Source organism: Lynx canadensis, chromosome D4, assembly GCF_007474595.2.
Source record: "Lynx canadensis isolate LIC74 chromosome D4, mLynCan4.pri.v2, whole genome shotgun sequence".
Classification (NCBI taxonomy): Eukaryota; Metazoa; Chordata; class Mammalia; order Carnivora; family Felidae; genus Lynx; species Lynx canadensis.
In genome coordinates, this window is record NC_044315.2 from 15,597,149 (window position 1) to 15,741,327 (window position 144,179).

Consider the following 144,179-nt stretch of genomic DNA (forward strand, 5'->3'; position numbering starts at 1 on the left):
AGAGAAGAAATGCTATTTTAGTTAGCACTTAGGGAAGGAAGGTTTTTGTGATAGGTAATGTTTCAGTAGTCGCCATGGTAAATAGAGCATCACCATCACAACAAGCAGATGATTAGATAAGAGACCTCTAGGCCAAAGGAATAGCAAAGGCGAAGGTGTTGGTTAGGAGTTTGAAAAAAAAAAAAAAAACAAGAAAGAAATTAGTGAGGAAAACTACCACAAGATGATGTTGAAGAGACAGCCAGGAACAAGATGATAAGGACATTTAAGGACGTGGTAACAACTTTGGATTTTATCTAAGTGAAATGGGAAAACAGTCTGAATGCTCTGTCAGTCATGATAAGAAATATACCTTTGGGGCACCTGGGTGGCTCAATCGGTTAAGCCTCCAACTCTTGATTTTGGCTTAGGTCATGATCTCATGGTTTGTAAGTTCAAGTCCCGCATCGGGCTCTATGCTGACAGTGTGGAGCCTGCTTGGGATACTCTCTCTCCTCCTCTCTTTCTCTGTCCCTTACCCACTTGTGCTCCTTCTCTCTCTCAAAATAAGTAAACTTAACAAACAAACAAACAAACAAACAAGAGAAATACACCTTAAAAGGATCATTCTAGCCACTGGGTGGTGAACACATTTTTAATATGCATCAGATTATGTAAGGCATATAGAACACGATAAGGCATTTGAAATTAACATAAATGTGATTGGAAGCCACTGGAGTCATATAAACAAGGTATGAAATAATCTACTTTATGATTTAAAATGATCATTTCACTGCTATATGGATAATAATTTTTAGTAAAATCTGTAAGTCCAACTAGGGGACCATAAGGTGGCCAGAATAAGAGAAAACAGTGGTTTGGAAGAGGGTATAGTGAAAAGCGGCTGGTTTTGGATACTGTGAAGGTTGAGATACAGGACTTTGATGGAAGATTGACTTTGTGATTTATTAGTAAAAGGAGAGTTGAAAACAATTTCAAGAGACTGTTTTAATAAGAGACTGAATTAATACGTAAATGATGGCAAATGATTTGCTAAGATAGGGCAGCTTGGGGTAGGAGTGCTTGTAGGCATGAGGAATCAATCATTCTTTGGACATGTTAAATTTGAGATGCTCTCAAGCTTTCAAATTAGAATGTGAGTTTACCAGTTGGATATATGACTGTGGCACTTAGTAACGGGTTTCCTCTAAAGAATGAAATTACGGAGGCATCCGGAAGAAGCAGGTTATGCAGTATCAGATATTTCCAATTCTCTGCGTTCCAGGCATATGGTAAAACTGCATTTCTTAGTTCCCTTATGGCTGGTTGGGGTTTTGAAAATAACTTTGAGAAGGAGCTCTTCTAGGCTAAGCCACTTAACTTCAGTATGAGGGCCTTAAGAATTCTTATTTTTCTGCCATTGTCTACTGATAGTTCTCCAGAGGGTGGTTGCTACATGAGAATATCATGTAGCATAACTTTGACCTGACTCATAATGCCATAGCATGAATGAGAAATCAACCTGGCGATTTTAGTCTCTTGAAATATGCGAGGTATTTGTTATTGTAGCATAGCCTAGCTCATCCTGAATACTACAGAAATAATTAGTTCTGTAGGACTCAATGAGATCACATAAAGAATAAGTATAAAGGAAGACAGAATAGGTCCAAGGATTGAGCCATGGGGCACTCCAACATTTACTAATTGTAAAGAGAAAGAGGAACCATCTTTGAATTACTTATTTTTTAAAAATACCATTTTTACTATTATTGTTGCTTAAAAATGGACAGAAATTTAATAAAAGTATTTCCCCCTTGGGCTGGGTGGCAGAGGGAAGGCAGGGGAATACATCTTTAGGTACCAATTATAACCAGTCATAGCATACTTCTGGAGTCTGAAACAATTTGGACTATCGTTTCTGGCACAGTCACATGATAATCCACTGCTCATAGTCTGAGCTTAACTTTATTATTTCTTCAGCATGTTTAAGGCTGTGGTAAAACTTTATAGCATATTTTAGTGTGTGGATAGTCTAGTATATCATACTTCAGTAAAATTTAATAGCAGTGTTAAATTTATTAAACAAGTAGGTCATTAGGCTGAGGCGGCCCTAATGCTGTGGCAGCCTATGTAACCATATCAAAATCTAAGCCTGTAAATGCCTCAAGGTCATTTACAAATCAAAACACTAAAGACAACTAATCAGAGAGCCTCAACTAGGGTTTAACCTATAGCCAATCAAATAATAACCTTTCTTCTCTTTCTAAATTTATGTAAGTCCTTCCCCTAACTCCTGTCAGGGGAGTGATCCTAAGACATTTCAGTCTGGCACTTATTCCAAAAATATTGCTCAGATAAACTTTTAAAAATTTTAATATGCCTCAGTTTATGTTGTAACAGCACATACCAAGGTTTTGACTGCATTTCCTCTTTTGTTAATTGCATAGTTAGTTTGTTTTCCTTAGATGAATTATATCTTCCTAAACCAGTTTTACATGAATATTGGATCATTTTGATCCATCTGGTCCCTGAATGATAGCCTTTAGGAAAACATGAGGTAAAGCACACACACTCACACACATACACAACCTTTGAATTCTATAATTTACACTGAGCAATGTGTAAACTTAGCTGTCCTCATTTTATTGCTGGATACTCGATTGGCAAAAATGTTGGTTTCATGTATCTTGGTAACAAAGTAAAACAAAGCTGCACCTGTAGCCATGTTCTCTTCTTAGGATCAAAAAGCTTTACAGCAAATGTGAACGTGACCTGTTTTCATCAGTGTTAGGTATTAACTTCATTTATAAATGTGTATTTTGAAACTCTATTCTACTGCTCTTCATCCATACAGAAAGTTCATTTCAATGCTGTCATAATTTAATACATTTGGAGGCAATTTAATCTATACCTATGAATCCAAATTCCTGTTAAAAATTAACTACTGTGATAATATTAATGGAAACACTACTGAGGTGATCACTGGATGAACAGGTACATTTTTAACACGGCTAAGCACACGCAGACAGGTGCTGACAGCTGCCGTAAGGTAGATGCTTTCTTTTGACATTGATTTTGAAGTTTTTATTTATTTATTTTGAGGGAGAGAGAGAGAGAGAGAAAGAGAATCCCAAGCAGGATCTGCACTGCAGCACAGAGCCCGATACGGGGCTCGATCCCAAATACTGTGAGATCATGACCTGAGCCAAAATCAAGAGCTGGACACTTAACTGACTGAGCCGCCCAGGTGCCCCTGGTGGCACTGATTTTAAAACAGGCCACAATTTTAGAAATATTGACAAGTTTTGAAAGGATATAAATGTTTATTATTTAAATATCTCCCAATCATTTCTCTCCTCTCATTGCTAAAAAGGATTTTGGTTTCCTTTATCCTGGTCCCACCCATATAGGCAGCCCTACCACTGCCAGATTGATTTGGGTTTTGGGTAGTGCTAAGTCTCAGAAAGGGAGGGGTAGAAAAGCAAAGAGAAAGGATGGAAGGACAAGGAGTACACAGACTAGGGATGAGAATTTTGTGACTGGAAGGAACTTGTAACAAAAAGATTAGGCAGCAGGTGTGAGTGAGAATTAGAAGTTAGGGGAAAGTGATGAAGTGTTGTCAAATGGCGTAAATGGAATCTCCTTTATAGGCTTCTAGAGAGTCAATTTCTGACAGTGAAAAGTGGAGTTCATTTTGAACTCCACCTATCTGAACCCTGCTCCTTTAAAGACAAATCCTAGGTTGAAACATGTAGTTCATTCATTCACTTGACAATTATTTGCAGAGTTCCTACTAAATGCCATACATTTTTCTAGGCTCAGGGAATACAGTAGTGAAATAAGTGACCCCAAATCCTGTTCTTCAAGGAGCTTATGTACAGAGAACCATTAATTAAACAAATAAAACAGATTAAAAATGACTAAGGAGACTGAATCAGTAATCAAAAACCTCTCAACAAAGAAAAGCCCAAAATCACATGGTTTCACTGGTGAATTCTGTTGAACACTAAAAAAAATAATGATAACATCAATCATTCTCAAACTCTTCCAAAACTTTAAGAGAAGGAAGCACTTCCAAACTTATTTTATGAAGCCAGCATTACCCTGGTATCAAAGGACACTATACAAAAACTATACACACAAAATAAACACAAAATTCCTGATAAAAATAAAGACAAAATTTCTTTCTTTTTTAAAAAGTTTATTTATTTATTTTGAGACAGAGAGAGAGCAGAGGAGGGATACAAAAAGATGGAGAGAGAGAATCACAAGTAGACTCTGCACTGTCAATGTGGAGCCCAATGCAGGGCTTGAACTTGTGAGCCAAGAGATTATGACCTGAGCTGAAATCAGAGTCAGATATTTAACCAACTGAATCACCCAGGTACCCCTAAAACACAAAATTTTTTAACAAAATATTGACAAACTGAATTTAGAAGCACATTAAAAGGAACCTTCCACCATGATCAAGTAGAATATTAATCCTGTGATGCAAAAATGGTTCAATATCATAAATCAAAAAAAATGTGATATATCACATTAATGAATTAAAGATAAAAATCATGATTATCTCGGGGCGCCTGGGTGGCTCAGTCGGTTAAGCGTCCGACTTCGGCTCAGGTCACGATCTCACGGTCCGTGAGTTCGAGCCCCGCGTCGGGCTCTGGGCTGATGGCTCAGAGCCTGGAGCCTGTTTCCGATTCTGTGTCTCCCTCTCTCTCTGCCCCTCCCCCATTCATGCTCTGTCTCTGTCTCAAAAATAAATAAAAAAAAAAAAAAACGTTAAAAAAAAAATCATGATTATCTCAAATGGTGCAGAAAACATCTGACAAAATTCAACATCCTTTCATGATAAAAAACTCAACAAACTGGGCACAGAAGAAATGCACATCAACATAATAATATCTATATATGACAAGTCATATATGATAAATGGTATTGTCAACAATGAAAGATTGAGAGCTTTCCTGCTAAAATCAGAAATATCAAGAGGGTGCCTACTCTCACCACTATTATTTAACATAGTATTAGAATGCTTAGCTAAAGCAATTAGGCAAGAAAAATAAATAAAAAGGCATTCAAATTGGAAAAGAAGACGTAAACTTACTCTGCAGATGATATAATCACATTCATATGTGATTATCTTTTACCACACACACACACATATATATATATCTCAACCCTAAAGACTCCACCAAAAACTGTTACAACTAATAAAACAAAATCAGTAAAGTTACAGGATACAAAACCAACACAAAAAGCCAGTTTGTTTCTATACATTAATCCAATAAACTGGATTATCTGAAAAATAAATAAAGAAAACAGTCCTATTTATAATAGCATAAAAAGGGGCACCTGGGTGGCTCAGTCAGTTGAGTGTCCGACTTCTGCTCAGGTCATGATCTTGTAGTCTGTGAGTTCGAGCCCTGTGTTGGGCTCTGTGCTGACAGCTCAGAGCCTGGAGCCTGTTTCAGATTCTGTGTCTCCTTCTCTCTCTGACCCTCCCCCATTCATGCTCTGTCTCTCTCTGTCTCAAAAATAAATAAACTTAAAAAAAAAATTATAATAGCATAAAAAATAAAAATAAAAACTTGGGAAAAACTTTAACCAGTGATGTAAAAGATCTGTGCACTGAAAAATATTACGATATTGATGATAGACATTGAAAAGATGCAAATAAATAGAAAGATATTCCATGCTCATGGATTGGAAGAACTACTATTGATAAAATCCCCATAAAACCCAGAACCATCTGTAGATTCAATGCAATCCCTATAATGAAAATCTAATGGTATTTTTCACAGAAGTAGAAAACAACTTAAAATTTATATAGAACCACAAAAGACTCAGAACACCGAAAGCTATTTAAATAAAGAAGCAAAGGGGGAAAATGGGTGATGGGCACTGAGGAGGGCACTTGTTGGGATGAGCACTGGGTATTGTATGTAAGCAATGAATCATTAGAATCTACTCCTGAAGCCAAGAGCACACTGTATACACTGTATGTTAGCTAACTTGACAATAAATTATATTAAATAAATAAATAAATAAATAAATACATATTCAAAGAGGTACATGAACCCCAATGTTTATGGCAACATTATCAACAATAGCCAAGTTATGGAAAGAGCCCAAATGTCCACTTATGAGTAGATAAGAAAGACTGGTATATATATATATATATATATATATATATATATATATATATACACAATGGAATATTACTCAGCCATCAAAAAAGAATGAAATTTGCCATTTTCAACAACATGGATGGAGCTAGAGTGTATCATGCTAAGTGAAGTAAGTCAGTCAGAAAAAGACAAATATCATACAATTTCACTCATATGTGGAATTTAAGAAATAAAACAGATGAACACATGGGAATGGTAGGGAAGAGGGAGGGAAACAAACCATAAGAGACTCTTAATGATAGTGAACAAACTGAGGATTTATGGAGAGAGGTAGGTTGGGGATGGGCCAGATGGTTGATGGGCATTAAGGAGGGAACTTGCTGTGATGGGCACTAGGTGTTGTATGTAAGTGATGAATCACTGAATTCTACCCCTGAAACCACTACTGCACTGTATGTTAGCTAACTAGAATTTATATAAAAATTTAAGAAGGAAAAAAAGGAAGCAAAATTCTGGAGGCACCACACTTTCTGATTTCAAATTATATTACAAAGGTATAGTATCAAAACAATATGGTATTGACATTAAAACAGAAACACAGACAATGTATTCAGTGGAACAAAATCAAGAGCCCAGAAATAAACCCATCTGTATATAGTCGACTAATATTCAACAAAGGAGCTGAGAATACTCAATGGGGAAAGGATAGTCTCTTCAATAAATGGTGCTGGAAAAACTGGATAATCACATGCAAAAGAATGAAATTGGACATCATTCTTAAACCAGTTGCAAAAAAATTAACTCTAAATGTATTAAAGACTTAAATGTAAGACCTAAAACCATAAAAATCCTGCAAGAAAACTTAAAGAAAGAAGCTCCTTGACATTGGTCTTGGCAATGATTTTTTGGATATGATACTAAAAGCACAAGCAACAAAAGTAAAATGTATAAGTGGGGCCATATCAAACTAAAAAAGCTTCTATATAACAAAAGAAACAATCAGCAAAATAAAAGGACAGCCTACAGAATAGGAGAAAGTATTTTCAAATCAGATATCTGATAAGAAGTTAATTTCCAAAATATAAAAGGAACTTACAAAAATCAATAGCACAAAAACCCACTCAAACAAACAAAAATACAATCCAACTAAAAAACAGACATTTTCCAAAGAAGGCATCCAAATGGCCAAAAGGTGTATGAAAAGGTGCTCAACTAATCATCAGGGAAATGCAAGTAAAAACACCCATGACATATCACTCCACACCTGTTAGAGCAATCATAATAATAAAAAATACACAAAAGCCAAACAAAAACTAACCAACAAACTCACAAGAGATAACAAGGGTTGACAGGGACACAGAGGAAAGGGAATCCTTGTGCACTGGTGGTAGGAATTTAAATTGATAAAGCCACTATGGAAACCAGTATGGAGGTTCCTCAAAAACTTTAAGGGAACCACCATATGATCCAGAAATCCCAATTCTGGGTATATATTCAAAGGAAATGAAATAATTAAAGAGATATCTGCATTCCATGTTCAGTGCAGCATTATTCACATTAGTCAAAACATGGAAACAACTTAAGTTCCCACTGATGTATGAACAGATAAAGAAAAAAAACACATACAAAATATATATTACACTCAGCCATAAGCAAGAAGAAAATCCTACCATCTTTGTCAACGTGGATGAACCCTGAGGATATGATGCTCAGTGAAATTTATCAGACAAAGACAAATACTGTATGCTCTCACTTTCATGTGGAATTTTAAAAAGCCAAACTCACTGAAACAAAGAGTAGATTGGCGGTTGCCAGGGGCTGCAGGGTGAAGAGATGAGAGGATGTTGGTCAAAGAGTACAGACTTCCAGTTAGAATAGAAAGAAATTCTGGGGATATGAGATAATGTACAGCATGGGGACTATAGTTAACCATACTGTGTTGTGTACGTGCAAGTTTCTAGGTGAGTAGATTTTAAATGCTCTCGCTGCAAAAAGGAAAACAAAAAGACAGAAAAGGAAAAAAAATGTATTAATTAACCTTATTATGATAATCATTTCACAATACATATATATATCAAATCATCACACTATAAATGTTAAACTTACACAATGCTATGTCAATTACATCTCAATAAAGCTGGGAAAAATTAAACTAGTAAAGTATATGGCAGGGAATAATAAATTAGCTAAAAAGAAAGATAAATCAATAAAGATAGAAAGTGTGGGATTGGGGCAGTCTAAACTGGAATATCAAAAAAAAAAAAGAAAAAGAAAAAAAAAAGAAAAGAAAAGAAAAGAAAAGAAAAGAAAAGAAAAGAAAAAAAAGCCTCACTGAGAAGGTGACCCATCTGCAAGTCCTGACATTGAAGGAGAGATCCAGAAAGATATCAGGGAGAGGAATCATCCAGAAAGAGGGCAGAATGAGGGCAAAGGCACTGAGTTAGTGGAATCACTGCCTGTTCCAGGATAACAGAAGCCTGTGTGGCTGGGGTTGAGGCTGGAGGTAGATAGAAGAGACCTGAGAGGCAACAGGAACAGGTCTTGTACCTTGTCTGGCGTTATTTTAAGGACTAACTTTTACTCAAAATGAGATAATCTTTTGGAAAATGTTGAAGTTTCCATGTAAAAGAATCAAAGAGATATTGCTTTATTTATATCAAAGTATACCGTGCATCGTTGTTTCAATTTCAGGCATAAATTAAAATTGGGTGGATAAAGCCATTTACATTAAAAATTCAGTTATGAGATTGATTGTTTTTGTGAAATTATCTTTGGGAACTGTAAAGTTCTAATTAAACATTGGTTAAGTAAAAATAAATATGTAAAACACTTTGCAAAGAGCTTCATTCCTAGGAAGCTTAAAATAAAGAGAGCTATAATTATTGCTATCATCAGAGTTTCTTCCTCTTGGTGTGAGAGCCATCCTGTGGTACTAAGATATCAATTACACAGACATAAAATAAGGTGAACAATGTTTTATGGGATGACAATTTTCTTTATGAAACATTTTTCTTGGTAAGTTTTGGGGAAGTGTTTGTAATGTCATAATATCTTCTACCACAGACTGTTGTCTTTCAGCTGATATAAAAGTATGTTGAAAGGCAACGCAAGATTTAAATGATATCTACTAAGAAAAGTGTCTGGGACAAAATGAGGCAGGATTTATCTACCATTAAGCTAGTACCTGTGGTGAGAGATGAAAGACTGGACTCTAAATTCAGTGTTAGATGTGTATAGAGGTAACTTACAAAAGCAAAGGACAGGGGAATGTTCTAAGAAGCCATGAACGCAATTCACGAGAAATTTTTGTTTGTTTGGTTTTTGTTTGAAACTTCTATATTCAGACCTGCTCTCTCCCAGCCCCCACAGGGTGAGGCAGCAAACAGAAATTTAATCTGGGGGACTGGGCCAAAGTGCCAGGGTGAAAAATGGCTGCAGATAATGGGGATTAAATGAGAAGGCCACTGAATAATGTTCTCTGGAGGCCAGTAGGTCTAGTCAGGACAAGGCACTGGATATTAGGCAGAAGTATTTTATACAGCTTACATTCTCTGCCAATTTGTATAGTTCCCAAATACAATTTGTATAGTTGCTTAGTGGGCATTTCAAGGCTGATATGAAGAGGATATCTAACCACATCCCAACATTCTTCAATCTTCTAGAAGCCTAGGCCAGAGTCGAAGAAAGTTGTTGCAAAGCAGACTGCCTATAACACAGCTGTGCATTACTGGATCCATTGGCTCTTGGAAGACTGTTCTACATATGGTAGAAAGATGCTGAGCCCATGGTTTCAAAATATCTAGGATTGAATCCTAATGTGGTCACTTAGAAGTCTTGCCTTGAGCCACCTCTCTACCTGTTCTACTCTATCAGTTAAAGAGAGTAACATTTAGGGGCACCTGGGTGGCTCAGTCGGTTGAGCATCCAACTTCGGCTCAGGTCATGATCTCACAGTTCGTGGGTTCGAGCCCCGCGTCAGGCTCTGTGCTGACAGCTCAGAGCCTGGAGCCTGCTTCGGATTCTGTGTCTCCTTCGCTCTCTGCCCCTCCCCCGCTCACGCTTTGTCTCACTCTATTTCTCAAAAAATAAATAAATATAAAATTTTTTTTAATTAAAAAAAGAATAACATTTAATAGGATTAAATAAGGTGTAGTGTGTGATACAGAGCAGATATGGAATGAAGTATAAATATTAATATTAGTTTTAGTGAGTTGGCATCAATGAAAATTGGATACTCAGGCTGTCTTAATGGTTACAATTACCATCGTACCATATTCAAATAATTGAATCATTGTATTATGGTCAAAAACAAATAAATCTATCAATTTCCCTTTCCCCACACCATAAAATGAACACAATAAAAGTCCCTTTTAAGTAATAATTCATTTTGGTGACCATCCTTCTTTTCACTAATTCTCTTTACCTTTGGGGAAAAGTAAAAGAAAGAAAATATAAAGTACACTTATGAAAGTCGTTGCATTCCTTAACTCTAACTTTTACATCCCTCCTCTTAAAATGATCATTTCTAAGTATAGAAATATAATATAGAAATATATTATATGTATACATATATAGTATATATATTAAATATAGAAATACATATCAAAAAGAGAGTCCATTTAAGTCTCTCTCTCTCTTTCTCTTTCCTTCCCCTCTCTCTCTCTCTCTCTCTCTCTCTCTCTCTCTCTCTCTCTCTCTCCCTCTCAGCATACAAGGTCATTAATTGCTATTGGGACCTTCATAAACCCTAGTCTGCCGATGGGGTGAGAACTCTATTGTTAAATGTATTATGGCAGGACTGTCTTTGGAGATTGCCTACTTGATTGCTTTGTAAAGGCCCAATGGCACACAGCAATTAAAATCCATAGACCTCTATAACCCTTCTGATGTTTTATGGGCCTTTTTGTGTCCTTCGGTAGAGTTTACCATTTGTGTATTTCCCACTGGGTCTCTCTTTCAAAACTCTAAGTGGGATTTTTTTTTAATCCACTGTGATAAAGCTAGTTATACATCATGTGAAAGGTTAATGAATATTTTCAAAAGGAGCATATGTTTTAAGTCAGAGGGTGAAAGTTATAGTAAAAAATGGTTCTATAAAAACGAACAGTGTTTTCCCAATCTCATCAGAGTTAATTTGCATAAACCTCACCAATACCTGTAATTCCTAAAGTAAAGCAGAGTTTGTAAGATTGAGCTGACCTCAAAAATGAAGGAAGTGACTTGAGTTTACATGAAAAGCCCACTTTTAAACTACTACACAGAAACAGGACTGTTCAATTGTCAGGTTTGTATCACATACAGAAACAGATACATCTATTTATTTTCTATTTCACTGGAAAGTTTCCCCTGAACAGAAGGCTTTGCAAACAAAGATTCCTAGCTCCTGTCCAGATGTGGGAAATTTGATGTTGTAATAACTGGGGAGAAGCCAGAGAGGAGACCACCAGAGTGGTATTAAGGAAGACAGCACAGTTGAGTACGAGCTCTGGTTCTGAAAAGGGTCACAGCACCAGGTATCTCTGGACTTTCAGCTCTGCCATCAGAAGCACTTAGGACTCTAAAAACAAAATCATTAGGCATTTCATAATGCTTCTGGTCATTTGGAATAACTGCTTTCTTTCTCTATATCATTTCTTTTCCTTTCCCCCTATTTTCTCACTCTTCTTTCCTTCTCTGTGTGTCCACTCTCTCATACTCAAAGGGCACTTAGAAATCTTCATGGGAGAAGTGATTTGAACATTTTAAGAGCAAATTGGGCAGCGTCTGGAGCTCTGTAAAGGAAAAGTAGTATTGAACTTGGAACGTGAACGCTGAGCTTCAGATTGTACTCTGCGCGAGGCTCACATATCCTGCAACTTGACAAACTGTTGTATTAGGTGGAAATGGTAGATCTGAGAAGGGGACAAGTCCCTTCTTAAAAGTTTTCTAAATCATCCTTCTGAAAAACATTTTGTGTATTGTAGCTGGGGGAAAAGTGATTATTCTATCATGTGTAGGTGGTGTGGGAGGAAAGGAAGATGAACGTAATGGTGATGCATTATTATTTAATGGAGAGAGGGCTAGTTCTTAATCCCCATTACCAGATGGTCACAGATCAACAGGAATAATTCAGTAGCTCTTCGTCTAGCTCCATGGGGTTCTTATCTGCTTATGAACACACATTGCAATATGCTTTTTAAATATTATGGTTTTTAAATTTCTAAACATTATTGCTTTTAAAATTATTACGCTGGGGCGCCTGGGTGGCCCACTCAGTTAAGCGTCCAAATCTTGGTTTCAGCTCAGGTCATGATCTTGCAGGTTGTGAGTTCAAGCCTTGCCACATTGGGCTCCACGCTCATAGTGTGGAGCCTGCCTGGGATTCTCTCTCCCTCTCTCTCTCTCTCTCTCTCTCTCTCAGTCTCTCTTTCACTCTCTCTCTCTCTTTCTCTCCCTGTCATGTGCACTCTTTCAAAATAAATAAAATAAAATAAAATAAAATAAAATAAAATAAAATAAAATAATTATGCCAAGTGTCAACTCTTGAAACTGTAAATAAACAGTTCAGTCTAGTTAACAATGCTTTCTAGAGCTATATTGTCTAAAATATTGTGTGTGCTCTCCATGCATCTAGACCACCTGTCATGCTTGTTTAAAAGATAGATTCTTAGGCTACTCACTTGAATTGAGATATTTGTGAATAGTCACTGAAGGCAAATCTCCTCACAAGGTCCTTAAGCACATGAAAATGTGAAAAACCTTGTTTTAGAGTTTAAATTCCACCTTTCTTTTATTCAAGTAGGAGTTAGTCCTGAAAATAAATGCACATTCCAGGCACTATGTAGGTGTTTTACAGTCACTCATTTAATCTTTTCAATATTGCAGAGTAAGTCCTATTACCTCTAATTTATTGATAACCCTTGGTATTCTTCATTTATTCATCAAAAAATTTTCTTTTAAGTACACAATGCCTTCTAGGTACTGGGAAAAATGATGAATTAGACGGTACCTATTCCTGAGCAGCTTTTAGTTTACAATGATCTGAAAAAAAGTGGAGCAATTACATTTTCTAATCTCTTTGCCATTTCAAATGACCCCAAATCTGCAAATAATTAAATGAATTAGCACTCTACATATGTAACATTATTTATATATTAACATTATATAATACACACACACACACACACACACACACACACACACACACACACATGAATGCATACATTTTCTCCTTGAAAACTCTATGGTAAGAAAATGGTCTTTTTAGTGATCTTTCTGTATTAATGGTCTCTGAACATAATGTGAATTTATGACCTTTATAATAAATATGTGAATAAAATTGTTATTATATCTTTGCATATTAGAATTTTAACCAAGAAAGCACAGGGACTTTCTAGAAGACTATGTGATGAGATTATATTATTCTGGAAAGAGAGGACTATAGTGGCATTTTGAGTGGGTTCAAATTATGACTGTAATATCTAATAATTTTGTGACTTAGGTAAACATTGTAACTTATCAGGTTAAGTTAAACAATCTTCTTATTTTAGACATTTGACAAGTTAGTGAATATTTCTGAGCCTCAGTTTCCTTGAATGTAAAGTGGGTAAAATACTATTGTCTATGAAGAGTAGTTTTAAAAATGAAAAAAAGTTACATATGCAAAGTATGTTGTTCAAAATAGAGAGTTAATGCAGTTTAGTTCAGTTAAACTCTCTAAGTTAAGCTAGTTATTATAGTGCTAGTCTTAGAGTACTTTTCCCTACTGGAGACTACCAATGCATTTGTGACTATCCATTGATTTTCTGCAGTGGGGAGACAATTGATTCTATATTACTGTAGCATCTTTACTGATGGTGTACCTACAAATTCACCCTTGTTAAATTGCACTTGATAAATAGACAGCTATAATATAATTATCATTATAGAAAGACAAGGCAAATATAACTATTTTGGATTAGGCTGCTTTTATACTCTACCTCAGTGGTTAAAAAATGAGTGAAGTAAGGATGGCAAATCTGTGATATTTACACTGCCAATCCGTCTTTCCCATCTCACTCTTACATCGCTAATAAATCACTGCATTCATATGATGAGTCTGACCTCAAAATACTCATCAACACAGGCAGCCATTACCAATAAATCAGAATTGATAACCTAATTGAAATGACAGTTTTTTTTCAGCTCAATTAGTAATGCAGAGTTGATCAGCATTTACCATGATCTAAATCCACAACAGATTACTTTTTAAATCAGAAAATAACTTGTTCACTTACATTTAAGTATTTTTCCACAGGGTATGAAATAGTTACATTTGTTTTCCCAGGCAAACCTTCCCAAATCTCAGGTCTCAGGGAAATCAAATGCCTAATCAGATTCTATTTTATAAGTTTGGACATGGAGCAAAGATAATCAAACAGTTTTGAAGTATTTGTCTAAGGTATATCCCGAAATTCTCCAAGTTTGAGTATTTTTCCTCCTTCAAGAGATAATTATATTTAAAGACACAAATCAATTTTTCCTTTATGTGTGCTAAGTTAAGACTACATTAGGCTCTAGTTACTTCTCAAAATTTAATTAAATCATGCCTCCTCTGTTTACATCTGCCATGCCATTCACAGGCATCATTTTGCCAGTGTTTTTTAAACCTATACCTTCCAAATTTGTGGATATTCTTACTATATAAATACCAATTTGAATGTTTTCAAAAATAGATACAGAAACATTCATTTAATAAATACACAAAAAACATATTATGAATGGATCATTTCTGGAAATCTGAGTATAGATTTGTTTAGTTTTGATCCTGAAGGTGGTCCTTCCCAGACTTAATGTGTTTTTTTTCCTTTTCCCTAGATTGCAGAATCCACTTCAGTGTGGAATATGTTGTCCACTGCCCACTATTCACATTCAAAATAAAATATTTTATGTAGGGTCCAGATATTATTTTAAGTGACTTATATCTCACTATATAAATCATTTCATCATGCCCTATACAGACTGTGCTAAAAATAGAAAAAGTAGGGAAAACTACCATGTTTGTTTTATGAAGCTACTATATCATCAATACCAAAACTAGATAAGAACAATACAATGAGATAAAACTTATAAGCCAAATGATTAACATCTAAATAAAAGCATCCTCCTCCAGTAATGCAGACAAAACACATCATAATAAATGCAATAATTGCAACAAGCATATCAAATTAGAAAGTTTATCTTGGGCACCTCAGTGGCTCAGTTGGTTAAGCATCTGACTCTTGGTTTTGGCTCAGGTTGTGATCTTGTGGTTTCCAGAGTTCAAGTTCTGTGTGGGGCTCTGTGCTGGCAGCACAAAGCCTGCTTGGAATTCTCTCTCTCCCTCTCTCTCTGTCCCTTCCCCACTTGCACACTCTCTCTCAAAATAAATAAATAAACTTAAAACAAAAGTATCTGTTAATTTCAGTGCAGGTCATGATCTCACGGTTCATGGGACTGAGCACCACATCAGGCTCTGTGCTGACAGTGTGGAATCTTCTTCAGATTCTCTCTCTCTACCCATCTCCTGCTTGTGCACATGCTCTCTCTCTCTCAAAATTAAAAAACAAACGCTTATCTCAAGAATATGATGATATTTTAGTATAAGTACACCGATTAATATTCTTTACCCAAATAACAAATTAGATGGAACAAATAGAAACTTAGAACATGTAGGAAAAAGACAGAATTCAACAACCATCGATACCTTTAAAAAGTAACTTTTAGTAAAGATAGGAGGGAAGTACGTCGTAGAAGTGATAGGTATGTCTTACAAGTAAAAGATATGTTCTATTAAAAAAATACAGAAAATGTTAATTGTGAGGCTTTAGATATATCCTCACTGACATTGTTAAAATACAAGGTGCTCTGCTGTTACCTAACTACTGGAGGTCCTACTCAATTCAATAATACTAGAAAAGAAAAGAAAAGAAAAGAAAAGAAAAGAAAAGAAAAGAAAAGGAAAGTCATAAGATGGGAAAAGACCAGAGAGGCTGGTTATTATTTACAGAGGAGAACATTGTACATACATAGACAAAGAAGAGAGTTCAGCAAGTTTTCTGGGCACACACATGCATGAATACACACACACACACACTGTCTGTCTGTATCTGCACATATGTATACATATTTATGTATTTATACATATATATACACACATTTCTTATTTCTCATAAATCCTTACAAAATATAATTAAGTAAAATGTCTTACTCAAAATAGCAACAGTATGTAAAAGTTATATAAGATTATATCTACAAAAGATGTACAAGAAATATAATGAACAAAAAATATAAAACTTTACTGAGGAGCATTAAAAAAAGCAATACATGAAGAGATGCACTATGTTCATGAATAGGATTTATGGTATTTATGGTATTACAGTATTACTATATAAATGTAGTAGTTTTATTCCAATCTATATATCCAATTTAATTTCAATGAACATATCAAGGAATTCTTCATGAATCTTTACAAACTTCCTATATGATTTAACTCTTCATAGCAGAAAACAATAATGATGGGGCGCCTGGGTGGCGCAGTCGGTTAAGCGTCCGACTTCAGCCAGGTCACGATCTCGCGGTCTGTGAGTTCGAGCCCCGCGTCAGGCTCTGGGCTGATGGCTCGGAGCCTGGAGCCTGTTTCCGATTCTGTGTCTCCCTCTCTCTCTGCCCCTCCCCCGTTCATGCTCTGTTTCTCTCTGTCCCAAAAATAAATAACAAACGTTGAAAAAAAAAATTAAAAAAAAAAAAAAAAAGAAAACAATAATGAAAAGCAAATAGTAAATAAAATAGCCATGAAAATTTCAAAGACTAAGTTAAGAAGATTTTTAAAAATAATATAAAGTCTGTTTAAAAGCACATTTTTTTTCTTTTTTTTTTTTTAATTTTTTTTTCAACGTTTATTTATTTTTGGGACAGAGAGAGACAGAGCGTGAACGGGAGGGGCAGAGAGAGAGGGAGACACAGAATCGGAAACAGGCTCCAGGCTCTGAGCCATCAGCCCAGAGCCTGACGCGGGGCTCGAACTCACGGACCGCGAGATTGTGACCTGGCTGAAGTCGGACGCTTAACCGACTGCGCCACCCAGGCGCCCCAGCACATTTTTTTTCTACATCAGGTTACATAAATAAAATCTATATGGACTAAATCATAAATGTAAAGAGCAAAACTTTATAATTCTTAGAAGAAAAAATTGTTTATAGTATAGAAAATTGTAAATGGTTAATTTCAAAACTAATGTTGAATGAAACAAAAATTCATGGAATTATAAATACAATATCACATCATTTATGTAAAACATTTAAAACATCGGAAACAGTACTACACATTGAATATATATATGTAAATTAAAAAATGAATTGTGATAACAGACTTCACTATGGGATATGAAGAACAGAGGTTAAAGGGACTAGGCGGTTCAAAAAGACTTCAGCTATATTTGTAATATTTCATTTCTTTATGATATTATTTGAAACAAATATAAGCATTTGTTAATGCTTAGTGCTTGGTATATGGGAGATGCTATATACTTTCTGTACATTTCTGAATATCCATTGTCAAGATGCTGGTCACTGAACTACATTTTGAGTAGCAAGGCCCTAGCTGACTTTCTGTTTAAACAAATGATAGCTGCATCAATTTGCAACAAATCCTGCTAATGTCTTTACAGGGAAAATGAGCAGAGTAAAAGATTAGTAATTTATCCCAGATGCCTATTATGAGGTATTTGGTAATTTAATGTAATCCTTAATGAAAATGAAATAAGATACTTGGTTTTGCTAAATAGCCTGAATGGAGGGGGTTGAAGAAATTGTATCAATATTGAAGCAAGGAATCTTACTCTTGAAATACAAAATCACCAGTCAAGAAATCAATATCTATATCTATTTATCTATCTATATTCACTTGAATCACTTCTTTCCATTTTATTCAGAATGTTATATTCTCATTTGCCAAGAATTCATTGTGATCTAGATGTATCTACAGGAGTTAGTTACAAAAGTTGACAAAACAGGATTTAGTAAATAGGGTGCTATAACATTTAACTAAAGTGAGACAGACTTATTTTGATTTGTTTTTTTCATCAACATTTTACTTCCTGTTTTTAGAAGAAAACTTAAAAAAAAACACCTTATTCTAAGTGGATTAAAATAATTATTTGACATCAAATGACTTACAAAACAGCAGTTAATCATTTAAGTCTCAATGACCACAGACGTGAAATAAATATAAAAAAATGAGATATGATCTCCCAAATTAAAAGTCTGAAACAAACACATTTTTAAATTATACTGTACTTTAAAAAATAAAATTGGATACTGCATCAACCTACAGAAAATATAAACAGAATAAAGTATAACAGTGAAAAACAAGTAGGACTTTTTCTCATGGGCAAAACTAATTCCACTGACCACACGCGATTTGGAGAGCATTGAACCACAGAAACAAAGAGGTCTATCTGAACAGGGGAGTAAAGTCCATGCATAAATCCGATGGGGGTACATGTGTCTCCTTCCAAAAAGAAAAGGCCCTTTGGGGTCAGACGGTCTGACAACATACCATGAGAAGGGAGGTAGATTCAGACAGAAATGAATAAGCGAGAAAATGTAAGTAGAAGTCAGCTGCATGTTTTTTTGTTTTTTTGTTTTTTGTTTTTGGTCATTGTTGCTGTTTACTTGCTCATGCTAAAAAAACTAGAAGAAAAAAGTGACTCGGATTTTAGTTTTGATATTACTAACACACAGCTCTGTGAACTTCTTTATGACACTTCTCCGGGTCTCAGTTTACGCAGGTCTAAGAAAGGAGTAGTAAGCCAGGAATTTCTCATGTGCCACCTAACTCTAGATTTGATTTTTCTGAGATTGTAAGATTATGGAATTCATTGCTACCACCTGATAACAGCGTAAGTAGAAGCAACTTGCACAAGTTTAGGCTTAATATTACACACCTGATTACTAATTTTTGGTACAATCTCTCTCAATTCCAAACTACAAAAAAAACCAACTTATAAACAACAAAACTAAACAAGAAAAAAAGGAAATAGCTTATTTTACTACTGGATGTTTTCGCCACATGTCATTCAGTCAACTTACTGCAAAAATCTGGGAAGCACGACTGCTGTGAGCTTAAGAGCTTGAATAGACAAACATTTACTAATCTAAAAGAAATTAGGTATACTCTACTACTGCTCTCATCTGACATGTAAAATATTATATATATATATATACACACACACACACACACACACACACACATTCACCACATAAATAATGCATACAATAGAATACTGAAGAGTCACTATAATTCAAGGTCAAACTTACAACTTGGGGAAATACATTTAATATATTTTTTTAATTTTTTTAAAGTTTATTTATTTTTGAGAGAGAGCACAAATGGGGGAGAAGCAGAGAGAGAGGGAGACACAGAATCCAAAGTAGGCTCCAAGCTCTGGGCTGTCCGCAAAGAGCCCAAAACGGGGCTCAAACCCACAAACCATGAGATCATGACCTGAGCCCAAGTCAGATGCTTAACCAACGGAGCCACCCAGGCATCCCGGGAAATGCATTTAATATAGTAAGAGGACAAATGAGATTGTAAAACCATACGATTTCATATGAATTAAAATGTTTAAAAGGCTATACAATATTGTATCAGGAAGCAGCTCTCTTTGAGACAACAGATAATTTCTATTTTGTCTTTTATAATTTTCTGAAATTTTCAACTATTCTATAATAAACATGCTCTAGTTTAAGTAATGTATTGCTGCTATCATTCACAAACTACAACAGACATTAATCTTTTTTATGGAATTATTTTGTTTTAATTTTCAGAAATATTGCTTATCGTTTTCCTCATCATCCTTCCCATCAGCAATTTCCTTTCTACATTGATTCATAGATTATAAATCTCACAAAACTAGGTAGAGAGTTGATTGGAAATTACACCCTGGACTATACAGTCCCTACCATAAAATCCTGTAACTGGTATAAAAGCAAGAAGAAATAAAAGTACTAATGTAGGTTTAGGGTTAGAAATACACAGATAGCTGTGATTTTCCATGTAATCTATCAGCTGAGAATGCCAATGAAATATGTAAGTATAGATGCCAACATATAACCCATGGATGGATAAATATATCCTGTATGCTTGACTATGATTTGACCAAATGCATCTGATTACGATTTAAGAAGGTATACAAACAACAGACAGGTATACAGTGAATAAGGCCAAGATTGATCCATATATGAAAACTTTCATCCTTTAAGAATTATTATATAGATTTGGTTTTTTAAAAAGTAAGAGAAGGCCACCTGGGTGGCTCAGTCAGTTCAGCCTCCAACTTCAGCTCAGGTCGTGATCTCATGGTTCAGGAGTCCAAACCCCACATCGGGCTCTGTGCTGACAGCTCAGAGCCTGGAGCCTGCTTCAGATTCTGTGTCTACCTCTCTCTCTGCCCCTTCTCTACTCACCCTCTGTCTCTCTTTTTCTCAAAAATAAATAAACCTTAAGCAAAATTTTTTTAAAAGTAAGAGAGAGCCATAATTCTGAATGCTTACCTCTTGTACTGGTTTTCTATTACTTGCATTACAAATTACTACGAACTTAGTGGCTTAAAACAAAACACACGCACAGTTATTTTACAGTTCTGTAGGTCAAAAGTACAGTACAAGTTTCAATGGGTTAAAATCAAGGTATCTGCAGGGCTGTATTTCTTTCTGGAGACTCTGGGGAAGGATTGATTTCCTTTCCTTTGCCAACATCTGGAGGTTGCCCACAATCCTTGGTCTGTGGTCAGCCACTTCCTCCATCTTCAAAACCAGCAAACTCAAATCGCATACTGACCCTTCTCCTATCATCACATCTCTCTCTCTCTGTCTTTCACCACAGCTGGACTACCCAGGATAAGATTCCCATCTTAAGATCCTAACTAATCATATCTACACAGCCCCTTTTGCTGTAGTATAACAATGTTAGTATAATAATGACCTTTGGAAGGTCATTGTTCTGCCAATCACAGCTCTGAAAAAAATGTTATAGGCAACAACAACAAAAAACACATTTGAGCAAATGCAAATAACTGACAGTAAGGCAAAATGGATGTGGAGAAATGAAACATGAAGATTATTAAATGCAGAGGAAAATGGTAAGAAGAGGAAAACAATGATCAAGTGACAACTCATTGAAGAGAACAAAACTATGCCTAAAATTTATAGGTATATATATGAGTTAGAAAGACAGAAGAGAGAATGAATAAGTGAAATGAAATATTAATAGAATATGTGTAGAAAAAGTGAATTAGCTGAATAGTATTATTAAATATGTGCCATGAGAGGATTCACATTTTTCCAGATGAAATTATGGAAGAGAGACCCACACAATAGACATATTGTATGTATATATGTATGTATGTATGTAGTTTTAATTTTTTTTGTTTGAGAAAGAAAGAGAGAGAGAGAGAGAGAGAGAGAGAGAGAGAGAGAGAGATAAAGAGAGATTCCCCGACACAGGGCTTGACCCATGATCCTGGAATCATAACCTGATCTGGGATCAAGAGTCAGATGCTCAACTGACTGAGCTATCCAAGACCCCAACATATTTTAGACAGATTTATTAAATTCAGAAAATTCAAAAACATATTGCAGGCATTCAGGTAGAAAAAGTGTGAATTACCAAAATATAATAGTTTTATTCTTTCTAGATTTCTCCTTCATGATGCTAAACGCTTAAAACAGTATGTCACAAACATTTTTTCAACTATGGCTCCTGACCAAAACAAAACAAAACATGTCAGTCCCTGTTTTAAAGCTATTTGGAAATAAAAATTAAATACATATTCTGATTAAATGTAAATCAAAGCACATCTCTGGTACTTCTCAAAAGGCAGAGTAGTTAACCCACTGTACTAGATGTTATATGGAAAAGCAATTCAGAAAAGAGGAAATACAATTAGTCACTCAACACAGGAAAAAGTGTATAACTGCTCTCTCTATCTCTAATAATCAAATAAATAAGAAGATGTTAAAATCATATAATGAAAGTCGCCCCTGATATATTGCAATGATATGTTCTTTCCATTAATTACAATATGAGATGCTAAAAATTGCAGTTATACAAGCTCTAGATGTTATGATTTAGCATAATCTTTTAGTAAATAAATTTTGTATTACGTATAAAAAAGTCTTAAGGGTTCATATCCTTTGAATCAGTAGATTATTTCTAGGAATCTGTCCTAAGAAAATAGAAAAGCCCACACACGGTATACATAAACATTCATCAGGTCATTTGTTATCACAAATAAGAAACTCTAAATATCTAAGAATATGGGTGTGCTTAGTTATGTTATAATACAATAGGATTAATAAGTAATAAGTCATTAAAAACAACAAAATCCATAATCTAATAGTGGGAAAAAGTGATTATTTATAGTGTAATAGTAATTAAATATATAAACATTAAAAAATGATCTTACTGGGGCGCCTCGGTGGCTCTCTCGGTTAAGTGTCTGACTTTGCCTCAGGTAATGATCTCACAGTTCATGAGTTCAAGCCCTGCATCAGGCTGTGTGCTGACAGTTTGGAGCCTGGAGCCTACTTCAGATTCTGTGACTCCCTCTCTCTCTCTGTTCCTCCCCCACTTGCACTCTGTCTCTGTCTCTCTCAAAAATAAATACAAACGTTAAAAAAGGTCTTAAAAAGTGATCTTATCTATTAACATTGATTCTATCCTGATTGTGAGGATACAACTATTTTTCTTTACTTTTAATTATTTTTCTATTTTCCATATTTTTAAATCAATACATAAATTTAGTTAAAAGGAAAGAATAATCCCAGAATAGAAAATAAATCCTATGGAAGAAAAATATCTACAAGACAATACAGTGGAGATTGTGAAGTTTTGAAAAGAAAAGTGCTATATGGCCAAGAGAATTTTAAAATTAAAATATTGTAATTCATGTGAGAAAGGAATTATGGGCATTCTGAAATTTTAAAAAAGAAATCAGAAAACCTATCATCTTTGTATTTTCTTGGAAAAGTTACTTAAAGAGATACATCTTCTGACCAAGTAAAATGTATACTATAATTAATAATTCTGTGAAAACTTGTTTAAAAGTGATTGATGGGAAAAACTGAACACTCTCAAATACAGAGTTGAGTCCAAGTAATTATCATTAGTGTAGTTATAGATTTTAACACAAATCTCAAAAATATTTAACAAAGCCACATTCATTTAAAACTAATAACATAAAGAGGTTCTTGTACAAGATGGCAGTTTAGGAGCCTCCTGAACTCCTCCATGGACAGACTGAATCTATGGCTATAAATGGGGCTATTCCCTCTGAAAGAAATCCAGAAACTAGCTGACTGTTACAGTTTGCATGAATGAGAAAATACCTATATAATCCATATTGAAACAAGGCTCAGTGCAGAGGGAGCAGACAGAAACATGCCAATTTTGCTTTGAAAGAGGCCTATTTGCACACTTTAGAAGCTGGTGATAGATGATCAGGCTTCTAATTTAGCATACGTGTAGGGGCTGACTGTGGGGTCCTCCCCATAGACTGGAGCAGCCAGGGGACACATCTCTGCTTTATTACTGAAGCCTGTTCAAAGTCACCACCATCTCCCTAGAATGAGCCTAGACCTATGTCTGGTGCCCTAGGTTTGCATCTGTGACACAATAGATGGTCCCCTGGATCACCTGACTCTGACAGCCATGAATCACACAGGACTATAGCAAACAAAGAAGCAGTTATTAATAGGGGGCAGAAACATAACCTCATGGCTATATACCTGGGTCCAGCACAGAGGAAGAAGACAAAAAAGCCCATCTCCCAGTGTATCCTTGGAAAGACTAACTATATGCATTTCCAGCTGCTGCTTGAGGACCTGGATTCTAATTAGCCTGTATCTAAGTGCTGATTGTAATCTTCTCCCACTTTGGGACACTGGCAGATCTTGGCAAAAGCTCACCTGCTGAGAGCTACTAAGAACAAAGAAGGCAACTTGGACGATAACAAAGATTTGAAAAGTAACAAAGAGCTTGAGTCAGGCTGATGGATAAAGATAATCTCCTACAGAAGAATACTCCATCAAGACTGGGAGAAATGGTTGTTTTATCTAACACACAGAAATCTACGCAGAGAGTCAAACAAGATGAAGAAACAGAGGAATATGTTCCGAATGAAAGAACCCAATAAAACCCTACACATTTTCTTATGAAAATTAAGATAAGTCATTCTCATGATAAAAATTCAAAATAACAGTCACAAAGATGTTCACCAAGGTCAGAAGAAAAATGAACACATAAATTGAGAATTTCTACAAAGAATATATAAGAAAGCACCAAGCAGAAATCATAGACCTGAATAATACAATAAAGGGACTGAAAACAAGTAATAGAGGGTTTCAGTAGCTGACAGGGTGAAATGGAAAAAGGATTAGTGGTTCTCCAGATAGGATGGTAGGATTCATCCAATCAGAAGAGCAGAAAGAAAAAAAAATTAAAAAGAATTAAGATAGCTTAAGGAAAGTACAGGCAGCATCCAACAGGCCAATATACACATAGAAGTACCAAAAGGAGAAGCAACAGAGAAAGGGGGAGAAAGTACATTCTTTCTTTCTTTTTTTTAATGTTTATTTTGTACAGAAAGAGGAAGAGTAAAAATGTAAAACTTTAGTATATGTTCAAAGTTCAGTTGTTTTAGGCTTAAAATAGACTGTTCTAAAGATGGAAGTCTCATGGTAACCACATACCAAAAACCTTATAATAGGCACAGAAAAGATAAAAAGTAGGAATCTAAGCATAGCACCTCAGAAAATCCTCAAATCACAAAGAAAGAGACAAAGAGAAGAAAGAAACAAAGGAATAACAAAATAGCCAGAAAACAATGAAAAAATGGCAATATTAAGAATTACTTTATTAATTATTAATTAATTATTAATATATTTATTAAAATAATTATATTATTATATATTGTATATAATATAATATAATTATATAATATATAATATATAAATATAAAATATATTTATATTATATAATAAATATATAAAAATATTATATAAATATAAAAATATAGTACAACACAATTAATAATTAATATAATTATTAATTATTAAAAATTAATAAATACTTTATTAATTAATAATTGCTTTATTAATTACTTCTATTAATAATTACTTTAAATGTAAATGGACTAAATTCTCCAATCAAAGGACATAAAGTGGGTGAATGCATTAAAAACAAATAAACAAAACAAAACAAAACAAAAAACAAGACCCAACTATACATGGCCTATAAGAGACTCACATCAGCTTTAAGGACAGATACACTCTTAAGATGTTGATGAAACAAAACAAAACAAAACAAAACTGAATAAATGCAAAATAAAGAAAAAGATGTTTCACACTTATGGATTGGAAGAGTCAGTACTGTTAAAAGGTTAATAAATCCTATTTTTTACAGAAATAGGAAAAACCACAACAATAACAAAAACAAGCCTAAAGTTTGTATTGAACTGAAAAACACAGGCATCACTCCCTGATTTCAAACCATATTAAAAACTGGCAATCAACAGTATGGCACTGACATAATAATAGACACACAGATCAGTGGAACAGAATAGAGAGCCTAGAAATAAATCACATATATATGGTCAATTAGTTTATGACAAAGAAGCTAATAATTTACAGTGCAGAAAGAACAGTCTCTTCAATAAATGGTGCTGAGAAAAATGGTACTGGATAACCACTGAAAAAGAATGGAGCAGGATGCCTTTCTTATACCACTATCAAAAATCAACTCAAGATGGATTAAAGACTTGAATTTAAGACCTGAAACTGCAAAACTCCTAGAAGAAACTCCTAGAAGATAACCACTGAAAAAGAATGGAGCAGGATGCCTTTCTTATACCACTATCAAAAATCAACTCAAGATGGATTAAAGACTTGAATTTAAGACCTGAAACTGCAAAACTCCTAGAAGAAAATACAGGGGGTAAGTTCCCCGGCATCAGTCTTGGCACCGATTTTTTAGATTTAACGCCAAAAGCAAAGGCAACAAAAGCAAAAATAAACGAGTCTGTGCAACAAAGGAAACCAGCAACAAAATGAAAACAACCTACATAATGGGAGAAAATATTTGCAGATTGTATATCTGATAAGAGGTATATACCCAAAACATATAAAGAAGTCCTATAACTCACCAGGAAAACAACAATGCCATTTGATTAAAAAATGGGCAGAAAACTGATTGGACATTCTCTTTTCTAAGGAAGACATCCATATGAACGCTAAAAAAAAAAAAAAAAAAAAAAAAAAAAAGGCCTTGGTGGCTCAGTCAGTTAAGCATCTGACTTCAGCTCAGGTTATGATCTCATGGCTTGTGAGTTCGAGCCCCACATCAAGCTCTGTGCTGACAGCTTGGAACTTGAAGCCTGCTTCGGATTCTGTGTCTCCCTCTCTCTCTCTGATCCTCCCCTGATCACACTCCGTCTCTCTCTCAAAAGTAAATTAACATAAAAAAAAGACATCCATATGGCCAACAGGCACATGAAATGGTGCTCAATATCACTAACCATCAGAGAAGTGCAAATCAAAACCATAAGGAGATACCTCACACCTGTCAGAAGGATTATCATCAACAAAGGAAGAGAAAACAAGTATCGATGAAAATGTGGAGAAAAAGGAATGCTTGTGCAGTCCTGGTGGTACTGTAAGTTGTTATATTCGTTACGAAAACTAGTAGGGAGTTTCCCCAAAAAATTAAAAGTAGAATTAGCATATGATCCAGCAATCCCACTTCTTAGTATATATTCAAATAAAGCAAAAACAAGATATGGAACAGATTTATTCCTACTCATATTCTTTGAAGCATAATTCACAATAGCCAAGACATGAAACATGGAAGGTATGGAAACAACCTAAATGCCGATCAACAGATGAATGAATAAAGAAGCAGTAGTATAAATTCAATGGAATACTATTCAGCCTTAAAAAAATAATGCAATCTTGCTCTTTGTGACAACATGGATGAAACTAAGGGTATTATGCTAAGTGAAATAAGTTCAGACCATCAAATACTGTATGATTTCACTTATACTGTATACAGTGGAATCTAAAAACAAAACAAATAAATAAACAAAACTGATCCTACAGATACAGAAAATACAATGGTAGTTGCCATAAGGGATGGGAATTGAGAGTAGGCAAATGGGTAAAGGAGGTCAAGAAGTACAGAACTCCGGTAATAAAATAAGTAAGTCATGAGGATGTAATGCACAACTATGTGGACCATAGTCAATAATACTGCAGTGCACATTTGAAAGCTACTAAGAAAGTAAATCTTTAAAGTTATCACCCCAAGAAAAAAATGTAAATTTTTATGGTGATGGATGGTAATTAGACTTATTGTGGTAATTATTTTACAGTGTATGCAAATATTGAATAAATATATTGCATACTTAAAACTAATGTTATATGTCAATGATACTTCAATTTAAATTTTTTTTTTTAACATTTATTTATTTTTGGGACAGAGAGAGACAGAGCATGAACGGGGAGGGGCAGAGAGAGAGGAAGACACAGAATCGGAAGCAGGCTCCAGGCTCTGAGCCATCAGCTCAGAGCCTGACGCGGGGCTCTAACTCACAGACCGCGAGATTGTGACCTGAGCTGAAGTCGGACGCTTAACCGACTGAGCCACCCAGGCGCCCCAATGATACTTCAATTTAAAAGAAAATAAGATAAAATGAGATAAATAAAATAAAATAAATAAAATAAAATGAATAAAGCTAGAGCTATGCCAGTGTAGAATTAATTATAAATCTTTTTTTTTTCAGATGACCTATTTTGAAAGATCAGCAGACTACGGCCAGCCATCAAATCTATACTACTGCTTTTTTTCTTCACCCTTCTGTTTGTTTGTTTGTTTTTGAATTTTATGGGCCTTCTAATACTACAACCATCTCTATCTTTTTTTTTCTTCCATCTATTTTGGGGAAAGTTTCTTTGGTATACAGCCATACTTATTTGTGTCATGTCTCTGGCTTCAGAGTGGTGTAACTGCAATAGAGACTGGCCTTTGAAGTCTAGAAGAGTGACACTCTTGTCTTTTACAGGAAAAGTTTGCTGATATCTGATATATACAATAAAGTTCAACCCACTGTAATAAGTTTAATATTTGTAGATTTTATTTCAATTTATTCTGTTTTATGTCACGTATGTTCTTAAGGTGATTTAAATTTGGAGTATTGTTTATTGAACTCTTCCTCCCATTTTTATTTTCCTCTCTTACTTCATTTGCACCCCCTTTCTTTTCATCCTCCATTTTTCTTTGATTCTCTCTACACTTATGTATATAACTCTGTTTTAAGAGTACAACATGAAATGAGATTTTTTGGCAAAGGAAGATTTTAATCATTTGGCAAAGCCATGTTATCAGCATATGGTTCTGGTAACTTCAAAGAGGCCATGGGCCAGCATGAGTGGTTATGAACAGGATGGAGCCAGAAAAAGCTACTTTTAAGTTTCCTTAACTCTTCCATCTCTTCATGTTATGTGGTACACTGTTAAGAAGCTGGGTAATAATTATGACTATAGAAATTCAATAGAAAGTATGTTTATTTTGTTTATCACCAGGTTTTATTTCTATGTACTCTTCCACATTTGAAGAATATTGGGATAAAAGACAGTTTTCATCTTCATTTGCTCAGGTCTTGGAACAGGTACATTTTTATATTATACAAAGATGACCAATGTGTAGGCTCCTATTTTCTATGTCTGAATGCCATACTCCCACTTGTTAATGTGTTGTATATTGAACAAATTATACAGCTTCCTAGGCCTTAGTTTTCTCACATGCAAAAAAGGTTTTCTGTGAGAAGTAAAAGATAAAATATATAAACTAAACATACGGCACCATAAAAATGCTTAGAACAGAGCTGGCACATATAAAACACTTAGCGCTTCTCAACTATTTTTAACTAAGCAAACAAAGCCACTACCTTTACTGAATCTTTCTTATGTAGAATGATATCAAGACTTGTTAGGGATCTACCCAGCAATAAACCTCCCATCCTTTTAGACAATAATAAAGTATTATACCCTACATTTACAAATTTGATGATGTAATTCAGAACCCATTTCAAAGTTTCAGATATTCCTAGTGTTCTAAATTTGAGAAATGTCTCAGACTCAGATCCATCATTGTTCCTGTCTCAGACAATGGAACCATTCTCAATGTAGATCTAACTGCTGATTGCATATCTTCTATTAAAAAAATCTTTGTAGAGACAGCATTTCATAGAGAAGCTTGAAAATTGCTTGAACTGGTAGAAATTTCAGAAGAAATAAGTGATTCAAAGGAATGTAATGCTGAGTGTGTCCTGTGGTCAGGTAACGGAGATAAAAGGATTTCCTTTGACCCTATGACAATGGTTATTGATTATCTTGTGATGAAAATGAACAACTGTAATTCCTAGATGCTTTAAATAAATGCTTTCATGTCTCTTTGGCTTTTACAGGTGTGTATGTGTGTGTGTGCACGTGTGCCAATTTTAAAAATCCAATAAAACCAGAGAAATTAGTATCCTCTGATTTTTTCATGTTTTATTATGAATGGATCATGAATAATCTTATAAACTTATTCAACAGTTACTCTCTCTATGCTGCTTCATGCCTGTGGGATTACGTGACAATGTCCAATTGTTCTGAAAATAGACTGAATATTCTTCAATGTGTACAACTCATCCTCAAATCCTCTAGTTTAAAAAACCCTCTATCTTGGCTTAATAGGAGGATACTGATGCTGGAACAGAGTGAATGTACATCTGAGAGGAATCCTTGTTTTGAAGTCAGGGTTTCCAACCAGATGATATGGCAGATGATACTTCAGGTGCTTTGATGAAATATTTCTGGAAATCAATAAACCTTGAGTTTCTCATCCTTACTTTTTTCCTATGGACAAAATGATATCTATAATTAGCAAGAAAAAAAAAGTGGTAGCATTTCCTATACCTCAAAAATAAGAGACCTCAGACACATAACCCTGCAGTTTCCAAACAGTCTTTCAATTTACGTGGCTGACGATGAGGTACATAGCTGTAGGTTAAGGAATGAGGGAATTAGGTGTGTATGTTATCATTCATCAGTAAACGGGCACATTACTGTTCATTCAAGCTCTCATTCAATATAAATGCATTAAAAATCCTTTATGTATATACATAGGTATTAATGTAAGTGTATACATATATGGTTGTGCACACACACACACACACAAACATACGCATACATAGCAAAAAGACGCTCAGTGCTGAAGTTGTCTTACAGGACCATCAATTACATTGTATTTGATAGAGCTTTGTAAAATTGCAGCCCTGGGCCAGAAGCTTTACACACATTGCTAAATCCAACCGATATGGTATCAATCCTCAGTAATGCATGTTATCGAAGGTTAGGAAACAACAAATAAGGAGATAAACATAAAACTTCTATGTATGATATACTTTGAAGATGATAATACGAGAATTATAGAATTAGTAAGCTTTATTAAGGCAGTGGGGCCTGAAATTTCAGACGGAGTCAATCAAATGAAGAGCCTAGAGACCGAGCATTAAAGGCAGAAGGAAAAACATGTTTTCAGAGAACACTGGAGCAGGAAAGAATTTAAAAACATTGAAATTATCAAAGGCCAGCACAGCTAGAGAAGAAAATCAGGCCTCCCCCAAACGCCTCAAACTGGGATTGGTAATGTGCTACTTGCTGGATCATACAGGTCTTTGGGAGGTATATTTAAGAGTTTGGATTTTATTCTTAATGCAATGTGGAACCACTGCCAGCTCTTAAGTACAAGAGTGGGAGCTTAAATAATTGACTCTGGATATTATGTAATGAAAGCCTGAATCAGGGTGAGCACAGAGTAAAAGTGGGAATAACAGGTGAGCAACTATGGAATCAATCCAGGTGAGGGATGACAGTGGTTTTACTGTGATAATGGCAATGGAAATAAAAATGAGCATATTCAGTGGCATTTGAGAACCGAAAACATATCAGGAATTTGGAATGAATTAGGCTGTGATAAATAATTGTTTGACATAATAAAGAACAGCTATGTCTCCACAAAAATATATTGCATAAAAAGAAATGAATTATGAGTCAGATGAAAAATAAATTTTGTTAAGAGCTAAAGAAACCACATTTTATTCAAGGGTCTAAAACAGAGTTGTCTAGCCTGGGATCATAATGGGGATAAGAGTAGTAATATCATTATATTTAATATTTCAGAAGTATTTCAGAACTCATGTAATTTCTTTGAGGAGGCAATTTCAAATATCTGTTTATGAGTGGATGCTTAGGGCTTGAAATGGAGAGACTTGTTTAGCTTTTGATAATGGAATTTATTTATTGTGTATGTGTGATTTATTATAAAAAGAAAAATGAATTGCCTTTTAAGATAATATTATAATATTTAGTGTGTGTGTGTGCATGTGTAGGCATATAAATGGATTAGTAAAGTAATGAATCCTTAGCGCTAAAAATAATATATATATTATATATGTAATATATATATATATATAAAGGAATTAAGAATAAAATTAAAATATTTTGTTTGTCAACTGACTAGCTATATGTCCCTGAGAATTTTTTTTTAATTTTTAAAAAGTGTTTTATTTATTTTTGAGACAGAGAGACAGAGTGTGAGCAGGGTAGGGGCAGAGAGAGAGGGAGACACAGAATCCAAAGCAGGCTCCAGGCTCTGAGCTGAGCCCGATGTGGGGCTCAAACTCACAATCTGTGAGATCATGACCTGAGCCGAAGTCGGATGCTCAACCGACGGAGCCACCCAGGTGCCCCTCCCTAAGAATGTTACTTAGACATTTGGCCTGCCATTCTTTCTCCTCTAAAAGGAGTGAAATAATATTCAGAGCAATAATGTGGAAAAAAGTACAGTACCGATATACGCAGCAAATGAATTTAAGTGAAATAAGTCACGCCTGAAAACTCCATCGTATAATTCCGTTTACATGACATTTTACAAATCAAAACTATAGGTCTAGAAAACAGATGAGTGGTCGCCAGGGCCTCCAGTTGGGGAATGATTGACTACAAAGGAGTATGAGGATATGGGGTAATTGTAGGGTGTATGCAGAGGTGGTTGTGGTAGAACAGTGTTATATTTACATGGTGGCAACTAAACAGCTCTCTGTATTTGTCAGTACTCATGGAATTGTACATAAAATGGGTACTTGACCGCATATGGTTTATACCTCAAAAAACAAAGTGGACACTAATATTACACTGTACGTTAACTAACTGGAATTTAAAATAAAAAACCTTCCGAGCAAACGAGGAAAAGAAGGGAACATCCATATCACAATAACAGATATCTAAGAAAATACTATATTTGTTTTTCGGGTATGGAGTTTGGTGAGCTCTTTATAGATTTTAGATACTAGCCCTTTGTCCGATATGTCATTTGCAAATATCTTTTCCCATTCCGTTGGTTGCCTTTTCGTTTTGTTGGTTGTTTCCTTTGCTGTGCAGAAGCTTTTTATCTTCATAAGGTCCCAGTAATTCACTTTTGCTTTTAATTCCCTTGCCTTTGGGGATGTGTTGAGTAAGAGATTGCTACGGCTGAGGTCAGAGAGGTCTTTTCCTGCTTTCTCCTCTAAGGTTCTGATGGTTTCCTGTCTCACATTTAGGTCCTTTATCCATTTTGAGTTTATTTTTGTAAATGGTGTGAGAAAGTGGTCTAGTTTCAACCTTCTGCATGTTGCTGTCCAGTTCTCCCAGCACCATTTGTTAAAGAGGCTGTCTTTTTTCCATTGGATGTTCTTTCCTGCTTTGTCAAAGATGAGTTGGCCATACGTTTGTGGGTCTAGTTCTGGGGTTTCTATTCTATTCCATTGGTCTGTGTGTCTGTTTTTGTGCCAATACCATGCTGTCTTGATGATGACAGCTTTGTAGTAGAGGCTAAAGTCTGGGATTGTGATGCCTCCTGCTTTGGTCTTCTTCTTCAAAATTCCTTTGGCTATTCGGGGCCTTTTGTGGTTCCATATGAATTTTAGGATTGCTTGTTCTAATTTCGAGAAGAATGCTGGTGCAATTTTGATTGGGATTGCATTGAATGTGTAGATAGCTTTGGGTAGTATTGATATTTTGACAATATTTATTTTTCCAATCCATGAGCAGGGAATGTCTTTCCATTTCTTTAAATCTTCTTCAATTACCTTCATAAGCTTTCTATAGTTTTCAGCATACAGATCCTTTACATCTTTGGTTAGATTTATTCCTAGGTATTTTATGCTTCTTGGTGCAATTGTGAATGGGATCAGTTTCTTTATTTGTCTTTCTGTTGCTTCATTGTTAGTGTATAAGAATGCAACTGATTTCTGTACATTGATTTTGTATCCTGCAACTTTGCTGAATTCATGTATCAGTTCTAGCAGACTTTTGGTGGAGTCTATCGGATTTTCCATGTATAATATCATGTCATCTGCAAAAAGCGAAAGCTTGACTTCATCTTTGCCAATTTTGATGCCTTTGATTTCCTTTTGTTGTCTGATTGCTGATGCTAGAACTTCCAGCACTATGTTAAACAACAGCGGTGAGAGTGGGCATCCCTGTCGTGTTCCTGATCTCAGGGAAAAAGCTCTCAGTTTTTCCCCGTTGAGGATGATGTTAGCTGTGGGCTTTTCATAAATGGCTTTTATGATCTTTAAGTATGTTCCTTCTATCCCGACTTTCTCAAGGGTTTTTATTAAGAAAGGGTGCTGGATTTTGTCAAAGGCCTTTTCTGCATCGATTGACAGGATCATATGGTTCTTCTCTTTTTTTTTGTTAATGTGATGTATCACGTTGATTGATTTGCGAATGTTGAACCAGCCCTGCATCCCAGGAATGAATCCCACTTGATCATGGTGAATAATTCTTTTTATATGCTGTTGAATTCGATTTGCTAGTATCTTACTGAGAATTTTGGCATCCATATTCATCAGGGATATTGGCCTGTAGTTCTCTTTTTTTACTGGGTCTCTGTCTGGTTTAGGAATCAAAGTAATACTGGCTTCATAGAATGAGTCTGGAAGTTTTCCTTCCCTTTCTATTTCTTGGAATAGCTTGAGAAGGATAGGTATTATCTCTGCTTTAAACGTCTGGTAGAACTCCCCTGGGAAGCCATCTGGTCCTGGACTCTTATTTGTTGGGAGATTTTTGATAACCGATTCAATTTCTTCGCTGGTTATGGGTCTGTTCAAGCTTTCTATTTCCTCCTGATTGAGTTTTGGAAGAGTGTGGGTGTTCAGGAATGTGTCCATTTCTTCCAGGTTGTCCAATTTGTTGGCATATAATTTTTCATAGTATTCCCTGATAATTGTTTGTATCTCTGAGGGATTGGTTGTAATAATTCCATTTTCATTCATGATTTTATCTATTTGGGTCATCTCCCTTTTCTTTTTGAGAAGCCTGGCTAGAGGTTTGTCAATTTTGTTTATTTTTTCAAAAAATAACCCAGTGAAGAAATGGGCAGAAAACATGAATAGACACTTCTCTAAAGAAGACATCCAGATGGCCAACAGGCACATGAAAAGATGTTCAGCGTCGCTCCTTATCAGGGAAATACAAATCAAAACCACACTCAGATATCACCTCACGCCAGTCAGAGTGGCCAAAATGAACAAATCAGGAGACTATAGATGCTGGAGAGGATGTGGAGAAACGGGAACCCTCTTGCACTGTTGGTGGGAATGCAAATTGGTGCAGCCGCTCTGGAAAGCAGTGTGGAGGTTCCTCAGAAAATTAAAAATAGACCTACCCTATGACCCAGCAATAGCACTGCTAGGAATTTATCCAAGGGATACAGGAGTACTGATGCATAGGGGCACTTGTACCCCAATGTTCATAGCAGCACTCTCAACAATAGCCAAATTATGGAAAGAGCCTAAATGTCCATCAACTGATGAATGGATAAAGAAATTGTGGTATATATACACAATGGAATACTATGTGGCAATGAGAAAAAATGAAATATGGCCTTTTGTAGCAACGTGGATGGAACTGGAGAGTGTAATGCTAAGTGAAATAAGCCATACAGAGAAAGACAGATACCATATGGTTTCACTCTTATGTGGATCCTGAGAAACTTAACAGGAACCCATGGGGGAGGGGAAGGAAAAAAAAAAAAAAGAGGTTAGAGTGGGAGAGAGCCAAAGCATAAGAGACTGTTAAAAACTGAGAACAAACTGAGGGTTGATGGGGGGTGGGAGGGAGGGGAGGGTGGGTGATGGGTATTGAGGAGGGCACCTTTTGGGATGAGCACTGGGTGTTGTATGGAAACCAATTTGTCAATAAATTTCATATATATATAAAAAAAATTAAAAAAAAAAGAAAATATTATAGCTACCCTCATTCTGAACATGAAAAACTTAATACTTTCTACCTAAAGTTTAGGAAAATCGTAAAGATGTCTGCTCTCACTACTTCTATTAAACATTGTTCTGTAGATCCTGTTAAGTACTATAAGTCAAGGAAGAAAAATGTTTTACAGATTGGAAAGGAATGTGTAAACTGTATTATCTGCAGACAGCATGATTGTGTAGGTAGAAAACCCAAAAGACTGTACCAAAGACCTATTAGAACTAATCACTGAATTTAACAATCTTCCAGAATACAAAGTCTTTATACAAAATCAAATGCATTTCATATAAGCAATAAACACTTCCCAAAGACATTCAAAAAAACTACAGTATTTATAATAGAATAAAATAAAATACTGAGGAATAAATGTGACAGAAGTTTTCCAAGATCTATATGCTTAAAAAAAAAAAAACAAACTGTTACACAGGGAAACTAAAGAGGACCTAAGTAAATAAATTTGGAATCTGACCAAGGTCACAGTTTTGAAGACTTGATATTTTTAAGATGACAATCCTACACAAATTGATTTATATATTCAGTGCAATCTCAAGCAAAATCTTTTATTTTTTTAATTATTTTATTTATTTATTTATTTATTTATTTATTTATTTATTTATTGAGAGAACTCCGCAGAGGGAGAGGAAGAGAGAATCTTAAGCAGCCAAACGTGGGGCCTCAATCTCAGGACCGTGAGATCATGACCCGAACTGGAATTAAAAGTCAGTTGCTCAACTAGCTGAGCCACTAAGATGTCCCAACAATCAAAATCTTAACAGACATTTTTGACAAAACTTACAAGTCAATCTTAAAATTTACATGGAAAGGCAAGGGATATAGGAGAGCAGAACTAAGTTTGCAGAAAAAACAAGGCTTGAGGATTTAAAATATCTGATCCCAAGACTTAGTACAAAGATAAAAGTTATTACCATGAGTATTGGTGTGAGGAAGGGCATATTAATCAATGTAACAGAACAGACAGTCCGGGTAGACAGACATTACATGGCCAATTTCTTTTTTCAGCACAGTTGCTAAGGTTATTCAATAAAGAATAGTTAGGGCTTTCCTCAAATGGTGCTAGAACAACTGATAATAGGTGTGGGGGAAAAATGAATCTTGACCTTTATCTCACAGATACAGAAATTAAGTCAAAATGGATCGAAGACCTGAATGTTAGAGCTAAAATTATTAGACTTACAGAAAGGACCCAGAAGAAATCTTGGTGATACTGAATTAAGTAAAATATTTTATGTAAACATGATGCAGTAAAGGAAACTAAAAAAGAAAAAGCTGGATAAATTTAAAAAAATATATAAACTTATGCTTTGCAAAAGATGTAATTAATAAAAGGGAAGTCGTAAGGATGAAGATTTTTGTAAACATGTCTAACAGGATTTGTATTCAGAATACACAAAGAACGCTTGCAACTCAATAACAAGAAAAAAAATAGTCAAATTATTTGAACAGATACTTCAAAACTCAGATATAAGAACAGCCAACAAGCACATGGAAAGATCCTTGACATCATACTCATCAGAGAAACACAAATTAAAATTGCAGAGTCACCACTATATACCCAATGGAAGAGCTAAACTTAAAAGACTAACAATACTAAGTATGGATGAGGAGGTGGGGAGATTAGAACTCTCACACATTGCTGATAAAAATGCAATATAGTAGAGCCATTTTGGAAAAGAGTATGTATGACACTAGCCTGTAAACTTAAACATACATTGGGGTGCTTTGGTGGATCAGTTGGTTAAGTGTTGTACTCTTGGTTTTGGCTCAGGTTGTAATCTCACAGTTTGTGAGTTCAAGTTCCACATCAGGCTCTGCAGTGATAGCACGGAGCCCACCAGGGATTCTCTCCCTCTCCCTATCTCTCCTCCCCTCCCCTGCTCATGCTCTCTCTTTCTCTCTTTCACCTCTCTCTCTCTCTCAAAACGAATACAAAAGCTCTTTAAAAAATTAAACATACATTTACTTTATTACCCAACAATTCCACTTTTAGGTATCGATCCGAGAAAAATGAAAAAAAAAATAAGTTCATAAAAAGATGTGCTGTGTAGGTGAATGTCCATAGCAAAAAAAAAAATTATTTATTTTTTAATGTTTTATTTATTTTTGAGAGCAAGAGAGACAGAGCACGAGCAGGGGAGGGGCAGAGACAGAGGGAGACCCAGAATCCGAAACAAGATCCAGGCTCTGAGTGCAGAGCCCGATATGGGGCTCAAACTCACAGACTGAGAGATCATGACTTGAGCTGAAGTTGGACGCTTAACCGACTGAGCCACCCAGGCGCCCCAACAAAATTTATGATAATAATAATAAAGAATAACAACAACAACACTTAAAAAAACTGTAAGTCACCCACATGTCCAACTTAAAAAAAAATCTCTAATGTAGCAAAGAAATAAATTGACAAGGAACTTCAAGATATTTTTTGAGAAAATTATATGGATAGTGGCATATAAAGACCTAAGTATTTTGTGAAAAGAATACTTTACTTCATATAAAGATAGATTAACAATCATATTTTTAATACTTTTTTTTTAATTTTTTTTCAAAGTTTTTTATTTATTTTTGGGACAGAGAGAGACAGAGCATGAACGGGGGAGGGGCAGAGAGAGAGGGAGACACAGAATCGGAAACAGGCTCCAGGCTCTGAGCCATCAGCCCAGAGCCCGACGCGGGGCTCGAACCCACGGACCGTGAGATCGTGACCTGGCTGAAGTCGGACGCCCAACCGACTGCGCCACCCAGGTGCCCCTAACAATCATATTTTTTAAAGTATCACTGGTACAAGTTCAGACCAAAATATTAGTCAAGTACAATAGGGAGTGTCCTAAGAATGGCAGATTTTATCTCTCTAATGCAGGATGTAAGACCAGGAGCTCTTGAAGGTCATGGTTGTATGAAAGAATAATAAGCATATCTATCCCAGCTATTACAGTCCACTTGTTTCTGACTTCAAAAAATCTTCTAATGATCTTGAGTTAGTTGTGTGATGTAATGAAAATAAATTTGAGTAAGGTATTAACTCCTTAAACATATGTAAGATAAGAAGCCAAACATGAAAAACAAAAAAATGTAGACTCTGTGCCAAGGTATGCATGATGCGTTGTAATTTAATTTTATTCAAGCATGTGTTTGGAGATGACTAATGATCAAGGCATAGTTTTAGTCCAATATATTTGGGGAAAGGAAACATCCACACATACTTTATTTGTTATCATATATGTGTGATATATGTTTAAAAGCTTAAACTTTGTAAAATACAGATTATTATTATTATATATTTTTCAAACTTTTTAATGTTTATTTACATTCGAGAGAGAGAGAAAGTGTGTGTGAGTGGTGCAGTGGCAGACAGAGAGGGAGACACAGAATCCAAAGCAGGTTCCAGGCTCTGAGCTGCCAGCACAGAACCCGATGTGGGGCTCGAACCCACAAACTGTGAGATCATGACCTGAGCTGAAGTCTGATGCTTAACCGACTGAGCCACCCAGGCACCCCTATTTTTATTATTTTTTAATGTTCATTTATTTTTGAGAAAGAGAGCACAAGTGGGGAAGGAGAAGAGAGAGAGGGAGACACAGAATCTGAAGCAAATCCTGGCCCTCAGTTGTCAGCACAGAGCCCAAGGCGGGGCTCAAACCCACAAACCACGAGATCATGACCTGAGCCTAAGTAGGACGCTTAACCGACTGAGCCACCCAGGCACCCATAAAATACAGATTTTTAAAGGGAAAAAAACCCTCATATTCCACAGTAATTTCTAATAATTAGATTGTCTGAGCCCTGAGATAAATAGGTAAGTAACTCTTAGTGATACATAATTATCCTGAACAGTATGGAATTTCTTAGGTGCTATAATTAATGTACCATAGTAGAAAACAATTTTGAGTTGTGTTTATTTATTTGAAAGTCTCAACCATGCATTCCTTGGGAAAGCACTACAAGATTCGATGGGTAAACTAGGAGAATTTCTAAAAGAACCTGAAGATCTGTTCTGTCTTTGCCACACAATCGTCTCTAAGTACCCCTGTAAAGGAAGATCCACTTGAGTGGCAGAAAGGTGAAATCTCTGCCAAATAAACGAGTCATTCGTAATGTTTTTGAGGAATAACAACAGCCACTTCTTGGCAAAGAGACACTTTAGAATGAAAGGGAGATGGAAAACACTCCTAATGCTACTGATGGAAGCAGAAGATTACTAACCCTGATGAGAAGCTAACTGAATTTTCATTGTCTTGTGGGACAATATTCCTCTTGCAGATGGTGTTTTAGAGGCAGAAGGGTAAATTCATACCTGGGATATCACACATTAAATGAATAATTTAATGTGACCTGAATCTTTGGGTTTTTTGCTATAAATAGAACTCCATTACAGAACATTTTTTTTTCAGGTGTCTCCTATTTATTCTTACATAATTATCACTGACTCCCATCACTGAGTATTTCATGGGGCTTAAATAAAAACTGCTCATTAATGTGGCATGCCTTTTAAAGAAATAAAAAAATATTATTGATAAATAATCTCTCAAGGTTGTCTCAGATGCTAATAATTATATATTGATTTTTAAAATATTTATTCATTTACAGAATAATTTTTGTGCTATTTTTCCTTTAAGTGAATATAGATGAGTTTATCAAAATTAAGAAGTCAGTAGGGTCCTTGGCCTGTGGAGAAAGGAATAATACTAAGAAAGGTATGTGGAGAAAAGTCATTTAAGGAAAAAAAAACAAACAACTTTAAAATGTCAATTGTGCTAAGCCCAGTGGGGTAGTTACAAATATATATATCTTAGTTTCCAGAGAAATGGAGCCCATAGAAGATATATACATATAATAAAGATGCGTATGTGTGTGTATATATATATGTATGTATTACATATTATCTACATCTAAATCTAATTATCTATCTAAAGAGTGGGAGGAGAGAAAGAGGGAGAGAGATGGAGAGGGAGATAGAGGTAGAAATAAGGGAAAGATGGAGGGAAGGAAGGAGGGAGATAGGGGGAAGGAGAAGGACAGAGATTGATTGATTTACTATAAGGCATCAGCTCACACAATTATTGATGCTAAAATGTCCAAAGATCTACAGCTCCCAAGCTGGAGACACAGAGGAGGTGCTGTGGTAGAGGTTTAGTGCTAGTCTAGAGGCTGAGAGCCAGGAGAGCTGATAGTGAGACTTTAATTCTTAGTAAATCTGATGACAGAAGACCAATATTCGAGCTCAAAGACAGTCATGCAGACAGAAGTAACTCTTTTTTAATAAGATTCTTACTCCATTCAGGCTTTCAGTTGATTGGGTGAGGCCCACTCACACCGGGGAAGACAGTCTGCTTGACTCAGTCCACAAATTAAAAGGTTAATCTCATCCAGAAACACCCTAGAATAACACACAGAATAACGTTTAACCAACCACTCTGGTTTGGCACTGGGCACTCTGTGGCCCAGTCAAGTTGACACATAAAATTAACCATCACGTGTTTCAGAGCGGAACTGTAAGTGTTCTGAGTCAAGTGACAAGGGTTCTTCTATCAGAAATACAGAAGAAATCTTATAAACATAGTTTAATATTCTCATTTTACCAATTAACAAGCTGAGAGTATGACTGACTTTCCTAAAATGACAAAAGACTAGCGAAAGGCCAAAATACAGAATTTCTTAAACTAAGTCTATAAACTAAGTTAATTTATGAACACTAACATCTTCTAGAATTCACACTAAATACAACCATGATAACATTTCTAGCCTTTTAAATTCAGTTTATTTCACATAATCTTTTGAGATTAATGCATGTTGTAAGCTGTACCAATAGTCCATTCCTTTTACGAAGTAGTATTCCTTTTTATAGGTATACCACAATGTGTTTACCCACTTGACAGGTGATGAGCATTTGGGTAGCCAGGTACATGTTTTTATATGAATAGATATTCTCATTCCTTCTTGGTAAATATCTCCAAGTTGGTTTGCTGGGATATTTCTCTTGATGGTAATACATGAATACCTCATAATTTATTAGAAACACATGAACATTTTCCTGGTTAACTGGGAAATGGAAGCTAATAAAGGCACAATAGTATGGATGAAATTGGCCAGATGCAGACTTAACCAACTGAAAGTTATCTGATAAAGAAAGAGCAGAGGACATTGGAAAAGTCAATCTAAGATAATACTCTTATTTAATTCTGAGAGAATTTTACCTTTTTTTGAGGGGGGGGGAGAGAGAGAAAAAAGAAAGAGAAAGAGAGAGAGAGAGAGAGAGAGAGAGAGAGAGAGAGAGAGAGAGAGAGAGAGAGAATCTTAAGCAGGCTCCAAGCTTAGCACGGAGCCCAACACAGGGCTTGATCCCATGACCCTGGGATCACGACCTGAGTTGAAATCAAGAGTCAGATGCTGAACTGACTGAGCCACCCAGGCATCTCAAATTTTACACTTTTTGAAACTCGACTTCCTAAACAATAAGGTGAATAAAAAGATAATACCCACTTTGTATGCCTATTCTGAAGATCAATGAATTTAATGTAAGAAAGAATTTTTTAAAAATGTAAATATAAATACAGTTTATAAATATGATGCTAATAAAATCATATTGTTTCCTTCATCTCTATCAAGATATACAGGTCAATTTAGTCTTGAAGAATTGCAATTTAATGTAATTACTCATATAAAAATTCTATCCTAGTGTGTTATTTAATTCATTCAAGAAGTATTTACTTAGTACATATTGTGTGTCAAGAATTGGAGACGAGCATTAAATAAAACAGATTAAAACCCCTGGTCCATCAGAGGTTTCAGCAATTTAATGCACAAGCTAAAAAAAAAAGCAAATTACTATGCCGGAATATAATAAACACTATTGAGAAGAGATAAGCAGAGAGTGATAATTTGGAAAATCAGGTAGGGGTAATGAATTAGGACTTTTTCCCCTGATAGATTATGGCCCACTCAGGTCAGAAAATGCCTTTATGAATGTGATAACGACTGGAAATTATTGAGGATACGAATTATATGAGCAGCTGGAGCCAGATCTGTTTAGACAGAGGGATAGACAGGACTAGAATGTGTCTGGCAAGGAAAAGTAAGAGAGCAGGAGAGAAAGCAAGAGAGAGAATAGTTATAAATGAGGTGAGAGATATAAAGGAGATATAAAGGAAAGAGATATAAAGGAGAGAGTCATGACCTTATAGGTCTTTTAAGCCACTATAATGAGGGTTTTCACGTTTACCTTGAATTATACAGAAAGCCATGGAGTGTTTTGAGCAGAGGACTGACTTATTTTTTCTTGTGTATCATTTTCCTACTGCCCCAAACTTAGTAACTTAAAAATAACACAAATTGATTTTCTTATAGTTCTGGAGGTCAGAATCTGAAATGATCCTGCTAAAATCAAGGTTAAAATCAAGGTGATGGAGGGGCTGCATTCATTCCTTCTGGAGGCAAAAGGGAGAATCTATGAACCTGCCTTCTCAAGCTTCTACAGGCTGCCTGCATTCCTATGCTCATGGCCCCTTCCTTCATTTTCAAAGCCAGCATGGTAGCATCTTCAAATCTTTCAGATGTTATTGCTTCCTTCTTATAAGGACCCTTTTGATTACTACACTCAGCCCAACCAGATACTCAAGGAAAACCTCCCCATTTCAAGGTCCTTAATTTAATCACATCTACAAAGTCCCTTCAGTTGTATAAGTTAATACATTTATAGATCCTGGGAAATAGGATGTGGACACATTCTGGAGGCAATTATTCTGCCCACCACATTCTGTCAAGATGTAATGGTGCTTTTGATGCTACTAAAGAGCAGTAGGGGAATTGAACATAGAATAGAAAAAAGTGGTAATATTTATCCAACATTTAAAAAAATTTATTTATTGTTTAATTTACACCAAAGTTAGTTAGCATATAGTGCAACAATGATTTCAGGTATAGATTCCTTAATGCTCCATACCCATTTAGACCACCCGCCCACAACCCCTCCAGCAACCCTCTGTTTGTTCTCTAGATTTAAGAGTCTTTTAAGTTTGCCCCCCTCCCTGTTTTTATATTATTTTTGCTTCTCTTCCCTTATGTTTATCTGTTTTGTATCTTAAATTCCTCATATGAGTGAGGTCATATGATTTTTGTTTGACTAATTGCGCTTAGCATAATACCCTCTAGTTCCATCCATGTAGTTGCAAATGGCAAGATTTCATTCTTTTTGATTGCCAAGTAATACTCCATTGTATATGTATACCACATCTTCTTTATCCATTCATCCACTGATGGGCATTTGGGCTCTTTCCATACGTTGGCTGTGGTTGATAGCGCTGCTATAAACATGGGGGTGCATGTGCCCTTTTGAAACAGCATCCCTGTATCTCTTGCATAAATACCTAGCAGTGCAATTGCTGGGTCCTAGGGTAGTTCTATTTTTACTTTTTTGAGGAACCTCCATACCGTTTTCCAGAGTGGCTGCACCAGTTTGCATTTCCACCAGCAGTGCAAAAGAGATCCTCTTTCTCTGCATCCTTGCCAACATCCGTTGTTGCCTGAGATGTTAATGTTAGCCATTCTGACAGATGTGAGGTGGTATCTCCTTGTGGTTTTGACTTGTATTTCCCTGGTGATGAGTGATGTTGAACATTTTTTCATGTGTCAGTTGGCCATCTGGATGTCTTCTTTGGAGAAGTGTCTATTCATGTCTTTTGCCCATTTCTTCACTGGATTGTTTTCTGGGTGTTGAGTTTGATAAGTTCTTTACAGATTTTGGATACTAACATCTGACATGTCATTTGCAAATATCTTCTCCCATTCCATTGGTTGCCTTTTAGTTTTGCTGATTGTTTCCTTCGCTGTACAGAAGCTTTTTATTTTGATAGGGTCCCAGTAGTTCACTTTGCTTTTGTTTCTCTTACAAAACAAAATACATCTGGAGACGTGTTAAGTAAGAAGTTGCTGTGGCCAAGGTCAGAGAGGTGTTTGCCTGCTTTCTCCTCTAGGATTTAGATGTCTTCCTGTCTTAAATTTAGTTCTTTCATCCATTTTAAATTTACTTTTGTGTATGGTGTAACAAAGTGGTACAGTTTCATTTTTCTGCATGTTGCTATTCAGTTTTCAGCACCATTTGCTGAAGAGACTGTCTTTATTCCACTGAATATTCTTTCCTGCTTCATCAAAGATTAGTTGGCCATACGTTTGTGGGTTCTCTATTCTGTTCCATTGATCTGAGTGTCTGTTTTTGTGCCAGTATCATAGTGTCTTGATGATTACAGCATTGTAATACAGCTTGAAGTCTGGGATTGTGATGCCTCCTGCTTTGGTTTTCTTTTTCAAGATTGCTTTGGCTATACGGGGTCTTTTCTGGTTCCATACAAATTTTAAGATTGCTTGTTCTAGCTCTGTGAAGAAAGCTGGTGTTATTTTGATAGGAATTAAATTGAATATGTAGATTGCTTTGGGTAGTATTGACATTTTAAAATGTTTGTTCTTCCAATCCAGGAGCATGGAATATTTTTCCATTTTTTAGTGTGTCTTCTTTAATTTCTTTCATAAGGTTTCTATGGTTTTTAATGTATACATTTTTCACCTCTTTGGTTAGGTTTATTCCTAGGTGTTTCATGGTTTTTGGTGCAATTGTAAATGAGATCAATTCCTTGATTTCTCTTTTGTTGCTTCGTTATTGGTGTATAAGAATGCAACCGATTTCTGTGCATTGATTTTATATCTTGGGACGTTGCTGAATTCCTGCATCAATTCTAGCAGTTTTTTGGTGGAATCTTTTGGGTTTTCCATTTAGAGTATCATGTCATCTGCGAAGAGTGAAAGTTTGACTTCCCCCTGGCCTATCCGGATGTCTTTTATTCCTTTGTGTTGTCTGATTGCTGAGGCTAAGACTTCCAATACTATGTTGAGTAACAGTGGTGAGAGTGGACATCCCTGTTGTGCTCCTGACCTCAGGAAGAAAGCTCTTCAGTTTTTCCCTGTTGAGGATGATACTGGCAGTGGGTCTTTCATATATGGCTTTTATGATCTTGAGGTACGATCCTTCTGTCCCCACATTCTTGAGGGTTCAAGAAAGGATGCTGTATTTTGTCAGATGCTTTCTCTACATCTATTGAAAGGATCATGTGATCCTTGTCCTTTCTTTCACTGATGCAATGTATCACATCGATTGTTTTTCAGATATTGAACCAGCCCTGCATTCCAGGTGTAAATCCCACTTGGCTGTGGGGAATAATTCTTTTAATGTACTGTTGGATCTGGTTGGTTAGTATCTTGTTGATGATTTTTGTACGCATGTTCATCAGTACAACATTTTAATATTATTCCGGAAAAAAGGTGTTCTGGATCTGGACACGATATATTCATATTTGTGTTATAAGAATCCTTTCGATGCAGAGGATGAAGAGAAATAATGTATCTAGACGCTCCGGCTTAATGGAATTAGCATTTTAAAAAGTCCAACCTCTAAATGATCTATTTTGGTGTTAACCGGGATGCCTTCTGATCCATGTATTGATCTTACATGTCATTCTATTCAAAAGATGTAAGTGCCCACTGCAATTAACTGATGTTAAGGATCCTGCTATTTTCCCATCATTTTAAGTAATTTAGACATTCTTATATTTAAATCTGTCCCTTTTGAGTTTGGTTACTTGATTCTAGCTTCTAGAATTTAAATTCTATTTTGGAAACCAAAGAAATAAAACCAGCTTGGAGAGCTATAAACTGAGAACCAAATCCTGGGCCATGGTGACCCAGTGGATTTAGGGATAAACTGTAAGATACCACCAGGGAGCAAAAAAAAAATGTGGTCTCCAAATATCTACTATTTCTCAGTTTTAGTGTCTCTTATTTAATACAAAACACAGCAACAATAATAGTATTTACTATTATTAAATATTAAGTGTGTGAGCACTTAAGTGCCACCACAGTATTAAATGTTGTTCATATATTATCTTTCATTGCAATCTTTTAATATAAGAACTCATAATAGGGGACACCCGGGGGGCTCAGTCAGTTAAGCGTCCAACTTTGGCTCAGGTCATGATCTCATGGTTTGTGAGTTCGAGCCCTGCACTGGACTCTGTGCTGATAGCTCAGAGCCTGGAGCCTGCTTCAAATTCTGTGTCTCCCTCTCTCTCTGCCCCTCCCCCACTCATGCTCTGTCTCTCCTTCAAAAATAAACATTAAAATTTTTTTAGGGGCGCCTGGGTGGCTTGGTCGGTTAAGCGTCGGACTTCGGCTCAGGTCATGATCTCACGGTCCGTGAGTTCGAGCCCCGCGTCGGGCTCTGTGCTGACAGCTCAGAGCCTGGAGCCTGTTTCAGATTCTGTGTCTCCCTCTCTCTCTGACCCTCCCCTGTTCATGCTCTGTCTCTCTCTGTCTCAAAAATAAATAAACGTTAAAAAAAAAAAATTTTAAAAATAAAAAAAAATTTTTTTTTAATTAAAAAAAAGCACTCATAACAGCCTCATTTTACACATGAAAACCTCAGTCTAAAAAAACCTTACCAAGTTTACAAAGCTTAATGTCAAATGTATTAAAATGTTAGAAAACTAAATCAGGCCCTTGGGAAAAAAAGAAGACATTTTCATATATGGAAATACCCAGCACACCAAAATATTGTCATGTTTTAATATCACATTTTAGATAATATAAATATAACTTACATAATTCCATTATGACTACAGTTGCTATTTAGAGATACACGTCCATATCAGTATATAATTAAACTTGAATATCAAAATATATAAGTATAATAACCAAATTAATGATAAATACTTACATTTGAGACTAAATGAAAAGTCTTCCAAATTTGTTTTATATTGAAACCAACTGAATTTAAGTTAAAATTAATTTTATTTTCCATCTATCCTCAAATTAAAGGAAGAAAATATTTGGCAGCTATATTCTTATTTTCTTTCAACGCTTAAAGAAAAAAAAAACCCAGTGTGTCTTTTTTGTTATTACTACTGAAAAAACATGTTCCATGTTGATATACTAATGGTGGTCATTCATAATACATTTGTAAAACTAATTACAGGGAAAGAATTTGTACTGACTTGATTTCTGTAAAAATGAAGGTCTCACTTTCTTCTTGTCTTCCTTTCGGTAATTACTAGTTAAGAGAATGAGTTTCTTACATTTGATACCAGTTGGTGGGGGGGCTATATTAGCTCTTTTCAACATCTTAATTGCTTAGAGCCATTTTTTTTCACAATACACAATGCATTCATTGATTAAAGAAAACAAAAAGGCGGACCATAATATCATTCTGGAAGCAGTAACATTGAAATTAAGGTAGCAAGGTATTTTCTGGCATTTCAGGCACACAAACGTGATAAGGAAAGTGAGGCAAACTTCCCTTTGCTGTAGGGGATGAAGTTCATGGAAACATAGCACTAGAGGATTTAGCTGGTTATACCCTGAAAATACACCAAACATTCGTCAGCCCGAGGGAAAATGCTAATTCCCCACGGCACATTCTTATCCGTAGTGATTTCGCTTGTGACCTTGCATATTCTAGGCACAGTTATGAGAAACTGGCAAACTCTGTTATATGGTGTGTTTTCCAGTCTACCATGACTCATGAACCATATTTCCTACTGTCTGCTTTTGGACCATGTTTCAGGTTGTGCAAATAATATGTACCTCATCAAAAGTTAAAGAAAAGCAGCATTACATGCAATGGCAGCATTGTAGAACATTGACCTTTTCACATTCATCATGTGCCTCCGATGCCTCTCTAATGGATATCTTGACATTTTCATTTGAAACGATTGTTGTGTTCTCTGACATTTTTGGCTCTGTCATCGAAATCATAGGGGCTAGCAGCAATTGTTTGCAATTACCTGGCATACAAATCATTTGCAGGTGGAAGAAGCATAACAAATATTTTTAACACAAAATGTTCCAGGATATCTCAGAAAACCCAGATTTTACATTTGTCTTTGTAAACGATCCAATGGTTTACCTGATATGATAAGCTTGCAACTATAAATGTTGAAAATATGCATAGCATACCACATATTCTCTAGTCTTAAATATTTCTTCAAATAAAGATTGAGTTGAATGCTCATCTTCCCAAAATTTTGTGACAATGTAAAAAAAAATTTTTTTTAACGTTTATTCATTTTTGAGAGACAGAGAGAGAGACAGAGTGCAAGTGGGGGAGAGGCAGAGAGAGGGAGACACAGAATCCGAAGCAGGCTCCAGGCTCCGAGCTGGCAGCACAGAGCCGGACACGGGACTCGAACTCACAAACCGCGAGATCATGACCTGAGCTAAGTCGGCCGCTCAACCGACTGAGCCACCCAGGCGCCCTTGTGACAATGTTTTTAAAGTTAATTTATTTCTACTTTTATTTTAAGTTTATTTATTCATTTGAGAGAGACGGACACAGCCTGAACAGCAGATGGGAAGAGAGAGAGGGAGAGAGAAAATCCCAAGCAGGCTCCATGCTGCCAACACAGAGCCCAATGAGGGTCTCAAACTCATGAACCGTGAGACCATGACCCAAGCCAAAACCAAGAGTCGGACGCTCAACCAACTAAAGCCACCCGGGTGCCCCTATTTATACATTTTATTGAGTTTTAATATTACATGAATAATGCAAACATGAACTTTAATTTAATTAATGAATAATAATACATGTATATATTTGTTTATAGTTACTTTTTTATCTAAGATTTGAGACTGTTACCAAAATAGATTAAAAAGTAAGAGAACACATAATGAGAAAATTGGAATTAAAAGTATGGGAGAAAATAAATAAAAGTAAAGGCAAGACTATCACATGGGAAGGCAAATTACATGACAATATATATTTAATAAAGGTGAACTCCAAATTTGATTCTGAGGTTCATGGAGAGCAAAGCAGAAAGGGAAAGTTATAAGATTCAAAGCAGAAGAGCAATGTCTTTGATATTACTTCCTCCCCCCCCCCCCATAACACATATTTTGCATGGTGAGGGCAGATGCATGGTATCATGGTGTTTAGAATTAAACCCAGGCTTTAGAACAACCTAGCTACTTAACCAATGAAGAATTCATTGATTTCTCTGTAAAGTGGGAGAAAGCAGCATGATTTTACCAGGCTGTTAGGAGAAAAACTGAGTTAAGTTTAGTTAAATACTTAACTCAGTGACTGGCACATTGTTAGCTAACAAATAGGAACTTTAGCAACTCCAACATCCTCTGGGGTAGGTAATAAGAATACCAATGTGTAATTGCATAAAATTATATTTTATGACCTTCAGGTTAATGGGGTCCACAAGTATTCTGGTTTAATGTAAGGGAGTAATTTAGAACACCTAAAACTCTTTCTAGAGCATAATCTACAGAACACTGGTATCTTAAGATGGTTCATACATACTGGTTTGTGAAACTCAGCCCCTTACATTTTTTTTTTTTTTAGGCTGCAGAATGCACATTAGCATATGTGGGGCTCTCAAATACCTTTCTTTGAGCAACCTATCTGTGTGTAATGCAACATTATATTAGCTTTATAATTTGTTTCATTGTTGAACCCTTCTTATTTGTTTTCATTAGAAAAACTATGTCTTAGTAGATAAAGTTATTAGAGTTCAGTTGTATACAATTTAGGAAACAGTGCTCTAGATTATGCTCTATGCATGGGTATGTCCTAAGCAATCCTCCATGATGCTATTCCTTACAGTTCCATTTTGGAGAAGAATTCAATGGCAAATGTTTCAAGGTCATAGTTTGTCCAACAAATCCACGGTGCAGATAGTTTGTGTTGCTGACTAAGATCCTAAGCAAGGTATTTGGTTGCTGGCCAGTAATGGGCTTTAATAAAGTACTTCCTGAAGAAATGGTCATCATGGTCCCAAAATTTATATGGGTCAAAAAAGGGACAAATTAGTTGGGCCAACATCTTAAGATGTCACTTCAACATGATCATACAACTGATGCTTCATAGAAACCAGCAAATGAATTTTAGAGTAGAATGTTTCCAAACCAATTATCTACTAGCCATATACCACATATTCAAATATTCAAATGAATTAGCTCTCATTTGTTACTAATTAGGAAACAACGATTTTACCTCTTCCTGAAACACAGTGATATATGTTCCCTATATGGAATTTTGTTTAATATTGGACAAAAAACTTTTGTCTAGTAATCAGTCATGAGTCATCTTTTTCTGGCAATAATTAAATAAAAGAAACAATTTTTTGCTGAAATTACTCCTAGTATTTGCTAACAAAAACATACCACAGAAAATTACTTATAATTGACTTCAAAATTATATACAGTTCGTTCAAAGGGAGTACAAATAATTAAGTCACAAAGTAAATATAAAGGAGGGATGATGGAAACATGTCTCTACTTTGGGGCACCTGGGGGGCTCAGTTGGTTGAGTGTCCAACTTCAGCTCAAGTCATGATCTCCTGGTTTGTGGGTTCAAGTCCCACATTGGGCTCTGCACTGGCACTACAGAGCCTGCGTGAGATTCTCTCTCTTTCTCTCTCTGCCTCTCCTCTGCTTTCTCTCTCTCAAAAATAAATAAATAAACATTTCTAAAAATTTTAAACTATGCCAAAAAAACCCAAAATAAAACATACTACATGAAATTGCTATTGCTCTGCCTGGAAACTTCTTTTTTTTTTCAACGTTTATTTATTTTTGGGACAGAGAGAGACAGAGCATGAACGGGGGAGGGGCAGAGAGAGAGGGAAACACAGAATCGGAAGCAGGCTCCAGGCTCTGAGCCATCAGCCCAGAGCCCGACGCGGGGCTCGAACTCACGGACCGCGAGATCGTGACCTGGCTGAAGTCGGACGCTTAACCGACTGCGCCACCCAGGCGCCCCATGCCTGGAAACTTCTACAAACTTTCTAGTGATACCATTAAATAAGAAATAAAGATCTTTACCTTTTAAAACTTGCTTTTAGGCAAACTGGAATAAGTTGAATAAATGAGCCTTAATTGGCTTGTATTTATATGTCCACTGTATGATGAAATGCCAGGTACATGATAGACACAAATATTTGGATGAGATAATGGGTTCATGAACACTAGCTGAGAACCTCAAAAGCAGAATAATTACATCTCTCTACTAGCTGTTTATGGAGAGACACAGATAAAAGATTCATTTTCACACCATGATTCTAAAACTGCTGTATAGGCTTACAGGTTATCTCTTCATATTTCCAGCCAAATATTGAAAAATGAGATATAGATAAGTTTCACAACATTTTAATGGAATATGAAAACAGCTCAACTAGAGTTTAATTATCTTTAGAGGCAAACATGACTAACCTGAAAGGGATCAAAAACGGTTATTTAAGTAAGTGAAGAAGATTTGCGAATACTCTCACCAATGAGAATAATTTTTAGAATATTTATAGTTTGGGCATGAGGATCGGTTTAAATATTCTAACACCAATAGGTCTAAGAATAACATAATTTACTAATTACAGAAATTAAAATATGGTTTTATTTTCATAAATCAAGAATGGTTACTCACATAACAAATATGTTCATAAAAGAGAACTCACCAAATATATGCTGTACCCATCGTCGAGTTGACAAATCGTTACAGCAATTAATATTTTAATAGTTACAGAGCTTTGATGAGAAGAGTTTCCTCTTTGGCTTATCTAGCTTCAGAGTCCTTTTTTTTTTTTTTTCATTGGTTTGGGAAGTACAAAGGTGGTATTTGACATATGCAAGAAATGTGTTCTTGGAAAAAATTAAAAATAAAAAACAAACAAATAAGTAGCTTAAAGGCTCACATCAAGTCCTAGGGCAAATCACCAAGGCAAAATTACATTAGAGTTTACCCATCTTAGTTTTAGTGACTCAAAGGTATTAACCTTTTACTATGTATTGACACTTTACAGTAAATTTTTGTATGATAGTCAAAATAAGAACTTCCAGAGACACTAAAGTAGACTTTAGTGTATAAGCATGCCAACTGCTTAAATAAAGCATACGTACTTCATGCCAACAATCTATGCAGTTCAACTCTGCTTGGTCTCACCCACCTGTGCCTTGTCATGTGAGGAGTGCTCTTCTAGAGTAATTTTAGTGAAAAATTAAGAAAAGTACTGGTTTAACCCAAAAGAGGCTCATACAGAAATAGGAAGCTCAGGGTTCTTGGTATGTTACTTTCATATAGACTGTCTCTTGCTTTGGTCTCATTATCTTCCCTGACAGCTCTCTTAGGCCAAGTGGATACCAGCTTCTCTCTCTCTCTCACTCTCTCTCTCTCTCTCTCTCATTCTCTTTTACACATGAATGGCCCATTTACGATCAATGGAAAATACATACAAATGTATGTATTATAGCATATATTATAATGAAGTTATTTCCTAAATCCTAGCTTTATACTCGGCTGTTTCAGGCAGTTTTTTTATCCTTATTTATTATGCTTAAGATATGTATCAGTAATAATGGCACTTAAGGGTACATATGAAGACCTTCTCACTAAAGGAAAACAACCCACATACCCATTTCTCCATGGAAAAAGTGTACTACCAGAGTAAAAATAGAGAATTCTGAAATTCCTCTTTTGAAGTTACAACCTCCCTACTGGCCTTCCCAATCTCTTTAGGTAAGCTATTGATGGGTAGTCAACTAAGAGTTCAATGCAATCTTGTTTCCTGTACACTTATTTTATTTTTTAAGTTTATTTATTTTGATAGAGAGAAAAAAAGACAGACATTGTGGGGGAGGGGCAGAGAAAGAAAGAGAGAAAATCCCAAGCAGGTTCCACACTGTCAGTGCAGAGCCTGATGTGGGGCTCGATCCCACAAGCTGTGAGATCATGACCTGGGCCAAAATCAAGAGTCGGAGACTCAACCAACTAAATCAACCGGGTGCCCCTGTCATTTACTATCTTATCTCAACTTAAGAACCTACTTTATCATAACTCTGGAAAATAGCCAAAGGTTTACAGAAAACAAGTGAGCAGTGAATCAAGAAAAAGTCAACTTCAAAATGGTTAGGGAGGTTTTGTGGATTTTTTTTGCCCTACCCTACCCTGCCTCATTAAGAGAAGTGAAGAAAATAGTCACATTCCCAGTGTGAGAATTTGGTTCCTGGCTCTTATGGGACAGAGCCAGACTTATTAAAAAATTACTATGTATCTGTTCTAAACTGAGGGCAATATGAAGGAGTGACACAAGGCACTTGTCTGTATCATTTAATGAGGAATTAAGAGTTGAAAGTGACAGACATCACTCAAGACCATTATAGGATAACTAACAACCCGTAACCACCCGGGGCAAAAGATTACTATTTAGACAGATATAAACCAGCTAAAGCCTCAGAGGAAAAACTAGGGAGAGATTTTTTTTTTTTTTTTTTTTTTTTTTGTATACTGGAGCAATCAAAAGTTCCCATGTATACTAGGAAATTTAGAAAGCCACATGCATACCTAGAGCAAGATACATAGTTAGAAAAGATCTAAAAGATCCTCAGCTTTTACCTCTGGCTATTCTACTGAGACTGAGTGCAAGCTTGGCTAAGTGTTGAAGTACAGTGTCAAGCTGAGCTGACCTGCAAAGAACAGGAGAAATGTTTCCTTTTTGTTTTTTGTTTCTTTGTTCTTGGCACTCAAAGAAATATCTGTAAAACTATTAGCTGAACACAAGCTAAAGACAGAGAGACTTTGTGACAATATACAGTCTTTTCTGGATTAGTGTTAACTAGATGGGATGATTCTTTTTGCAGTGTATATGTATATCAAATCAACACAATATACACTTCATTTTTTTTTACACTTATGTGTGTAGGTAGGTAGGTAGGTATTTATTTATTGAGAGAGAGAGACAGAGAGAGCGAGCATCTTAAGCAGGCTCTGTGCCCAGTGTGGACCCTGATGTAGACTTTGATCTCACAACTGTGAGACCATGACCTGAGCCAAAAATCAAGAGTCAGATGTTTAACCGACTGAGCCACCCAAGTGCCCCTTACTTATTTATTTTTAAATTAAAGTATAATTGACATAAAATATTACATTAGTCTCAGGTGTACAATGTAGTTATTTGACGAGTTTATATGCTATGCTATGTTCACACAAGTGTACCTACCATGTGTCACCATTACAAAGCCATTAGAGTATCTTTGACTATATTCCCTATGCTGATGATGCAAACTTTAAATATCTTTTAGTTTTATACATCAACTATACCTCAATAAACCTGAAATTGAAAAAAAAAAACATGAAAAGGAAAAAACTGGTCTTCTCAAAAACAGGTTGGGAAAGTCACTAAATAAATGAACAGCTAAAATTTTTAACAATAAAAAAGTGGCACAAAAACAGACACTCAGATCAATGGAAAAGAATAGAGAACCCAGAAATGGACCCATAAACGTACGGCCAACTAATCTTTGACAAAGCAGGAAAGAATAAAGACAGTCTGATCAGCAAGTGGTGCTGGGAAAACTGGACAGCGACATGGAGAAAAATTAACCTCGATCACTTTCTTACACCATACACAAAAATAAACTCAAAATGGATGAAAGACCTAGTGTAAGATAGGAAGCCATCAAAATCCTCGAGAAGAAAGCAGGCAAAAACCTCTTTGACCTCGGCTGCAGCAACTTCTTACTCAACATGTCTCCAGAGGCAAGGGAAACAAAAGCAAAAATGAGCTATTGGGACCCCATCAAAATAAAAAGCTTCTTCACAGTGAAGGAAACAATCAGCAAAACTAAAAGGCAACCGATGGAATGGGAGAAGATATTTGCAAACGACACGTCAGATAAAGGGTTAGTATCCAAAATCTATAAAGAACTTATCAAACTCAACACCCAAAAAGCAAATAATCCAGTGAAGAAATGGTCAAATACATGAATTTACACTTTTCCAAAGAAGACATCCAGATGGCCAACCAACACATGAAAAGATGCTCAACATTACTCACCATCAGGGAAATACAAATCAAAACCACAATGAGATACCACCTCATACCTGTCAGAATGGCTAACATTAACAACTCAGGCAACAACAGATGTTGGCGAGGATGTGGAGAAAGAGGATCTCTTTTGCACTCCTGGTGGGAATGCAAATTCCCTGGTGGGAATGCAGTCACTCTGGAAAACAGTATGGAGGTTCCTCAAGAAATTAAAAATAGAAATACCCTACAACCCAGCAATTGTACTACTAGGTATTTATCCAAGAGATACAGGTATGCTGTTTTGAAGGGACATATACACCCCAATGTTTATAGTGACACTATCAACAATAGCCGAAGTATGGAAAGAGTCCAAATATCCATCAATGGATGAATGGATAAAGAAGATGTGGTATACACAGACACACAGATACACACACACACACACACACACACGCACACGCACACGCGCGCGCGCGGGCGCGGGCGCTCAATGGAGTATCGGCAATCAGAATGAAATCTTGTCATTTGTAACTACATGGATGGAACTAGAGGCTATTATGCTAAGCGAAATTAGTCAGAGAAAGACAAATATCATATGATTTCACTCATATGAGGACTTTAAGACACAAAACAGATGAACATAAGAGAAGGGAAGCAAAAATAATAGAAAAACAGGGAGAGGGAGACTTAACTATGGAGAACAAACAGAGGGTTACTGGAGGGGTTGTGGGAGGGGGGATGGGCTAAATGAGTAAGGGGCATTAAGGAATCTACTTCTGAAATCATTGTTGCACTATATGCTAACTTGGATATAAATTAAAAAAAATAATAAAACACAAATAAAAGCCTAAATAATTCCAAGAAAAGGAAATAAAATAAAATAATAAAATAATTAAAAAAAAAGTAACCTTTGAGGAACAGAGAGAATCTTATTCTAGAATTACATTATAATATTCAATTTTCCAGGGTTTTTCAACCTTTGTTTTAATGTATTTAATTTTAAATTTCTATAATACAATTAGAAAATGAATTCCAGTAGAGTTAGAATACAGTGTTATATTATTTTCAGAAGTACAATATAGTGATTCAACAATTCTATACATTACTCAGTGTTCATCATAAGTGTGCTCTTTAATACCCATCAACTCTTTTACCCATCTACTCCTTCCCCAACCTCCCCTCTGGTAACCAACAGTTTGTTCTTTACAGTTAATGGTCAGTTCTTTGGTTTGTCTCTTTTTCTCCTTGTTCCTTTGTTTTGTTTCTTATGAAATTCCACATATGAGTGAAATTATATGGTATTTGTCTTTCTCTGACTGGCTGATTGCACTTTACACTATACCTTCTAGATCCAATGTGGCTGCAAAAGGTAAGATTTCATTCATTTTTATGGCTGAATAATATTCCACATCTTCTTTATCCATTCATCTATCAATGGACTCTTGGGTTGCTTTCATATCTTGGTTATTATAAATAATGCTAAAATAAACATACAGGTGCATACAACTTTTCAAATTAGTGTTTTCATATTCTTTGGGTAAATACTCAGTAGTGGAATTGCTACATCATATGGTAATTCTATTTTTAATTTTTTGAGGAACCTCCATACCGTTTTCCACAGTGGCTGCACCACTTTGCATTCCCATCAACAGTGCCCAAGGCTTCCTTTTTCTCCATATCCTTGTGAGCATTTGTTGTTTCTTATATTTTTTATTGTAGTCATTCTAACAGGTGTGAGGTGGTATCTCATTGTAGTTTTGATTTGCATATCCCTGATGATTAGTGATGTTGAGCATCTTTTCAGATGTCTGTTGGCCATCTGGATAACATCTGCTTATGTCTTTGCCCATTTCTAACAGGATTATCTATTTTTGTGTGTGTTGAGTTGTATAAATTCTTTCTATATTTTGGATACTAACCCTTTATCAGAGATGCCATTTGAAAACATCCTCTCCTATTCATCAGGTTGTCTTTTACTTTCGTTGATTGTTTCCTTCACTGTGTGGAAGCTTTTCATTTTGATGTAGTCCTAATAGTTTATTTTTGTTTTGCTTCCTGTACCTCAGGAGACACATCAAGAAGAATGTAGCTATAGTCAATGTCAGAGAAATTACTGCTTGTGCTCTCTTTTAGGATTTTGATAGTTTCAGGTCTCACATTTAGATCTTTGATTCATTTTGAGTTTATTTTTGTGTATGGTGTAAGAAAGTGGTCCAGTTTCATTCTCTTGCATGTAGCTGTCCAGTTTTCCCAACATCATTTGCTGAAAAAACTATCTTTTCTTATTGCATAGTCTTGCTTCCTTTGCTGAAGATTAATTGACCATATAACTGTATGGGCTCTCTATTTTTGGGCTCTCTATTTAGTTCTATTGATCTATGTGCCTATTTTATTAATCTATGTGTCTATTTTTTTGTGCTAGTACTATATTGTTTTGATTACTACAGCTTTGTAATATATCTTGAAATCTGGGCTAGTATTACCTCCAGTTTTATTTTTCACTTTAAAGATTGCTTTGGCCATTTGGGGTCTTTCATGGTTCCATACAAATTTTAAGATTATTTGTTTTAGTTCTGTGAAAAATGATGTTGATACTTTGATAGAGATCGTATCCAGTCTGTAGATTGCTTTGGGTGTATGGACATCTTAACAATATTTGTTCTTCCAACCCATGACCATGAGATATATTTCCATTTGTTTGTGTCACCTTTAATTCCTTTCATCAATGCTTTATAGTTTTCAGAGTATTGATCTGTTACCTCCTTGGTTAAGTTTATCCCTGGGCATTTTATTATTTCGGGTACAATTGTAAGTTGGATTGTTTTCTGAATTTCTCTTGCTGCTGCTTCATTATTAGTGTATAGAGATTCAATGAATTTCTGTACATTGATTTTGTATCCTGAATTTGCATACTAAATTTATTTATCAGTTCCAGTAGTTTCTTGGTGGAGTCTTAGGTTTTCTATATAGAGTATTATTCATCTGCAAATAGTGAAAGTTTTACATCTTATCAATTTGGATGCCTTTGATTTCTTTTTCTTTTCTGATGTTGTGGCTAGGATTTCCAATACTATGTTGAATATAAGTGGTGAAGGCGGACATCCTTGTCTTGTTTCTGATACTAGAGGAAAAGCTCTCAGTTTTTCACCACTGAGTATGATGCTAGCTGTGGGTTTTTCATACATGGCTTTTATTATGTAGACATACGTTCCCTCTAAATCTACTTTGTTGAGAGTTTTTATCATGAATGGATATTGTACCTTGTACAAATACTTTTTCTGCATTTATTGAAATGATCATCTGGCATTTATCCTTTCTTTTATTGATACAATGTATCACCCTGATTGATTTGTGAATACTCAAACACACTGGCATCCAAGGAATAAATCCCACTTGATCATGGCAAATGATATTTTTAATATATCATTGGATTTGGTATAATATTTTGTTGAGGATTTTTGTAACTATGTTCATTAGAGATATTGGCCTGTAGTTCTCTTTTTTTTGTAGTGTCTTTATCTTGTTTTGTTACCAAGGTAATGTTGTCCTCACAGAATGATTTTGGAGGCTTTCCTTCCTCTTTTCTTTTTTGGAATAGTTTGGGAAGAATAGGTATTAACTCTTCGCTAAATGTTTGGTAGAATTCACCTTTGAAGCTGTCTGGTATTGGCTTTTTGTTTGTTGGGAGTTTTTTTTCATTACTGCTTCAATTTCATTCTTGGTAATTGGTCTGTTCAAATTTTCTATTTCTTCCTAGTTCAGTTTTGGAAGAATTTATGTTTCTAGGAATGTATCCATTTCTTCTAAAGTCCAATTTGTTGGCATATGACTTTTCATGATATTCTTTTATATTCCTTCGTATTTCTGTGGTGTTGGTTTTAATTATCTTCTGTCATTTCTGATTTTGAGTCCTCTCTTTCTCACTTTTTTTTGATGAGTCTGGTTAAATGTTTATCAATTTTGTTGATATTTTCAAAGAACTGGTTTCCTGGTTTCACTGATTTGTTCAATTGTGGTATTTTGTTTGTCTATTTCTATTTCAGTAATTTCTACTGTAATCTTTCTTATTTCCTTCCTTCTATTGGTTTGGTGTCTTTTTTCTTTTTCTTTTTCTAGCTTCTTTAGGTATAAGATTAGGTTGCTTATTTGAGACTGGTCCTGCTTGTTGAGGTAGGCCTTCCCTTTTAGAGCAGCTTTTGCTTTATCCCAAAGATTGTGTACCATTGTGTTTTCATTTTCATTTGTCCTTATGTATTTTTTGAATTCCTCTTTGATTTCTTGGTTGACCCATTCACTGTTTAGTAGCATGTGATTTATTCATTAAAAAAATTATTTTTTGTTTATTTATTGGGAGAGAGAGAGAGAGATCATGAGCAAGCAGGGGAAGGGCAGAGACAGAGGGAGAAAGAAACAATCCCAAGCAGGCTCTGAGCTGTTAGCATGAAGCTTGATGTGGGGCTAGAACTCACAAACCATGAGATGATTATCCTGAGCCTAAACCAAGAGTCAGACACTAAGCCTATTGAGCCACCCAGGTGCCCCACAGTAGCATCTTATTTAATTTTTGTTCTTTCCAGAATTTTTTCTTGTGACTGATTTCTAGTTTCATAGCATGTTGTCAGAAAAGATGCATGGAGGGGCACCTGAGTGGCTCAGCTGGTTAAGCTCGGCTCAGGTCATGATCTCACAGTTCGTGAGTTTGAGCCCTGCGTCAGGCTCTGTGCTAACAGCTCAGAGCCTGGAGCCTGCTTTGGATTCCGTCTCTCCCTCTCTCTCTCTGTCCTTCCCCCCCTCACACCATCTCTCTCTGTCTATCCAAAAAGGAATAAATGCTAAAAATATTTAAAATGAAAAAAAAAAGATGCATGGCATGACTTCACTCTTTTTGAATTTGTTGAGACTTGTTCTGTGGCCTAAAATGTACTCTATTCTGGAGACTGTTCCATGTGCACTTGAAAAAAAAAATGCGTATTCTGCTGTTTTCGGGTGGAATGTTTGGAATATATCTGTTAGACCTGTCTGGTCTAATGTGTCATTCAAAGCCACTGTTTACTTGTTGATTTTCTATTTGAATGATCTATTCATTGATGTAAGTGGAGTGTTAAAGTCCCCTGTTATTATTATATTGCTATCGATTACTTCTGTTATGTTTGTCATTACTTGCTGTTATGTATTTGGGTGCTCCCATGCTGGATGCATAAATATTTACTGTTGTTTTATCTTCTTGTTGGATTGTTCCTATTATGATGATACGGTGTTCTTTGTCTCTTGTTATAGTCTTCGCTTTATAGTCTATTTTTTTGTGATGAGTATTGCTACCTCAGCTTTATTTTCACTTCCTTTGCTTGATAAATGCTTTTCTGTCCCTTCACTTTCAAACTGCATGTGTCTTTTAGTTTGAAATGAGTCTCTTGTAGGCATCATATAGATGAGTCTTGCTTTTTTATCCATTCTGTCACCCTATTTCTTTTGATTGGGATGTTTAGTACTTACATTCAAAGTAATTATTGATAGATATTGTACTGACATTTTGTTAGTTGTTTTATGGGCTTTTTTTGGTGGGGGGGGGGTTCTTCTTTGTTCCTTTCTTCTCTTGTCTCTTCTCTCAAGGTTTGCTGGCTTTCTTTAGTGATATACTTGAATTCCTTTCTCTTTATTTTTTGCATATCTATTATGAGTTTTTGAATTCTGGTTATCTTTAGGTTTATATATCATGTCTTATGCATATAGGAGTCTATATTAAGTTAATGGTTTCTAAGTTGAAACCCATTCATATCTTGCCTCTACTATTCACGTAGAATGTAGAAACTGCTTTTTTGAAAGACTTTATACTTTAAGAGTACTTTAAATTCACAGCACAATTAAGAGGATGGTAGAGAGATTCCACATATATTCCCTACCCCACACTTGCATAGCCTACTGTATTATCAATACCCTTCAACAGAGAGTTCAATTGTTACAACTGATGAACCTACATTGACACATTATTATTACCCAAAGTCCATAGTCTGCCTCAGGGTTGGACAAATGCATAAATGGCATGTATTCACCATTATGGTATCATACAGAGTATTTCTACTGCCCTAAAAATCCTCTGAGTTCTACCTATTAATCTCCCTCCTCACCCAATCAACTCCAATCTTTTCATATCTCCATGCTTTTTCAGATAATTTTCAGATTATACAGTTACGATCCTACAGTGTGTTGTCTTTTCATATTGGCTTCTTTTGCTTAGTAATATGCATTTAAGTTTCATTCATGTCTTATCATGGCTTGATAGCTCATTTCTTTTTAGTGTTGAATAATATTCCATTGTCTAGATGTACTACAGTTCATTTATCAATTTACCTACTGAAGGACATGTTGGTTGTTTCCAAGTTTTGGCAATTATGATTAAAGCTTCTATAAATATCTGTGCTACAGACTTTTGTTTGGACATAAATTTTCAATCCTTTTGACTATGATTATTGGAAGAAAATATCTTCTTTTGAAAAACAAAACAAAACAAAAAAACAACTGCCAAACTGTCTTTCAAAGTGGGTACTAGTTTACTTTCCCATCATCAATGAGAGTTCCTGTTGTTCCACATCCTCACCAACCAATGTTCTGGATTTTGGCCATTCTATTACATGGAGTAGCATCTATTGTTTTAACTTATATTTTTGATGACATACAATTTGGAGCAACTTTTCATATGTTTATTTGCCATTTGTATATCTTCTTTGATGAGGTATCAAGGTCTTTGGCTCATTTTTTAATTAGATTATTTTCTTCTCATTAAGTTTTAAGGATTATTTTAAGGGTTATTTGTATATTTTTTATCAAATATGTTATTTGTAAATATTCCTCCGAGTCTGTGTCTTGTCTTCTCATTCTCTTGACATTATCTTCTGAAGACCAGACATCTTTAAATAATTTTCTTCATGGATGGTGCCTTTGGTGTTATATATAAAAAGTCAGCTCCATATCAAGTTCATCTAGATTTTCTCCTATGTTATCTTCTAGTAATTTGCAGTTTTGTGTTTTACATTTAGGTCTGTGATACATTTTGAGTTAATTTTTGTAAAAGGATGATGTATATGTCTGTACTATTTTTTTTTTTTTTTGCATATCTAGTTCAAGCACCATTTTTTGAAAAGGCTAACTTTGCTTCATTGTATTGTTTTTGCTCCTTTGTCAAAGACCAGTTGACTATATTCTTGTGGCTCTATTTCTGGGTCTTCTATTCTGTTTCATTGAACTATTTATTTGTCTATTCTTTTGCCAATACCACACTGTCTTCATTACTGTAGATTTACAGTAAGTCTTGAAATTGGGTAGTGTCAGTCTTCCAATTTTGTTCTTCTCCTTCAGTATTGTGTTGGCTGCTCTGGGTCGTTTTCCTCTTCATAGAGACTTTAGAATCAATTTGTCAATATCCACAAAATGACTTTCTGGGATTTTGATTGGGGTTGCACTAAATCTACCGATAGAGTTATTTCAAGTCTTAGAAAATTATTATTACCTTTTAATAACATCTTTTTTCAAGGCTAGTGGTATTTTTGTAATAGTAGTGTCTCTTATAAACCAACAAAAACATGTGCCACTTAAAGTGGTGGTTTTGGTTTCATAAATAGAGTGCTTTTAAAAAACATAGATACTCTAACATAGATGAAATAATTACCTAAGTATTCATCAAATCAACAAATGAAAAAAGGGTCCAGATAGTTGAAGAGGTTTGGGAGTGTTTTGTTGTTGTTGTTGTTGTTGTTGTTGTTGTTGTTGTTCTCTTTTGCTTTGTTTTGTTTTTACTTTTCTCCTGAACGGCCTAATTTAAGTACCAATGGTCAAAGAGCAAAGCAAATCTGGCATATAATCCTGAAATCTGTGGATGAGCATAAGAAAAGATCAGCACCTAACAGAGAATACTTAAGAAACTAAATGCTTTCTATGTTTTCCTAGTGTTCTGGATTGAGCTCAACATGTAATGCCAGCATAGCTTGTCAAAAGTGTCAGGCAGTTTCAAGCAAGCCTGACCCATCAAATCACAAGGGATAGATAGGATCTTTGTGAGAAAGGCGTTCAGAAATAGAATGACTTAAAAACCCAGAGTTTCTCAACCTAACTGATCCCAAAAAACTGAAAACAACAGATACATTCTGCTTGGGATTTTGAAAGTCATTATAAAATTTAAGTAAAACAATATAGCAAAATTGCACATTGGCCAATGGTGGCTGTAATTTTTAGAGTCTCTTTTTAAAATGTGGATCGATTTTCTTTGTCAAGTTGCATTTCCGTATTATTTGTAGCTTTTGCCCCATTTCATTACTAAGAAGTGTGAGATGTTCATACTTTTGAAAGGAAAATTAAGAGATTTCTTTTGTCTTTTAATGTGATAATCTAATTCTTCTCTTTTCATAACCAAGTACAGAAGCATAGAAAATAGGAAGGAAGGAAGGTAACTCCCAGGAAGTTGGCTGAGGAAGCCAAAAGAGAAGAAATCACTGAATACAATCATACAGATCATTCTTTTACACACTAAAAAGGAGACAAATAAAATAGGAGAGAGGAGACCTTGGCTGCACTTTGTTTTCAGATAACTGCATATCCTTGTCAAAAGTTAAAATCACAAAGAAGAGCTATTTCTTAATATGACCAGCTTGACAACATGAAAAGCCAGGAGAATGCTGGATATGTTACAAAACTCAGATCTCGGAAAAAAATGCCAAACTCAAAATACACACAATTACATTGCTACTTAATTTTATCTAGTCATAATGTATAGTGGTACAAATTAAAAAATATTAGACATAATGCTAAATTGAGTATTGACTTGAAAATCACTAAGATTGGGGCACCTGGGTGTCTCAGTCGGTTAAGCATCTGACTTTGGCTCAGGTTTGTTAGTTTGAGCCCTGCGTCAGGTTCTGTGCTGACAGCTTGGAGCCTGGAGCTTGCTTCAGATTCTGTGTCTCCCTCTCTCTGTGCCCCTCCCATGCTCATGCTCTCTCTCTCTCTGTCTCTCAATGATAAATAAACGTTAAAAAAAAAATAGTACAGAAAATCACTAAGATGAAGTATGATTTAATTTTATGATCACACTTATTTTATACAAAGATACCTCCCAATGTCATCTATATTGTAGATGTTGAGAAATGGAACAGAATATTGAAAAATTTTCTGCAACCAACACATATACAGGGATGTTCCTTTAGCATTTCTCATTAAATACTTGCCCCCCCCCCCATATACAAGATGCTTTTGCTCTTTATAAAATATCCTCAGCTCAGCAAGATACAGATGAGAGACAGACACAAAGAAAAGTTCATTTGATTAAGCTGTGCAGTAAGTTTTCTTTCAAGCAAGACTGTTTGGAAATGTTAATTTAGTTTAAAAAGGTTTCAATTCATTTACTTACATTTTAAAAATGGGCCACAAATTATTTTCTAGCACATCTTCAATAATTCTTTTTAATAATTTCAGTTCTTCATTTTAAAAATCAAGTATGAGCACATGGAAAGAAATACTTTAGATATACATTAATATTTTTACATGTTTTTAACAAGGTGAGAATGCAGGCAATATGAAATGATTCTATAGACATGTCTATCGTTTCAAATAGAATTCCACATTGTTGTAAATAGTGAGACAAATTTAGGGTTTCTATGTGGTCTTTTTTTTTCAAATATGATTGAACTTTCAGATATTTTTGAACTTCTAAGGACTTCTATTTCCTCATTAGTGTATTGTCAGAGTTGATGAGTTTTTAAGTCCTTTCTGTTTGAATGTTTAGTGATACAATAGACACAGTTTATAACATGTGAAATAATTATCCTAGCATTCATTTCAAAAGTCAGATATGCTTTGAAACATTATTCCTGCATACAAAATTTCAAGCTGAGAGATGAAAAAAGAAAAAAAAAAGAAGAAGAAAAAAGAAAAAGAAAGAGAAAAACAAAAACCACACACTGTTTAGTTTTTGGTTTGGATTTCTGTTTGGATACTTATAAACTTCATTTTAATTTTTTTTTTTATGTTTACTTATCTTTGAGAGAGAGAGTGTGTGGGCAGAGGAGGAGCAGAGAGAGAGGGACACAAAGAATGTGAAGCAGGCTCCAGGCCCTGAGCCGTCAGCACAGAGCCTGATGCTGGGCTCGAATTCACAAACCGTGAGATGAGGACCTGAGCTGAAGTCGGACGCTTAACCCACTGAGCCACCCAGGGGGCCCACTTATTGTAAGTTTTGAGTGGAATTTAAAAGCAAGGTCTAGGGGGCGCCTGGGTGGCTCAGTCGGTTGAGCATCCGACTTCAGCTCAGGTCACGATCTCATGGTTCGTGAGTTCGAGCCCCGTGTCAGGCTCTGGGCTGATGGCTCAGAGCCTGGAGCCTGCTTCCGATTCTGTGTCTCCCTCTCTCTCTGCCCCTCCCCCGTTCATGCTCTGTGTCTCTCTGTCTCAAAAATAAATAAACATTAAAAAAAATAAAAAAAATAAAAGCAAGGTCTATGGAACCTTACCTTGTCATTAGCGACTATCTGGATACAGTTTGAGAAAAATCCATCAAAATAGAAATTGTATTTGGTAGTAAATGAAGAATTTAATATAATCTTTAAATAAATAGAGACCAGAAAGGAAAGCAGACTTTTATAGAAACAAATACATTTTGTCAAAAATATAACTATTTAATTATATAATTATTTCTAAGATAGGCAGATGAAGAAAGAAATGCTATTTGGAGCAAATTAAAAAAAAAAAAAAAAAGAATGAAGAACTACCATGTCTAAATATAAGAGAATACCCAGAAGCAGAAATATATCCCTGATAAGAACAGACATAAAACTTCCAAAGCATATTTAAAAATCAGTTGGGAACATTAAAACAAAACAAAAATTACAGAAAGGAATTGAGAGGCCCTAATACTTGAGTCAATGGAAAAGCAATATTTCATTCTGATACTCGGCCATATTTTCCCCAGACCAAAGGTGAGAAGCTAAGTAGAACTTTCTATAGTTTCATAGTGCCAACAAGGTGATGAAATGTAATTCAGGACTAGTTAAAGACCAGGGGCCCTGACAAACATCTGAGATTTTCACAGAAACCCTGAAGAGCTCTAGAGTAGGAGTGAGAGGGAAACAAAAATTAATTTCTTACAAAGACTGAAACACAGCTTTGAATGAGCTCAATCTTTTTTTGGTGAAAGGTAATTTTTCTATATTCTAATTTTCTGTCTAAAGCAAAACTGGATTCTCAACTAAAACATAATTACTAAGCATTCCAATCCAATATATAGCATCAGACTATCTTATAGAAAGAATTGTAGGTGATTGGGGTACAGAGATGTGAGATGTGGATTTTTAATATTCTGTGAAGAGTTTAACCAAGCTACACCCTGGTATTGCCTCTTAGTCATCAATTTTGTTTGGCCAAGCAGTCTGTGGGGAGCCTTCCAGTGACACTAACTCCTCATGTTACCACATGTCCTAGATAACAGTCTGCAGAGTCACAGGCAAATATGAGTTCCTGACAGGACTTCTCCAACAGCCTTTGTGGCCAACAGTCTCCCATACCTCCCAGGGCCTTCTCCTTGGGCACCTCTAATAAGGCCCCCATGGAACTCATCTAAATGTTTTCATTTTAGATGTGAATTGACCAATCTGTCCTTAGCCCACAAATATAAAACATTCCACCTAAGGACCCTAATGACACATGTAGCTCAGGTCCTTTCTGTGTCTCTGCCTGCGTGCCTTGACCTCCTGGTGTGGCCCCCCGAGACATGCTAGTTAGTTACTTGCTCCAGGAACTGTGAGTAAACTTCTCTACTTCAATATCTTTTGTGATCTTTTATTGAATCAGGTTCACCATCCAGCACCTTGTGACTCCACTTAACAAATGTTAATTTAAAAAAATGCTAATTTAACAAAGTCATGATAGACACTGTGATTAGTATGTTCAAAGGGGCACCTGGGTGGCTCAGTTGGTTAAGCGTCTGACTTCAGCTCAGGTCATGATCTCACAGTTTGTGGGTTCAAGCCCCGCATAGGGATGTTCACTGTCAGCTCAGAGCCTGGAGCCTGCTTCGGATTCTGTGTCTCCCTCTCTTTCTGCCCCTCCCCCACTAACTCTCTCTCTCTCTCTCTCTCTCTCAAAATTAAATAAACATTTAAAAAATTTAAAAAAATGTCCAAAAAATCAAGAGAAAAGTGGCTAATTTCAACAGAGAACAAAATCTTTAAAAAATTGAATTAGAATTCTAGAACTGAAAAAAATGTATTAACTGAAATTATGAACCAAATTGATGAGTTGAGCAGCAATCCAAATACTTCTAAAAAGAGAATTAGTAAATAGAAATAGAAATCAATAGAAACCATTCAAATAAAAGCATACAGAAAAAACAAAAGAGGAAAACATAAAGAAGAGAATGAGAGAAATATAGAAATATTATACATGATTAAAACATATAACATGCATGCAATTGTTACTCCAAAAAGTCACGTGAAATAAACACATTTTTAGGCAAATAAAAAACTGAGAAAATCAACCCTAAAAACGCTGAATATAGGAGTTCTTAAGGCAGTAGAATAATGATTATGGAAACATGCATGGAAATGCAAACAAATGAAGTAAAATGACATGGTAAATATGTATGCATACCGATAGTATAAAAAGTAATAAAAAATGTCTGAGAGTTTAAAATATATGTAGAAATAAAATGCACTGAAACATTAACAAAAGGCAGAAATGGGCAATAGTAATTAAAGATAATTGAAGTTAGTGGGGGTAATTGCATTTTTCCAGAAGTGTTGTAAGCATTAATTTACACTCCACTAACTCAAATATTCCATAAACATTAAAATTCCTTTTTAAACAAGGTAGAATAAGATACAATTAATAACAGAGGAGATATCATGAGGAAAGTTAAAAAAATATTTTAAACAAATAATGAAATGCACATGTACATATACACATGTCATTATATTGTAATGATACTATGGTGGTTCTAATTGAACCATTATTCCATGTTTTAACACCCGTATTCCACCTACTCCCCTTGAATCTGGTCACGCCTGTTACTTATTTGAAATTATTCCAAAAGTAGACAAGAAAGAAAGAGAAAGGAATATAAAAGAAGTGGAACAACAGCTAAAATGCAAGGCAGTATAATAAAATGCAGACACTAATAATAAATAACATTAAATGTAAATGGACAAAATGCATTAATTAAAATACAAAAAAAGTTAAACTGGCTGGAAAAAAAACCAAAACCCATTATATGATGCTTATAAGAAATGTATCAAGTTCATTTAAAGATATAGAAAAGTAAAATAAATGATATAAAAAAGACATGCCATACAACTAACAAAATAAATCAGTTGTAACTTATATAATATCAGATAAAGTAGATTTTAAAGGAAGAACAATTACTAGAAATAAGACATTTAAAAATGATTACATGGTTATCCCCACCCCCCGCTCCCTTTATCCAGGGAGGTTTCTAAATTTCTAAATTTGAATGTACTTAATAGTAAATCTCTAAATATAAGAGAATCAGGAAAATACAGAAATGTATTTGGAGATTTTTGTCTTTCTCCTGTAATATCAGAACAGACAAATATGAATGATGATATAAAAAATTGAATATAAGATTAAAATACATAACTGGCCTAGGAAATTTAAGGTGCCTAAGAAACTCAGAGTGTATTTTTTTCCCACTGGAACATGGAGCATTGGCCAATATAAACACATATTGGTCCATAAAGCAATTTTCAACAGTTTTCAAAGAAAAACATTATGCCACATATGGAATTAAACTATAAATCTGTGAAAAATCACCAAAAAAATTGTATGCATGTCTGTGTGTGTGTTTGTGTGTCTCATAGATCAAGAATAACTTACAAAAGACATCAGAAAAAAAAAAAACTTAAACAAATGGTACGACTAACGGAAATAAACAGAAAATATATTAAAGCTAGTAGAATCCAGCTAAATTAACTATTGTAGTTGGATACTTTGGTGATCCCAAAAGAACCACTCCTGTTGTTACTAATGCCCTGGTAAATCACTTTCCACTGAATTTTGAAGAGTTCTATGGCTTGCTTTCATAAATGAATGAGGCGGAAGTGACCCTGTACCACTTCAATATCTATGACCTAAAAGGTCCTGTTAGTTGTCCCATGCTTTGGGAAGCCCGATCTATTATGCAAAATATACTACGAACATGCCACTGGAAATACCATCTAGAGAGACACTGTGGAGGAACCAGGTAGAGCAGAGGATGCCCTAAGACTATTTGGAAAGAGACACCAAGGGACATGGCCTCCTTGAGTCCAAGTTGAGCCCAGATTTCCCTGGCACATATGAATGAGCCCTTTTGGATGTCCAGTCCAGTTGATGTTCCAGATGGCTCACTCCATCATGTCAATTACTAGATCCAGAAAAATTAGCTGAGTTAATTTATCTGTTTAAAGGAAGCTGATAGGGCACGTGGATGGCTCAGTAGGTTAAGCATCCAACTCCTGGTTTTGGCTCAGGTCATGATCTTATGGTTATGAGTTCGAGCCCTGCATCAGGCTCTGCAGTGAGAGTATGGAGCCTGCTTGGGATTCTCTCTTTCTCTGTCTGCCCCTCCTCTGCTCATGCTCGCTCTCTTTCCCAAAATAAATAAATAAAACTTATTTATTTTTAATTAAAAAAAAGTAGCTGATAATTTTATATGCAGAAAATATGTAAAATATACAATCAACACAGTAGGAAACATTTAAAAAATTAATGTTAGTTTCTAAAGAAGTATTAAAGTATCTAAAGTATTAAAAAAATGATAAGCCTCTCATAAGACTGATATAGAATAAAAGAAGATAAAATAACAAATATCAAGAATAAAATAGAGAACATCATCACAGATTCTTTTTTATTTGTATACTTCTCTGTATTTTTATTAAATTTACTGTGAATTGAACTAACAATGAATTAATTCCTAGGTCAAGTGATATCCAAGATCTATATAATCCATTTAAAATACTATCTAGATATTAACTGGCTATTAATAAAATGTGTTAATTGATGATTTTTCTCCTTGAATCATAGTAAGAGAACTTCCAAGAGCCTCATCTCTATCTCTCTCTCTCTCTCTCTCTCTCTCTCTCTCTCTCTCTCTCTCTCCTCTGTCTTTTTAAAATATAATTTATTGTCAAGTTGGCTAACATAAAGCATAAACAGTGTGCTCTTGGCTTGGGGAGTAGATTCCCATGATTCATTGCTTACATACAACACCTAGTGCTCATTCCAACAAATATCCTCCTCAATGTCCACCACTCATTCTCCCCTCTTCCCCCACCCCATATCAACCCTCAGTTTGTTCTCCGTATTTAAGAGTCTCTTATGGTTTGCCTCCTTCTCTGTTTAAACTATTTTTTCCCCTTCCCTTCCCCCATGGTCTTCTGTTAAGTTTCTCAAATTCCACACATGAGTGAAAACATATGATATATGTTTTTCTCTGCCTGACTCATTTCACTTAGCATAATGCCCTCCAATTCCCTCCATGTTGTCGCAAATGGCAAGATTTCATTGTTTCTCATTGCCAAGTAGTAGTCCATTGTATATAAGAACCACATCTCCTTTATCCATTTGTCAGTTGATGGATATTTGGGCTCTTTCCATAATTTGGCTATTGTTGATAACACTGCTATAAACATTGGGGTACATGTGCCCCCAAGAAATCAGCATTTCTGCATCCTTTGGATAAATTCCTAGTAGTGCTATTGCTGGTCTTAGGGTAATTCTATTTTTATTTTTTTGAGGAACCTCCACACTGTTTTCCAGAGTGGCTGCACCAGTTTGCATTCCCACCAACAGTGCAAGAGGGTTCCTGTTTCTCCACATCCTCGCCACCATCTGTTGTTTCCTGTGTTGTTAATTTTAGCCAGTCTGACCGGTGTGAGGTGGTATCTCAATGTGGTTTTATATTTGTATTTCCCTGATGATAAGCGATGTTGAGCAGCTTTTCATGTGTCTGTAGACCATCTGGATGTCTATTCATGTCTTTTGTCCATTTCTTCACTGGATTATTTGGTTTTTTGGTGTTGAGTTTGGTAAGTTCTTTATAGATTTTGGATACTAACCCTTTATCTGATATGTCATTTGCAAATATCTTCTCCCATTCCATTGGTTGCCTTTTAGTTTTGTTGACTGTTTCCTTTGCAGTGCAGAAGGTTTTTATCTTGATGAGGTCCCAATAGTTCATTTTTGCTTTTATTTCTCTTGCCTTTGGAGACATGTTGAATAAGAAGTTGCTGCGGCTGAGGTCAAAGAGATTGTTTTCCCCTCTAGGGTTTTGATGGTTTCCTAACTCACATTTAGGTCTTTCATTCATTTTGAGTTTATTTTTGGGTATGGTGTAAGAAAGTGGTCCACGTTCATTCTTCTGCATATTGCTATCCAGCTCTCCCAACAACATTTGTTAAAGAGACGTTTTTCCATTGGATACTCTTTCCTGCTTTAGCAAAGATTAGTTGGCCTTACATTTGTGTATCCAATTCTAGGGGTTCTCTAATCTATTCCATTGTGTCTGTTTTTGTGCCAATACCATACTGTCTTGATGAATACAGCTTTGTAGTAGAGGTTAAAGTCTGGGATTGTGATGCCTCCCACTTTGGTTTTCCTTTTCAACATTACTTTGACGATTCGGGGTTATTTGTCTTTCCATACAAATTTTAGAATTGTTTGAACTCTGAGAAGAATGCTGGTGTAATTTTGATTAGGATTGCACTGAATGTATAGATTGCTTTTAGATAGTGTTGGTATTTTAATGTTTGTTCTTCTAATCCATGAGCATGGAGTAATTTTGCATTTCTTTGTGTCTTTTTCAATTTCTTTTGTAAGTTTTCTATAGTTTTCAGCATACAGATCTCTTATATCTTTGGTTAGGTTTATTCCTAGTTACTTTATGGTTCTTAATTATAAATGGGACTGTAATTATAAATGGTTCTGTAATTATAAATGGGACTGATATCTTTATTTCTCTTTCTGTTGCTTCATTATTGGTGTATAGAAATGAAACCGGTATCTGTCCATTGATTTTATATCCTGCAACATTGCTGAATTCGTGTATCAGTTCTAGCATCTTTTTGGTGGAGTCTTTTAGGTTTTCCATGTAGAGTATCATGCTGTGAAAAGTTAAAGTCTGACATCTTCTTTGCCAGTTTGGATGCCTTTTATTTCATTTTGTTGTCTGATTGCTGAGGGTAGGACTTCCAACACTATGTTAACAACAGTGGTGAGAGTGGACATCCCTGTCGTTTCTCTGATCTCAGGGGAAAAGCTCTCAGTTTTTCCCCACTGAGGATGATTTTAGCTGTGGGCTTTTCACATATGGCTTAAAAATTTTTTTTTTTTCAACGTTTATTTATTTTTGGGACAGAGAGAGACAGAGCATGAACGGGGGAGGGGCAGAGAGAGAGGGAGACACAGAATCGGAAACAGGCTCCAGGCTCCGAGCCATCAGCCCAGAGCCCGACGCGGGGCTCGAACTCACGGACCGCGAGATCGTGACCTGGCTGAAGTCGGACGCCCAACCGACTGCGCCACCCAGGCGCCCCGCATATGGCTTTTATTATGTTAAGGTATGTATCCTGACTTTCTTGATGGTTTTTATTAAGAAAGGATGCTGTATTTTGTCAAATGCTTTTTCTGCATCTATTGACAGGGTCATATAGTTCTTATCCTTTCTTCTATTAATGTGATGTATCACATTGATTGATTTGAGAATATTGAACCAGCCCTGCAGCCCAGGAATGAATCCCACTTCAACTGGTGAATAATTCTTTTAATGTACTGTTGAATTCGATTTGCTAGTAACTCGTTGAGAATTTTTGCATCCATGTTCATCAGGGATATTGGCCTGTAATTCTCCTTTTTAGTGGGGTCTCTGTCTGGTTTGGGAATCAAGGTAATGCCGGATTCCTAGAATGAGTCTGTAAGCTTTCCTTCCATTTCTATTTTTTGGAACAGCTTGAGAAGAATAGGTATTAACTCTGCGTTAAATGTCTGGTAGAATTCCCCTGGGAAGCCATCTGGCCCAGGACTCTTATTTGTTAGGAGAGTTTTGATAATTGATTCTATTTCTTCACTGGTTATGGGTGTGTTCAAATTTTCTATTTCTTCCCATTTGAGTTTGGGTAGTGTGTGGGTGTCTAGGAATGTGTCCATTTCTTCTAGGTTGTCCAGTTTGTTAGCATATAATATTTCATAGTATTCTCTAATAATTGTTTGCATTTCTGTGGTTTTGGTTGTGATCTCTCCTCTTTCATTTGTGATTTTATCTATTTGGGTCTTCTCTCTCTTGTTTTTGAGAAATCTGGCTAGGGGTTTATCAATTTTGTTTATTCTTTCAAAAAACAAGCTCTTAGATTCATTTATCTATTCTGTGTTTTGGATTCTATATTGTTTATTTCAGCTCTGATCTTTATCATTTCTCTTCTTCAGCTGGCTTTGGGGTTCCTTTGCTGTTCTGCTTCTAGCTCCTTTAGGTGTGAGGTTAGGTTTTGGATTGGGGATTTTTCTTGTTTCTTGAGATAGGCCAGGATTGCAATGTATTTTCCTCTTAGGACTGCCTTTGCTGCATCCCAAAGAGTTTGGACTGTCATGTTTTCATTTTCATTTGCTTCCACATATGTTTTTAAATTTATTCTTTAACTGCCTGGTTAACCCATTCATTCTTTAGTAGGATGTTCTTTAACCTCCATGCGTTTCTAGGCCTTCCAAATGTTTTCTTGTGGTTGATTTCAAGTTTCATAGCGTTGGGATCTGAACGTGTGCATTGTATGACCTCACTTCTTTTGTATTTATTGAGGGCTGTTTTGTGACCCAGTACCTGATCTACTGAGAGCCTCATCTCTAACAGGTCTGAGGCTCTTTCTGTTTCAGGTGAGCTGTTTGATGATGAGCAACTGATTTCTCTGTATTTTACTTTTTTTAAGAGCAAATTCCTAAGTAGACTGTTCATGCTTAAGCCATGTGCTAAATGTCAAACTCTGTCTCCCTGCTTCTTTTCTACACACCATTGTCTACATATAGTTCATTCTGCAGAGAAAGTAAGTTCCTCCTGATCACTATATCACATTTTCATCTTGGTGTTAAAAACTAACAAAAAACAGGGGCACCTGGGTGGCTTACCCCATTGAGCATCTGACTTTCGCTCAGGTCATGATTTCATAGTTCCTGAGTTTCAGCCCACATCAGGCTCTCTGCCACCACCCAGAGTCTGCCTCAGATCTTCTGTCCCCTCTCTCTCTGTACCTTCTCTGCTCATGTGTTCTCTCTTTCAAAAATAAATATTAAAAAGAATGAAAAAAAAACTAAAAGCAAAGCAAAACAAACAAACAATAAATGAACACCTGTATTGGCTATTTAGTCCACTCACATTGGGTAGGGACTAGAAAGTGGTTCATCTTTCTACTGTGTTTCTATTTGTATAAATTTTCTTCACTTCTCAGAGCTATATTTATTAATCTAACTTACATAACAGGGGACTCTGTGAGGGAATCCTTCCTCACTTTCTGTAAACTGAACTGCCACTGACATCTGTTTGTTTTTTCAACTCCGTTTTGATTACAACATGACATATATTCCTCAAACAAATCACTAATACTGTTTCTTCCATATCTTTTAACTCAATTTCCAAAGGATGATCATGCCTAGAGAAAATAGTTTTGGGGGAGTAACTAAGAACCATAATCATTATATATATATATATATATATATATATATATATAATATATATATATATATTATATATATATATATATATATATATATATATATATATATATATATACACATACACACTCTGCAAAATACTACACGTACCTAGGGAAAACTTTTTTGTAAATGCTTGTACTAGAAATTATTTCTAAAGAACTGTAAACAATCACTATGCTTGTGATACCACTCATCTGATTGCCTTTTGTTGTTTTTTTCTGCAATAATTTGGGGAGTGTCACAATGAGAATTTCAAACATACTCCCTTTTTGGTGAACTAAAATCTAATTAAGATAATTTTGCTTTTTGACAGATGCCAGTTCACAAGAGAATGCTTCAAAGCAAAATTCAAAGGCGATGTCCGTGTTTCTCCCTTCAAAAACTTAGCTAGACAGGTCGTTCCACCTGATAATGCTTAACTTACAGGGCATATGTCTGTGTCGACTTATGTTAGCTTATTCTTCACAGTGTGTTATAAATTCACACACATTATTTCATTTAGTTTGTGGAACTTCGTGAAGGTCAGGCAATCATGCTTCCGTTTCCTCATCTGTCCATATGGCCTACCATGTAGAAAGTCCTGCAGCTATTGCACTGTTAGAGATAATTTATTAGAAAGCAGAAAATTAAATGAATTGCTCAAAGTAAAAACGTACCACAGTTGAAGAAATGTGGTGGTTAGGGGTGTCAAATCCTGTGCAGTCGAAAACCCATGTATGACTTTTGACTTACTAAAAATTTAACTACTAAGAGTATACTGTAGACTGGAAGCCTTACTGACAACAAAAACAGTTGACAAACACATATTGTATGTGTTATATGTATCATAGGCTGTATTCCTATAAGACAGTGAGATAGAGAAAAGAAAACGTTATTAAGAAAATCACAAGAGAAAATGTATTTATAGTACTATAGCGGATTTGTCAAAAAACATCTGCATATAAGTGGGACTGTGCGGTTCAAACCCGTGTTGTTCAAGGATCAACTGTAAGAGATGGCAAAACGCAGGTTTTCTTATTCAGTGTTCACCAGATGTTCTTAAATAAAACACACTAGAGGATAAGTCAAACTAATCCTTAAGGCATTCAAAGTACTTCACAGTAGAATCTTCTCTGTATGCCAGACTTAGTCATTACTTAATCAAGCCTAATTCAACCACATGGACGTCCTGCTCCCAGATAGACCTACATGATATTTTTTTCTCCATTCCTTTATCTTTGTATACTGTATTTTACTTCATTTCGTTTCATGTTTTGCGCATCTAGAATAATAAGGGCCATTTTATGTGCATTTTTTGAAGATTTCCAAAATTATCCAGCCTTATATTTTCTCTCTGAATGCACAGATCCTGTCACCATACAACGTGGTGGACCAACATGCATTGTCTTTTATTGCTTTCTTCTAGGCTTCTTTGGCTTTTTTTTTTTTTTTTTTAGTTATTTTCATTTTTTTTTAATTTTGTTTCTTGAGTGTCTTCCTCCAAACTAATCTGAAGCCATAGCTTTTTTTTTTTCTTTATAGAAAGGAAAGTATAGAACGCTTTGAACTATAAACTTGACACGTGTATGTGCTTTAAGGAAATTCTAGGAATGACTAATTTCTCTTTCTAATGGAAACAGGAAGGAAGAGTACACATACTCAATTAGTGGTGGGGACTCAGAAGAAATACTCATTGCATCAGTGATGATCTATGTAAGATTTCTCTAGAGAGCACCCAAGGATTTGCACTGATAATTAAACTTTAATTATTTTTTAAATTTAAATTTACCTTTCAAATTATTTTTTGAATTTAGTTACAGGAGATATAATGACTCTAAAAAAACTCTCATTCCTCCATTTGAAATCATATATAGATAAAAAAAAAATAATTAAAGATCATGTCCACTTCTTTCTTGTGTGTGTATTTGTCAGGGTGAAATATTGTAATTAAATGTTACCTCCATACCCTTCTCCTACCTGTTTACTACTTGATTGTTAACACCAGACAAACTCATCTTTTGATGTATGCTTCTGAATGATTTAAGAACTATCAATGCCTCCTCAGTCCCCTTGAAAACCTTCTGTCTAGTATCCTCTTGGACTAGAAATGGTTTATCCAAGACTCTGGTATTTAGCAAATGTGGCAAACTTTCTACAGATCTTTTTTTTTCCATCTCCAAAATCAGCTAAAAATAACTTCCTCTTAGGAATACCATGAGGCTTTGAAAACAATACATAAAACATCTTGCTCACTGAATGACTAATTGTTATTTTAGTAAGGCTTACATCATCTACATTTTAATTATAATACATATGATTTCATTTTGAGGAAAAAATGATCTATTTGCTAATGATTCTTATGCTACGGTTGTCTTTTGGAAATGTTCAGTCATTTCTTGCTTCCTTGCTTTCTCTCTCTCTCTCCCTCCCTCTCTCCCTCTCCCTTCCTTTCTTCTTCCTTTCTTTCTTTCTTTCTTTCTTTCTTTCTTTCTTTCTTTCTTTCTCTCCTTCATCTTTCTACCCCCCCCCCCTTTCTTTTCTTATGTAGTCTCTTCATCCAACATGGGGCTTGAACTCACCACCCTGAGATCAAGATTCTCCTGCTCCACCAACTGAGCCAGCCAGGCTCTCTGGAAACGTTTAGTCTTCTATTGAATCTTAATCCCACTCCAAAAAGCTGGGAATCTGAATACCTAACGCTCTTTATTTTCATCACGTCCCCTCAAAAAAGTACACACATCACCACTGGAGTGACTTACTTGACAATTTCAAGTATTATGCAGAAAGTGTTAACACAACAAAGAAGGGAAAGTCGAAGGCAGCATCATCCATTTCTAAGTTTATGGGAACTCACAGAAAATGCTTCCTGCAAAGTCAGGAGCACTCTTCGTTCCCTAAGGCCCTCTTCTGTGAATACCTGCAGGTATCTTGTCTAAAAGGAAGGATCTAACTGTGACGCCAGCCTTAGCATCCCTACTGTGAAGATAAAGGGGCCTTAGGAACAACGGTGCCCGGGTAGCCCCTGTATCTAATACAGATACAGCCTAGAGAGATGGTCATCTCACCTTCTAGTCCACACTCATTAGCATCACACATTCATCCAGTCCTCTAGCCACAAACCTGCTGACCTACACAAAATTGTAGGCATCTTGCTGGTCTCAGGAGGTAGTGAAGATTTCCTTGTTCTTTTAATATCTCTGGCAGGTGGACTTGGAAGGCCTAGCTCCACTTGGAGTATGGCTTCCAATTGCATATCCATCCTCAAACCTGAGTGGCCAGAGGGGTTCAACAACCAGAGGGGAGGGTCGGGGTTGCAGACCTAGTCACAACCACTAAATGCGGTGGTGGGCACCCAGGGAAAGCACTAAAAGCAGTGGTGGGTGCCCAGGCATGCTCCAGTCAGCACATGGCCGCATCTTCGGTACCTCAGCCCTCATGTTCTCTTTATGCCCAGAGTAGCCTACAGGGGTTGACCCACTGCACCTCTCCCAGGGTCTTGAAGTGCTTTTTCTACGTAGCCCTCAATAAATACTGAGGAATACAGTACTATAGTCTCACATACTGAGACAGCCTCTGCACAGGCCAGGGGAATAAAAAGTGACACACAAACTATAATGGAATGCCTACATCACTGACATGTTAATCTTATTATTTTATTAACTATAGTAATATTAATACGACCTACATAAATGTATAATGTACATTTAAAGTTCAATAATGTAATGAATTTATAGTTTGTTCATAAAATACATGCAGTGTATATTTGATTTAACTAATTTTATATTTATATAATGTGAAATATATTAGATAGAATATATAACATATATAATACAAATGTACCAAAGTACAATGATGATAGTTTAAGTAAAATTTATACAATTCTTAGTGCAAAGCATTTTACATTTATTACATAATTTAATCGAGACGTGTTATTATTATCCCCACTTAAAGATGCAAACGCTGAAGCTTAGAGAGATTAAATAGGGGTTTAGGATGTGTTTCTTAACACTGATGCCGCGCTACTTTCCATGTGTCCCCTCCACCTTTGCAGAGAATGAATAAGGATGATGTCATGCCTTCACTTGCCTGGGTGCTGATGTATTGAAAAGCTCCTACCAGCAGGTAGGTTACTACCAGTGAAACGTCGTGAGCATTTCTAGCCACGCGTTCGTGGAAGCACTTTTTGCCATTTATACCATTTAGCTCCACAAGGTTCAATCAGTGGAACACTGTACAGCCACGGAAATAGCCGATCTATAATACACTTAACATTGCGGATGGAACTCAATGAAGGAATGAGGCCAGGTACAGATGTGGTACCATTTTCACAAAGTATAAACGCAAGCAGAGTGAATCTCTGGCATTAGAAGTCAGGATGGTGGTCACCTTGGGAGGGGACAGTAACTGGAAGGGGCCAAGAGGATGCTTGTTGAGAGCTGAAGATTTTGATTCCCGATAGAGATACTCATCACACAGGTGGGTTGAGTTTGTAAAGACTCATCAGGCTGAGAAAAAAAACCAATTGGACTTTTCTGAGTGTATAATTTACTTCATTTAAAAGTTTAACACATGCAAGCATAGTGCCTGCATACGTATACACATTTGCACACACACACACACACACACACACACACACACACACACACGTGTCATGAAGCTTTAAAACAATTCTATGAAGTAGGGTGCCTGAATGGCTCAGTTGGTTAAGTGGCCAACTTTGGTTCAGGTCATGGTCTCATGGTTCCTGAGTTCGAGCCCCACGTCCGCTCTGTGCTGACAGCTCAGAGCCTGGAGCCTGCTTCGGATTCTGTGTCTCCCTCTTTCTCTCCGCCCCTCCCCCAGTTTGTGCTCACCCTCTCTCACAAAAATAAATAAAAAAATAAACATTGAAACAAATTCTATGAGGTATGTAGGCTTTACTATAACCATTTTTACAAATGAAGATACTGAGGCACAGAGAGGTTAGTAATCTCCCTCAGGTCACACAAGTTGCAAGTATTGTAGACATAGCATTTTGAACCCACAGTTTGGGCGCATAACCCCCAGGAAACTTTTTATAATAGTACCTGGAGGCTAAACAAACATATTATGTTTTTAAATGTATCAAGATGCTTTACTAATTAATACAGTACAAACTAATTTTTGTTGTTTCTGATACCACAAAAGCATTTAGAGTTTAATTTTCTCAATCCAAAATTATCAGAAATACATTTTTAATGATGTGGATTGTGTAAAATTAAATGAATGTTCTTACTGGAAAAAAAAGCTGGGAGCTACTGTCTTAGAACACAAACATGAAAAATCAATTAAATCAATTTTTCATGAACAGCCTTTCAGAACTTGGCTTCTGAGGTCTCCTTCAGTCTGTTCGTTACACTGAGGACCAATGTTACGTCTGTGGATGACTGAAGTTCTGACTGATGTTACTGAGCACTAATTAATACCTCATCCTGTGAGGTAGAGCTCTGATAAAATCATCATTCTAAAATTAATTTTACAGAAATGCTTGTCCCACCTCAACAGATGCTGTGCCACTGCCGACATGAAGAGTTGGATTGCACAATGCAAAGGGTTATTCTAGACATGTGAGTTTCTGCACAAGCAGTTAGCAGTCTCTACTGCAGGTGACTTCATTTGCTGTATATTTTTGAAACATACAGATGGGGCTTGTAATTGCACATTTATTTTGGTGTTATTTGTTTATATCTTAGTCCTTATGTAAGTTGCTAGCTCTGTGAAAGAAGGGACCCTAGATGTTTCCCATTGCTGGTGGGTCACAAATACCTGGCATGATAACTAACCCATAAAATGAATGAATGAATGAGGCAAACAGATCTAAAATACAAGTATTTCATGTCATCTGTTTGATCTTGGCAAAGTTATTCAACTTCTTTGAATCTCAATTTCTTAATCTATGAAATACTGACCTCATTTGCTTTAAGCATTACAGAGATGATGTGCGTAACATTTACAGTAAGCAGTCGATAAATGGTAGATATAATTTGATTTCTTTATAGGGTGCTGGGTGGCTCGGTTGGGTAAGCCTCTGACTTCAGCTCAGGTCATGATCTCGCCGTTCGTGAGTTGGAGCCCCAGGTCGGGCTCTATGCTGACAGCTCAGAGCCTGGAGCCTACTTCAGATTATGTCTCTCTTTCTCTCTCTCTCTGCCCCTCCCCCACTCATTTTTTCTTTCTTTCTCTCTCTCTCTCTCTCTCTCTCTCTCTCTCTCAAAAATATTTTTTATCTAAATATTTATCTAAAAAGGACACTAAGGACACTGGAGGAGGTAATGATAGGCAATGAGGAAACTTAAGCTCCCACAAAGGATACTCAGCATCTCACCAAGAAGTGAAACAAGAATATGGGTAAAATTGTATAGCAGCTGAGAGCCATGCAACTTATATGTGATGGTAAGTTAAAGCATATTTCAGAATGGAAAACCTCACTGAGAATGTCTGGTAAACTGAAAGTAGATACATAGGATGGTGGGTTAATCATACAAACCCAACAGTTGCACACAGAGGGTGGAACAAGGGTGTCATTTTAAATTCCAAAGGGATCATAGAAATCAGGATAAATTACTCAATGGGAATAAAAAAAACTTTAATACAGATATGTATGATGCAGAGGAAGATGTTTTGTTCTTTCCACATATGTAATATTGTATATTCAGCATCAGATTTCCATCCCACACTATACTGAAATACTGGATGTAGAAGACAAACATTATCTTTGCTCCCGGCTTTTGAGTATCTTAGTAGATATATGGTTTAGGGGATTAAACCATGTCCCTGGAGCTCCTCACCCATTTTCATTTTTTGTTGGGCTCACCAATGATGACCAATGATGATCCTCTCCCCACTAAGCTCTATCATGATTTGCATGGCACTTGGCTCCTTGAATTTATTTATAATTTTATCACCCAAGAATGCTTCCCTAAATACTTTCTTGTTTTTAACTTTGTATAAATAGAATCCTATAGTATATGTGCTACATATTTTGTGATTTCTTTTACTAAAAGAAAAGAAGAAAAGTTAGACTACATTATAATAATGCAATGTATTATTACAAGGATAAAAAATGCAAATCAAGCAGTGGGAAGAGAAGGAGAGAGAGAGAGAGAGAGAGAGAGAGAGAGAGACAGAGAGAGAGAGAAAGAGAGAACAAACCAATGGGGTCTGATCCTGCCATTTTTATAACACAGATCCCAGCAATGGGAACAGAAGACACTCCTCTTCTTGAGTTTGGGCTCCTGTAGTTTCCTGCTGCAGCTGTGGCCAGGGCTCCTATAGGAGGGCCTAGGACAGGAGGTGGTGCAGGGAAAACGCGAGGAAAATGAGAGGAGGCCCCTCAATCTCTCTGAGCGCTAGGAGAGCTCGGCCCTTCACATCATTTGTGCCAGAACTAGGGGCTTCTCCTTGAGCCTTCTCTGCATGTTGCCCAGTGCTCACTTCTTCACCGGCCAGAAATACAGGAGGCAAACAACAGCAATCTCACCGTCAGGTCAGTGGTGCTTCAATGGTTGGTCTTCTTCCTCAACTTCCCTGACAGGGTTACTTTTCAGACTCCTCAAAAGCCACTCTGTGCATTGTGCACCGGTTTTACATCAGGAGTCAATTCGTGTTGCTGGAGCAATGTGCAGCTGCTGCTGCTGCTTCTGCTAAGTTTTTTTTCTTTTGTTTGGCTTCTAAGCCGGACTCCCCAAAGGTCCATATAGCTTAGTTTTCAGCCAAAAATTGGTCAGAGATTGGGCTCGAACACTACAAGCCAGGAAAGCTTCCCCTATCTGCTGATGAATCTGAGTGTGGGCCAGGGAACACATTCAAACTTCAGGCCACTTTTAAGTTTGCTTCCCGTTTCCGCCGGGCTGTCTGGCATCTCCTCTGGGCATCGTAGGCTCCTTCTGCCAGGGGTGTGCAAGTAGCTGGCAGTTACAAACAGCTTATGTAGCATACACACACACGGATTCTGGGTGAGCCGGTCAGGATCCCACTGGTCTCTTATGTATGTCAAGCAGTCCCACGATCTCAGGATAGAGGCCACTGTCCTTCCTTGTCCCCTTGTCATGGATGTTGCCACCTCACATGACGCAGTCCAAATAAAACATGCCCTCTTTGGTGGCAAATGTGTTCATAGGTCATCCTCCCACGGTAGGACTTCTATGCAAATAAGCTGGGGGAGACGAGAAAAGCCCTGCACAAAAATGTCATAGATTGGGCCCTTCTTACCTGAAATGTAGTCATTTTTTAAATCAATGCTTCTCACTCGATGGTGAGCTTTAGATTGAATTCCAGAGTACTAAAATATTTGTATTTTATAACTTTTTCCACTTTTACAATTGTCAACCTCCTCAATTCACCATGCTGGCAGTGGACTTCATAATTAGACATGATATCTTGATATTAAATGCTTAATGCAAAAATAAATTGTACTACCATGCAATCATTAAACAACTGGAAAATTGCATTTTGAAAATATGATAGTTTTAATAGCATCAATAATCATCAGAAATGCAGAAATAAATCTAATAGACCTGAAAGACCTCTACAGTGAAATTTAGAAAACATTAATTACAAGGCAAACAAATGAAGGGTGACAATGACAAGTGACTAGGTTGGAAGACACAGTTTGATAAAAATTTGAATTTTACCCCAAAATGATTTGTAGGGTAAACTTAATTCTAATAAAAATCCCAGCAGGTGTGTGTGTGTGTGTGTGTGTGTGTGTGTGAGTGTGTGTGTGTGTGTGTGTGTGTGTGTGTGTGTGTGAGTGTGTGTGTGTGTGTGTGTGTGTGTAAATGGACAGGGTGTTTCAAAGAACAGCAATCTTAAAAGAGAACAAAGGTGGAGGAATTACACTACCAGACACCAAGATCTATTAAAAAGCTGTAGGGGCGCCTAGGTGGCTCGGTTGGTTAAGCGTCTGACTTCAGCTAAGGTCATGATCTTATGGTTCATGGATTTGAGCCCCACATCAGGCTCTGTGCTGATAGCTCAGAGCCTGGACCCTGCTTCAGATTCTGTGTCTCCCTCTCTGTCTGCTACTCTGTCTCCCTCTCTGTCTGCTACTCCCATGCTCATGTTCTGTCTCTCTCTCAAAAATAAATAAACATTCAAATATAAGCTTTAGTATTTGAAATGATGTAGTATTGAAGCAAAAGACAAATAAACCAATTGGGCAAAGTAAAGAGTCCAGAAACAACAGTCTAAGCATACAGTAAACAAATCTGATAACCTAATGCAATGAGGAAAAAATATATTTTCAATAATTAGTGTTACCTCAAATAGATAATCATGTGAAAACAAAATGAAATTTACCCCATCTCACATCATAGGCAGAAGTTCTAGAAATATATGCCTAAATGCAAAGACAAAACAATAACATTTTTGGAAGAAAACAAGAGAGAATATCTTTATAACTTCGAAAACACAAATATTTCTTAACCAGAACATAAAATGTACTAATAATAGAGGACTGATAATTTAAACTATATTAAGGATAAGGAATACTGGTCAGCAAATAACACCATTATGCAGTAAAAGGGCAAGCCACAGCATGGATAAGGTAGTTGTGCTATATTTAGAATGTATAAACATGAAAATTAATAAAAAATACAGTCCAAAAAAGAAGATGACAAAATGTTTCATAGGAACTACACAAAGGTAGCGATCCAAATGAAAAATACTGAGACACGTACAAATTTAAATCATAATAAGATACCAGAAGGGAAAGGCTAAAATAAACAAAAAAGAGAAAAACAAGAAAAAAGAGAGTGAGGGAATGAGGGAGAAAAGGAAAAGACAGAGAGGAGTAAAAGCAGAAGATTTGGGAAGGAGGAGGAGAAAGAAATAAAGAGACAAAAGCAGAGAAAGAAACACTGAGAGAAACAGTGAGAAAAAGACCGAACTGAGTATAGAAAAGAATTTGGAGGAGGAGGTAATCAGATCTTTCACACACTCCTGGTGAATGTACACAACGTTAGGCCCATTTTGGAAAACCACTTAGCAGTGTCTAACAAATCTAAACAGATATGATTATTTACCCATCAGACTCAGTCCTAGGTACATATACCCAAGAGAAATGCAAATATATGGTCACCAAAAGGGATTACACAAATATTTTCATTCTTATTATTCATAGTAAGACAAAACGGGAAATTCCTTTAATGCCAATCAAAAATTTAAAAAATAGATATATTTTACTCAGATAATGGTTAACTATATAATAATAATAATAATAAACAGTCTGCAACTCCTTATAGAATTAGGACTGAATCTCAAAAACATAATACTGGGAAAGAAGTAAGAAAACAAGAGTTTAAACTGTATGTTATAGCTATACAAATTTCAAAAACAGGAAAAAAACCAAATGTATAGGACTCTAATTCAGGATTGTAGTTAGTCATGAATGAAAAGAGGCATGTTTTTTGTTGTTTTTTTTCTGATTATGTTCTGTTTCTTCAGTTGGATGTCAGTTATCCAGGAGTGTTCAGTTTACAAAAATTCACTAACCTGTACGTTTGTAATCTTTACAAGCTCACACAAATTTATATAGGTCAAGAAAATGATTATGCAAATAACCGTTTGCATTGATTTTTTTTAAGTTTATTTATTTATTTTACAAGAGCGAGACTGCAAGCAGGGAAGGGGCAGAGAGGGGGAGAGACAGACTTCCAAGCAGGCTCCCACTGATAGCACAGAGCCTGACATGGGACTTGAACTCAGGAACCATGAGATCATGACCTAAGCTGAGATCAGGAGTTAGATGCTTAACCAACTGAGCCACCCAGCACCCTGGCATGATTTATTTTTAATGCAAGTTACATTGGATTGAAGATTATCCCTAAAAAAATATAATTTCCATTCACTTGTTCTAAGAGAAGAAAAAATGGTGTAACTATACTCAATGATTAGGAGTCTCTTCTCTATCCCGAAGCTCTTAATTTCCGTTCAACAAGAATAGTGACTTGTAATAATATACGGATATTACTAATATACATGGAGATTAATGTTACACAGGCCAAGGCTGAAAAAAAATGGTCAGAAATTTTACTTCATATAACCAAAGTATGGCAACATACTGTCTACTTAGTCACTGAGAATTTTCCAAAGACTCAAGAGGGAAACCACTGACCAAATACGGGACACCTTGAACATCATAAAAAGTAACAGTGGTAATATGTTTTGACAGATTGCATTAGAAAGAAGGAAAAGAAGACCATAATAATATATAGAGGTAAATGACACAGGGAAGGGAAAAGAAAACCCTTCTCTGGAACAGAATTCTAGCTCAAAAACGTACAACGAATGATAAAATTAGAAAATCATGATTAAGCAACCTTTAATGTAAGAGTAACCAATATAGGTCACTGGTGGATGAAAAGAAGAAAGAAACAGGATATTAACAGAGTTTTCAAGTATAGATTGTCCCAAAGATGATGTAATCATTACAAAGGTGGAAAAGTTAACTTGAACAATGGAAAGACTGGACAGAAAGTATTTTACAGGTGATCAAAGTCAGCATCAACCACATTGGGATAAATGGAAATGTGTACCCTCATGCAATGAAATGGAAAGTAAGAACATCACTTACGTAGTTGCTTTTTTTTTTTTTTTAAGTTATGATGAAGTGTTTAATTTCAACAATGAACAGGGTATTTTAATGAATCCCCATACTTGTCACCCAGTTACAGCAACTAACAAGTCATGGCCAATTTTGTTTCACCTGTAACCACATTACCTCTACCACTTGCGTATTGCTTTTCAGTCACAGCTAATCTTTATTGACAACGTGCATTTTAGCCATCACTTATTAGGGAGTTTTGACAATCTTTTCAGTGATTTTCCTTAAATGATCAACTCTTTTTTCATAGTTTCCCATTTCCATTGTGTTTTCTTTTTTGAATTTGATTTGAATTATCCTCAAATTCATGTTATGAATACATAATTCAAGTCACAGTGCTGTGCTATAGTTTTGTTGTCTTTGCAATTATTTTGAAAAGACATTTTTCATCTAACTTTTAATTCACATTATCAATTTTCATTGGATGCTTACTTTGTATGAATACTGCCCAAGATCTTCTTTTTAATACACGGTGTTTGGATTTTGTTGCATCAGTGAGAACAGGTGATTCCTTAAAGACGGGAAAGTTTTGGGGCTCCTGGGTGGCTCAGTGGGTTAAGCGTCTGACGTCAGCTCAGGCCATGATCTCACAGTCCGTGAGTTCGAGCTCTGTGTTGGGCTCTGTCCTGACGGCTCGGAGCCTGAAGCCTGCTTCAGATTCTGTGTCTCCCTCTCTCTCTGCCCCTCCCTGCTCATGCTCTGTCTCTCTCTGTCTCAAAAATAAATAAAAACATTAAATTTTTTTTTTAAAAAAAGACAGGAAAGGTTTGAGTAGCTTACAAGGTTTCTAGCTTCAAATATGCTCTGGTTTTGTTGGTAGAGCAAAGTGTAGTTTTTTGACAGATGCCATTGTTTTTGTTTTTTGTTTTCTCAAGAGTTGAAGTATCCTTTTGATCTCATGTTATTTGTTTTGTTAGCTTTTGTAGAACCTTTCATTCCTCCCACTTATTTCTATTTTTTCCCATTTACCATCCAGCCTTCCTGTGCTTAGTGGTAGTGCTTTCCAAAATCTGCCTCTTTTGCATTTTCAAACCTCTTCCTTTTACGTTCTCTGGAAACCAGTGCTCTGCTTCATCAGATATGTCTTCATTTCAAATAAGACTCTCTCTTTGTGGAGATGACTTTGTTTTCTACCACTGATGGGCCTTGACTGCCCTCTCTTATTTTCCACATTCTCCTCATGACTCTCCACTTCTAGGATGGCCTTCAGTGTTGGTTCTGTTAATGGTGACAATTTCTTTCACTTTAAATGTTTGCTGAAATGTATTATGTTTTGTTTCCCAGATATTCTGCAGTTTTGGATCATTGATAGTTGCACTTGCTGTCTTTGAGGTTCCTTTGATTTTCAGAAGCTGGGTAGTAAGTTTGCAGAAAATGGAAGTCCTGTAGGCATACTGTAAGACTTTCTAGTAAATAAATTAATACCTGCATGTGCATAAGGTGCAAAACACTGCAAGAGCCCAAGTAGCCTCATACTAGGCAAATGTAATGTGTAAAGGAATCCATATTCAGACTACTGAGCTGACTTTCAATCATGACGTCTCTCAGAAACATCTCTCTATAAAACAGAATGGTGTGTGTTTTAATTTACTTTTGTATTGTGCTCCCAAAATATGTTTTTTAATGTTTATTTATTTATTTTGAAAGAGAGAGAGCATGTGTGAACAGGGAAGGTGCAGAGAGAGAGGGAGAGAGGGAGAATGTCAAGCAGGCTCCACGCTGCCAGTGCAGAGCCCGATATGGCCTCAATCCCACCGACCACAAGATCATGACCTGAGCCAAAAATCAAGAGTCGGATGCTCAATCGACAGCCACCCAGGCGCCCCCCCTCCAATATTTTTATATAAATGTTTATATATAAAAATGTCTACACTTATTAAGTTCCATCATGATATCTGTATGGAACATCACTAAATTCATTCCTCACACTTGGAGATCAGAAAAACTTGTCATCTTTCAAATACATTTTCCCTTAAAAATAAAAGACAACATAGAGAAAAATTTTAGAGGAGTGAGTTCTGAGAAAAAAAAAACATGCTCTGGTCAAGTTCTAAGAGAGAACTAGGAGATGCTCATGTTTCTGGTGGTAGTACAATTTATAACGATAGATTTAGAGGTCACAATGAGGTCACAATGATATAAAGTGTTAACAATTTACATATTCTTAAGTTTGATTTACTATTTCCACTTTTTCATATTTACTTTGATAAATACAAATATATGTAGACACAGAGCCATGAACATGAATGTTTATATCCACAGTGTCTGCAATAGGAAAAAATGTGACTAAAATCTCCATTAATTGACATATAAAATAGTGTGGATCTTTACTCCGGAGTATTGTGTAGCAGTTTACAAACTGGCATGATTATTTTTTTAAATGAGATGATTATTCGGATGTCTATATGGGAAAACATCGAACCACACTCAAATTGTACATCCACATGGATCAGACACTTAACAGTAAAAATTTAAACAATGAAGTTTCTAGAAGCTAACAAGAGGAAATCTCTCCATGACCATGATGCAGGCAAAGATTTCTTTAACAAAAATTATTATTATGAAAACAGTAAAAAGAAACTTTCTAATCATTAAAGCACAATTAAGAGAGCACAAAGCAAATCAAAGAGAGGAAGAATATATTTGCATCTATATCTAAGAATGACTTGTATAGAACGTGTGATAATCTCCCAGAAGTCATTAAGACAGTGATAGACAGCTATTGGTGGTGAGGGGAGAAGATAAAAGATTAGAAAAAGTCACTTCACAAAAGAAGATTTCTAAATGGCCAATGTAAAAAGAAAATGTTATCAATAACATAAGACATTAGGGTATTTAAAATCAAAACTGCTTAAAATATTACTATGTTCTCACTAGAATGACTATATGTAAAAAAAAAAAAAAAGGAAAAAGAAAAACTAGTTTAATGAGCCACTGGAACTCACATCCACTACTGAGAGAATATAAATCAGTACAAATGCCATGGAAAACATTGTGGCAGTATCTCTTAATGCTACAGATCTGCTTACCTAACAAACTAACAATTACACTTCTGTGTAAATATTCAAATGGAATGAATACTTTTGCCCACTAAAAATGTTTATAGGAGTATTCATAGTAGCTTCATGTATAATAGCTAAAAAATGTAAAGAACACAAATATCCATCACAAACAAAATGTGTAATATGTGGTTACATGCTCATATAAAGAAAAACTATAGTGAAATGAAAAAAAAACCTACTTCTCACAATAATGAGGGAAAATCACAAAGTAATGCTAAACAAAAGAATTCAGACACAAAAGTGCAGTACAAATCCATTTTTAAATCATTTAAAATAAACTATAATAATTTAAGTCAGAATGGTAGTTACCTTTAGGGTATCTTGACTGAGAAAGACACAATAGTGTTATTCGAGGTGTTGGTAATATTTTATGTTTTTATTTCTTAATGTTTACTTTTGAGAGAGAGCAAGTGGGGGAGGGGCACAGAGAGGGTGACAGGATTCTAGCAGGCTCCACATTGACAGTGGTGAGCCCAATGTAGGGTCAAACTCAGGAACAGCAAGATCATGACCTGAGCTGAAGTTGGATGCTCAACTGACTGAGCCACCCAGATGCCCCGGGTGTTGGTAATATTTTAATATTAAACAAACTGATGGGGTGGTTTTGCATGCAGTTTAATTTCTAAAATTACACTGCTGTATTTTTAAGATTATTAAACTTTACAATATAAACTTTATAATTAGAAAAAGAGAATGAAAGTTATCTCTATATAATTTACATAGAAATATTTCTAAGATATAGTATAAAGAACAAAAGTAAATTGCAAAACAACATCTATAGTATGAACCTGTTTATATAACCATCTCGTCTAAAAAAATATGAAACAATCCCACATATTTGTATGTATAATTTTCATCTGTGTGATTAAAACCAAATGTATTTCACTAACAGAGTAATTCCAGGAATTCTTCACCATAGTTTATTTAGGTCAGATTATTCTTTTTGGGCCAGTTTTCCCTAGTTCTAGTTTTATGCTGACAAAATTAAATGGAGATATTTTCCCAGTTTCAAATTTACTCTAACAAATAACCCGGCCAAAGAATTTTGCCTCTTCAAATTAAATGTAATTACTTTATTTAATAAAGCATTAATTGTAATAATATATATTACACACACACACACACACACACACACACACACACTGAAAACCGTGCTTTTTCCTTCCCTTCTTTTACTTGAAAGACCAGAGGACTGTCATAGATCCTAAATTCTATATTGGTGTCTTATCAGTGCTAACATTATAGTCAATTCAAGGACCAATGATCAGTCTTTTCTGGAGTTATAAAGTCTGAGTTGCAGTGAAGGATAGAGTGAAAATGATCAGTCTTAAGCACTTGTTACAATAAGTCACCAAGTATTTACCTATCATTAATCTTGTGCTTAATCCTTTTCTAGGCAGCCTGAAGAATAATGAGAAAATAAAGACACGTTTTTTGTTATAAAGAAAATAATAATTCAATTAAAAAGAGATTTTTTCGGTAACATATTTTGTACAGAAGGGTTATCTGTCAAATTGATAGATTAAATTATAATCCAGACTAGAAAGCAAGTGATAATTTTACACTTATCACTTAGGGCACTTATGGAATTATTAGGCTGATAAATCTGTATTGGGATTATATAAAACAAAAAAGTGACATAAAATTGATTACGTTACACTTTGAAGACTCTGAAGGAATTAAGAGTAATGAATATGATAAATTGATTTGGCTCATAATTAAAAATGGGATTCTTAACCTCTGTCTATCACAAAGTCTTAATTATTTTTGAAAATCGCCAAATCTTTACTCATGGTAATAGGCTTTGCACTGGGTAGAAAATACAAGTTGTAGTACTGACGATGATGAACAAGATGGTAATAAAAATAATAATTTCCACAGATGTCACTTGGCCAAGTTCAGACAAGTAGAAAGACAACCAAAGTACAAATACAGTTTTATCTTAAACCAAGTTCATAACATTTCTGTCACCCCAGAATTTCTTCTATCTAGTTTTATAAAAGTATAAAAAAACTGCTTCTTCATATGATATAAGCTGATGTAAATATATTACCTATCATGTCACTCAAAGTCCCAAGGATTGACAACATGCAACATTTTACACCAAATAAAAGATTATTTGTACTTCCAAGGTATATTCTTCTATCAGATAAGAATTATGTTCTCTCTTAAATTTACCTTTTTATCTACTCTCTGGGCATATATAGCCAAATATGAAGCTATTAATTGGAAATGTTAATATTATCAATGGCATTTTATTTCCTCTTCTGTCCTGTGTATGTATTTGTTCAATGTATTTGAAGTCACCTGAAATTCTTCTTCAGAATATTTGAGTTAAGGTTAAATTAAAATATGATGTGACAGGCACTGAATAACTACTATTAGTAATTACAGACAAAGCTTCAACAACTATGAGCCAGATACAACTCTATTATTTTTTAGTAGCCTATGTGAATGGAACGTATTTTTGGTTCCTGCTAGCAGTGATGAAGAGAAAAAAAAAAAAAAGACTTGGTTCACGATGCAAAGAATAATAGAACTGAAAGGGATCTCCAAAGATGAAGTATATCTTTGCCACATCTAGGCAGTCTTCAAGTATTCCAGACAGACGGGCATCAAACTTCTCAAATATCTCCATGGAAAAAAGACCCTGCCATCATTTGCTTTCAATCTTATGTGTTTCCTCAGTGGTTTTCCCACTGAGATGCTCTCCATGAAGCTGTCTGACTTCTTCATTCTTGCCAATTTTCTCTTCTAGACTTCTGTCTAAGCAGACTGTGTTTTCCAAGATCAGTACTGATTCAGCCTGTTATTTCTGCTTTATGCTTCTGAGCACCAAGGGCTATGATTTTAGCACATGGTGCATTAGTGTTCTAAACACCATTGAGAAGAAAACAAGGTCCCAAAGGGTGAAAGCATTAATGAAAACAATGAGCATTTTAGTAAGAAGACCAGGGCATTTATTTACATCAGTGTCCCAGAATGATATATAACTTTGCCAATTGTAGCCAGCATTTCAAGGATCGATTATCTTTTATAAGTTGTAAATACAGGTATCATTTCCATTCATGCAAAATTCTTTAGAAAGCAAAATATGGAAATGTTTTCTAATTTAAATGGTAAAAGAAGAAGAAGGCAAGAGACTGGAATCCTTGCCATGCTCAGCCCTAAAACAGAAGATCCTCTGTTTGGGCAACAGTACTGTGGATATAGCCAAGAGACTGTTTTGGCACAAAAAAGAATATATCAGCATTACCAGTGCCAGTTACATTCCATTGCCTTTAGTTTCCTGGCTGAGTACATCTGTGTGTTTGGGGGAGGGGAAAAGGCAAGAGGGAGGCAGAATCTGGCAGCCATTTCTCTTCTTCTCTACAATGTCCTTTTTAGTATCTAAATGAGAATATGCTTATATTTCATCATCATTTTGCAGTTCTAACTATTGGGAATATCAACATTGAGATAGTTACCACACTATTGCTGAACACAGCTATTACTCTGTTTATCTAAAGTCAAGGAAAGAAAAAAAAATGATTTGATGAAACTTTGATCATTCTGATGTCTATTTTTTTCATTGAAGTTCTACCTTTCTACTGTTGTCTAATAATAATAAAAAAAAACATAGTAGCTTACAATAATAATTTATTATGTCTCATGGTTTTCCGGGTTGACGGAGCTCACCTGGGGAGTTCTTACTTGAGATGTGTCATGCATTTGAAGGAAGATGTGGGCTGGTCCTCTAGTCACTTTAAGGCTTGACTGAGTTAGAAGTCCAAAATCTCTCCCTTACATGACTGGCAGTTGATGCTGGCTTTTGGCTAGGCTCTTATTTGGGGTTGATTACTGGAGCACCAATATGTGGTCTTCCCACGTGGCCAGCGCTTCTTCCAGCATGGCAGCTGTGTTCTGACAGGGAGTATCCTAAACATGAGCCTTCCAAGTGAACTGAGCCTGCCAGTTTCTGACGGTCTGGGCCCAAGAACTGGCACAGCACCATTTCTGCTGAATCTGATTGTTGAGAGCAGTCTCAGAGACCTCCCAGAATCAAGACAAGGGAGAGGGGCACAGACTGTCCCTCTTGGATGGGTGGAGCATCAGAGAATCTGTGACCGTCTTTAATCTGCCATACTTTATTTATAACCATAGTTAGAGAGTCTCATTTTAATTAAATGGCTAAAATTGTTTGTGCATATCATTGAGATGTTATATAAAAGACTCCACAGTTTACAATGTGCAGAATAGTAGTCAATTAAGCACAGTATGTATCTTGCCAGTAGGGAAAGCACATTAACACAATTAGTACGGTTTGATTTGTACTCCAATCCTCTTCACTCCTGGAGCTAAATTTTATAGGATTGACACATGCTTTGGTATAAGGTATTCTCTTATTGGCCCCAGATGAGCAAAGAAAGGTATGGGTAGTGGAGGTGGGGATCCGTATAAGGATATTAAGTCTCTGCATATCATTCTCTTTTCATAGCACTGAAGGCAGAAATAAATTGTGTTTCATATTAACTTTAATTTTTATGGGGCACATCATTCTGTAATGCTAGATTCCCAGTGGTTCATAAATTGAATTTTGCGTGTTAAAATTACCCCTATATCCATCACTCTTACAATGACCCTTATATTCCACAGGAACCCTCTTCCCAGCGTGTCTCCTATGAAACTCAGATTATGTCCAGTCGAGTCTGTTCCCTAGTCTTTTGCATTCTAAGTAATGGTTTCTTGACCTATTCCCCAATTTCCACGGGCAGGGAGGTACAAACCATTTGTCATGATTAGCTCAAACTCTCAAAGACTAATATTCTTGGGTTCAATTATTCTATAAACACTGTATCGGTTTCACCTTGTTTTATTTAACACCACGTGAATTAAAGTTGTTTCTATGCCTTTCTCTGGGGTACAAAGAAAAACACATCTAATACACTCAGGAATTAAAATATACTAACATTCAATGTACCTTGAAGGTCTTACTATATTGGAGCATTCGAGCAAAATAATGGAATTTTTACAACCCCAGTGATGGGCAGACGAAGATACAACCCTTTTCATGTTGTGACAAGTGCTCATTAGCCGATATACCCCTAATATAACCTGTATTTCCTTAAACCTCTCTATTTACAGGAAACAATATTAACCATATTTGTCTTCCATTTATAACTATTTAAAAGTGCAAGTTCATCATATGCTCTTTCCTTATAGACTTAAATAAAGTTAAGCTTGCTCTCTAACTCCTGAAATGTGAATAGTAACAACTAAACAAAAAGCAAAGCAAACAAAAGCGCCACAAACAAACAACAACAGAACCATTAAAAAAAATAGCAACAACAAACCTGTGTTAAGTATAGTGGGATGTAACTATATCCAAACCAGTTAAGTATTTCACAGAGTATTTAACAAGGTTATTGGAAACATATTCAATCTTTTGAAAGGTAAAAATCACACAAAACTTATATCTAAAGGTTTGTACTATGTTCCTTTCATTGTCATATCAATTTAATATTGTTTTGGGAATGAGTTATTGCTACATTCTGCCTATTTTTTTTCCAACAGGATAATACTATTTATCTGCCTAATAATGACAAATAGATTTCATCTCATGTGACAACTCTAATCAATTGATAGTGGCTGCTTGAGGCATTGTTTTGTGAACAGTTCCGAGGCTATGTCTGGACTCAACAGGACAAAAAGTTCTTTATATCATCCAAGGGCATGGTACAGGAAGTTAAGTAACTAAGTGAAAGGTATCAGTCATCCCTTCATTGTCTGCTAAGAACCATGGACAGCGATTTATCCCTGATGTTTCAAAAGCCCATTGTAGAGCTAGTCACTGTTGTACTCCTATTAACTGGCATAAAATAAGCATTCATCAAATGAACAATAAACAAGTAAAAAAATACTGAATTGTGAGTTTTAGAAAATATTGTGAAATGGATATACACTGGGAATGCAAATTATATGGATGGATGAATCAACAAACATGTCTTTTTTAAAATTTTTTATGTTTTATTTATTTTTGAGAGCAAGAGAGACAGAGCATGAGTGGGGGAGGGGCAGAGAGAGAGGTGTAGACACAGAATCTGAAACAGGCTCCAGGCTCTGAGCTGTCAGCACGGAGCCCTACACGGAGCTCGAACTCACAAACTGAGCTGAAGTCGGATGCTCAACCAACTGAGCCACCCAGGGACCCCTCTTTTTTTAACTTTATTTTTATTTATTTTGAGAGAGACATGGAAAGCAAGCACAAGGAGGGGAGCGGCAGAGAGAGAGGGAGACGTAATCCCAAACAGGTTCTGTGCTGTCAGTGCCGAGGTCAATGCAGAGTTCGAACTCACAAACCGTTGGATCATGACCTGACCCGAAGTCAAGAGTCAGAGGCTCCACCAACTGAGCCACTCAAATGCCCCAACAAACATGTCTTTCATACACTTCCAGAAACAGTAAGAATGTTGCAAAAGGAGCCAATATATAATCTAGATTCCTATTAATATTCTATCCCTTTACTAAAATGTTTTCTAAAGTATTAAATAGTCTCAAACATTTCTCCTTAGAAATCATGGAATTACAATTTTAAAATTGAATGAGATTCTGAAATTAAAAAAAAAAATTAAACTAGAATGAATTTTCAATATTTGAGTGCATGTGTATCCCCCTGGACCCATTCCTTCACTCCCTCTCTAGGTTGAGACTCTAGAGTACAATATGTGTTAAATAAAACTTCCCTTCCCACACATAGCCATACATATTTCTCCATAAATATTTAATCTGGGGATAATCACCTGATATCACTATATGATGATAAAACTCTATATTTGTAAATAACTCTAGTTGGATCTTCTTGGTCATTTTCTCAGAAATTACATGGAAAACGTTTCTCTAGGGTATAATAAACTATACTAATACAATATATTTTTGAAATAAATAGTCTAATGTGTGGGGGTATTATATAACTACATCAGGCATCATATTGTCAACAAAAAAATAGTAATATTATAAATGATAACAATACTGAGTGGTAAGGGTGTACTCATTTGTGTGTCTCCTTCAGTGGCCTCTGAATTTCTTAAAGTCAATTCACAGTGTTTATCTCCAAATTCTCAACAGTTTTGATCTCTGCATGGGAAGATTGTAAACACACACTAGGGATATAATGAAAAGAACTTGCCAAATACAGAAAGCCAGGTTAAAGTTTAGAACTAGTCTTCAAAAATATTGGGAGTAGGTAAGAAAGAAAGTATAGGTATTCTAAGTTTAAAATGTGATGAACAATGAACTCATTCAGCAGTTATGGATTCATTATTATGGCTGTAATCTCTATTGTTCATCAAGGGAGCACAATGCAATATGAGGTATCTCATTGGCATACTGTTTCCACTTTCACTCCTTATCCATTCTGAACAGTTATTTATGTGGCTTTTGCTATAATATGAATTCTAGGTAAATTTTATATCAAAATATTTATCATTAAGGTCTAAAAATTTCTGTGAATCGTGTGTGATTATTCCTATTTGTGGCTGTGGAAATCAGAGACTCAGAGAAGTTCAGTGACTTATCCAAGTTCACATTTTCACTACACTAGAGCTCACTTCCTTAATGTGTAAAGAGGAGAGGGTGAGAAAGAGAGGGAAATTGTGTATGTGTATGTGTATGTGTTTGTATGTGTATGTGTCCACTACATAGCAAATGGGTCCTCTTGTTGACTTTTTTTGAGGTTGGGCCAAGGTTAGAGTTTAGGAGAGGTGGTGGCTCTTGACAGAAGTTTGGAGTGTTGGAGGAGAGCAGAGAGACCAGGGCATTTATCCTCTACCTCCTTTCCAAAGAGATTGGCTCACCTTGACTCCATCTCTCAACCAAAGTTCATGGTTTTCTTCAAGGCTACTGACGCTGTTCAGGCCTGTCCGCTCCAGAGCCCTAGGAATGGAAGACCCAGGTCACCGCACACTGACCCGACCACGTGCTTTCCCAGGAACTATCCTTTGTAATTAATCTCTTTGTAAGTAAAATTTTCTAAGAGTGCCATGTGTTCACTGTGGGACCCAGACTGATCTACTGGGTGGACGCATGTATTAGAGTCTTTCTACTATCCAATTATTTCTGTAACATTCTATAGTATTTTGTTATCATAAGTTTTATGCTGCAATGACTTGATTACAGTAGAATCCATGAAAGAATTAGATAACAAGATATTATAGATTGTCTATTCAAGCTCCATAAGGTAATTTGTATTTTTTTTACAACTGAATATAGCCAATTGCTGATATATAAACAAAATTCTGCGCCTTAACATTAAAACAGATTTATAGAAGAAAATGTCTTGTAGTATTTGCAATTAAGTTTCCTTTGGCTGTGAAAAGGCCAAAGCTATTATTTTAAGGGAGGCTAAGGAAGCAACAAGTGTTGCACTTTTAATTCCCAGATCAGCAGTGATGATAGCATAGCATTATTTACACTCACTTTCCAATAGATTCTGCTTAGCTCTGTCAAGATCAAAGCTAAGCAAAACTCTCCTTTCTCACCACTTTGTCATCCTTACCCTTACAGGCATGAAAATGGAAATTCTTTCCTGTTATGGGGAGATAATGTTGCTATGGTTATAAAGGTAAAGTAGATTTATCAAAATAATTGGAAACATGATTCTCCATTAGTGATTGCAGGGACAGGTTGACATGAAAACACTAAACTTTAATATTTTTTTCTCTCCTTTGCTCCCTATTTCTTCAATTTCTGTATAACAAGCTTCATGTTGTACATACCAACAAACATCTATCACCAGGATGATAATATATATCATAATTTGGAAACTTATAAGTTACATTCCAGGTATTATATGTATGTATATACTGATACTATATATGATGCTTTTTCTTTATAAGGCTTTGGATACGGTAGTTGAAGTGGGAGAGAATAGAGAATTCATGTTGAAACTGTCTATAATCTGTTCTTTCTTCAGTATGATCATGTATTTTAAATCTTAAATGATCCTATCACACCAGATTCATGAAAACTGATGAGAATAAAATCATTGGCCCATAATAATGTAATAATTATAAGCTTTACAGTAGAACTTCACTTTTTGAATTAAAGTGATAAGGAAAGTGAACCATCTCTCTCTCTCTCTCTCTCTCTCTCTCTCTCTCTCTCTCTCTCTCTTTTCATTTGCCATAGCTAGATGTAATAACCTCTCCTTTTCCAAGGGCACTCCCATTTTATTAGACAAATTCCTTTCCATCTCTCATACTTTCCCAGGAAAACTGAAAATCCATTGTTTTCTCTTTACCCTGCCTTGCTATCCATATTATTCTCCACAATTCATATTCCATTAGAGATGTGTCAATCTAGAAGGTAAACTGTGTTGATACTCTTATTTGACCTGAAAACAGTGCTTCCTGGCTATTTTCACCTGAAAATCTAAGGCTATATGGCACACAGTCCAAATAGCTTCTGATTAAAGGTAATAATCTTACCTAAGAGTTGAGGAAATTCATAAGTTCATAGTAAGAACATAGAGGATTTGTAAGTAATTTACTAAATTAAAAGTCTTCACTAGTTTAAAAATCAAATGTCCTGAGATATTCCCTAAATTAGATCTAGCTTTTCTCCAAATTTACGCTCGCATGTATTCCAGTGAACTCAGACTCTAATATACATTATACTGTTCTCTCCCCACCCCTGAATATTTATAAGTCCTCTATTTTCAGGGTATATCATCGAATTGCACTTTTCCACCACTCCCCATACCCCATATAAGCAGTCAAACCCAAGTGACTGAATCCAAACAAGGAATGTGGGAGTATGTTTGTTCTGGCTATTTATTTGTTTCTGTGAGATATTCCAGAAACTTATTTTTTCCATCTGGTACTGTGATCAGCAGCATTCAAGGCTGTCCCTGACTTGTCACCTTATACCACTGGATGATTATAATGAACAGATCCTTCTGCCCACGTACAAAGGACATGTAATTTAAGGAGGGAACTATACATTTGCAGTTTTAAGTCACTAAAATTTAGGGTTGTTTGTTGCTACAGGGTAATTTACGAATTCTAAATAATGCAGAAGCAAATCATAGGGAAAAAAATAAGTACAAAACACCCCTGAAACCTACAGATCCAGATAATCTCGTAGAGGATGAAGATGTGTCTTTTAGAGGAATATAATAGCAGGATTTAGGAAAGATGCTTCTCGGACTCACTTAAATAAAAGAGAAATTATAACCACATAAATTTTATATGAAATGATTACTGGAAGGTATGATTGATGGCAAAAGTCAATCAATTCTCCAAAAAAGGATTTTGACAGAGATTGCAGAAGAAAGTTCATGGTGCCTATAAGCCCTCTTAAAGGCATACAGCCAAGAGACTGTAAATCTCAATATAAAAGGGCCATTTCCTTCAAGAAGACCAGATGCCTGATCTGATTAAGTCCAATAAGTGCAGAAAGATTATCAAACCATTATACAGATTAAAAAAAAAAGATTAATTGCAATGAATTTATAGTTTACATAATTGAAATGCTTTATCGGGAGGATTCTCAATCAATTCAACAAACCAAATTCATATTTTACAGTGTATTCTATTAATACCTAAAACTTACATTTTTTGTTTTAGCATTTTGTGACACCATTATCTCCGGGATTTTGGAAGTACGTACTACCATTTCTTCTTAGGTTTTCTTTTCTTATCATATATACTTAACTGTGTATGCAATTTTTTTCTGATAATAACTGAATTATTTTTACAGACATGTTATATAATGTTATAAAAGTCTTTAATTTTATGTTATTAAGCTTGGTAAGCCAAGAATTTTGGGAGTAAACATTTCAAATTTTATATTAGAAGGGTAAGACCCAGTGTATATTATAAAACATTTAACCCTCAATCATTACTTTTTATGTTTTAAGTATTTTCCAAAAATGAACTTATCAGCAGAATGACCTCCTAAACTCATAAAGGAAGAAAATATCAAAGTAAAAACCTTTATTAATAACCATATTTCAAACTTGTCTCATAGATATATTAATGATGAGTTAATACACTCTTTGGTTTATACCATTTCCATAAAAAAGTGAAAATGAGCCCTACAGCCCCAAACCAACCCCTCTCTTCTTAATCACATATTAATCTGCATATGTAAGAGACCATTAGATAAGCACCATTCAGGGCCAGTGGAGAAATGGGGTGTCCTCCAAACCCCCATGTCATTTGTTTTGGCTGAAAGGAAAATTATCATTTGACACTGACCTGCGCACGGCTGCTATAACAATGGCCACTACTAAACATCCTGCTTCCAGAGAATCAGTCCTAATTAGCATGGAATATCCCATCTTGTACAGAAACCCAAGATAAAACACCAGCACATCTATTTAGCATGCATCTATTTTTTTTTTCCTTCTCTTATACAGACCATTGGTACTTTGGTTCGTGTGATAACGTAGACTTGGGCATAATATTTAAAAGTATGAGAATCTTTCTCTCTTTTAAATTATATTATAGCAATGCTTAATATATTTAATAGCAATCATTAACATTTGTAATACTCAAGATTTGAAAATATGCAAATATATGCAATCCAACAACTTATATATACACCTGATTCTATTTTTCTTTAGTCTAGGTATAGTTTTCAGCTGATTTCACATGTCAAGGTATGAAACGGAAGGGGAGATACACATGTTTTTTAGTACCACCTGCATGCTGTCAGTTCTAGAACTGAGACAAAATCTACACAAGGTGGAGAGTTTGACTCATAAGTAATAATATAAAATAACAATATGAAAGTTTCCAAGGAAATAAAGAGACCTTTAAAAAAAATTGATGGAAGACTGACTTTGGGAATGGTGGAGGGAGGATCTCAGTCATAGTTCTCCCACAAAAATAGGGTAAATACTGGCAAAAGAAATAATACTAATAATTTAGAACTCTGGAAATTATCCAAAGCCACAGAACAAGCTGGAAATTATTTATCGAAGAAGAAACTACCAAACCTTGGCAATACAGCAAGATTTGTAATGTTTTAATCCCCTTCATCCATACCATAGTTACACATTAATCATAAAAAAAAAATGTTTTTCAGCCAAAAGAAAGACTAAAAGCATTTTGAATTTTGTTAAATGTCCCATCACCAGAGCACAGTCAAAATTATGTCCAAATTTGTAGGTGTCTGGAAAAGATCTATTCTGGAGTGTTATGACTACTTGATTTGACTCCAAGTTCAGCAAAGGGAGAGGGTAAAGAAAGTTCATATTGCCAGGACATTACCAAAACAATAAAAAATTTGCTGGCAATATTACTGGTATGTAAGGCTGTGATTTCAGGCTATCAAACAAGATCTTTGCCAGGACTTTACAAGGAAATACTTTTGAACTAGATTACCATAGGGAACTCTGAAAAACTCTCACATAGTCCTAAGAATCTAAAACGCTGTGCACATGGACAAGGCTATGTGTATGTCCAGGAGATAAGAGGAAATAGAAGGCCCGTACATCTCCGGCAGATATTGAGGCCCTATGTAAGCAGGAAATGGAAGTTAATGCAGTGCTGTAAATGGCCTGAAGTTTGAAAGCATGCTTTCTCACACACATCCCTTTGACAGAGAGTGAAAAACACAAAGGTAAAGAATTTTAGAAAATCTTCCTCTCAAAGAAAAAAAAAAGTTTAATTTGAGAGAGTTAGCCTATGTAAGTGTGTTGGGGAGGGGCAGAGACTGAAGAAGAGAGAGAGAGTCCTAAGCAGGCGCTGCACTATCAGTGTGGAGCCTGATACAGGGCTCAAACTCACAAACTATGAGATCATGACCTGAGCCAAATCAAGAGTCAAATATTTAACCAACTGAGCCACCCAGGTGGCCCCTAGAAAATCTTCTAAGTAACCACTTATAAAATTATACTAACCTAATGCTGACCCAAGAAGTTAGGCTTAAAATTAACATAAGAACTTAAAAAGATTCTAGTAGATTTTAGTAACTGCACACTGCAGGGAATACAAAATCCACAGAATTCATCCAGAAGAATAACTAAACAAACAATCAGTAATAAAAGAGGAACACATAACACAATGAACAAAAACAACATAAAAGAACATCAACCACAAAAAATCCTGGGGGCGGGGGGTGAGGAGGGATCTGATACCAAAGTCGTTATATTACTTTATCTGAAGTGTCCAGTTTTCAACATAAAATAAAAAACATAAAACAAAAAACAGAAAAGTATGTTATATATAAAAGAAATTAGAGTAGTTGATGGAATACTTCTATAAGGCCCCAATTTTAGAAGTGGTAGTTAAAGGCTTTAAGTCAGCTGCCATAAATGTGTTCAAAGAACTAAAAGAGGGCTTACTTTAGAATGTAATGTACAATTACAATTTTTCATTATAGGTGATATCAATAAAGTGATAGTAATTATAAAACTTAGCCAAAAAGAAACTTGGAGTTGAAAAGTATAATAACCAAAATACAAAATAGTGATGCTCAATAACATAACTGAACTGTCAAAAGAAATAATCAGTGAACTTCAAAATGTGTCAAAAGAGATTATCCAGTATGTGGGGCAGAAAGAAAGGAAGTGAAGATACCTGGACAGAACCTCAGAGACCGGTGTAAAGCCATCGAGCATACTAACACACATAACAGCAGTCCCAGAAAGGAAATAAAAAAAAGAGTAGTGAGAATATTTGAAGTAATAATGGCTCAAAAAACTCAAATGTAATTAAAGATGATCATCTACAAATTCAAAAACCTCCATGAACTCCAAGAAAGATAAACTCAAAAAATTTCAGGCCTAGACATGTTAAAATTCAAAGACAAACAGAAAATCTGGAAAGCAGCAAGAATGCCTTATTGAATACAAGAAAGAAGTATGATTAACTCACTTCTCACCAGAAACCAAGAAGCCAGAAGATGAGCAACATCTTCAAAGTACTGAAATAAAAAGACTGCCTATTAACAATTCCATATTCAGAAAACTATACTTCAAAAAATGAATAGGAAATGAAGACCTTCAAAATTAACAAAAACTTAAAGAATCTATCTCTAATAGGCTTGCATGAAATACCAGGTTGAAATGTAAGGAAACTACATGGTAACTCAAGTTCACACAAAGAAATAATGAAACTGGTAAAAGGTAACTACACAGGTAAATATAAAAAAACAACAACACAAATATACTTTCATTTGTAATTCTTTTACTCTCCTATCTCAACGTTTATTTATTTTTGGGACAGAGAGAGACAGAGCGTGAACGGGGGAGGGGCAGAGAGAGAGGGAGACACAGAATCGGAAACAGGCTCCAGGCTCTGAGCCATCAGCCCAGAGCCCGACGCGGGGCTCGAACTCACGGACCGCGAGATCGTGACCTGGCTGAAGTCGGACGCTTAACCGACTGCGCCACCCAGGCGCCCCTCTCCTATCTCATTAAAAATCAACTACATAAAGCAATAATTATAACCATGTGCTCACAGGCTTATGATATATAAAAATGTAATTTACATGACAATAATTGTACAAAAAAGGTATATTGGTCAAAGTTTGATATACTATTGAGATTGTGTTAGTATTGATCTGAACTAGATTGTTTTAAGTTCATATGCTAATTATAATCCACAGATCAACCACTGAGAAAATGACTAAATAAAAATTATATATGTGTATATGTATATATATATAATACATGTATTTAAATATATATATCAAAACTTTTAGACAACATATGAAAAAATATCTAACACTAAAGGTCATAATCAAGCAATAGATGAACAAAAGCCACATAGTACATATAGAAAACAAATAGCAAAATGGTTGATGTGATGCTAGTGCTAGCATCTCCGTAATTACATTAAATATAAATGGATTAAAGACTCTAATCAAAAGATAGAGATTGGAAAAATGGAGAAAACAAACAAACATGATACAATTACACAAGAGATACATGCTAGGTTAAAAGACGAATTTTTTGAAAGCTATACACACACATACACACACACACACACACACACACACACACACACAGTATCCAAGTAGTAACTGTTATGGTCTGAATGTTTGTTTCCCTAATTCACGTTAAAAATTCATGTTGAAATCCTAACCCTCAAAGGTGATGGTATTAATAAGTCAGGTGTTTGAAAGGTGCACAAATCATGAGAGTGGAACCCTCATGAATGGGATTAATGACTGATAAAAGGGGCTCCAGAAAAATCCTCAGTCTCTCCCTTAATGTGAGGCTACAATAAACTTGCAACCAAAACGGAACTCTCAGTTGAGCATGCTGGATCTCAAACTTCCAGTCTCCAAAACTGTAAGAAATAAATTTTCTGTTATTTATAAGCTACTTAGTTTGTGTAATTCGGCTATAGCAGCCCAAATAAACTAAGATATTAACCAAAAGAGAGCTGAAATGGCTATATTAAAATAGGCTATATTAAAATAGGCTATATTAAAATAGACAAAATAGGCTTTAAAACAAAAGATGTTTCTACAGATAAAGCAATTTCATAATGATAAAAGGATTATGATGACAATACACACACACACACACACACACACACACACACACACACACACCTAGAAACAGCTCTCCAAATTACATTAAGCAAAAACAGAATTGAGGGAGAAATAGACAATTCACAGATAGCAGTTGGAGATCAACAGGATATAGAAGACCTGAAAAACACTATAATTAGACCTAAGAGACACCTATAGAGCACTACCCAACAATAGCAAAATACACATTCTTTTCAAGTGTACAGGAACAATTATACAGCATATAGATCATCTATGCCATAAAACAGACTTCAATAAATTTGTTTGAAACAATAAAATGTATGTTTTTTGGCCACAAGATATTAAATAGAAACAAACAATAGATAAAATTATGAAAACTCACAGGTATGTGGAGAGTAAACCATGTACTACCAAATAAGCAACAGATCAAGAAAGAAATGACAAGGAAAATAAGGAAATACTTTGAGAAGAATTAAAACTAAAAACACAACTTACCAAAACTGATAAGATGCAGCCAACGGAGTGTTTAAATGGAAATTTATATGTGCTACTACCTGCATTAAAAAAGAAAAAAAAATCTCATATCAATAACTTAATCCTCCAAATGAAGAAACTAGGAAAATAAGAGTGAACTAAAGTGAAAACAAACAGAAGAAGGAAATAATAAAGATTAGAGTGGAAATGAATAAAATATAAAATAAAAGAACAGTAGAGAAAAACAACAAACCCAAAAGTTGCTTACTTTAAAAGATCAACAAATTTTACAAATTCTCTGCTAGACTGACCAAGAATAAAAGTGAGAAGATGTAAATTATTAACATCAAAAATGAAAACAGGGGTATGATGAGAGATTACATAGACTGCAGAGATTAAAAAACAATGATGAGAAATGCCATGAACAACTATCGGATAACTTAGATGAAAAATTTCTAGAAAGACAAAAACTATGGAAACTGATTCAAAGTAAAATAGATTATCTGGATAGACTTAAAAGTAAAGAGATTGCTTAGTAATTAAAATACTTCCTATAAAAAATTCAGGACCAGATGGCTTCATTAATGAATTCTATCAAACACTTAAAGGAGAACAAATACTAATTCTTCAACAACTTTTCCAAACATTCCACCTAATGCTATGAGGCCAGTATTACCCCAACACCCAAACTAGACAAAGACATCATAAGAAAAGAAGTAAAAACACAAAAAAATAAACAAAGAGCAACAGCAAAAAACAACTACACACCAATAAAAAAAAATACAACAATTTTGCTGGATACAACAATTTCTATATATTATGTATTTCTACATACTACAAAATGTATTCCATTATACTAGCAATAGACAACTCAAAAATGACATTAAAAACAGAATTCCAAGCATGATAGTATCCAAAAATATCTATGAATAAATTTAATCAAAGAAGTGCAAGGCTCAGATACTAAAAACTAAAAAAAAAAAAATGTTGAAAGAACTCTTTTTTTAAACTAAAATAAATAGATGTACAATGCTCATGGGTCAGGAAAAAATAGTATTGTTAAGATAATAATATTCTCCAATTGGTCTATAGATTTAATAAAAAGCCTTTCAAAATCCCAGGTAGATTTTGTGTGTGTGCAAATAGACAAATGGACCCCAAAATTGATATGGAAATTCAAGAAATCAGAATAGCCAAAAAGAATCTTGAAAAAGAACAAAACTGGAGAACTCAGAATTTCTTGATTTCAAAACTTACTACAAAACTAGTTCTGAAGAAAGTACGGTATTAACCTAAGCATAGACAAACAGACTAATGGAATAGTATTGAAAGTCCAAAAATAAATACATTTATCATCAATTGACTATCATCAATGGTGTTGAAATATGGAAATATGAGTCTTTTCAACAAATAGTGCAGGGGTAGTTAGATAGGTACTTGAAAACGAATGAACACCTACCTCACATAATATTTAAAAAGAGTTAACTCAAACTGGATCATATACCTAAATTTGTCAAGCAAACAAAAACAACTGTAATTTTTTGGCAGAAAATGTATATGCAAATCATCATGACTTTGGGATAGGCAGTGATTTCTTAGGACACAAAAATACAAATGCCAAGAAAAAATAGGTAAATTGGGCTTGGCCAAAATTAAAAAAAAAAAGTGTTTTAAAGGACACCATAAAGAGAAAATATTTTAAAATCACGTATCTAACAAGGGGTTTGAGTCCAAAATGTATAAAGAATTTTTACAAATCAATAATAAAAAGAAAAAAAAAACAATTTAAAAATAGACTAAGAATTTCAATAAGCATTTCTCCAAAGGGGATATTCAAATGGCCTATATGCACATGAAAATTTGCTCAACATCATTAGTCACTAGGACAATGGAAATTGAGACCACGATGAAATAGTACTTCATATTTACTAGGGTGGCTACGATAAAAAAAATAGGTAGTAACAAATGTTAACAAGGATATGGAAAAAATAGAACTATCATACACTGTTTTTTTGGTGAGAATGTAAAATGATGTGATGCTTTGGGAAACAGCTTGGCGGTTTTTAAAAAAATGTGGAACTATCCCATGACCCAGCAATTCTAATCAAACTATGTGACCAAGCAAAATGAAAACATGTGCCCACATGAAATTTGTACATGATAGTTCACAGCAGTGTTATTCATAACAGCTACACCGTGGAAACAAGACAAATGTCTATCATCTGATAGATACATGGATAAATGGATTAATAGTAAGTGGTATAGCCAACCATGGAATATTTGGCAAAAAAAGAAAAAGATAAAATACTGACATATGCAAAAACAGAGGTGAGACTTAAAAACATGATCCTAAGTGAAAGAAACTAGAAACAAAACATCACATATTTTATAATTCCACTTAAATGAAATCTCAAGAACAGGCAAATCTATATAGACAGGAAGTAAACTAGTAGTTGAACTAGGGTTAGGGATGGCTTTGGAAGGAAATTGATAGTGACTGCTAACAGACACAGAGTTTCTTTCTGGAATAATGAAACTGTTCAAAACTTAGATGTGGTGATGGTTGCATAAATTTATGACTACACTAAAATCCACAGAACTGTACCCTTTGAATGGTCTATTTTATGCTATATGAATTGTAAGTCAGTAAAGGCATAAAATAGTCATACATAAATTTTTAACCTCTCATATGATGGTTAAAAGCAATGCACTTAAGCTTGACTAAATACAGTAAGAAGGATAAGAATATCTGCCCTTATTGGCTGCTTGTTACAGCAGCCATGTAAGCATCCGACACTCCAGTTAGTGATTTTGGTAAATTAAGTCTTATCTTTAAGAACATCCGGCAGAACAGATAATAGTAACCAACATATTGTAAATGAACAAATGGAACGTCATATAGATTAGGTCAGGAGGTCAGAGCCAATTACCTGATAAACAGTACAGCCATGATATAAAATCAGTATAAGTCCCATGTACTTTCCTTGATCTAACTGGTCTTAAGAAATGTCTAGAGCCACATTTCACAAAATATATTTGCAGTAAATTAGTGCCAGTAATGTTTCTATATTTTACATTTTAAAAGGATTCCATGATTAAGACTGAGAAACACTGAATTAAATTATATATAAATGTGTATATATATATTTGTGTATGTATATATAATTCATATATACATGAATATGTACATATATACACACATCGTATATATTTGTATATATATTTGTATATGTATATATAATTCATATATACATGAATATATACGTATGTATACACACATCATTTTTTATTGAGAGTCTATTATAAGAACATTAACCTAATTCTTTTTGTATAGACGAGCCCGTATTAAGACAAGTGACTTTTCTAGCATTTCCTAATCTATGGTAGCACAAAAACTACATTTTAAATCAGTGGCTTATTCTACTCTATCAGTCTTATATCACGGGCAGGGACTAAACTAGATTCATAGAATATTAATCTTTTGGGACAATTAGACACTGCTTACTATATATTAACAGAATAGCATGGTGCTGTCTTCATCCTATCCCAACAAGAATTATATATATACATATATATATATATATTTTTTTTTTCTTTTATACCATGTCAGGCACGTGGGACTACAGGCACCTTTAGTATTTTGGTTCCATCAGGTAATGAGGAACTTTCATAACAACATCTGGAGAAGGCTTGGATTCAAGATTCTCTTTGCCTACATGGAAAAATGAGGCTATATATTTGATATGCACTCATGTACTCAATGAATTGTGAGATATATTTGTAAGGCACTTTATTCCCCTAAATGAATGATGAATGAATAAAATGTTTATAGACTTAACTGTATAGCCAACGAAACATCTACCATTCCTTATTCCAAGACTTCTTACTCACCACAGCTATATTCATCTATGAAGCCCATTCTGACCAGCTTAATCACATACTCAAGAATCATGCATGCTTTTTCTACTGTCCACAATATAAAATCCCAAATCTCTGAGCCTGTCATTTATGATTTTTTCTAACATATGACCCCAGACTTATCCATTATTCACACCTAATTTCCTGAAAACATCACAACTTGCTATTCTCCAAAATGAGTCCCATACTTTCTAAACGCTAGGTCTTTGCTTATGTTCTTTCTTATGCTCGAAAGTCTTTCTTTCCCCCACTGCTTGGCAAATTCTATTCTTTTTCATCCCAAAGGCAACTTCCACGGAAAATTCTTTTTTAATTCTCAAATCAGAAATAAGTTGTACTTTTTCTGAATTCTTTGGAAAGTTGTTTATAAAACTCAAATGACATATTTACATTTGCAATCTTATTTGCACTCTGCTATAATCCAAGAGGAAAGAACTTACCCCCGAGTCTGCACGATTTACTATTGAAGAAATTGATACTTAGCAAGGTAGCCCCAGGTAAAGCATCCAGGAAGGACCAGAAATTGCATTCAAAATAATTTAGCTAAATCTGAAGTCTGACTTTTTGTGATAATGATAGTAGGTAACTTTTTTTTTTTTTGGCATTCCAACTATATTTTAGGCACTGCTCTCTTTACTTTTAAAAACACTTCTTCTTGAAGCTCTTTATTTTCCTATCTCTGAGACTTGATTTTCCTCCCTCATCACTGTATGCTCCTTCTCAGTTTCTCTTTCAAGATCATTCCCCCTTCTCAATCCCTAATTATTATAATGTCCCAACCTTGGACTCTTTATCTTCTTTATTTATACTCACTGCCATGGTTTTAAATACTATCTATGTGCTTGTGACTCCAAGATTTACATATCCATCTCCAATCTCTCTGCTGAGCTTCAGACTAAAATATTCAACCACCTGCTCAGAACCTCCATTTGGATGTCTAATTTAAAGTTAATCTATTCAAAGGAGATCCTCTCTTTCTCTCCCTTACCAAAGTATATTCCTAGACCCCCTCTTTTCCCTCTTCTTTCACCAAATAGCACACCATACACCTAGCTATTCAAACCAAAACCAGCAGTGATCCTTGATTCTTCTTTCACATTTACAATCAGTAAGCTCTGTGTCCGTGAAAATGCCTCACCATTTCTTAGCACCTACATTCTTACCATGTTCATTGAAGCTACCAAAATATCTTGCCTAGATATTCATAACTTCATAACGAGGCCCTCTTCTTTCTATACCGCTCCAGTACTGGATTGCTTCCATTTTCTTGTCACACAAATGTCTACTCACCACAATGTTCTGCCCTGCCCTGTGCCTCTCAGAGCTGACTGGAATGGACTGTATCCTCAGGGTGCCTTGTACTCTAGATCTCATTTGGCTTTGGCAATGGAATGTGGGTGGAACATCAACCAGAGCCGGATACAGGGAGGGGAGACAGAGGAGAGATTATTCTTGAGATCTTCGGATGCAGACTGACTTCAGGTCGACCAGGTTCTGAATTTGAGTCTCAACTTTGATCAGACAAACACAGATGTTTCTCCCCATTGCCATCTGCTATTTTCCTCTGTGCTTTTGGACCCAGGACTGGTAAAAGCTCCCAGTTATTGGCCCTCTTTTAATGCACTATAGTTTGCTAATTCCCTATGTCTTTATGATCATTTCTTTTATTTAACTCTCCACAAAGTAGTGAATTTGAGATTGGCATTTGTGTCTAGCAAGGACTCCAGGTGATATATTTATTACTTATGGCTTACTGTACACATATCAACAATAATTATCTTTAGAAAAAGTGAGATCAGCTTCTCAAAACTCTTTGGTGACTTTCTCATATATTTAGACTAATATCTAAATCCCTAATCACAGCTCATAAGGCCCTCCAGGGTCTGGCTCCGCCTGGGTCCGGGTTCATCTCCCACTCTTCCTCCTCTCACTCGTTCTGCTCCTGCTTCCTGACCTTCCACTTGTTCCTCGAACAATAATATAACATTCCAAACTTGTTTCTATCTCCAGAGCCATGGCATTTTCTGTTGGCTGTGCCTGAAATGCTCCTTACACACAAGTGATTATTGTCTGCTTCCTCATCTCACTTAGGTAGTCATTTAGAGACGCCTCCGGAAGCCCCCTCTCAAAAAATAGTATTCAGTATCTAATCCTTTGCCTGACTTAAATTTTCTTCTAGAATTTACCTCCACCTCAAATTATATTGTATATTTATTTGCTTGTTTGAATGCTGTCTGTTTCATTTACTAGAACATAGATATCCCAATGTCAAAATTTTCATCTTTCTCAGTTACTGTTATATTCAGAATAAGAAAACATTGCCTGGAATATATGAGTGCTACAAACAAACAATCAACAACAACACCCCCCCCCCCCAAAAAAAAAAAAACAAAACAAAAAACCTGAACAACTTGAGTACACAAATGAATGATTAAATGAGTTAGCCAAGAAGGTACTGTTATAATCAACATATTACAGATGAAGCACTGAGAGTTACCTAGAAAATGGCTGACGTGAAAATGTTAGACTACTTTAATAAAGCCAGGAACTATGTCTTATTACATTTTTTATTTTTCCTAAACTGTGGCACAGTGTCTTGCACATAGCAATCCCTCAACTGATTTACGCTCACGAATGATGAAAGCTTTTAAAATTAGAAGAGCAATGTGGTAGCAATGTAGAAACTGGTTTCCAGAGGGAAGTTAGTTAGGAATTTATTTTAGTACTTAGGTATGCATTTTGTCAGACAACATAAATTGATCATTAAAAAGATATTTTAATGAAGGCATCTACGATTATTACAGTCAAGCATTAATGATTCACAAACATCTTCTTGCAGTTGCTTATCTAGTTTGTCAATTATCTGGTTTGTAGATTATTTTACTTGCTACTGGTCTTTTAGAGGTTCTGCTCTTTGGACATTTCATGATTCATTTATATCAGCCATTTAAAAATTTTTATTAGTAGCTCTGATACAAGCAAGTGAAAACATTTTAGAATTAGAATATGACACTGTGTAACTATTACCTTTGAATTAAGCTTCATAACTATTGTTTCCATATCTGTACTGAATATATGATATGGATATTTATTGAATAGTTACTAAATATATAATATGCGGGATTAAAAAATGTATGTATCAACCCTAATCTGTATTATTTACTTAAGGAGTTACAAAATATACATACATGAAATAAGTAGATATCCAGTTCAAGACTATATGCTATATAAGCCCATACAGGATACAGTGGACCAACTGTACCTCAGATCTCCAAGACCTTCCTGATATGTTTTTTTTTTCTTTTTTTCTTTTTTAAAAATGTTTATTTATTTTGAGAGAGAAAGAGAGAGAGAGAGAGCATGCATACGAGCAGGGGAGGGGCAGAGACAGAGGGAGAGGGAGGATCCCAAGCAGGCTCTGCATTTTCAGTGCAGAGCCTGAGGTGGGGTTCAGTCTCATGAACACAAGATCATGACCTGAGCTGAAATCAAGAGTTGGATGCTTAACTGACTGAACTAACCAGGTATCCCACTCAGAGGTTTTTCATGAATTATTTTGTTGTGGTTAGCCAGATATTTTTAACCATAGGATGTGTGACATTATAGCTATAGCAATAGAATTTTGTCATGCTTTGCATGAGTGTGGATTTCATAATTTTGATACTGGTCTAGTTTCTGGGTACATTTCCCCTCTCCCTGAAAAACAAAGAAATAATTATTAATCCTTTTGCCACAATATTGTAAAAATACTTAGAACATATAGCTGCATGAAGTGAAGACACTTCCTAAAAATGCTTCCAGAAAGATATCATTAGAAAATTTAACGACTTTAGAAACTGTGCTCTCAGGTTAAGACAAAAGAAAATATTGGGATGCTCAAATCCAAACTTAATTCTCAATATCAGAAAAAAAATTCTCTCTCAAAGGTTCCTAAAATATCATCATATATATAATAATATGTAATTCCATATTCTGTTTGTCTTAATGTGAAAGATCCCTTAAAACAGTGTTAAGCATTATTGTTCCTGGTAAGTAAATTGCTACTAATTACTATAGGACTGAAAGGGTTTTTCTTTTCTACAATGTCTATTACATTAAGATGCCAAAAAAATACCATTATTATAAGACACTTTTAGTGGACACTAAACTTAAAGAAATTTTGTAAGACTGAATCAAGCAAGAAAGATTAAGATAAAGACAAGCTTGAATTCAATGCTGCGAATATCAATACAGACAAATTAGGAAATATAAATTGATAGGCGTTGGGATTTACAATCAAAATATTTATGCAGCAAATAGAATAATATGCAAAAGAAACTACAGGAATGACAAATGGATGGAAACAATCTTTATCTTTTTCATTTTAACATATATATATATATATATATATATATACACACACTATATATATACATATATATACATATATATATGAAACAATTTTTAAATAACTTTTTTTGTAATTTTAGAGAAGTTTAGAAGTTGGAGGAATATTAGACTCCCCATAGGCCTCACACTCAGGTTCCCCTATTGTTGAGATTACTATATAGTACATTTGTCCCAACTAATGAAACATTTTTATTAACTGAAGTTGATATTTTATTCAGACTTCCCTAGTTTTTGCCTCAGGTTCTTTTTCTGTTCCAAGATTCCACCCAGGATATCACATTATATTTAGTTTCCTCAGGCCTTTCTAGATTACGAGAGTTTCTTAGACTTTCCTTTTGTTTGTCACTTTGACAGTTTTGAAGAGTATTTGTCAAATATATTGTTAAGTGCCTCTCAGTTTGGGCTTGTTTGAAGTTTTTCTCATGGTTACAGAGTGATTATGAATTTGGGGAGGAAGAGCACAGATGTAAATTATTATTCTCATCGCATCTTATCAAGGGTATGTGCTATTAACATGACTTTAATCTGATGACATTAGTCTTTATTTCCTGGTAGAGAGAGGTATTATTTGCTAGTTTGGGTTTTTTGTTTTTCCACGTGAAACATATTTTCTTCTCTCTTTCCATGATATGCTCTTTAAAAATTTTTTTAAGTTGATTTATTTGTTTTGGAGGAGAGAGAGACAGAGACAGAGTGAGAGAGAGAGACAGTGAGAGAGAGAACAAGTGGGGGAGGGGCAGAGAGAGGGAGAGAGAGAATCTGATGGCACAGAGCCTGCTGCAGGGCTTGAACTCATGAACTGTTGAGATCATGACCTGAGCTGAGATCAAGAGTGGGATGCTTAACGGACTGCACCCCCCACATGCCCTAAGATGCACTCTTTATTAGGAAGTTACTATAGGCATTTCACACACAAGGGGTAGAAGTTTATTCTCTACCTCTTTGAAGGGGCAGTGGCTACCTTGGCTACTCTGTCTCATGCATTTATTTATTCACTCACTTATTTATATTGGCCTAGTTCGTGTGTATTTATTTTATGCTTTGGGTTATAATCTAATGCTACCATATCTATTTTATTGCTCAAATTATTCCAGTTTGGAACAACTGAGAACAATTTTAATTGGTTCCTGTGCCCCTTCCACATACCCTCTACTGTTTGTTGTTGTTGTTTTTTTCTGAGTACGGTCTTATGTTTTGGCAGGACAAAATGCCCAATGACTCATCTTGTATATTTCTGCTTCACCTGTGGAATCAACCACTCATCTATCTGCACATCACCCAACCTAGGTCATACAGATTTCTTCCTATGTTTCTTTGTAGACATTTTCAAGTTTAAAATTTTATATGTAGGCATTTGATTCATTTTTAATTAATATTTGTGTAAGATGTGAGGTCTGCGTCTAGGACCTTTTTTTGTAAAATATTGATGTCCAATTGTTCCAGCACCAGTTGCTGAAGACCATCCCTTCTTCACTGAATTGCCTTTGCACCTTTGTTCAGAGAGGAGTTGACTATTTGTATGGATATATGCCCGAGCGATGTGTTCTCTTATTTTAAATGGTGTGTTTATCATTTTGTGAACATCATACTGTTGTTAATACAGTTAATTGCTGAAATAGTACTGAATGTATAGATAAGTTTGGGAAAACTGAAAACTTAACAATACTGAGTTCTAACACATGGATATGGAATATCTACCCATTTATTTAGATCTCTGATTGCTTTCATCAGTGATTTGCAACATTCCACATACAGATGCAGTACATATTTATTATATTCCTAAGTTTTGGAGGGCATCTTGGAGGGCAGTGCTAGTTTAAATGATACTTTTTTTGCAGATTTCAAATTCCAAATGTTCTGTGCTGGCATAGGAAAGGAACTGATTTTTGCTAACTGTATCCTGCAACCTTCCAATACTTGTTTAGTAATTGAAGACTTTGGGAGTTCTTTTTGTAGAACTTTTGGGTGTTTTCTTCATAGAAAATCATGTCATCCACAATTTTATTTCTTCCTTCTAGTGTTTACGTCTTTTATTTTTCTTGCCTCATTGCAATAACTAAAATTTCAGTAAAGTTTTGAAGAAAGTGATGAGAAGATATACTTGTTTAGGTAGGGAAAAGTCATAAGCCACTCAACGTCAAGGCTAATATTAGCTCTAGGTTTCTCCCTATATACTATTTATTAGCTTAAGGAAGTTCCCTTCTATTCCTAGTTTTTGAGTTCTTTTACATAAGTGGGTATTGACTTTTGTCAAATGCTTCCTATGCATCTGTTGATTTAATCAGCAAGTGTAACTTATTCACTCTGTTAATATGATTACTCACATGATTCATTTATAAATGCTGAAGCAGTCTTGCATACCTGGATGAATGTCATTTGGAGGTGATTTATTTATCTTCTAATTTCTTACCTTGCTGACTTTGTTTTGTTATCATTTTGTCAAGGGATTTTGCCTCTATGGTCATTAGAGACATTGGTCTGTACTTTCCTTTTCTTATAATGTCTTTATCTTGTTTTTGTTATTACTACAATGATTACCTAATAAAATGAGTCAGAGGATATTCTCCCTTTTTTCTATATTCTGGAAAAGATTGTGTAGAATTGGTATTTCTTCTTTATTTAAAAAAAATTAATGTTTATTTATTTTTGAGACAGAGAGAGACAGAGCATGAATGGGGGAGGGTCAGAGAGAGAGGGAGACACAGAATCTGAAACAGGCTCCAGGCTCTGAGCGGTCAGCACAGAGCCCGACGTGGGGCTCGAACTCACAGACCACGAGATCATGACCTGAGCCGAAGCCGGATGCTTAACCGACTGAGCCACCCAGGCGCCCCAGTTATTTCTTTAAATGTTTGGTAGAATTCACCGAATTGGGCCCTATGTTTTCTTTTTTGAAAATTTTTTAACTACTAATTAAATGTCTTAATAGGGCTGTCTAATGAGTCTATTTCATTCTGAGTGAATTTTGGCAGTTTGTTTCTTTCAAAGAATTATCCATGCCATTAAGCTATCAAATCTGGCATACAGTTTTTCATAGTATTACTTTATTCTCCTCTTACTGTCCATGGGGTCAGTAGTGACTATGCTCTTTCAATTCTGATACTGGCAAAATATGTCTCCTCTTTTTTCCTTGGTTAGCCTGGCTAGAGACTTAGCAATTTCATTAACTAGCTTTTAGTTTCATTTATTTTGGCTGTTGTTCCTGGTTTTTAATTTCTTTGATTTCTTCTCTAATAATGTTATTTTTTTTCCCCACTTGCTTTAGGTTTAATTTGTTCTTCTTCCTCCGGTTTCCTAAGATGAAAGCTTAGGTTATTAATTTTAAATTAATGTTCCTCAGAGAGTCACTATCTTGCACCTCTTTCATCTGTAATCCAGTCAGATTACTCGAAGCTTGTCAGTATTGTAGTAGGATACGGAAGAGGGGGAGCACTCCATAATTTTGTCATTACGTCAAAATCTATGTGGCCCTGTGTCTTGGGTGCGTCTTTCACAAATGCCTCTCTCTCTCTTCCAGAGGTCTGACTTCTTTAAAACATTCTTTGTTAGTTTCTCTCTCTCCTGACTTTAATATTCCTTATCTATTTTACTGAACTTTTGTCCCCTATGATGATGATGATGATGATGATGATGATGATTTCTTTAGATGAAACCAGAAAGCTAGAGGGGAAGCCAAATCCCCTTCCTCTAACTGAGAAAAGTGTTCAACACTGTCTTCTTATGAGTTCTTTTTTCCCTAGATATTAGGCATTTGTTAAGAAAAGATTCTGAATTGGTTTCAAGATGGCTGCTCTCTTCACCTCCCAACTAGCACCATCAGAGAATCTTCCTCACATTCTCACCAGGAGAGCGACGTAGGTTCCTGGAGTAAAATCCTGAATAACTGTGGTGCCCTGTAATGAGTGCAGTCCATCCCCAAAAGTGTCTTACTTTCAAGCTGGTGTGTGCTCAACTTCCAGCAACTTTTTAAAATTACCATTCAAATATTCTTAACAGTTTAAGGATTCCCACAGTTTCTTCTCCAGGCAAACACATTTCCAGAGCTACATCTTTCTTGATGTGACTGTGTATCTAAGTTTTGGGATTTCAGCTTGCCCTGTGACATCTGTTCAATGATAGGCCAAAAGTAATTATTGATTTTTAACTGGTCTGGGCTTTTTTATTATAAGGATGGGAGTGAATACGTCTCATCTGTTTATGATGCAGAAACCCAAAGTCTTTAGAAGTAATTAATTATTGTACAACTCACACCATGGCAGATCAAACTGACAAAATACAGAATTTCTTAAATGAAAGAATTAATAATGTTACACTAATTGTCAAGATTTTTAATGTTTTCTGAAAAAATAGAATGAAATTTATTTTCAAATATTTACCAAATATTTATAGAAGCTGATCACTTAAAAATATAAGATCACAAGGGCACCTGGGTGGCTCAGTCAGTTAAGTGACCAACTATTGACCTGGGTCAGGGACTGGGTCCCGCACTGGGCTCTGCACTGGCAGTGCTGAGCCTGTTTGGGATTCTCTCTCATCTCTCTCTCTCTCTCTCTCTCTCTCTCTCTCTGCCCCTCCCCTCCCTGCTTGAGCATGCAGTCTCTCTCTCTCAAAATAAATAAATAAGCTTAAAAACCTTTAAACAAACAAACAAATAAATATGAAACCAGACCACAACATAAGCCCTTAAACAATTTCAAAGGCTACAAAGATACATACTTTATTTCATAGAGATACTATTAAACTATATCTTAATAGCGAAAGGAGAAAAGAATACATTTATGCAGTTTTTAAGCAAACATTTTTATAATACTTAGATGGCATTAATTATTTGTTAACCGCATCATACTTAGCACTAATACCTGGCTGTTCTATTTTTTTTTCATAATTTAATATATGTCCACTAAATGTTAATATTTACTACAGTATTGTATAACTAGCAAAAATACTCTAATGAAAATATCATTGTTATTTTAGTTTTTAAAATAAACATCAGAGGCGCCTGGGTGGCTCAGTCGGTTAAGCGTCCGACTTCAGCTCAGGTCACGATCTCGGGGTCTGTGAGTTCGAGCCCCGTGTCGGGCTCTGGGCTGATGGCTCAGAGCCTGGAGCCTGCTTCTGATTCTGTGTCTCCCTCTCTCTCTGCCCCTCCCCCATTCATGCTCTGTCTCTCTCTGTCTCAAAAATAAATAAACGTTAAAAAAAATTTTAAAAATAAAATAAACATCACTTTTAAGCTTCTAATTAATATCCTTATGTTTTTGACACATAAAAACCTCCCATTTACAAATTTAGAAAGTAATCCAGTGGTTACAAAGCCCTGGGTCCTGAAATATTTGCACCAAACTTTCAAAATAGAGCATGGTAATAACATATGCACATTTAGTATAGCTATAATTCTGCCTAATTTTCTCGCTGAGTTTTAAAATGAAAACACCTTGTAATTCCTTTAAGATCATGACTACTTCTTTCAATCCTGAAGTGAGAAAATCCAGATTCCTTGTGGGAAAAGTATAGCCACTATAATGTAGCCACTACAAAAGCCATCAGGATCTGTAGCAAGTTTTCCACCCATGCTGTCTTTCAACAGTTTCCTCTCTTTGTGGTCGTGAGATGTACGCTTGAAAGAAGTAATGAGTGAACTTCATTCTGAAAAATCTATCATTTATAATAGAATTTATTTTTACTTCCAATATTTTTTGTTTTCTATGCTTTTCTCAGGAAATGGATTTGGATAAATATTTTTAATGAGGCTGTTCTGGTTTTACTCCAGTTTGGGAATTTCATATTTGGTATTTTAACTTTCCATTTACACCCTGAGACAATTTCATGAAGAGCACGAATTCTGAAAATCAACTGAATCAACGGGATGGATGTTATGATTTTTAATTTTCATGATAAATATTTATTTCTTGCAGCTTCACACCTCACATCTTGAAAGGTTTATATTAAAATGTAAGGCAACAGAGTAAAGGTGAAATAATTATTGGAGTGATTCAAAACTGAGTTTATAAAGCAGCAGAAAATAAGTTAGGGACAATACACCACTTCTGTGGAATGAGGGTCTAAATGTCAGCATTTTGTAGTCTCAAAAATAAATCAATTATTTTAAATAAAGTCTTTCTTTTCAAAAGAAGCTGAGGGGAATAAAAAGAATTTTTCACTCATTTGAAAAGGAAATGAGTCCACTGGGGAACTTTGCATGGGGGCTCCATGGAGGATAAAGAGACAACCAGAGCCCAAAGCAGACTTCGTAAACTTATTTAAAATATTTCTTTTTGCATTTTTTTCTTTGAAAGCTTTCAAGTTTTAATCATTACCATATGGGATTTAGAAAGAAATTGTTAAAAATAATTGCTCACAATAATCATAACTAGTCTGAATTAAATTAGAGCAGAGAGTGAGAGATGATGTGGTGAGTATAAATTTGCTTTTAAAGACAAATGCTTAATGGAAGGGCGATATTTAACAATAATTACAATATTTAACATTGTATATGAAATTCTTTATTACTGGCAAGAAATCCTAAGCATTTCAATTTCGAATGAATAACCTTAATATTTGGATACTTATGGATTATCATTTGTGGATTTATTAAATATTTTAATGCTATTTAGTCAATTCACAACATATAGGGAAGCTATTTCCTCAACTGTACCACCTCTGGGAGAAAAAAAAAAAAAACTTCTAAAAAGCTTTATGTGAATAGTATTATATTGTTCTCACAAGAGTATTTTCTTAAGTTAGCGTATTTTCTAAAGGATAAGTAAAGGACCTTAAGAGACCAAAAGTTTGCTTGTATAGACCTGAAAAAAAAAAGTAAGAAAAAAGAAAAAAAATGAAAAAAATGAAAAATGCATGCTGAAAGAAGTTCACATTTACATCTCAATGAGATACCATTTCTTACAAACCAGTGGGGCAAAAAATAAAAAAGTTGTGGGGAAATAAATATTTTCATACACTACTGGTGAAAGTTCAAAATGGTGCAACTTCTATAAAGAGAAAGGTAACATTATAGAAAGAGATCACCTATGTTTGCCCTTTTATCCTGCAATCCCACTTCTAGGAATTTATTCTGAAGACACACCTCTCCAAATATGAAACAACATACACATATAGTTATTCGCTGTGACATTATTTTCAATAGCAAAATATTAACAACAACCAAAGACTTCCCTGCAGTCTAGTTGAATTATAGAAAATCCAGAAAATGAAGTATTAAGCAACTCTAAGAAATATGAAGACTACATCAATCAACATGGAAAGAATTTCAGGCTCTCTTAAGTTGAAGAAAGAAAGACAGACAGAGAGAGAGAGAGGGAAAGAAAGAAAGAAAGAGAAAGAAAGAAAGAAAGAAAGAAAGAAAGAAAGAAAGAAAGAAGAAAGAAAAAGAAGGAAAGGAAAAGAAAGGAAAAGAAAAGAAAATCAAGGTACAGAAGAATGTATATTATATCCTATCTTTTGTGGATTAGAGAAAAATAAATATATACACCAAAATAATAATAATAATAATAATAATAATAAAATAAGTCCTGAGCTCTACTTAGTAAGCTTAGTAGTGTTGTGTTTTATTTTTTTTATTTCATTTTTTTAAATTTTTTTAACGTTTATTTATTTTTGAGACAGGGAGAGACAGCATGAACGGGGGAGGGTCAGAGAGAGAGGGAGACACAGAATCTGAAGCAGGCTCCAGGCTCTGAGCTGTCAGCACAGAGCCTGACGCGGGGCTTGAACTCACGGACCGCGAGATCAGGACCTGAGCCGAAGTCGGACGCTTAACCGACTGAGCCACCCAGGCGCCCCAGTAGTGTTGTTTTAATTCCAAACCTATGTTCTATAAATTGTGGATTAGAGCAAAAAAGCAAATATATTGAAGTTGTGGGGAAAGTAGGGGAAAGGAAGATAAAGATACAGAATAGAAAATGAAGACAAACAGAAGAATCCAATGATGTTGGATTTGATCTGAAAGTATCAGTATGAACTTGCGATTTTTGTGTGTATACATTTGTATGTGTGCGCACACACACACACACACACACACACACACACACACACACATTTTTTTATCCTGTGCCCTGAAACTACATGAAAGCAATGACATTTCAAAAGTAAAGAGCATATCTAATTCCAATTATGAAATTCCATTTATCTCTAAGAAGAAGTCTTGGTTTATGGGGAAAGAATTGGAAATTTCCTATCTAGGACAAGGAAAGTTCATAAAGAACCTAGAAAACCTTCTTGGCAAAAAAAAAAAAAAAAAAAAAAGAAAGAAAGAAAGAAAAAGAAAAAAGAAAAAAGAAAAAAAAACCCTCTCCTTTAAGGAACAATGCCAGCTAATAAAAATAAGGGGGGGGTTATAAAAATAGAGTACCACCATTTTGTTATTTCCAGGAAAATGATGAATGTAGGCAGGATCAACAATGGTTGTGAAAGCCATTCAGTGAAAGGCTATCAGGGAAGGACTGAGTCAGAAGACATGCTTTTCAAATGGAGAGTTCTAAAAGGAGAGTTCTGGCTGTCACCATCTTAATCATATGGTCAAACACAGCCTTGCCAATGATGGGATGACCTCATTTGATATGCCTCTTGAGGGGCAGAGCATCACCCATGTGGTGTGAGGTTGCCTGAATTTTATCTTCTGGAAGCAGTCAGAAGAACTCAGGCCACAGAATCATCTGTGGGGTAATCTAAGTAGACCACTCAAATAAATAAATGAAATGAACAAATGAGGAAGTTGACTTAAGATACATAAGAGGCAAAAGTACCATGTGAATCCTGCTTGGTCCTTGAATTGAAACCACCACCACCATCTATAAATGACATCTTGGGAAAACTGAGGACATTTGAGTATGATCTGTATGTCATTTGATGCTATTGACTTAATGTTGATTTTCTTAGGCAGTAGTGATGTGCTTTTACAGGAGAAGATCTTTATTTTGGGAAGAGGCATGCTTAAGTATTTATTTACTTATTTATTTTTAAATGTTTTATTTATTTTTGAGAGACAGAGACAGAACTGTCTCTAAAATTGTGAGATCATGACCTGAGCCTAAGTCAGATGCTTAACCAACTGACTCACCCAGGTGCCCCGCATATCTGTTTTGCATGAAAGATTTTCCAGAAACATTTGTTAAAATAAATTCCAGTTTTTTTTCTGGCCTTAAATTTCTGAATAAACTTGTTCACGATGATTAAAATCTCATTATTATAACAATAACTCCCATTTAATATATTTATCTAATGTTTAACATCTTATATTTATTATCATTTAATATATTCAGTGGTCTCCCTTGCCTCATACCTTCTTGACCTAAATGTAATTTTTATTCTCCTTAATATTTTTTTTTATATTTTGTCTTTCATTCTGATGGTAGTCTTAATGAGCCCAATTCGAAATCATACTTATTAATGATAATAACAGTGCCCACGATATGCTTTTTGACTGTATATACATATTATAAAATTAAAGAAAACTAGGAAAAAGCTATTCATATGCATTAATTTTTTCTTTCCTATACATTTACTTTATTTTTATTTTGAAATAGTTCAAATCTACAGAATAATTGAAAGAATAGCACAATAAAATGCAACCTACTCTTTAAGCAGTTTCATCATTTGTTAAAATCTTGCCACAGCTGCTCCCATGTCTCCATCTTTCTCTCCTTTCCTCCCCTTCCCTGCCTTGCCCTCCCCTCCCCTTGTTTTCTCTCTCACGTTTGGCCAAAACACAATAGTAGCCTGGGGCATCCTAACCTTTCACATCTAAATACTTCAGCATGCCCGTGGGTGCTCAGTCATTAAGCATCTGACTCAGGCTCTCAGGTCATGGTCTCTGGGTCGTGGATTAGAGCCATGTTGGGCTCTATGCTGACAGCTCAGAGCCTGGAACCTGCTCCAGATTCTTTCTCTCTCTCTCTCTCTCTCTCTCTCTCTCTGCTGTCCCCTCCCCTGCGCAGCTTGTCTGTCTTTCTCAAAAATCAATGAACATTAAAAAAAAAAAAAAACACATAAATGCATGTAACAAAAGGAATCATGTGCAACCACTATTCCTTACATATTATTTTTAATGTGTTTTTAAATGGAAAATGAATGAATATTCAATAATTTGTACTCTGCTTATTAAAAACAAAAAAGCATCTGTATAAATCACTTATACTTAGTTAACCTAAAAATGGATTAATATTATTTTAAAGCAGAATTATTAGCAGAAGACAGACATATTTGGTTCGCATATTTTCCAAAATACAATTATTTACAAATAATAGCAATTTTCACCAATGTATGCAAGCAACGAACTAAAACAAACAACCAAATCTGGTGTCTTGTCAGAAAAGTGTGTATGACACCGTGACTGCCCATGCCAGAGTCAACCTTTTTTACATTCAGGTCCTAGATCTCTCACTCATTACTGTATGATCACGTGAAATTTACATAAAATCTCTAAGTGCTAGTTCTCTCTACTGTGAAAAGGAATAATACTTGTAAATGTCTTGTCAAGGTGCTGGTCATGTAAGAAGCACTCCCTAAGTGTTCTAAAACTGTTGCTAACCTTGTTAAAAAGCAATTTTAAAAAAAAATTTTTTAACGTTTATTTATTTTTGAGACAGAGAGAGACAGAGCATGAATGGGGGAGGGTCAGAGAGAGAGGGAGACACAGAATCTGAAACAGGCTCCAGGCTCTGAGCTGTCAGCACAGAGCCCGACGCGGGGCTCGAACTCACAGACCGTGAGATCATGACCTGAGCCGAAGTCGGACGCTTAACCGACCGAGCCACCCAGGTGCCCCTAAAAAGCAATTTTTAATTGTTATATTCAACATACAAATAGGGTTTCAAAGGAGGTGATACAAAATTGGTCAGCACATAAATTGCTTTGTATACAACTATTCACAATTGCTTATAAAAGTCACATTATTTACTATAAAAGTAAGCACTTCGTAAGGTACAGAGGTCTAAAGGCCCAGACAAAACTTCCTCAAGGTCTTTCTGTTATGACTGCCAAAGAAGAAAAGGGGCAAAAGATGAGAAGTAGAAGGTATGGAACATGCTCGGCCATTTTAAATACAGACAGAAAACTTACCCTGGGCACCATACTTGCCAGCAGAGAAAAGCCCGACCTACTAATGACCATCCATGCAAGTAGTAGAAGACAACCTCTCATGGCCCCTTATGTTCCATGAAGAATTTTCAGACTCTTTTATTAGATTGCTATTGCTTTTTTTTTTTTTTAATATCTATTTATTTATTTTGAGAGGGGGGAGGGGCAGACAGAGGGAAAGAGAGAGAATCCCAAGCAGGCTCTGTGCTGGCCACCAGTGCAGAGCCCAATGCGGGGCTCAAACCCACAAGCCATGAGATCACGACCTGAGCTGAAACCAAGAGTCAGACACTTAACTGACTGAGCCACCCAGGCTCCCCTAGATTGCTGTTGCTTGTTTGTTTTTACAACAGAGAACATGCAAAAAGAGAAACCAGCTTTTGTCAGAATGATTTCAATTCATATTTATAGCTCTTAAATTAGTTCAATATTGCATTTTTGTACATATTTAATAACTTTAGAGAACCATATGTCCTTTTATATTTAGATTACTTCTATTTGTGTAGAAAACCAACCAGGGATAAACACATGTTGAGCTGTATTTACATATTCTACCATCACCCTTACAACATGCAAGAATTGATCTCCTATCACCAGGCACCGTTTTACTCATTTTTCAGACTTACAATATAGTAGGGAGCAATCTGCTATTATAGCATTGGTTTGAAGGTTAATTGAGTTAAAGCTTACAATAATTTTGTCCCCAGTTTGCTCATTTTCCCCATCGGATCCAATGGAATCAATTTTATGATCCCTGGAGCTGCTGTGGAAAGAACACTGAGCTGGCTTTCTGTGGGATCTCCTCTTCTTATTTTTCACATTGATATAGACCCATATCCACTAAAAAAGAATCATATTTATGCAATCCAAATGTCTTTATTTTTAGCATGTCAATATTTCTGAAATCAGCTAATATATTATATCAAATGAACTTGCTAGTCAGTTTTTCCCCCAAAAGGCTCTTATTAAATACATGAGACATCACACAATTCATGTTTCCCGAGTAGCTTGTAGCTTTTGGTTTCTACGATTGCTAGAGGTTAAAAAACCTTGTCATAAAAGAAACTACATAAATGTAGTTGCTCTCTAACTTTGATAATTTATTGGTTTTCATTTTTTAGCCACTCACACCCTCTATGAATAACCCCTAGATTGTTCCATATCCTAAGTCACCGTACATGTTGCCTCATGGACCTACTTTCCCAGATAGACAGGTAGATGAGACTTGATGACTGACTAAAAGCAGCTAACGCTGGGCTGGCCATTAGTCATTACAGTGACTGGAAATGATGATTCATTCCCAAATTCTTTATGCTGAAAAGTTACCAACTGAACCAATCATATCTACTCTCTTTTCTTCTAGTTGAAGGGAGAGCTCTGTAGAAATATTCAGCATGTAGCAACAAAGAATGCGATAAGTAAAAGACATGATGGAAAGAGGAGAACAGATAGAGAAATGAGACAAATAACATAAAACAGAGCCAGAAAGAATCTGAGGCTGCCAGGTTTTCAGAACAACAGAAGCCTGACTCTGAGGAGGCAACAGCTAATATAAATGCTGGGCCATTAGTCTGTTGTTGGACTATCAGAGTGACAGGTGTCCTGAATGACACTCCAATTCTCTTTAGTGATTCCCAACTAGAGGTAATTGTGCAAATATTCTGAATGATGCTCTTGTTTTTCACAAAGCCCTCTGAACAAATTCTTCCTTCCCTTTATTATTTATCCCTCAGAGAAGGTCCTATTACCTGAGCTGTCTAGTTACGACTCTAGAGGAAGAAAAGTTTGAGTAAATAGTATTATTAACATACATAAGTCAACTGAGTTAAGGTGGGAAATACCAATGTGTACCCAAGAGCTTTCACTCATTCTCCAAACCTTTAAACAAAGAGTTCTAATACTGTGACATATTCCGGCTGGAGCCCACAACAGGACACTGGCCTGACTCCATCAACATTTTTTACCCGTATCTTTGTTGCCTGTAACTGACAATAGGATTATAAAGTTTTGCTTTTCCCCGAGGCTATGTAACCAGATGCCATTGTCTGAGAATTTCAGGTTGAGTTTCTTAACAGAGAAAAATAGGAGATAAGTGTCTCTACGTTTTAAAGAGAGTTGCTGTGTCAGTCAGTGTTCTGCAGGAAAGAAAAAGCTACTCTAAAAATTTGGAGGAAAAGAGATTTAAGAGTTTTCAAAGACTTCACAGCTACTGGAATGGCTGAGAGACTATTATGCGAGAAGGCTATTATTGGCTCACAAGCAAATTTGGAAGGGCAGGGATTATAGGGAAAATGCCATCAAAGTTTCCATCTGCCCACAGCATTAAAAGGAGGAGGATGCCGAAAGGTGCTGGAAAACTTCTCTCCTGCCTCCTGCCAAGACCCACACACCTACCCATGGTCTCACTAGAGAGCCACAGCTATGTCTCTCTTCAGTTTCCCACCTGATTCCACAGTATCTGTGATGGGCAGAGTCAAACACACACTGTGTTGGCAAAGGATTCTGGGAAATATGGCTCCCAGATTTCATCCTTTAAAACTCGAGGATGATGGGCAGACATTGAATTGACAGCAAACAGTCCTGCACAGCAGCTAGGGAGCTTCCAGACTTCAGAGCTTAATAGCCTTACAGGGCTTTTCAGAGGTAGATAAGATGTTCCTGAGATCCTCACATCATCAGTGATCTTGAGCCTTTAGTAAAGCTAATTAAAGGCTTAGAGGGAAAATGCTTTTTTTCATCCTTTTCAAGTAGAGGAGACAGGTAAGTGTTTCTCTTCTTTCTCCACTCCCTCCACTGCATTCCCCTGAAGAGGTATTGGTAGAGGTGGAGGAAACTGCATGGGCATCTCACATCCAGTTTGCAAAGTAGCTGAATCAGCCGGCCTGCAGTGGGTCTTCCATTTGAGCTGAAGAGGTTGAGGATGGAAAGTTTATTAAGAAAAAACTGGTATGTTTGGTCATCCTCCTTAACTCTGGACTTTGGGGACAGGTGCTTGCTTCCCACCAGAATTCAGAAGGCACAATGTTGGTTGGAACAGTGAGCAATAGCAGAGAGATTTGGCAGAAGGTCACAAGGAAAACCTGTATACCAACTATTGACACAGCAAAGTGTGAGAATTTCCCATTGGTTCAAGTGGGGTTCATGGAAGTTAGCCAGGCTGCAAACCATCCTGAAAAAACTCTGCATTGGAGGGTAGCCTGTGGGTAAGGGGATACCAGCAATACAAAGTAAGAGAGAGAGCCCTGGGAACCAAAGCTGAGGGTGTTCCATGTAGATCAGGCAGAGAATGCATTGCACACATCAGGGATGCATAACTCATGAGAGAATCTCAGGTGATCATTTAAGGCGGTTCAACACAGACCCAGTGGTCATATGATAAATACATATTTTTGCCCTTTTCTCCCCATCCCTCCTCTTTATCTTCACTGTATCTAAGAAAGAAGGGAAAAGAAGAGAGGGGAGAAGAGAGGCAGAGTGAGGAAGAAAAGGAGAGCTAAATACAGACCTTACACCCTTCCCCATGTTGAGTCTCTTAGCCACATGTCAGACCTAAGTCGGGACGGGGAGCAGGGGAATTGAAATGAATGTGAATTCAAACCTAAATTCAAGATACTAGGTCTTTAATATTTAAACTGCATCTGTATTATAAAAATGAAAGTATTCCCATAACTGAAAGAATCCTGAAAACAATGGGATATGCTTAAGAAGTGATTAAAGAGAGAGTGGAGGATAGTTGGGAAAGCATATATGAAGAAAAATGAAAACAGTTATTGTTTACTCCCCATTGCATTCTGGGTCTTCAATTTTCCTTTTAATGTCCACACTTAAAAAAATACTCTCCACAAACATATGGCCGACTAATCTTTGACAAAGCAGGAAGGAATATCCAATGGAATAAAGACAGTCTCTTCAGCAAGTGGTACTGGGAAAACTGGACAGCGACATGCAGAAGAATGAACCTGGACCACTTTCTTATACTACACACAAAAGTAAACTCAAAATGGATGAAAGACCTAAATGTAAGACAGGAAGCCATCAAAATCCTCGAGGACAAAGTAGGCAAAAACCTCTTTTATCTTGGCCGCAACAACTTCTTAGTCAACACATCTCTGGAGGCAAGGGAAACAAAAGCAAAAATGAACTACTGGGACCTCATCAAAATAAAAACCTTCTGCACAGCAAAGGAAACAGTCATCAAAACTAAAAGACAACCGACAGAATGGGAGAAGATATTTGCAAATGGCATATAAGATAAAGGGTTGGTATACAAAATCTATAAAGAATTTATCAAACTCAACACCCAGAAAACAAATAATCCAGTGAAGAAATGGGCAAAAGACATGAATACACTCCAAAGAAGACATCCAGATGGCCAACCAACACATGAAAAAATTCTCCACATCACTCATCATCAGAGAAATACAAATCAAAACCACAATGAGATACCACCTTACACCTGTCAGAATGGCTAACATTAACAACTCAGGCAACAACAGATGTTGGCAAGGATGTGGAGAAAGAGGATCTCTTTTGCATTGTTGGAGGGAATGCAAGCTGGTGCAGTATGGAGGTTCCTCAAAAAAGTAAAAATAGAACTACCCTACAACCCAGCAATTGCACTACTGGGCATTTATCCACAGGATACAGGTGTGCTGTTTCGAAGGGACACATGCACCCCCATGTTTATAGCACTACTATCCACAATAGCCAAAGTATGGAAAGAGCCCAAATGTCCATCGAGGGATGAATGGATAAAGAAGATGTGGTATATATATACAATGGAGTATTACTTGGCAATCAAAAAGAATGAAATCTTGCCATTTGCAACTACGTCAATGCAACTGGAGGGTATTATGCTAAGTGAAACTAGTCAGAGAAAGACAAAAATCATATGACTTCACTCATAAGAGGACTTTAAGAGACAAAACAGATGAACATAAGGGAAGGGAAACAAAAATAATATAAAAACAGGCAGGGGGACAAAACACAAGAGACTCATAAATATGGAGAACAAACTGAAGGTTACTGGAAGGGTTGTGGGAGGGGGAATGGGCTAAATGGGTAAGGGGCACTAAGGAATCTACTCCTGAAATCATTGTTGCACCATATGCTAACTAATTTGGATGTAAATTTAAAATAAAATAAAATAAAAATAACCACTCTGACTCTTTCAAACATTGCTCTTACTCCCTTCTCCAAAACTCCCAATTCTATATATCAGTCCACCTTTACTGAGGATAAATTTTCAGACAATAAAATTCCCATTTCAGGTGGATTTTGGTAATTATATACGATCATGTAACCACCACTATAATCAAGCTATAGAACATCTCCAACACCCTAAAATTTTTCCTTGTGCCTCTTTGCAGTTTATTACCTCACCTGACCCTATCCCCACATAATCTCTGATCTGCTTTCCGTCATCTTTTCTACAATTTCATATACATGAAATTATAAAGTATGTAGTATCTTATATTTCAGTTCTTTCACTTAGCAAAATATTTTTCAGGTTCACTTGTGTTGTTGCATGTGTCCATAGTTTGAAACTTTTTATTATTGAGCATAGACATACCACAATTTGTTTATCCACTCACCAATTAATGAACACTTGGGCTCTTTCTAGGATTGAATTATTAAGAAGACAGCTGGTATGAATGTTCACATGCACATCTTTATGTGGACGTATGTTTTCATTTTTCTTGGGTGGGATTGGTGGCTCATACTGCCAGGGTATGTCCTCATTTATAATGAACTCTAATACCATCACTTACAGGAAAAAAACATCTATGTCTAAAAACATGAGCAAATAATTACACAAAACGATCCCCCCACACACCAACTTTGCTTGTCTGGAAGTAATAGTTTGTGGGTTTTTTTTTTCAAATTTCTCAAAGGATAACAATTAACCTACAGGTGCAGGAGAATGGCTCTTTACTATGGTGAATACAATTATCACATTTATTCTAATAAGAATAACAGCAGATAAAAGGAATTTATAATTGAATAAATGATCTCAGCATACCAGGTTTATATGTTTATTTTTAGTGAAGTGATCTACATCTGTTCAGTTTTCTTAAGTGTATGATAGGGATGGGGCATCATAGAACTGTGTAGTCATCGTAAACACTTGTGGGATTCAGGAAGGCTCTCAAAGGTGAGGAGTGGTCATTTTAACTTTGCTACCATATGCCTAGGCTGATGTACACCCAGACTGGACAGGGGATATTCCTAAATTTCTTTGAAGAAAAATGGTTTTTGAGTACTCCTGCATAAATCATCTTAATTTTTCTCAAACCTGCACAATAAAGACAGCTAATCCACTGTAAATAAGCAAAAATGTGAAGTAGCTAGAATGAAGGAGCAATGAATTGCACAGGTCTCCCTCTTGCATTGACTGAGAATGACAAATGTTCAAACAGGCAAATGGAGATCCAAGTAGCCTTTTATCACTGATGATGCATAACGTAAACACATTATATATAGTTTAAGTAATGTTATCTGTATAGATTTGTTAATGGTGCATCCTTGAAATAGACATATCTGCCCTCAAAAAAACCACAGTCCTTTCCTTATAAGGATGAAGATTTTACTGCTAGGCTTACCGAAAGGTCTAGAGCAGGTCAAAGCTCAGGCTTTCCTGAACTTGCAAAGACAAAGCAGCAGGAAATTGTCTAAGCCACACGAATCAGATCATTCACATGTCCCCTAGAAAAGTGCAAGGAGGCAGAGAACAACAAGACCAGTGAGGTTCTACATGAAAACATGAAGCTAGAAAAAAGTGGATTTTGCCATCCCAGATTTTTCCAGCTTTCTATACTTTTCAGTTTTTAAGTCTGTGGTTGACCAAACTTTGACCATCACCATTTGGGGGGGAAATCAGCCATCTATTAGTACAGTCCTGTGATTAGTTTATCAGACTCTTCTTATAATCGCAACCACTGTTTCTGTGTATGCTCTTGGGCCAACTATTGAATAAGTTTGATTTTGCTGCTTACAAGTCTTGTAAATAGGTCAAAAGATCACTTTTATTAAATTAACTACATGACTACTATACCCTAGGCTGCACTTCCATTGCCTAACCTATTTCCAATTTCAAATTAAGTCTATCTGTGCTGTTCAACACATTTTGTGAGGTCCATTTACTTACTATTTTACCAAAATATGAGCTGGGAGCTCATGGCAGGCATTGTTACAGCCCAAGGCAGCAACCAGTAAAGAAAACACCATTTCTGCTTTCATGAAATGTAAATGCTATAGGAGAAAAAATAAAATATACCTATGAAGATATAAATGTATAATATATTAGGTTCTGATTAGTGGAACAAAGAGAGAGAGGCAAGAGAGGGGAAGGTGGAAAACTTAAGATAAAGTGGTCAAGACAGATTTCTTTGAGGTAGCGACATGTGATCAGAGAATTGAAGGAAGGACGGGAGAACACTGGGGTGTCAGGAAACGGTGGATTCAAGGCCCAGGAACCAGAAAGTATAGAGAAGCAGAGTGAATGGCTGGAGTGGAGTAACAAGAAGGAGATGAGGCTGAAGAGGTGGAGAGGAGGCAGATCACACAACCTTGTAGCCACAGTGAAGACGGCGGCTGCTACTTCGAATGAAGGCAAAATGGGAAGCTACTGGAAAGTTTGAGGTTATAGATGGCATTGTAAGACTTACATTTTAAATGAATCATATTCGGTTTGGTGTAGAAATGAGAATCTAATGAGGCGATTGCAGGGATAATCAGGGGCTGTGGGATTCAGTGGCTTGGATCACAGTAGTCTTAGTGAGAGCGGTGAAAAGTCGTGAAATTTCTGGGTACATTTTGAAGATAAGGGAACAGAATAGTGTAATATCCTGCTGTGGAAGAAGAAAGAAAGAGCACAATTAAAAAGATTTGGCTTAAGAATGGAGGCTACACTTTCTATGATGGGGCATATTGCACGAAGAGCTGGTTGGGTGAGAGAGCTGGTGGAGTAGAAATCAGAAGTTTATTTCCAGATATGTAGCATTTGATATATTAAGTGGATGCCCAAGTGATTACCTTGAGTGGCTAATTAGATATGCAAGACTAGACTTCAGCAGAGATATATCAGATTTCATCAAAGAGACCGCATTGAAAGGTGTATGCCTCGATGGGATCATGTAAGCAATGAGTGAAGACAGAGAAAATACTAGTACTGCTTAAAGAGCCCTGTGACACTCGATCACAAACAGGGAAAACTGAAAGGGAGAAATCAGCAAGGAGACTGAGAAGAATACCTCAGTTCCACATCTGGTTCATATCTCACTACCCAGCCCAATGAATCAGCTAAGGTGTGAAGGAGCTAAAAAAATAACACTGAGAAATTCAAGAGTTGGACATATTGAAATAAAAATACCAGAGAGAGCTGGTGAATGTTGCTCAAGTATGTGAAAATGGTGCACTGCTTGGTATTGGCCCATAGTTAGCGCCGAAAATCCACTGATGACGTTGGAGGCAAAGTCTTCACCATTAGACTTACCACAGAATTAAGAACAGGCCAGTGCACAACACTATCTGAAAGCAAATGAATCCCAAAGAAGAAAAGATAGAAGCAACCACCTTTCCTCCCAACTCACAAATTGGACAATTTGTTGTTGTTCCCTAATGCAGTGGTGCCAAATCACTGGAGAAGGGCAGTGACTTTGACCACCAGAAGACACTCATTCAGCAACGTTCAGAAATGGTTTTGGTCATCACAACTGGTTGGAGGTGCTACTGGCATCTAGTGGGTAGAGGCTAGGGCTGCTGCTAAATGCCCAGTTAAGCATAGGACAGCCTCTGGCCCCCACAGCAAAAAATTACCTGGCTCCAAATGTCAAGAGTGCTGTCGCTGAGAAACTTTGCCCGAATGGGAATGTTTCGGGAGAGTTATGTAGTTATTTTGCATGGTTATATTTGTAACTTATAGAAATGTACTATGTTGTGATTTAAATTTATTTTTCTTTCTCACTCAGAAATTTTTTTTTATTGTGGTGAAATACAAACAACGTAAAATCTACCACTTGAGCCACTGGTAAGTGTACAGTTCAGTGGCATTAAGGACATTCACATTGCGACCATACGATTCCACTTACACAAGGTGCTCAGAGTAGTCAAATTTCGTCAACCCAGTTTTGAATACATACTTGTTTTAGGAAATACTACAGGACTCATTTCATGTAGAAAGGATATCATAAAGGAAGTTAGTTGCAACCCTTTTGGAGAGCTCAAAACACAAAGGGAAAAAAACAAAGGTAACCCATGTCTATGAGCCATAGCAAGACATTACAAAATTTAGGGCTGGGCAACAAAAGGAAAGAGAAATCTAAGAACTTAGAGGAAAGGCTCTCATGTTATTGGAGCTCAGACCTCCCTGCTGGTGGTGCCTTCCAGGAACTGCTGAAACCTCTGAGGGGACTCAGACAAAGAGGTTGCTCCTAGAAGCTAGAGGTGGACCCAACGGCAGCTGTGCAGCAATTATGACAACCGTATGATATTCAAGAAAACAGGATAAGGGAGAACTTTTCAACTTCCTTTCATCTCTGCCTGATAACTTCTTCTAATGCCTCCTCTTGGCAGAATCTAAGAAAGAAAGATGACTTTCTGGGGAAAGTAGTTTGTAGCATCTTAGTTACAGCATCACAGAGAAAATTACTGAGGAATGGGCATGGAGCTGACGCATAAGAGGTACGTAACAGCACAATACGTGTCAACCAATGCGGTTAGCTGAGACGTGATTTGTGTTCTGATGTGCATCCACCATATTTCACCTATGAATTCACCCATCGACTTTCTCAGATTGACCCAAACATCTGCCACCTGAGAATGATACTGATTGGAATGATACTGTAATAGAGAACTAGCTACTAGATCCCTGGGGTCATGAATATACGTATTTTAATGAGTAGTTCCAGATTAATCTTTAAATTGCTTGAGCCTCTCTAAAATCATACCACTCATCCATAAAGTTGAATCTTCACATTGGCATTTTTTAAATAGAAGTATCTTGGCTGTTTTATTAGATTTTTTAGGAGAATTTCTGAAAAAAAAATAGAGCAACTATTTGACTCTCCTGAGACCTAGAATGGATTGATCTTACAAACTTTTCTGTGTTCAAAACCCTCTCCTCCAAATCTCTCACTTTCATTTTTAAGTTTATTTATTTTGAGAGACAGAGAGAGCATGGAAGAGGGGCAGAGAGAGGATGAGAGAGAATCCCAAGCGGGCTCCATACTGTCAGCGCAGAGCTCGATGTGGGGCTCAATCCTGGGAACTGTGAGATCATGACCTGAGCCAAAATCAAGAGTTGGATGCTTAATGGACTGAGCCACCCAGGCACCCCTCTCACTTTCATTTTTATCTAGAAAATATTACATGTTCATCATTGTAGCCACTCCATTGGATGTACTTTACCCAATGCTCTTTTTTGCATTTGTCTACCAGGTTACATCCCAATCTGTCTACTGCATTTCTGCACCCAGACAGCTGAATACAGTAGAAAAGTCACACAACCATGCTTCTTGGTCTCGCTTTAAATTCTGGTCACTAACTCAAGTATTCTGGCTAACAAAATATCTGCAGAGAAAACTTACAGAACAAAATAAATTAAAATCACTTTAATACACTAAATTGCACAATCTACTCATGATTGAAGATAAGCAAATTATAATTACAAGATATCGTTGTTATCAAATTGGCAAAAGATAATAATATTTGATGATATCTGGTGTGGGAAACAAGTACAATCTTACACTTTTTATTTATTCACTTGATAACACATATTTACTGAGTTTCATCCACATGCCAGCACATTTCTAGGCAATGAGAAAATAGCAGGAAACAAGATAGAAGATGCCTTTGGCTCAGGAAGTTAATTTTTATAAGGAGAACAAATACAGAATTATATGTAACACATTGATAAAAAGAAATACATCAGAATCAAAGAATAGGTGGTGATTGATAGAACAATATTTTTTCATAAGGTGATCAGCACATACCTCTATAAAACAGAAGCTTAAATTAAGTGAGACAGCAAGTTACATAAACATTTGGGTCAGAGTGTCCCAGGCAGATAGGATAGCAAGTGCAAATGTCCTGAGGCAGAGGTATTCTTCACCCATTGACAATAGGGTGGTAATAGCAAAATGAATAGAGAGGATAGTATCTGATGGGATCAGAGAAGTAGGGAAGTGCCAGGTCATGGAGGACATGGTAATTACTTATATTTAATTAATATTCCTCTGGGATTTACAGTTTTGCTCTTAAAATTATACATTGGTATGGACTTCCTAAAAGGTAATTTGTAATATTCACAAAAATTAAAAAGGCACAACTCTCTGATCCAGAAGTTCAAGTTACAATTGTTTTTCTCAGAAATATTCTCACAAGTGTGAAAGGTTAAAAAATGTATTTCAGTAATTGTGACTAATAATAATAATATAGAAATTAAGAATTTATATGTAGGTGGGTGACCATGTAATTTATCATCTGAACTAGGACAATCCTGAGAATGAATGAAGAGCTGTTAACGATGATGCAAGGGTATCATGTATAAACCAGAATTGACCATGGAAAACAGAAATGTTCCCTATCAATGAGAAATTGGTTAAAGGAATTATACTATATGTAAACAGTGGAGTACCATAGAGCTATAAAGACCTTTGTAACTACCAACAACTTATCTATCTTTACTGAGATTTCCTACATAAAATTCCAATTGAAAACAGACACATAATTTCCAATTATATTAAAGAAGTCATAGGGATATAATGTACAGCATAGGGAATATAGGCAGTAACATTTTAATAACTTTGGATGGTGGCAAAGTGTAACTAAACTTATAACGGGATCATTTTATAATGTCTAAAAATATTAAATCACTATAGTGAGCCTGAAACTAATAAAATATTGCATGTTAATTATACTTTTTTTAAATGTAAAGGAGATATAGAGTCATAAGAAGATATAAATATATATACAAATAGACTTTTGCATAGGAAAAAGGGGCAGAAGGTTTATTTGAACAAATTATAGCTGAGAATTATCTGGGAACAGATACAGGCATTCAAGTCCAAGAGGCACAGGGAACTTCCCTTAAGATCAACAAAAACAAATCAACACCTAGACATATCATAGTGAAACTTGCAAAATACAAAGATAAAGAGAGAATTCTCAAAGCAGCTAGGGACAAAAAGTCCTTAACCTACAAGGGTAGACAGAAGGTTAGCAGAAGAACCCGTCCATAGAAACCTGGCAGGCCAGAAGGGAGTGGCAGGAAATATTCAATGTAATAAATGGGAAAAATATGCAGTTGAAAATACTTTATCCAGTAAGGCTGTCATTCAGAATAGAAGGAGAGATAAATAGTTTCCAAAACAAGCAAAAACTAAAGGAGTTCATGAACACCAAACTGCTCTGCAAGAAATATTAAAGGGGACCTTTTGAGTGGGAAAAAGAAACCAAAAGCACAAAGACTAGAAAGAAAGGAAACTATCTACAGGAACAGTGACTTTACAGGTAATACAAGGGTACTAAATTCATATCTATCAATAATTACTTTGAATGTAAATGGAGTAAGTATTCTAATCAAAAGACATAAGATATCAGAGTAGAGTAAAAAAAAAAAAAGCCCCATCTATATGCTGCTTACAAGAGACTCTTTTTACCCAGAGACACCTCCAGATTGAAAGTGAGGGATTGGACAACTATTTATCATGTTAAATAATATCAAAAGAAAGCTGGAGTAGCCATACTTACAATGCCTTAGATTTTAAGTCAAAGACTGTAATAAGAGATGAAGGGCACTATATCATAATAAAGGGGTCTTTCAAACAAGATCTAACAACTGTAAATATTTATGCCCCCAACTTGAAAAAAGCCAAATATATAAATCAATTCATAACAAACTTAAAGAAACTCATTGATAATATTACAATAATAGTAGGGGACTTTAACACCCCACTTACAACAATGGGCAGGTCATCTAAGCAGAAGATCAATAAAGAAACAGTGGTTTTCAGTGATACACTGGACCAGATGGACTTGACAGATGTATTCTGAGAATCTCACCCTAAAGCAGCAGAATACACAGAGTTTTTGACTGCACATGGAACATTTTCCAGAACAGATAACGTACTGGGTCACAAATCAGGCCTCAACCAGTACAAAAAGACAGAGATCATACTACGCATATTTTCAGACCACAATGCTATGAAACTTGAAGTCAACCACAAGAAAAAAATTGGAAATACTACAAATACATGGGGGTTAAAGAACATCTTACTGAAGAATGAATAGGTTAACCAGAAAATTAAAGAAGAAATAAGAAAAAATACATGGAAGCAAATGAAAACAAAAACACAACAGTCCAAAACCTCTGGGATACAGTGAAGTTGGTGATAAGAGGGAAATAAATAGTAATATAGGCCTTACTCAAGAAGCAAGAACAGTCTTAAATATACAACCTAACCTTACACCTAAAGGAGCTAGAAAAAGAACAGCAAATAAAGCCTAAAGCCAGCAGAAGAAGGGAAATCATATAGATTAGAGTAGAAATAAATGATACAGAAATTTTTTAAAAATGATAGAACAAATCAATGAAACTAGGAACTGGTTCTTTGAAAGAATTAACAAAATTGATAAACCTCTAGCCAGACTTAGCAAAAAAGAAAAGCTACAGGACCCAAATAAATAAAACAAAAAAATAAAGGAGGAGAGATCACAACCAACAACGCAGAAATACAAACTATTTTAAAAGAATGGGGCACCTGGGTGGCGCAGTCGGTTAAGCATCCGACTTCAGCCAGGTCACGATCTCGCGGTCCGTGAGTTCGAGCCCCGCGTCAGGCTCTGGGCTGATGGCTCAGAGCCTGGAGCCTGTTTCCGATTCTGTGTCTCCCTCTCTCTCTGCCCCTCCCCCGTTCATGCTCTGTCTCTCTCTGTCCCCCCAAAAAAATAAATAAACGTTGGAAAAAAAAATTAAAAAAAAAAAGAATACTATGAGCGATTATATGCCAACAAATTGGGAAATCTGCAAGAAATGGATAAATTTCTAGAAACATATAAACTATCAAAAATGAAACAGGAAGAAATAGAAAATTTGAACAGACCCATAACAGCAAAGAAGTTGAATCAGTAATCAAAACTCTCCCAATAAACAAGAGTCCAGGGCCAGATGGCTTCCCAGGAAAATTCTACCAAAAATAAAGAAGAGATAATACCTATTCTTCTGAACTGTTCCAAAAAATAGAAATGGAAGGAAAACTTGCAAACTCATTCTACAAGGCCAGCATTACCTTGATTCCAAAACCAAAGACCCCACTAGAAAGAATTACAGACTAATATCCCTAATGAACATGGATGCAAAAATTCTCAACAAGATAGTAGTCAGTCAAATCCAACAGTACATGAAAATAATTATTCACAAGAATCAAGTGGGATTTATTCCTGGGCTTGCAGAGGTGGTTCAATACCTGCAAATCAATCAACATGATATACCTATTAATATAAGAAAGGATAAAAACCATATAATTCTCTCAATAGATGCAAAAAAAAAAAGCATTTTACAAAATACAACATCCTTTCTTAATAAAAACACTCAAGAAAGTGGGGCTAGAAGGAACATACCTCAAGATCATAAAGGCCATATACAAAAGACCCACAGCTAATATCCTCAAGGTCAAGAACATGACAGGGATGTCCACTCTTACCGCTGTTGTTCAGCATAGTACTGGAAGTCCTAGCCTCAGCAATCAGACAACAAAAAGAAATAAGACATTCAAATTAGCAAGGAAGAATTCAACCTTTCACTCTTTTTCAGGCAACATGATACTCTATGTAGAAAACCCAATAGAGTCCACTAAAAAATTGGTAGAACTGATACCTGAATTCAGCAAAGTCACAGGATATAAAAGCAATGTACAGAAATCTGTGGCATTTCTGACACCTATAATGAAGCAGCAGAAAGAGAAATGAAGGAATCAGTCCCATTTACGATTGCACAAAAAACCATTAAGATGCCTAGGAATAAACTTAATGAAAGAGGTAAGAGATCTACATTCTGAAAACTATAGAACACTTATGAAAGAAATTGAAGAACACACAAATAAATGGAAAAATGTACCATGCTAATGGATTGGAAGAACAAATTTGTTAAAATGCTGATACTACCCAAAGTGATCTACACATACAATGGAATCCCTATCAAAATGACACCAGCGTTTTTTGCAGAGTTGGAACAAATACTCCTAAAATTTGTAAGGAACCAGAAAGTACCCTGTATAACCAAAGTAATGTTGCAAAAGAAAAACAAAGTGGGTAGCACCACAATTCTGCACTTCAAGCCGTATTGCAAAGCTGTAATCATCAAGACAGTATGGTACTGGCACAAAAACAGACACATAAATCAATGGAACAGAATAGAGCACCCAGAAATAGACCCATAATGATATGGCCAACTAATCTTTGACAAAGCAGGAAAGAATATCTGGTGGAAAAAAGCACAATCTCTTCAACAAATGGTGTCGGGAAAATTGGACAATGACATGCAGAAGAATGAAACTAGACCACTTTCTTATACTATACACAAAAATAAATTCAAAATATATGAAAGACCTAAACCTGAGACAGGAAACCATCAAAATCCTAGAGGAGAACACAGACAGCAGCCTCTTTGACCTTGGCCATAGCCACTTCTTACTAGACACGTCTCCGGAGGCAATGGAAACAAAAGCAAAAATGAACTATTGGGACTTCATCAAGATAAAAAGCTTCTGCATAGCAAAGGAAATAACCAAAAAAACTAAAAGGCAACCTATGGAATGGGAGAAGATATTTGTAACTGATATATTGGATAAAGGGCTAGCATCCAAAATCTATGAAGAACTTACCAAACTCCACACCCAAAAAGTAAGTAATCTAGTTAAGAAACGGGCAGAAGACATAAACAGACATTTCTCCAAATGGCTAATGACATACAAATGGCTTATAGACACATGAAAAAATGCTTAACATCATCAGGGAAATACAAATCAAAACCATGGTAAGATACCACTTCACCTTTGTCAAAATGGACAGAATTAATGACTTAGGAAACAACAGATGTCAGAGAGGATGCGGAGAAAGGGGGACACTGCTGCTGATGCAGCCACTCTGGAAAACAGTATGGAGGCTCCTCAGAGGGACAAAAATAGAATTCCTCTATGACCCAGCAATTGCACTACTTGGTGTTTATCCAAAGGATACAAAAATACTGATTCAAAGGGGCACAGTGTTTATAGCAGTCTTATCAACAATAGCCAAATTATGGAAATAGCCCAAGTGTCCACTGGCCTGATGAGTGGATAAAAAGATGTGATACACACACACACACACACACACACACACACACACACACACACATGTATATATACACATACACAATGGAATATTACTCAACATGAAAAAGAATGAAATATTTCCATTTGTAACAACGTGGATGGAACTAGAGTGTATTATGCTAAGTGAAATAAGTCAGTCAGAGAGAGACAAATGACATATGATTTCACTGATATGTGGAATTTAAGAAGGAAATAGATGAACATAGGGGCAGGAAACAGAAAAAAAAAAGATAAAAACAGAGGGGGCCGAATCATAAGAGGCTTTTAATTATACAAAACAAACTGAGGGTTGCTGGAGGGGTGTTTGGTGGGGGGATGGGCTAAATAGGTGATGGACACCAAGGAGGGCACTTGTGATGAGCACTGGGTGTTATATGCAAATGATGAATCACTAACTTCTACTCCTGAAACCAATATTACACTATATGCTAACTAACTTGAATTTAAATAAAAACTTGGAAGAAAAAAAAATAGGCTTTTATAAGTTTTTGAAAAGATAAGAAAAAGCTTTGGGGCGCCTGGGTGGCGCAGTCGGTTAAGCGTCCGACTTCAGCCAGGTCACGATCTCGCGGTCCGTGAGTTCGAGCCCCGCGTCAGGCTCTGGGCTGATGGCTCGGAGCCTGGAGCCTGTTTCCGATGCTGTGTCTCCCTCTCTCTCTGCCCCTCCCCCGTTCATGCTCTGTCTCTCTCTGTCCCAAAAATAAATAAACGTTGAAAAAAAAAATTTAAAAAAAAAAAAAAAAAGATAAGAAAAAGCTTTGAAAAATGGGATATGGAAAAGAAAAGGAGAATTTTAATTTTTTAAACATCATTCTGAATTTTTGGGATTTCTGGCCATAAGTGCACAAAATGAAGCCCTAAAACAATTCTATTCTTTGTATGTGCTAGTCTGTATTAAGAAGATCCCACTGAACCGTACATTAAATGCTTGTTTGTTTGTTTTCCCTTATATCAGCTCACTATAGCTCCTGGCTTCCTTTGCCCTCTGCTTAAGACGTGTACTTTAATTTCACTTCCTCCATCTCAGGTCAATGAAATAACATTTAAAAAACAGTAGAAACCCTCTTAACCAAGATCCACTTAAGTGACTTAAATTGTCCAAGTTGTCCCTTTTTCTGGTACAACTGGATCTTACTGCTAGTTGGCAAATATGCAAGTTTCTAATGCACCTGCACATTTCTACTCCTACTGACCAGGTTGAATGCTTACCAAGCTTCAGTTTTGTTTGTAACCGACTTGTTTAAGTTAGTGGCATTTGTCCTAGTAATTATGTAACTTAATTAAATATTGCCTCAAAAAACACATGATGTGGGCGTGCGTTCATGTGTGTATCAATGCTGCAAGCTTTGAGAAATAAAGTAGAAATAAATGCAAAAAGAAAGCAGCATGCCAAATTGGGTGAGCATAGGAACTGTGAAATGAAACTTTCAGGGAGAATATAAAGAATTTTTAATTTTCCACACAGATTGCTCCAGAATATTTAAAAATTTTTACTTTATTTTAAAGACATTAAATTTGGAAATGATAAACACTGCCTTTCTAAGCGTGGTTTCAGTGAAAAAAAATAAAATTTCACTAGAAAAGGCCTTGACCCCACTTCAAAAGTTTGGCAAATAAAAATACACTCTATTTTTAAGCTAAAATGCAGATTTCGAAGTGGCTATGTATTTACTTATGACTTTCCTTTTCAGCCTACTTTTCCAATTAACATCCCCAACTCAAATTTCCCTATTTACTATTTTTTGGTTGTTATTCTCCAACTCAACTATTTCTTTACCCATTTCTGAAAATTTTCCTGAACTTTCATAATTGCCTGTAATGAACATTTACCTGCTGATGAGTTAGAAAGAAAAAACAACAAGACTCTTCCCAGTCCTAATCTTGGCCTTAAGTTTCATGATTTCCTATCCGCATGCCACATCATTCATTCAAAGAGTGGCATTCCTCCAGTTGTTAAAAAAGTATTTACTGAATGCCTACTATATGCAAAGCACTCTAGGCTACACTTGGAAAACAGTGAGTGAATTCTTCAAATAATTCACATTTGTGAAATGAAAGTTACAATAAAAAGCACACATTGCAACAAGATGCATAAGTATGAGCTCCTGGGGGAACACATGAGGAGGGCTTTTTTATCCATCTGTAAGGAAGCATCTCAAGCAGAACACATCTCAACCACTCCACTGTTCAAGGTGTTTTCTGCTTCAGTTCACATCCAAGTGAAGGGTACAACTGTCCACCCAGCTGACCAAGGCAGAAAGCTGTACATCCAACCACAAACCGTGTTCTATTAATTTTATCACTTAAAGATTGTTTGATCCCCTTCACCCCAGCTCAAAATCCTTCCTTCTGGTTCTCATCATTTCTCTCCCTTGATTCATAAAGTAGGCCTATACACCTCTTCAAAGTGAACTGCTTCTCCTCCCCTCCCCGCCCCCACCTGCTTTACTGAGGTATAACTTACTAATAACATTGTAAGATGTTTAAAGTGTACAATGTGATATTATACAGGTATACATCCTGAAAAGATTCCTCCTCTTAAGTTAATTCACACATCCACTACCTCATATATTTACTTCCTTTTTTTTTTGATGAGAACATTTACATTCTACTCTCTAGAAAACTCTGTTCATACAATACAGTATTATCAGTTTTAGACACCATGTTATACAT